The following is a 144179-nucleotide window of genomic DNA, read 5'->3' on the forward strand; positions in this document are numbered from 1 at the left end:
GATGAGAAACAGTGAAATGGGTGCAGGGCTGCTTGCAGCAGAGGTAAGAAATGGCACAGCATGTCACCTCCGGCAGCCTCGTGCTCAGGTGTCCTTCCTCTTACCAACTGCATCCACAGTTTGGACATCCTGAAACTTTATATTTTTTTTCTTTATATATATATGTTATACATATATATATTTTTATAAATTCAGATTTACATGGGAGCTGGAATGGAATCTGTTCTCGTTCTGAAGTAAATGGCAATCTCTCACTTTGACTGCAATACAACTAGTTAAAGTGCTGCATTGAAGAAAGGATTTAAGGACTTACTACCACGAGCTGTAATGCCTGGGTCTTCAGCAACTGATTACCATGGTCACCAGGACAAAGGCAAATTTACCTGCTGGCAGTGTCAAATGCCCAGCACTATAATCCAGAGCTCAGGTAACTGATCCAAGCTAGTTCACCCCGATCCTGTGCTCAGAACACTCTGCAGTGAGAAGCTCATATCTCTTCTTTGACATGTGACTGGTAAAGGAGCGAAGGGTGGGACAGGCCACTTCACTTACAGCATGTGAAATTTGGTTTCAATTTTCTGATGGTGGTGGAGAGATCAAACCATCTAGTCTCTCTTCAGGCTTGCCCTAACCTTAATGCCGTGGGGATGTAGCTATGTTTGCTCCTCTTTGAAGCTGGGCCATGTGCTGTGCTGGATTGCAGGATCCTTCCAGTTCACCCCAGGGATGGGGTTTGGTAAGAGGGAAGTTCACTTTTTCTGGCACTGCTTGGAAAACAGTTTTGACACCTCTGTCACTTTGCAATGGCAAGAAGAAGAGATATGGCTGATGCTAGCCTGAGCAAGAGGCAGTTCTGCTGACTGGAAGAGCCCTGGACAGTGACAGCAGTCAGGACTACACTCCTTAGCAAAGACAGAGGCAGTAAGCAGCCTGGCCAGGCCTGGCTTCACACCCTGAGCTGGGCTAACTCCCAGCATCTGATTTTGTCTAATCCCTAAATGCTACCAAAACACTTTCTTTTCTTCTCATGACTTGACTTAGAGAATCCGAAATAAATGTTAGATTTTTTTTAAATTTTGCAAACCCAACGACAACAAAGCAAGCGCGTTCTGCTTTCTTGGGGAGCAGTTTCCTCGGTGCCTGGGGGTTCTGCAGCCCCGGTTCCACCCGGGGCAGCAGAAAGCCGGGGTGGGGGCCCTCGGAGCGCCGCCCGCAGCCCTGCCGGGGCGGGCGGAGGTGCCGCATTGAAGAGTAACAAAGCGCCGTGCGCGGGCGGGGAGCGAACGCGGGGAGGGGGCGAGGCGGGAGGGCAGCGGGGCCAGCCGCGGGGCGAGCTGCCCGGCGCTCCCCTGTTCCTTCCCCCCCGAGCCGGTGTCAGGTATTGCGAGGAGGGGTAGGGGCCCGGGGAGGAGATGGCTGGAGGCTTTCCAGCCCCGGCTCACGCAATGCAAACTCCGCACGCAACGGGGAGGCGACAGGCGGAGGAGGGGAAGCGCTCCGGCTTCCTCAGCCCCCAAGATGCAGGCGAGCCTTTGCCTCCCGACAGCGAGGGCTGCGAGCCCGCCCGCCACCCCGCTCCCCTCCCGGCACCCCCTCCGCTAAAACTTTTGGCCCCGGCCACAAAAAGCATCCGCGGCTCAGCCGCTCCACTTGGCGAGAGCCCAAGGGCAGCTGGCAAATAGCCGCGACCCCTCAAGCCAGGGGAAGGGCCAGGCAGCGGCGATTTGTCAGCGGGGTAACTGCGGCACGCCCGCGCCGCGCCGCGCACCGCTGATGCCGGCGGACTTAAAGCCGCCGGTACCGATGCCAGGCGCCCAGACGCGGCGGCTCCGGCTCGGGCTCCGCCTGGGGGCAGCGGGCCGCCCTCCCCGCGCCCTCTGAGCCGCTCGCCCTCGCTCCCCGCAGCGGGCTGGGGTGGCCCCGTCCCGTCCCCGCAGCCCAGCAGGCAGGTGGGAGGGAGGGGGCGGCAGCAGCAGCCCGCTCGCCCCCGGTCCGAGGGGCTACGCCGGGCAGGTGGCTGCGGGCGGGGCGAGCTCCGAAGGGTTAAAGCGCTGGGAAGGTGATCCTAACTCTGCGCTGGGATCGGGTGCAACTGGCATTTGCCTCACATGACCTGCCAAGCTCCGGGTGACAGGAACCGGGGCTCCTAATGAGTTTCCCAGAGGCTGGGATCTGAACGTCGCCGTCGCCGCTCTCCTCCCGAGGCTGCCCGTTAGAGCCGCCGGCGGCTGCCCGGCCCCTCTCCATCCTCCCCGAGGTCTCAGATGGAAGCACCGTGCAACAGGTCAGTTCTGCTACAGGCGCCCGGGGTGACCCTTTGTTTCACCCCTTCCTCCCCTCGCTGCTTCAGAAAGCCTGGAGCAAACGGCAGGAGCGGATGGCCCCCGGCACGGGGATGGGAAGCGGCACCAGTCAGCGCTGCCACGCCGGAACCTCAGGCATCCTCCGCAGCCCATCCCCGGGGCCGCCGGCCGCCAGCCTGAGCTGCCGCGACGGGCACGAAGGTGCGGGGAGGAGGGAAGGGCTCGGGCCAGGGTGGGGGCTCCACGGCCTGGGAGGTTTCCCCTCTGGAGCAGCAGGAGGCTACCAGGGCGGCGGGGGTCCTCGTTTCTCGTGGGGGCTCATTCGCCGGGCGGAGCGGTGCGCGGCGCCGGGATGAACCTGTCTCGGGCGCACAGCGGCTGCCTGCATCCGCGGCGGCTCGTCAGGCCAGAGCATCCTCCTGCCTCCCTTCCTGCCTCTCTGCTGTGACCTTCTGGATCCCCCGCTGCAAACTTTCCCCACCGGCGGAGGAGAGAGCAGCGGCCCCGCCGCCAAACACGAATTCGATCCCCTGTTGAGCGCTTGCCGTTTGATTATCGATTATGTTCGCACAGGATCCGGGCGGGCTTTAGGCACACGAGGAGCGCATAGCAAGGACGCACCCCGACTGCCAGCGCCGAGACGGCCACCGGCGCTGCGCTCCGCCACGCCAGCGCGCCCCTGTCCCCTCGCCCGCCCGGGGCTTCTCCGCGCCCGCGGGCGGCGGGGAGCTCCCCAGCCCTTCCGCGGGGCCGCCGACCTTGCCCTTGCCCTTTCCCTTTCCCTTGCAGCATGGCCCTCGAGAGGCTCGGGGAAGCTCTGGGCGGCATCCCCCCCTTGCAAAGCTCCCTGCTGCTCCTCCTCTGCCTGCTCGCCGCCATCCACCTGGGCAAGCTCCTCCTGCAGCAGCAGCAGCGCCGGCGGCAGGGCCAGCGCCGGGCGCCGCCGGGCCCTTTCCCCTGGCCCTTGATCGGCAACGCGGCGCAGCTGGGCAGCGCCCCGCACCTCTCCTTCGCTCGCCTGGCCAGCACCTACGGCGCCGTCTTCCAGCTGCGCCTGGGCCGGTGGCCGGTGGTGGTGCTGAACGGGGAGCGCGCCATCCGCCAGGCCCTCGTCCGCCAGGGGGCCGCCTTCGCCGGCCGGCCGCCCTTCCCCTCCTTCCAGCTGGTGTCGGGCGGGCTCAGCCTGGCCTTCGGCGGCTACTCGGAGCTGTGGAAGCTGCACCGCCGGGCGGCGCACGCCACGGTGCGCGCCTTCTCCACCGGCAGCCCCGCCACCCGCCGCCTGCTGGAGCGGCACCTGGTGGGCGAGGCGCGGGCGCTGGTGGCGCTGCTGGTGCGCGGCAGCGCCGGCGGCACCTTCCTCGACCCCTCGCGCGTCCTGGTGGTGGCCGTGGCCAACGTGATGAGCGCCCTGTGCTTCGGCCGCCGCTACAGCCACGGCGACGGCGAGTTCCTGCGCCTGGTGGGGCGCAACGAGCAGTTCGGGCGGGCGGTGGGCGCCGGCAGCCTGGTGGACGCGCTGCCCTGGCTCCAGCGCTTCCCCAGCCCCGTGCGCGCCGCCTACCGCGCCTTCCGCGACCTCAACCGCGACTTCTACGGCTTTGTCCGCGGCAAGTTCCTGCAGCACCAGCGCAGCCTGCGCCCGGGGGCCGCCCCCCGCGACATGATGGACGCCTTCATCCGCCTGCAGCGGGAGCAGCCGCGGCTGCAGCTCGAGCACGTGCCCGCCACCGTCACCGACATCTTCGGCGCCAGCCAGGACACCCTCTCCACCGCCCTGCAGTGGCTCCTCATCTTCCTCATCAGGTACGTGCCGACGGGGCGGGCCCTCCCCCTACCCGCCGCCCGGGCGGAGGCGGGAGGCCGGGCCGCCCCACCTGCCCGCGGGGGGGACGCGGGGGTCAGCCCGGTGCGGCGGGATGCGAGCGCCAGCCCGGGGGACCCCCCTTAAATGGCGCCGCACGGGCAGACTCGCCGCCGGGCGGGGAAGGGCCCTCTCGGCGGTACCAGCCGGCCCGGGGGCAGGGGGGGCAGCGGCGGCCGTCGGGGCCAGGGCCCGTGTCCCCAGCCGCTCCTAACTAACACGGAGCCGCCGGCAGAGCTGCCGGAAAAAGAAAAGGAAGGGGAGAAACCCCACGAAAGCCCAAACTACTCTGGCGGTTGGGTGGCGGTGCATAGAGAGGCTGGCAAAAAGGCTGCCTGAAAGGAACAGGTGCCACCCGGTCGAGATTAAGGAGATGACAGGAACAGGATAGCAAGGGCTGAAGCGAGACCAGCAGCTGGTGCGCCGGTGTCCCCCGCTGGGTACCGTGCCAGCGGCGTCTGCCCGCCCTGCCGCTCTGCCACCCGCGCCGCCAGCGGGGGAAGCGCACCGAGGGGAGCTGCTTTAGCAGAAGGCTTAACACTGATTTTCTTGCCTCTCCCGGCTTTTTCTTTCATCGGCTGCATAATTTGTAGGCTTGTGCAAACGCTATCTGCTTGGGCACTTCTTTAAAAACCAGGCAAATATTCAGCGCTTCGAGCTAAGGGTACGATGCCCAGTATTCACGTAACCTGTTGCGTTTCTCCCCACTACCTACATTTGCCCAGCATTTGACATGCAGATCTGCTGCAGGAGGAAGAGGCAAGAACACAGAAACCAAACTCGAATACTTAAAGCAAATAAAGCCTCTGGCAGAACGCATGCTTTTAGACAAGGAAAGGAAAACAAGTAAAATGTATTAATATTTTGATCTTGTTTGGTTACTGTGTAGTCTTCCAAATTATCCAGAAACAGTCATCTTAAATTACATTAGAAAGAAAATGTATTTTGGTATTAATTAGAAAAAGTCCACATGAGAGTGAGATGTCCATAAAGCTATTCTGACAATTATTAGCAGGGAGTATTTTTTAAAAAAAAGCTACAGCCTTTCATATGTACACAATATGTCTAGTGATAACAAACTCCATGCCAACTTTTAGAAGTCACATACACAGCTGGAAAAAAGAAATCTCATTCCCACAGAAAGCCCGATTATTTAAAAGATACAAGTAATTTTAGTTTTAGTATGAATTTTCAAAAATGGATCAGAATGTTGTGTTTGGGCATATTTTAAGTTAGTTTCATTTTTTATGTTGAGAATCAGTTAAATGTGATATTAACGTGAAAACTGAGTGTGTCTAAAATGACACCACTGCATGGGAAGTTTGGATTTTTCTCTCAGAGTTTTCCGTCAAGGTTTGCACATTCCTGCAATATATTTAAACTTTGCTCAAAATGCATTATTTGGGGTAGGGGTGAAGTTCTGTGAAAAATGTTTACAGCAAGGATTGTTTTTAAGAAAGTCTTTTAAAAGTCTTTTGTACACACATCTTACTTTAAATGACAGGTATCCGAATGTGCAGGCTAAAATGCAAGAAGAAGTGGATAGGATTGTTGGAAGAGACCGTCTGCCATGTGCTGAAGATCAGCCTCACTTGCCCTATATCATGGCTTTCTTGTACGAATCCATGCGTTTCAGCAGCTTTGTGCCTGTCACTATCCCACATGCCACCACAGCCAACACCTTCATAATGGGCTACCTCATTCCCAAGGACACGGTGATTTTTGTTAATCAGTGGTCAGTGAATCACGATCCAGCAAAATGGTCAAACCCAGAGGATTTTGATCCAACAAGATTCCTGGATGAGAATGGATTCATCAATAAAGATCTTACTAGTAGCGTGATGATTTTCTCACTGGGAAAACGTCGGTGTATTGGAGAGGAATTATCCAAGGTGCAGCTGTTTCTTTTTACTTCTATACTGGTGCATCAGTGCAATTTTACTGCTAATCCAAATGAGGACCCTAAAATGGACTTTACCTATGGGTTGACCATTAAACCTAAGCCATTTACCTTGAATGTTACACTTAGAGATACTATGGATTTGCTCGATCAGGCTGTCCAAAGACTGCAAGCAGAGAAAGCAGCCAATGAAAATCAGCTGTCAGCAAATGCCTAAGCAACAAATCTTGCATCTAAAGATAATCCCTCTCTTTTTAGACTTAAATAAGTTATAGTTTTTTCTGGTGATCTTTTTTGGAAAATAGCCAATATTGCAAGTTACAAGAGCAAAAAGGAAGACTGCACAAGGTATAATTCAGTTCTCTTTTTAACTCTAGAAGGAGAGCCAGGGGAGCAATATAATATATTAAAGGGTAAAACATATGCAATTTGAAAGTAAGCCTTTTCTTTTCTAGCTTGTTCACAGAAGTCACCATTGTAAAGCGCTTTTTATCTACTGACTGGTTGGAGCATCTCCAGGAACTGTTTATACAATCCTTTCCATGTCTCCATGCGCTATGCCTTAATGCTAAGTTTGCCTTCAGTGACTCCACATCCCGAAGTGAAATCTCATATTTAAAAAAAAAAAAAAAAAGGAGAAAAAAAAAAAGGTTGCTCAGAACGCTGCAGCCTGCCTTTGAAATCGCTGTACTGGGAACTGCCGTAGGCACACAGCACTGTTGTGACTGTTGGGATGTACATTCATGCCTCAATAATAAATGTTCAAATGATTTTTGGTAAAATGACAATGTGAAATCTTACCTTTAGCATTCCAAAGTGTTTACATAAATGACTAAAAAAAAAGGACTTGCTTAGAAGCATATTTGAAAATAAAATTCATATTTTATAGATAATGAACCGATTGTCCTAATATAGTAACTTTTCATTAAGTTTTGAAAGATCAGATTTGATATGTCACCAAATGGTGAGGGTGATACAAACCATATGCTAATATGTTCATTAGCAATATTCATTAACAAAATAGATATTTGAATTAGAAAGTTTTATAAAGGTATAGCTGAACTTTGTATTTCTGTAGTAAAGAGTTAATATCCCTGTCCCTAGGCACATAGGTAAGTCCAGTAAAATCCACATTGGCAGAGGTATTTTGGAGTGCTGATTTGGGGGTTTTATATTGAAACTTTCATGTTACAAGCCTCGAGTAAAGTGTACAGCAAATACGCCCCTGCTCACTAGTCATTCTGTTAGGCTGAGTTCAATGATATATCTAAAAATCAACCATGTTCTTTTAGTATGATTTGTTTGGAACAAAGTCTCAGAAGGAAAACTAACATTATGTGTCCTAATTAAACTACGCATTAACCAAAGAAAAAGTACTTTTAAAACTTTTGTGAGGCAAAGGACATAAAATCAAAACTAAAACCCCAGAAGTATTATTTTAAACTTGTGAAACTTTATGGCCTTGAACCTCTGGCTAACTTTTGTATATACAAAGCTGCATGCGTTCCTCTAAAAAGCAAACAACTCTATGTAAATGCCTGATTTTGAAAAGTGTTGGGCACTTCTTTGGAGCCACAGACCACCATCAATTACATAAGAAATCCATCAGAAATGAGAGTACTTCACATGACTTGCCACGTGCGGCCTAGTACTAAGCAAGGTGTTAGTAGCACTAGAAAATTAAGGGTGCAATGCTACACAGTAATGCAGCTCTGCTGAGACCTAAGCAAGTGAAGCTTTGCACTGGGTCTTTCCGATAGATGGCCAGTCTTAGTCATGTTGGCAGCAGGGACAGAACTTACACTGACATTGGGGAGAGCTGGGTTAGCAACACAATCCTGATCTTCTTAAGTAGAAGCTTCGCTACTGATTTAAAAAACCTGCATCAAGCCTAAAAGTATTACTCTGTAACCCTACACAGTAGTAATGTAGCTGTTTAAAGTCATATGGCATCTATCTTCTTTTTTTAGAGCTAAAAAAAGCTTTCTATTACATACACAAGGAGTAACCTCAGGTGTTTTTCTGAATTATGTACAAGTTTGCGTTATCTGAGAACTTAGCCTATACCTGTGAAAAGCTTTGCAAGATACCCAGCATTTTCATATGGAGATCTACATTAGATCAAGTGCTAGCAAGACAATTTCCTTGTACCTTTTGTAAGCATTGTTATTAAAAAAAATATAAAAAGTATGTAACCTACAACTGAATAGTTATTGTAATGCAAGGATCACCAATTCATATTTTAATAAAAATGGCTTTTGCAATTTTGTACTCTGCCAAAAGCTTTAACTATGCACTGGCTACTAATGGAACATTCATTCACACTGCTCTTGACTGTCAGGGGGTCACACACTATGTAGCTGTTGGTCAAATAGTGCCTCTATAACCTGTGAAGTTACTCACATTTAGTAGCACCCATTTAGAATGTATGCAGTTGTTCAGCAAGCTAACTTTTATGGTCATTTTGAGATGTATCATTGTGTTACCAAAATACTAAATAAAATTATTCTTACACTGCCTTTGCTTAGTTTTTGTATGGCTTTCTAACATCAAGATAAGCAAAATTATTATTTCTGATTTGGAAAGTATTATTATTTTAGAGATTTGTTCATATACTTGTCACTTTCTTCCCGTTTCTGGGTTTTAAAGGTTTTTCTCTTATCCTGCCCTTACACTTCTTAAGTCTGCCAGCTTACTGATACTTTGCCATCTGTGTTAAGCTTTCTCATGCTCCTTGCTAAGAACATTCCCTGCTGCTCATCTCAGCATCAATCTGAATTTGCTCATGTCTTTTGCTTTCTTCTAATACCTGCTAATCTCTCCTCACCCTGCACAATCTCCTATGCTATGTTCTTCCCTCTGGAATTTCAGTTTACTTCCATCTCCCCTTACTTCAAGCCCATAGACTTGTTTTCCTCTCTCCTTTTCCCTCCTATATCTAGTGGTGGCACCTATATACTCCTGATTCTGGAACCCCACCACTGCCTTTGGGACCATTTGTGCAGTTTTGGCCTTGGTGTATAATCAGGAATGCCAGGAAGGAAGTCTTGGGGCCAAACAGGCCTTAACGTGCCTTTGCAGAGCAACCTCTCACAAAATCAAGGCAATCCTGTGGTGAAGGCTGGTCGTTACTGCATATATAAAACATTTCTTCATGATGCAGCATCTCCCCTCCCTGCCTTCTTTTCCCCAGACCGCCACACAAGCCTGCTTACTTCAGAGCCGTCGTAGAAAAGACCTTCACATTTTCCTCAACCTCAAGGGAGTGGAACAAAAGCTGGGTGGGATGGAAGGGTGGGCAGACTGACTAGCAGTAATTCCCTCCCGATTTGGGATATTTGCAGCTGGAGTTTTTCCTTGTACAGGTTGAGTTGGTGAAATCTGAAGGAGCACGAGTCAAAAACTACTTACAAAGACCCCCTAGAAATAGCTAAGGACCTGTGGAGAAGGTGTGGTGTCCAAAGATATCCCATGCAGTGGACATGTGGCTGAGGCTGACCAGTGGGACATCGTGAGGATACAGAGCAGGTGTCCTCCCTGGGTAAAGGCCAAGAGCAACTTTATATAGTCAAGAGATGCTGCCACACTGTCCCTGCTTCCCATTAATTTATACGTATTTTTCTGCTTTACCAGCTGTCTACAGCTGAAGTCTAGACTCCCTCTTCGGTGTTGACTGACACATTTTTGCAGCAAAACCCACTACTATAGTGCCAAAAGATGTAGTGCTGATGCAGCCAGAAGTTGGCACAAGGAAAGCATTCTTGGAGGGAGTCTTGGGGATTCACTACAAATAATATTTATAGCAGTTGAGTAGGGAACCAAAAGTTTCTGATCGCCCACCATAAGCCAGTACCAAGTGTTAAGGACACAGAATACAACTAACTCAGAAAATTAGCTCAATTATTTCTTTTTTAAAAAAAATAAAATCAGTATTTCTGTTTTCCATTTGTTTCATTGGAGCAGTTGTTAGAAAAACTATCATTTTCAAACAAGGTAAGGTCACAACAGCAAGTCATGCACATCTCATCAGGTTTTGTGTTTGCACTGTCACTCCCTCCCTCACCAACCTGTGACTGGATGTCACCACAGCAATAGGGGAAAAATACATGTTGCACTTTCTTCATTAACTTCTTTGTATTTTATTTGATCAGCTGTATTCAAGACAAGATTTTTTTCCTTTAAAAATCTTCATGCTCAGGTTGTACTGATTTCAGCGGGTCAGGAAAGTCAAATGTCATCTCATGCTTGCTTTCTCTGTGTAAGGATGCATGAACACCCTTAGTCCATCCCCCAGAATTTTAGTAACACCTTTCATTCAAGTTGAAATAAGGGATTAAAAAAAAAGCCAAACAACAAAACAACAACAAACCCCAAAATAGGATGCACAGAGAGAAATTAGGACAACCACATGTTTCTTGGAAAACCAGCAGCTGTCTGTCAGGCCACCTCACTACATAACAAGGAGGGAAGGCAAGCAGGCTGAGCTAGCAGAGTTGATACGGAATACGTTTACGCTATTCAAGCATGCCACTACATTCTTTATGAATGCAATAGTTAAACTTGCCGACTTCAGCAGGAGTTGGTTCAGAGCTGCTGAAATAAGTAGCAATAACATAACAATAAGGAATAAGACTCATCAAAATTTGAGAAGCAACTGCTACTAGAAAGGGGAGAGGGGAGTCACTCCAAGATCTGTGCAACAGCTATCAGCACCAGCATAGTCTTGGCACAACATAACTAAATGCAAATTCACAACAACAAATTCCACCTAGTTTTGCACCAGACCCCGTACGTTTTTGGGAGTGGCAGGGCCTGGTGCATAGTTCTGTCTGTAGGAAATTGGTTCAGATTATCCAGGCAGGGCAACCACAGACAGGCAGCTGGGAGCCTACATTTTACCCGAGAAATGTTGAGGAATGAGCCATGGAAGTGAATAGTTAACATTTGCCTTTGCTACATCTTTAGCTTGCTTAAATTTTATTCAGACCTCATTTGCCCAAACAATAAATGCAACTTGGGACAACACTGAAGGTAGATCTGGCTTTTTTATTGGATGAAGAAGAGGGCTGGATTCTGAACAGTGCCATTATTTTGGTAGACAGTGCAACACACACAGCGATTCGTGTTTCAACAAGTTCTTTGCTGTTTATCACCCTGCATTTTTGCAGCTATTTTTTTCCCTATCCCTATACTCTTTAGCTGTGCTGGGCGTCTGAGGATACTGAACCATCAGTATGGTTAACTCAGAAGATACAGGATGCCAAGGCATTTCAACCACACAGGTGCGGAGGCAAGGAAGAGGGTGAATGCAGAGTGAACTTATTAAAGGTGCGTAAATCATCTGCAGAGCTATACAGGAGTCATTTGGTGGAGTGGCTGAGAGCTAGCCATGTCTCATATCATGTCTGAATGAATGAATGTATGAATGTCTGAATGAAAATACACGTCTGAAATGTAGGAAGATTCCAGCCCTGGAAGAACTGCACACAGGGTCTCTGATTTCCAGGAAAAGAGAGGTGGTGATTTTACATTGCTTGTACACATGGTATGTCAGGATTAGGGTGCTAAGAATCCACATGGTATTAAAGAGGTTCACTCACATCGTCATCAGGGAACATCAAACTGAGAGCACCTGGCCAAACCCTACCTTCACACCAGGCTGAAGTGTGGAGTGATTATTTTCCTGAAAACTTTGGACAAACAAAAGATGTTCACACAATAACTCCTCACTGCCTGTTAACCCTATTACTTGAGTTGGGAGGTAGCAAACATGGAAATGAGAGCTGCGGAACTAAACGCAAGGGACTGGGTTGTGCCATGCAGACTGCAGGATTTGGAAACAAAACTGGTCTACAACAGGAAGCCATGGAGAGTCTGTCATTCTCCTTGCCTCAGCATCCCCAGTGCCTGAGAACAGTGGGGAGGAAAAGGCAGCCCAGTTGCAACAGCCTAAACACTTTTTGAGGAAATTTTCCTCATTTGTTCAGACAGAATGGTGGAAGGTGCAGGCACTACATCAGACATAAACAGTACTAGTCTAGAGGATACATTCAGAGCAAGTCAGTGTCATTTTTTGAGCAACCTGAGCAGGAAAAGTTTTGTATCAGTTGGCTATTCCATGCTATACATTTCACAGAATCATAGAATGGTTTGGGTTGGAAGGGACCTTAAAGATCGTCTAGTTCAATCCCCTGCCATGGGCAGGGACACCTTCCACCAGCCCAGGCTGCTCCAAGCCCCATCCAGCCTGGCCTTGAACGCTGCCAGGGATGGGGCAGCCACAGCTTCCCTGGGCAACCTGTGCCGGTGCCTCACCACCCTCACAGTAAAGAAATTATTCCCAACATCTAATCTAAACCTACCCTCTTTCAGTTTAAAGCCATTCCCCCTTGTCCTATCACTACAGGCCCTTGTAAAAAGTCCCTCTCCAGCTTTCCTGTAGGACCCTTTAGGTACACGGCACTGGTGACACAGCCAGGAGCAGTCTGAGGAGTATCAAGAAGGTTTACAGAGCCCCAGCAGCAGCAGTAATGGACTCTGGAGCTTTTTCATCAGTCCTGCCAGTCAAAGGGAAGGGGTTTGAAAGGGTTGGTCAAGTGTGGCAAATCAACAAATGGTTATGGGACTGGTGCCGCTGCCAGGAGTTCAGCTACTTAGGCTGACCATGGGACTCACCTTGAGAAACCTGGTCTACTAGGGGCTGATGGGGTCTGTCTGTCAGAGAAGGGGAAGAGCATCTTTGGTCATAGGCTTGCCAAGCTGTTGAAGAAGGCTTTAAACTAAACTATACAGTTATGTCTTCAGTTTTATCTAGGCTTGCTAGGGAAAGAATGGTATGTATATTGCAGGATGCTCCAGAACTGCTTTTATCCTCTGATATTATTAGTATATTTTCAGTGATGGATCACTTTCTGTTGGTGAGGAAAGTTCTACAAGAGTAGACTTTATTTCTACAATCTCCTTTCTCCAAACCAAGCTCTGGTAAGAGCGGAGCAGTTACAATGCAGAACCAGGCTTCTAATCCTGTTAGGAGAACAAATGGCATTTCACATAATCATGTTTTCTGTGCTAAGAACAACAGAACACCTTCCACTTATTCGGACTACTCTGCTCATAACTGAAGTGGAGATGTGGAGTGAGGCACCCTTGTTCCCAGTATGAAAGCAAGATTTAAGACACATTTTTACTTCACAAAGGAAGTACAGTTTGCAATCATCTGCAGCATGAAACAATGCTCCATGCTTCTTTTATGTTTTGTATTCTGTGAAAAACCCAAGCTGCAGTTCAAAAATTTAATTCTACTGTATATCTTATTTTTAATTATACATCTACAGAGAAAAATCATAAATTGTGAAACTATTAATCTTTTTGTGGTTCAGGAAATTTAAATAACTCAATTCAAGTTAAAAAAAAAATGCCACCAGAAATTAAACTCAGACTGCACAATAATTACCATAATGAAAAATGAGATTCCTAAATGAACCTTTGCCTCATTGTAACAAAACTCCTTTTCCTTCCCTTCATTCATGTATATAGCTGCTGGGACACAGTGTCATGCTGCAACTTGTTCCAAGACCTAACTACATCCATCTTTCTGTTTCTGGCAGAAGCAAGGAAGAGCTGTACCTACTTTCCAGAAAAACACACCCTGCAGGGAAGCTTTCTGGGCAGCCCTGCCAGGTGGCACAGGAACAGGGAAGTGTTTTCCACCAGCTTTCTCTGGATGAGCATTCTTTCTCTAAGGTGCCTAACATCCTGCCAAGCCTGCATCTTCCAGGTATGTGACAAGCACTTGTGCCACAGTGAGCTGAGGGCATATCAGCCAACGGGATTTGGTCAGAAACACCACGGAAAATGTTTACTAAAATTAAACAAGGATGAATTCCCATAAAGGAGGGGAGAGGAAAAAAAATCCAGTTTAGACAAACAATTAAATTAAGAAGGTTCCCCCAAGAATTACAGGCAGATCCTCTAGTTACATTAGACGTGAACTGAAACCTTGCACAACAAAATCCTACTCCTGCTGGCATTAAGACTGAGATACTTAGCATCTGTGCACACAGATCTACAGCACACTAGCAATATTGTCCTCTGCATTTCAAGGATAACATACTAATTGCCTTAAAGTCATCAGCAAAGCCAGAATTCAAAGCATTTGGCTGATAATGTATTCACTATACAACATTGTTTCAAATATCTTCATGTCCTACTGAAAGTCAGAAAGATTCCTTTCTTATCTTCACAAGCTATCTCTTGCTGTAATACAATACTTTTGTGCTTGAGTAAATAGCTTTAGCCTGTTCCCAGAGTTAAGCGCATACAGTAGTTTTCATTGGGTATAAAACCATAAAACTGTACAGCAGAATGGAAACCTTTAGGAAAGTTCTTGGAATAAATAGATGCTCCATCAATTGTCTGAATGGCTGCAATTGTGAAAGCAGAACAGATACGTAAGGACTGGATACTAAAGATAACTTTTGCTCTCAAGAGAGCAGATGCCTTCTTCTATGGTTTATGAAAAGTCAATGAATTAAGTGACTGGACCTCTTCAGCTCTCTTTATAGCCCCCAAACCATATCCTGATCACACCATAATGTTTTTCCTAGCAAAGATCCAGTTAGCATGGGTTCCTGCATCCTTGCATTCATATACAGTCTCGGTCTTCACGTAATTATGAGCAAGTTCCTTCCTGAGGATTTGTCATCCCTCTCTTCTTCAGATATTCCCCCGAAATACACATAACTTCAGCTGGCAAAAGAGTTCTAGTCAGTTATTTCACTGAACTCAAGTCATATGTATTTATTTTTCTAAATAGGCACCTTCCTGCCTTTTGAGGAGATCCAGCAAGGTTTGGTCATATGCTAATAGAAGCAGTAGTTCTTCAGGCTCAATAGCCTAGAAGATTCTCTATGTATGGAGGAATAAGTACAGGGAAAATCAGGGCAGCTGAGAAGCGAGAAGAACATGGCAGAGAAGGAGAGCCATTAAAATAACAGGCCAGAGAAAATAGAAAGAAATGTTTCCTCACATGGAGGAGAATGAAAATGAGGAAAAAGAATGTGAGCAGTTGCTAATGCTAATTTGCCCCATTCCCAGGTACAGTAGCTCTCCTGGGTACCCTAGGGACCACAGGTTGTAACTGATGAAAACACACACATGCCCATGCCCCTGCAGAGGGCAATTCATCCCATCTGCCTTTTTATCTCCAATAACTAGAGAGCACAGACAAGCCTGCTTAGACTGAACACCTACTGTTCTTGATGTGCCATGTACCTCCTTTACCACTCGCAATATGCTAGAGACAGACACTTAGGTCTGCCCTGCTTAGATACCGACATGTTAAGCTACAGAACATATTCAGTGGTGCAGTTAGATTAGAAAAAACCAAAACCCTTAACACTGGTGGGACACATTTCCTTAGAGGTCGAGAAAATAAACCACACTGATTTAACCAGGCTATGTTGCAGAGTCTAACACAATTTAACTACCTGAGGTCACAGAACTGAAGACTGGTTGAGATAGGAAGAGATCTCTGGAAGTCATCTGGTCCAACCTCCTGATCAAGCAGGGCCTCCTGGAGCCAGTCCAGTCATTCTACCTTCACAATAATAATAACTACACACCACACTATAGGCTTTTTCCTTCCAATTTTTTATGGTAAACACAGCAAATAATATGTTCACCACAGGTTCACATTCCTTTTGAAGTTAAAGCTCTATGGGCATCACCCTGGGAAACCCACTGCTGTCCATAAGAAGTGCTTTTCCTCAGCACTGCTCCTCATTCCCACTGGATGAGAAAAAGCTTTCCCTTCAGCTTCCTTTGAGAAGAATCCCCAGAGGTAGGAACAGGGAAAGGCCATATAACACAGCCATTACTGTCCGTCTCCTGCTGTTTTGAGCTGGATTTTATGTGATTTTATGTGCATTTGCTTCCTGCTTCAGCACATAATGGAGAGGATCTATCTGCCCAGAACGATCTGTCACCAGCTTTCCTGCTGCTGAACCGAGCCAGTAAGTCGTTCACATCTTCCCCAGATGTTTCTGTTTTCTGAACTAACAGGAACCGCATGTACTGCTGGCTCTCCCTGAAGACCTGGGCCAGCACAAACAGAGCTGGGGGGGGGGTGTGGTGATGGTGTGTGTAGAATTCTCCAAATTCTCCACTTGACAAGGCTCTAACAAAGAACCACTCCTGAACCACTGGGACCAGTGCACACAGGTATGACCCATTGGTGAAAATCCCCCCCCACCTTTCAAAGGTTTTAATCCTTTTCAAGTTCTAAATAGCACCACAACAAGCACAGACAATTGAGGTAACAATTAAGAACTACATGCAGCAACCTTACCTATAGCAGTAAGTGAAGTCACCATGCAATTTAAGATGTGGATAGTAAACAGTGCCCTGTTTGCTCACTGAGTTTTAGCACAAAAATCAATATTTATTATAATGATGATAAATCAAAGATCCTAAGCTTTCTCCTCAGTATTTTAAAAACAAATTCCTTGCAAAATACTGTCATCTATTCTCATATGTTTCCAGATATCAAGACAACAATAATAAATGCATGACATGTCTTCAGTCAAACTTTGTAGTCAGGGTTGAAGAGAAGAAAAGCGATAGAGCAACATTTTTCAAATACCTAAGCCCCTTATATGGCCATTACATTTTACTGCATATTTTTTAATTTACTGCATAATGAAAATTAAAATTTAGAGATAGGAAACAAATAATAATTTTTGTCAATCCAAACCTGGATAGGGAAATTCAGGCTACTGAACAACACTTTAAAAATAAACTAGAAATTAGAACCCTACCTTTTTCTTTCCAATGTTTCATTTTTTTTGTAGGTTTTGTTTTGCTCTCTCATCCTTGCTCAGATATAGGTCAAAATCATTTGCAGAAGGCTTGTGTTCCCAGTCTCCAGAATGTTTTCTGTAGAGTCATCAAAAAGAGGTATCAAAATTGTAGTTTAGATTTATTAGAGGCTTTTTTCTATCCAATGCACAAAAACATTTGGTAACAGATGTTCACCAAAATAAGTTCCACTAAAACTGTGCCACAGAAATTATCTCTAAATTTATTAGGAGGTACAACATGTTTTCAGCTTAAATGCATGTGGTTTATTGCCTTTTTAGTTTTGACTACTAAATAGCAGCACTATTCAAAAAGACAGACTTCAGTGAAATACGACTCTTGCATAAACAGATTTCAGTAGTAGCATAGGCTTATATAGTAAAGATAAAAAAAAAGTCCAATGTTTTTCTAGAATATTTCTTTTTGTTTGTCTCTTCCTGCTAAGCTAGATTTTTTATAATGCTTCTTTAAAGGTACTGCCCCCAACCTGTGCTCAGTAACTAACTTGCACTCCTGCAGAGGTACTACGAATTTCTCTGTTGAAACTTGTAATTCCCAAGTCAGTTTGAGTCCATTCTTCAGAAAAGCATACACACATGATTAAATAACAAATCAGAGAGAATCGCCACATCCCTATGCTGGTCTAAAAAATTAGACCACCCCCATTGTAATTCTGCACTTGCAGTTGTTAACTTTCAGCATAGAACCTCAGGGTTCTTTTATACAGACTACAAGAAAACTCCTCTGCCAGTAGCCTCCAAGGCATGACAAAGCCACATATTTTGTTCAGGAACAGAATAAAACATGGGGTTAAAGTTCATAATTAAGTAAAGCTCCATTCAAAGTCCAGTGATCTTGAGGAATATCAGTAAATTTCAAAGACTGGCAGGTTGCTTTCCTTGCCCAGACAAATAAAAGGGCTTTCAGGAGACAAAAAGAGCTTGATCTCTGCCTCCATGCCCCCAAGAATTATTATTATTTTTAATGAAACACATTGAGGACCTACATTGCTGTCAGCTGTCTGCAGCTTGGTTTATTTTCAGCTTGTAATATAGTTAATAAAAACCAGGTACAACCCTCATCCTGCTTTAGAAGCACATCTTGGAAATTGGACAGCTCGCTAAAGTCATAATCGAACAAGATTTTAAGATGCATCTAAAGAACCATAAATCAAACTGTTCTTAATATGCCGTAAAAGCATTGTTTATCCATGTGCATGCATTGAAACATCTGATGTTGCACTTTCCCATTTATAGGGAAAGCCAACACTGTTCAGGGAGACCACACACTATGTCACATTTAGCACCTGTTAGGAAAGTTTCAGCATGATTTTAATTATATCCAAGCTCAGTAAATTTCCTTCTCCCTTCTTGCTGGAAGGGTTTACATCAATTAAAATGGTGTATCATGTAAACTGCTTAAGCTCCCAGTGAGCTTCAGTTCGCATCCCAGTTAGTGAATTCCTCTCCTTTTCACTCTCCAGCTACAGCCTTGGTCATGACTGAATAGAAGATGTAGTTTCATAGGTAGCATAGTACCTAGAATTTGATCCAAAAGTCCCTATATTGCTGTCAATAACTCTGATTAATTGCTTGTGCTGCCTATAGAGCTATCCAGTACTGACAGAGACACCGAGAGAGTGGATGGGCCACTTGGCTGCTGTGACACCAGACTTCAGGCTCTTTCAGCATTTACATCTAAAAAGTAAATGCCTAGAAAAGCTGGGAACATGAACTTGGTATCTACATCTACAGTTACGAATCTGCTGAGAAACATGCACATCCAAACCCAAAAGGCTCCATTTATCTCAGGGTACCATCTTCAGGAACCAACATTATCTGGGATCCTGCCCACCTGAATCCCCAGGGAAGAGTGCACACAAGGAGAGAGCCCCTCGGTGAAGCTCTTGCTGGGGATTCCTGTAACCATAAAACCTGTGTGCACATTTCAAGCCATAGCCCTCACAGCAAGCCCACCCCTTCCCTAGGGAAAGAGATGGGTCTAAAGGAGGAGATCCTAGGAAAGTGCTTTACTAATCCAACTTTCAGCTCCAGGAAAGCGTTCATGTCCTAGGGCAATCTTTTCATCAAAATTTGTTCTGAATGCCAAAAATGAAGGAAATGAAAAATGAGTAAATAGCAAATTAAAATCCCATAGCATTTAATTGTGGAATCAACAAAACATGGTGTTCCTGGAACTTACACTGTGCCCCAGGCACCTCAGCAACTGCTGCCTGGCACCACTGAGACTCCTCAGCATCCCCCGACCTGACTGAACGGCAGTTGGGAACCACCAAGAGTCAAAGCAGAAATCCTAGCATGCATCAGGCTTTCTCATTTCTTTCTTTTTTTAATGTTTGCGTTGCTGTCTCCAACATGACTAATGAGAACTCCAACAACTGAAACAACGGATGGGGCTTCCACAAAGCGATACAGTGTCAGACAGAGAACCGCATGGCTGTCACCTCAGTGGTAGCCCAGCATCACCTGTTTCCCCCACATACATCCTCACAGGGTTATCTGCTTATTAGGATACAACTACAGGCTGCCGTGTGGTCTCTGTTTATAGGAAGAATAGTGATGATGCATTTATATAGATATTTTAAATTTAGTTGATGGAGATGCCTCTTCGCAAATCAATACCTGGGAATATTAAAGCTACTTTCATAAGAAAAAAAATTGGATTAATTAATAAGAAAAATATAGTTCAAACTTCACATATTCAACCTGTTAACATGATTTTTTAAAGTTCTTAATTCTCACTCTGTTAACACTGTGGTGGAAACATACTGTTTTCTTTCCTACACCACAAAACCTATTGGCTCTTCCCATCCCTTTAAGGTTACAGGCAGTTTAGAAATTGTGGCTTTTGTGATGTGCAGTGTTCTCTGAACACTTTCACTGACTGGCTTTATTTCAGGACATCAATCTGTTGCCACTTTGCCTCCTTTCAGGCAGTGACAGAAACCCAGAAGATAACTACAGTTAATTTCATGGCACACTACTCACTATCGCACCTGAAATCAGCAGGAAAATCCCCACTGAACTCCAGGGCACCTGGATCCCTCTCTGTATCAGCTAAAGACTGGGTTGAGGGCTTTGTTTATTTTGGTTTTAAACCTAGAAGAACATGAAGGATGAGGAATGCAGAACGATTTGCAAGTGGAGAGTGTCAACTACAGAAGAAATGTCTTAAAAGACTTACGTATATTTCTCAAAATAACAGAGATCAGGTAAATACCACGTCTAAAAAGATTGCTTCAAAGGCTCATGACTCACAAACATTGGCATAAAGTGCTTTACTTGAAGCAATCCTTAGAAGGGTATCCTTTCACACCAGAAACTTTATAAACTATTCTGCAAAATTTAACAGAGAATTCCATCCGTGCTGAAAGACCATGTGTTTCTCTAAGGCTGCTCCAATGCCTGCAATATCAAGAATTACTTAACGTGTCTCTGAATGAGATATATCCTTTTGAAATCTGTCAATAACAACTGGAAAATCGATTATGCCACTGGAAAAAAGAAAATGTGGATTTGAGCAATTGGGCTGCTTCATACCCAGGTTTCCACGTCAACTGTACTGTATCACAATAATATTGAGTGAAATACTACCTGACTTGACCAGCGCAAGAAATATTATTTTTTTTTAGCCTTTAGGACACTCTGAAAAAATGCAGATGCTCCCCTTAGTTACAAAAGCTTATACTAGAGATAAGAAGGCATGCCATCTGATGAAATAGGTAAGTAATTAGAAGTAGTTTGGCAGGAGGATGATCGAGAAACTCAGCAAATACAGCATTACCTCCCCTCAGTTGTACATACTGTATGCATTAAGCATTACATATAATGGATGTTGTATATAGTCATGAAGATACCAATGCAGGAAGTAAATGCTAAACTAAGGTTCCAAACTTGTCCGTTTCTGACTGCCATGTGTCAGAAAAACTGGAATAAAAATCAAAGCCAACTCCAGAGAGAAGTCACACAAGAGCAACACTGAAATACAAGAATTTGCTAAACCCCTTGGAAACTGAAGTCCTGGAGATGTACACAGCTCTGCTGAGGACTTTATTTTTATGGACACCGTCCCTTCTGGCCACTGGGCCCCAGTTGTCTCAGGTCAAACTTAGTGACAGGCCTGCGGTTCCTGCTGAATGTCCTGCCTGTCAGCTTTGCAGAAAAAGCACTCCACAGCCCCTGCAATATTGCCTCCAAAGCTCATTGGTTTAAGGTTACATTTTGACTTCTCCTTACTTGGAATACGACTGAAAATACCACTTGTTTTGGCAAGAAACCTAGAAGAGATTCAGTGTAGTAAGTGTGAGCAGACCAGCTATTAGCATCTCAGCAGGAGCCATTCAGGGATGTGCTTTGGTCTCCTCATACTTAATACCTAAGATCAGTCTTGTCTGGAATTTCTCTCCCCTTCCCGCTCCCACAGGAGTTACTTTACTTTTTAGTGAACGAGTACCAAATTCAGAAAACCGAAGAAAGTCAAACATACAACAGATGGGTATTAATCAAGCCTGTTTGAGGACTTCTCTCCAAACCATAACCCTTACTTAAAAAAAGCCCCCTCAAAAGATGAAACCCCACCTCCAGACACAGACAGCTCTTCCCCCTGATCCCTCCCCTTCAGCCACAGACTCCCTAGAAGCAGATATGATGGTTTGGGGACACCAATTACAACCATCTCTCTTAGAAATAAGGTTGGTGGACTATGAGTTGATTTCTACTGACTCAGTAAACTCTTTAGAGCTCACAAGCTCAGTTTGAGAAACCAAGGCAAAGAAAGCTAATCCATTAATCTAGCGCATCTTTTACCTTTTTCTTTACCATCTGCCTGCCCCAAGTTGAATGTGTAAGGGCTTCCAAAAGGAACTGGCAGCTCTACATCAGGATGAGCCTGCAGTCTCGAGCAGGATTATCATCTAACATTTCCTTTCCACCATCGAAGGTATCTAGCAATACCTTGTATTCAACAGGTATTTTTCCTATCTTTCCTCTCAGAGGAAGATCCCATTAAGTGCTGAACTGTGGCAGTTCCCTTTCATGAAGCAGTTTTAACTGTGCACTTAGAAGTTAGGATAAAAAAGGATGGGCAAGTAGAGTCTTTCTCAAGTTTTTGCCTCACACATGGACAGAAATTTCAAAAGGTTCACAAAGTAACTGAGTTGCTTACTGTAGCTACAAAGTGCACTAAGTTATAGCTATTTTAATTTCTCTGTTAAACTTACAGATATATATCTCCACCCAAATATCTTTATATGTATATGCACACACAGAGACACAGAAACTGTGGTCCCCATACAATTTCTTCACATGTAATTACAATTTGACATTCAAAATAAGACAGGATCCATAGCATTCTTACCAGAGTAAATCCAGCACAACACAGAAATCAGCATGCTGCAGTGCAGGTGAACCCAATCAGCCTGTTTGCCTTTACCCGATACCACCGTAGATATACTAAACATTTGCTTCTCTTCTGCTGCTCACTGATATAAGAAAAACTCCTTCATTCAAGTTCCTTTTCTAGTCTAAATTTAAGGATTAAACATTCCCCCTCCCCCCCAAGAATTTAAGAGCAGAACACCCCTCAGCTTTCATTTCAGGCTAGCAATTAATGGAGCAGATGGCAGCTGCTGGTAGTCAGCGCTAACTGCCTCGCACCCGCCCCATGCCTTTCATGCAGGCCCCTCAGTGAGGTTTTTAACTAAGTGCTGCAAGCAGTTCTGGAGGAAACTGAATAAAATATCGGCAGTTAAAATATATCCTTCAAATCTAAACTTCCGCAGTGTTCTCACACTAGTGTTGTAGCTTGATTTTAGCACTCATCTGCTCAACAGTTGCAAGCTCTTCCCACAGGAAAATGGCGGTTGATAGGTAATGCATTTGAAGTGTCTTTTCTACCTTGTATTTTCCCCACATACATTTAAAGTTAGTGAGCAGAAACAGAAACTTTTTTTGAAGTAGGAAAGAAGAAAAAAAAAACATTTTCATGTCACTGTCACCTGCCAGAAGGTGCCCCAGAGGAGGGCTCGGTGGTGGCTGAGGGAGGCCCTGGCCAGTCCCCCGCGCCCTGAGGGGAGCCAGGGCCCGGCTCGGGGGGAGCCCTGCGTGTGGGCAGCGACAGGCTCACGACTTAACACGCCTCCTCACCAGGAGTTACCAAATCCCACCTACCTTTGGCTGGCTTTCCCAGGGACAGCTTCCACATTCCCTCTTTTAACTGAACACTGGCAGATGCCACAAGCAGACATGCCGGCTTGCGATCAGCCACCGCCGCAGCACCTGTCACACACAGGCTCCCCCAACACAGACATGGCGTGTGAAGCCGGTCACCCTTGCAGCACCCACTCACTGCCCCCACAGCACCGACTCACCCCTCCTTCGCCTCTTGGCCAGCAGCAGCCACAATCTCAGCCCATCCTCCAGCAAACTGCAGCGACACGCTCCCCAGCCACCAGTGCACACGCCCAAAGGCACCTTCCACGAGCTCTCTGGGAAGCTTAGTCCCATCACAGGCACCAAACCACCGATTCCCTGCTGGTGGGGCCCACCTGAACCTGCCTCCGGGCTCGTTGGGCTGCTGGCCACACCTGCCTGGTTGCTGGCCCACAGCTGTGGGGGCCCCACCTGGGCGCTGGCCGCCGCTCCCCAGCTGGGGCAGCGCTCACAGCCGCGCTGGCAATGTGGCCGCAGGTAGAGCTGGGTGCCTGCTGGCGCGTGGCACAGGCCCTCCGACCGTTCCAAACCAGCCTGGGAAGGCAGCCTGCTTCCCGAGGCTTTGGCCTCCCGCACGGCTCTCCAGGTGCCGATGGAAGGAGTAAAAGAGGCCTAAAAAGCGACGCCGACTCACACGCTTACCGCCACACACGTGTGCTCCAACCAGTTGGCGCCTGGCTGAACCTTGGCATGGTGCTGCCAGTGGCCGCAGGGCCACAGGCCACAGCCGCCCCATTTCCCAGCGCCGGCCTGGCCACGGGGCTGCTGCCGCCGGCTCCGGCGGATGGCGGCCAGGCCCTTGGAACGCGCCGTGAGCTCCCCGCAGGCGCTGTGCAGAGCCATGCCTTGCTGCCTGATGTGCTTCTTCAAACACTCCACATGGGTGAAAGAAGCACCGTCAGCTCTGTTTTTTCACATGGGGAAATAAGTCAGGGGTGAGGGGAGGAATAAATACGATAATGTAAAGGCTGGAGAAAAATTCTGTGCTGTGCAATAGGCTAGATTGATCATAAAACTCCCCCTCTGGTCAATAAACTGATGTCCTTTACAGATATCACGTCTGACAGAGAACTAACTAAAAGTATTGCTCAAATGACCATACAGGTCCAGGTCCCATTGTTAGGGTTTGGGTTCCCCCCCTCCCCCCCAGTCTATTTTTCTGAATGTCTCCCACAACAGCTGCAAAGACCTGACTTCTCATTTCCTGAATCAACGTGTTTGATCAGGTGGGAATGGCTGTAAAAGGGCTGAGAGCAGCGTGCTGCTGCTGAACCAGGTATCAGGATGTACAGAAGCAAATGTCACACAAGCTCAAACAGGTGCTTCTAAAAATCTCAAAAATCTCATCCAGGCACAAAGCCGGGGTCTCACTGATGTCTAGAGGCTATTTTGCCACATTCTCAATGGCACCAAAGATGTCACAGGTAGGCTTTATTGGGACAAATGAAGTGAAACTACTCTTTAGTAAGACAAACACTTCAAAAACAAAGAAAACGTCAAATGACCATGAGCTCACACATTCAATTATGGTCTTTTGTGCCAGCGTGCACTGGTAATTCTTACTCAGGGATTTGTGATGAATGTACCAGGAACATTGTTTTGCTTGAAACCACCAATACCCACACACTGGTGGTATCAAACCCAACACACAGTCCAGCAATGCTTTTGTGTGAAGCCCTTGCTGCACTTCAAAGTGTTGCTGTAGAAGCATTCTGCTCTTTTATTTTGAAAAATTTAAATTCTATTACTGCTTTAAGACAGCGTATATGATTTTATAGGGCACTATATAAGCTGGCCTAGCATTCTGAAAACGAGCAATCCTTAACTCAGAGGCACAGTCAGGAGCTTTGCAAATGACTTTTCATTTCTTCATAAATTATCCTCTTCCAAGATTAGCAAAACACAAGTTAATTGCTGAATCCACTTTGCTGATTTGCTACATTTTTCTGAACAACAAAAAAAGCCCTCTCCTACCTGAGGGCTGAAATTTCATCAGCCATGTTGATTACCTTTATTCATGAATTAGAAACCTGACCTTAAGTTTAGTAGATTTAGTAGATTAAGAAGTACAACCACATTCATGCCTATATCCTTGACACATGTTTAGGTTACAATATTCCCAATCAATATTGTGTGGCTGGTTTTTTTGGCTCATACAGGTAGGCAGTTGAAACCAGCTCATAATTCATCTTAATAAACAAGACATATGAAGAGTGGACAGACAGTGTTTGCATGCGTGTAACTTGGGTACGTAGCTAAGTAGCTTACCCCACAGTCACATCATGGGTCAACAGCACCACCAAGCACGGAGCTCTGTTCATATTCAAGTTCACACTGGACATCGCTCCCACAAATATTTCCAGAATGACTGGTTGTTTATTTTAATGAAATGAGTAAAATATTTCCTCAAAAAAAATTATTAATGTTTCACATTCTTAGTTCTAGTGCTTCATTTACCAGTGTCACATATGCATGGGTTACACAAACATAGATGGGGCCAGAAAAGCTTACTTTTTTTTGCATTGTCAAGGCAGTTTGATTTGTTTCTTCTCCAAGGAACTTGGGAGCCTGTAAGAAGGAAAAGTGCTGGAAAATAAGAACATAACCTTGTGTACAGAAGGAAAAAAAAGCAAACAATAATGTTGGCCCTTCAGTCAGAGTCACTCCTTCTTCAGTTTGCACTGGATGAATGCTGCAATAGGATTTTAGTTGTCAGATTACTGCAGGATTTCCTGATTTGGGGTAGGTGTAATGTATCCATCATGACTATTGTATCCACTGAAAGAAAACACCACAGGACTACCTGCCAGGGTGTCCAGGAAAACTCCAGAAAACCCAAGGACCTTGCTTGAACCCACAGTACTTCCCTATGGTTCTAGGTACTTCAGGTGGAAGGTGTTCAGGTAGTGATGGCTGAAGATAAGCTGATGTGTTTGGGTTGAACATAGGTAGATCTCCAGTAGCCATTTCTTTTTTGTGGTTGTTTTGTTTTTTAATTCAAGCTCTTACCACTATAGTAACAGGGTTGCAGGCATGGATTTAGTTTTCGTTTCCTTATTTAACTGGACACAGGAATTGTCATTTTCCTTTCTAAATCATCACACGACTCACCACTGGACAGCTTCCTAATTCATTCCAGAAGTCAGTGTATTGATATTACTATAGGAAAAATTAGTAAATCACCCTAGGACTCTGCAAAAGGAAAGACAGTAATTTAAACAAAGTAGTATGAGAGTGTATAACTGTAAGCATTTCCAGAGTGTGCCAGTGACCAATTGCTACAAAAAATAATTAACTTAGTTTGTGATTACCTGCTGTTTCAGGGGCACAATCCCAAAGGGATCAGGATGCAATGACAGAGCCCTTAGCTTCACCACAGGAAATAAAAATTATCTCAATTACCCGGGAAGGCAGAACTAGTAATTTTAACTGTAATGAAACACAGGAATTCTAGTAGCAGATCAAAGCCCCCTGAACTCACCTTTTGCAAATATGTAAAGAGGCAAATTCCCCTGGAGAATTTACAGTGTATATACTGGAGCAGAGACCAAACAGGAGATGCTACAGTGGAAGAGCTGAAGGAGGTAGTGGGCAACATGGCCATGGCACCATCTGCTCTGTGCAGCTTAAAAGGCCCACAGGGGTTAATATGGTTAACTTCTAGCTCCTCCACTGAGACAAAACTACAGAAGTGAATGTCTGCTTATGGATATTTTAAACAAAAAAAGGAAACATATGGCCCTCTGGAACTATATTCACTGTTTCTTCAGCTGCTATGACACAGAGAACAGATAGCCTAGGACTAGAATTAAATGCAAAAGCTTTATTCCAAGGAGCAATTAGAGAACAACTTAGGGAACACGTTTCAATTTTTAAAGTTCTCCAATTAGCAAAATGGAAACAAAAAAAAGCTGAGAATGCTCATATACACTCACTAGTAAAAAAAATTAGCTGTATAAAATAGCAGTTTCTTACCCATGTGAGGAATATTTCTGCAACCTATGAAAGACAGCTTAGAATGAATAATTACAATCAGCCTTTCTATCCCAGATGTTATTTTGTGATTTGACACATAGACTACTAAAGAGCAAATAGTAAAAAAGAAGAATGGGCTTGATTTAGAAGGCTGAAAAGAAAGATCACTAATTTCACTTACAAAATCAGACATTTAATTTAAAAATGTAATCATATGGATTAAAACTGCAGGTGTGATAAATAAATAGTTGAGGGTAGCCATGACGCACATCTTCAAACTCAAGTCTTGAAACATGCTGGTAAATGTTTCACAGTACAAATCCATCAGGTAGTCTGGGCCCAAATGCAGAGCCAGCGTGTGCAGACACAACCCCACCGACTGCAGAAACGCAGCAGAAATGCCTGTGGCTCGTCGGGGGCTGGAGCCATGCACGCCCCAGGGACAGCAAGGCCAGGAGGGATCTGAAGAAGTCGTTTAGTCCAGCCTCTGCCAGAGGATGAACTGTGCCTTAAACGTTGTGAATGTTTGAAGTTTTCTTTGTTTAACTTTTTCTTAAAACTTGTGTAAATGATTTTATAATGTTGTCAGGAAATGTATGGCAGGGCTTTGCACAGTTACCATCAGGATTATTTTCTTCTAATGCCTAATCTAAAGGTAGGCAATTACTTCTTGTCCTATGCATGGGGGATTAGAAGAACAAGATTTTGGGTTGGGTTTTTTTTTTTTTTACTGTCTTCTCAGCATTAGCTTTTTACAAATGTGAATACTCCTTTAGTCATTGCTCCTGCAGACTAAACAAACCAAATTCTTTTGATTTTTACTCACAAAATTATGTTGCCTAGCAGTCTGATCTTTCTTGTCTCTCTGCTGGACTCTTTCCAATTAGCCCCCAACCTCCTTGAAATGTGGTGCCTGAAACTAGATATAGTATTCCAGCTCAGACCTCATTAGACCTTATTAGACTTAATTAAAGTAAAAGGTTATTTCATGTGAATTTAATGGGGAATGTTTATTTATTCAGACTAGTATAAAATTTGCTTTTCCACAAAAACATGACATTATTGCCCAGTGATTACCTTGCTCCTCACTGGAATCTGCATGTCCTTTTCCAGAGAATTGCCACAACCAGCCATGTTCCCCTCCATCCTCTGTTAATTACTTGAATTCAACACTTTCTATTTGCCCTTAATGAAGCAAATCCTATTTATGCCACCTAAATTCAGCATTTAAGTTAAATAACCTCTTATTCTAACAGATTCCTTCAACACAGTTTCAGACTTTATCAGCAATAATTGCTTGAAAATTAAATATTTATTACATAATCCAACCTATTTTATAAAGTGTATCAATGAACATAAAATTGATTTAAGTAAAGGCCTCCTTATTACATCCTCCTAGGTGATAGTGAAATGCCAAGAACAACCCAAAGTACAAATCATTCTCGTAGATAATTTAAACTATGCTTCCTACATTGGCTATGGAAATGTCAAAAGCAAACTCTACCAAAAGCCCTTACCAAAATCAAGATGCGCCACCTTTGCAGCTTCTCTGTTCACAACTCAGTTATTCTGTCACTGAAGGAATTCTTTGGTAGGATTTATCTCATATGGCATTTCTCCTTTTCTCTGAAATTGTGTATGAAAAAAAGCGAAGTCTGGAATTGAAAAAGAGGTATGGGAACTGTTTTTCCTCAGAATGAACTTTAAAAACAACTAAAATGCGTATTTCAATTTGTAAAGATCGTCAGGATAATGAAAACCATGAAGATAACAGTGAGAACTCAGAACCAGTTCTGAACTCTCAGATTTTTTTCAGTGATCTCTCACAGTAACGGTTGCATGTCTGAAAAGATATTTTTAAAGAAAATGTTTGAAAAAATGGACAGCCCCACTTTCTGAAATCTCTGTACTTTATGAGTCAAGGAGTCAGGTTAAATTCAAATGTAACTCTAAACATTTGTCTTCTTCCAGTCTACTGCACCTATTACCTTCTGTTGTTAGTAGTTACAGCTCACTCTTACTATGACATACTTCAGTTGTATGTGTATACACTCCTTCACATCTGCCCAATTTTTAGATCTTTGTTGCAGCGACTTCAGTTCTTACTTGCTAATTTCAGTGCTCCCCATCTATCTAAAACGCTAGTTCCATATATAGGTGTCATGACTCGTCCTTGTCTTAGCCATAAACTGGTCCATGTTATCTTACGCATCAAACAGGTCAAGGGAATGTACAGTTGCCCTTATCCAATTGTATTTCCTTTAACAGAAATGCTTACTTCTTCCAGATACACTCCCTGCATCAAGACTAAGACCCTGAATTAAAAGCCAATGAAAACTGGAAAACTAGCCTTTATTCTTCTACAGACTTTGGTGAATTCTGGATCGGTCCACTGGTGAACAAAATCCTTTCCTTACCTGTTCCACTTTACTGGAAACTTTGCTGTCCTACACACTCAGATAGAAGTAGTAGGTCTCTAATTAGCTTATTTTTATGTACAGGTTATGTTATAGAGATGATACAAAACGTTAGTGACGATCAAATGCTGGACTAGGTTCTCTGAAGACACACTGATGCTACCATGCTAGGCAACTGTTTGAAGAGAAAGAGCTAGGATTCACAAACTTGTGGACATCCTGTAACAAATCCATTAAACATCACAGCTGTAATAGATTAATCTAAACCACTGGATTTCATTGGTCTGATTTTTAATATTGTACTTGATGTTACAAATAAAATATAACTTTAATATTTAATTTGTAAAGTTTTCACATTTCCATGTAAACCCAAAAGGTTTAAAGTAAAAAGAACTCTGCAGAGGCAACAGCTTTTTCTTTAACAAGATACTAATTTTATAAGAGTAGAGAAATGTGTAAACATAAACATTCATGATTTTCTTCTGTACAGATCTGTGCAAATTAGTTGATACAAATATAATTTACTATAGAAACATCTGTTTGTTTGTTTTTGCTACACACGATTCTATGCTGGCATCACATACTAGTCGATTAATCTTTCAAAGAGTGAGATTTAAGCATTTTGCATCCTAATCCCCAGTATGTCCATTGCCAGCAGTGGACTTCATGTTCAGAGAATCAGACTCACAGTGTCAGCAATCTAAAATTAAACTTCAGTACAAGATTATAAATAATCAAAAATTAATTCATCATTTTCATATCACAATTGCCAGATGCTTAAAGGCCACGATCCAAGCCAACCAAAATCAATGACAGTTTTCCCATTGACTTAGCTGGAATTCAGTCGCAGTTCCCAGTCACTACAGATGTCTCATTTTAGTTTTGCAATTTTATAACAGCATGAAGAGTTAAAAAGTGCGACGTGTCACAGCTTCAGTGTGAGAAGTAAAGCCTCTAAGTCTTTCTGGGCCTCTTTATCCTGAAAGAAACAGACAATCGTGTATCAACTTCGATAGGATAAATCCCTTCTATTTGCCTACATGCCTACCCACATTTCTTTACTAACAACAGACACAACACACAACTGCAACGGCCACAGAATGTAAAGACTGCATAGTAAGTTAATTCATCAGTGAATGCAAACAAAGTTTGAAGTGAAAACAAGAGCCAGATGGCAGCGCTCTCTTTACAGCTCTGTTAAAGCACTTAAAATGTTAGCCACAAACAGCTTTCTCAACAGACCAGCAAGCCTTTTCAGCTTAGGCTGTAACTTCTATTGGTGTACTTTGCAGAAAGTACTGCCTTGCCTTGTATCTTTATGCAATCTTGCAACCCGACTGCATGCAGTTTTCCCTCAAGATATTTCTGTGGTGCTTGCTAATGACTTATTATGCAGTTAACAAGAAAACACTGGGAAATGTAATTAATGACATAGGTTAGATTGTGGTTTCAGTGCATACAGCCATACCTACCTGTAATAACCACCATGGACTGACTACATACACCCTTGGTATCTTCCACACTGGTGTTGGTGGGCTCTGCCTATGCTACTGGGCTCATAGCAGAGTGGAGCCAACGGGGGGACAAGAGGCAAGTAATCTGCTATGCCCAGAGCCAACGCTATATTATACCTCCTAGGACAGAAGGGAAAGGCTCCTTTTAGGATGATGTTTAAGTGCACAGTTTGCACGGGGCTTTAAACTAAACTCATCCCACAGGCTCTTTCACAGGTAACCAGTGACATATGTATAATCTGTTTGGAAAGGGGCACATGCATATGAACGTGTAACCGCAGTACAAAACCTCCATTATTCTACTTATTTTTGAAATGTCTCCTGGATATAATCCACTTGCCACTGCAAAACTTCTAGCTTGTGACACGCACCTTGGTTTAAAACCACATTTCTAAAAAGTCAGCACCTCATACCTGCAGGCTGGTGAGGGTCCAAACACCCAGTACATGCACCCGCGTGTACTTTACAGTGCAAGTGAAAAGCACTTGCACATCACAAATTTTGTGCAAGTACTCCTAATGACAGAGACCAGAATTTCTTTCCCAGATAATGCCATAGGCAATTCTGAAAGCAAATACTATAGACAGACAGTGAAGTAATCACTGAATTTCAGGATCACTTCATTATCCGATCAACCAAAGAGCTGGAACAAAATACAGGACATTTTAAAATACATTTTACGGGTGAAGAAATTCCTGCTTCTCTTTATTTTGGTTAGTTGTCTATAATGTCATGGAGGAATAGAGAAGAATATTGAGATGATAGAAACCATATGCCAGACACGTCAAAATACATTATATTATTGGTCTGGATTAAGGCATTAATACATTAGCTGGACACTTCTCTTGGAGTCGCTGCCTTGCTCCCACTGGCAACAATAGGCTAAACTATCTGCCTAATCATTTATCAGAGGCCTTAAAAGGCACACACAGCAAAGCCAGTAAGCTCTTGCCAAAATACTCTAACAGAAGGAAATGTCACACTGAATTCAGCACCCCTTACTACCCGCTCACTACAGGCTGCCTGGAGCACCAGCCTGTGGCTTTCAACAAGAATTGGAAAACTCAAAATTTGTATCAATATGTTGATTAATTCAGGGAAAATACACTTTTCTGTACTGACTGTGGTCATCTTGTGAAAATGACTGTAAAGTCCATTAAACAAAAAAGTAAAAAGCCAGATATTGTCCCATGGTATGAAGAAAACGAAAAAGGTTTCATTGGATCTGGTCCTAGTCTTCATACTTTTCCAAGCCGAAAATGATAAAGATGCAGGTTTTCTCATACCTGAACAGTGTTCAGCATTTCATGGGTTGATGGGATTCTTTACTCACTTCTCAGGATACAGCATTTAAAAAATATATCTCTAAACAATTTTGTATAATTGTCTCTCTCCTTAGAAGCAAAGGATTATATTGGGCAATAAGCTTTAATGAGTTGCAAAGGTCCCAGACATATTGGGCAATCTTCCCTGAATCTTCCTCCGGGCTTAAGAAAAAGAATGAAATAAACCCATGACTGTTCTAAGAACTAGGTGGAGAAGAAACTGCAAATGTACAAAGAGTCCTACCTCTAGGCTGCCAGTTCTAAACAAGACTACATCAGTAAAAGTTGCAAATTACTTAACGGGCTATGTTAATTCAGCCAGTGGCTTCCAGTCAATAGTAAGAACTCAGATGGCAAAAGCACTGAAAAAAAATCAGTAATGGCATTAAAAACAAAGCTGGGAATGGTGAGTGAAGGGAACTATTACATCACCTTTGGACAGAGTCCTTCCAGACCCAAGTGTGTGACACTAAAAGGAGAGAGAAGCCACAGCTCTGTTCAGCGTACCAGTCTCCAGTTTTAAGGGTGAAAACTTCATTAATACCCAAAGCTTGACTGTTAGTAGGAAGACAAAGCCATAAATCTTGTATTTGGCCAACTCTCTTCCTCATTGATTTTAGGGCCTGTGGCTTTCTCAAAATGAACAATAAGGTTGGCTTTTGGGGTTTTTGGTGTTTGTTTTTTTTTAAAGGCAGGAAGGCTTTGATCTTCCTTTAGAGCACAGCAGGGAAAGGAAGAGGTGCAAGCTGTAGGAGGAATGCAATATATTTATGTCAGTCCCATTTGTTCACCCTGAGGCTTAGTTCAGCACTGACTGAAAACAGCCATTTTCAACCTTGATTTTCTACTGTCAAGGCTTACTTATTAAACTTATTAAACACTTCTCATATCGTTTTCAGAGTTGAATACGAGTTCAAAATGTTCTGCAAAGTGCTACACAAAAGCTATTCAAATTACAGGATGAGTGACTGTATTTTCCCCTCTTCCTATTTAGTTGCTTTTCTTTTATGTTTCATCATCCACAGCGGATATGCACAGGAAAAAAAGACCTGGGAGGCCAGGGACTGAACAAGGGAAGAGAGGGAGTTGAACACAAGAGCGGAAGAGAGAGCTGGTGGGAAAAAAGGAATGTTGGCTTAACTGGAGATAGCCCACATTTTGACAGTTAATTTCTGCTGAAAAAAAACCCTGATAAATATATATACACACAGACATACACATATAAATGTGCATGTAAAAATTAAACTGCGATTAAAGCAGAGACTGGAAGATAATGATTTTACCTTCCATTTCTGCTAATTGTTTCCTTATGCCCTAAAAACACCCAACCCGGCACTGCACATGTGTGCACTTGTTGACAAAGTCCCAGCTGTCAACAGAGAATGATACACCCCCATGACCACAACCAAAACGGTTACACCAGCCAACTATAACATGATTGTGTGCAACCACTGCCAAATCCCAAGCTGACATGCATCCTGTAGGGTTTCGCTGCAGTCAGAGGGGCTGCCTGGTACATTAAAAGAGCTGGGCTGCAAGGGTGGTCCAAAGCCGTACTCTGATACGCTGTAACAGCAATGAGGTGCTCAGAGCCACTCCTGCTTTTGGGTACAGTTGTATCATTCCTTCACAGCTGCAGGAGAAATCCTGGACTGTAACAGAAGAGACTTCCAAACATGCACAAGGATCATTAATTAAAGAGTAATAGCTCTTGTGCACAATATAAATCATATGAAGCTATATGCTATCCCTTCTCAGTTTCATGGTAGATTGTCACAGATGGTGTGACTGTAGTAGGCATTAATTTGCATACAATTGCATAATACTGTTTTTCCCCTGAGATATTCCAATAAACCAATGCAATCATCCACTTGCAACCTTCTATATGACTGCTGTATGTCACAAGTTTTGGGATCAAGGCAGGCACAGCTTTAAAATATGTAGCTGACAATAATTCCACATTTTCTGATTATACTTCTAGCAGAGGGACAAACACTCTTTCACACCCATAAGACTGTGAATAATAGTTCGGCTAGTTCGAGGACTCCAGTTGAAACGTTACAAAATCACAGAATTCAGTTTAGAATAAGTAATAGTCACGTAACCTTTTTATCCACTAGTTCTTTTCTAAGACCTTAAAAGACAGTTTCACCTGTAATCTGGTTTCCTTTTACCATTGTACACAATGTGGAGCTTTGGTGTTTAAGACATTCCCCTTCTGTCCAGCTGCTGGCCCCACCACGATGGGACCTACAGCCCTTCCTTCCGTGCAGTCATCACTGAAACAGCTTGAACATGAGCAAGCCCAGTTACAGCCCCTACAGAAAGATGCCTGTTGAGGCTTTCCTTCACCCTGTATACTGACTCTGAGACAATATATTTCAAACTCCTGGAAGCTTGACTACTCTACAAAAGTAAGAAACCAGTTGCGAACCTCTTCATCCTGCACTGCACCACCACCTCCCTGAATCCTACTCCCAGTGTGCCCCTGCACCGCCAGCACACCCACCGAGGAGACACGCTCCACGTGTTGAGGAATCATGGGTTGATCAGCCTTGCTGCACTAAGAACCGTGCTGAAACCTTTGATAAGAGGTTGAAATGAATACTTCATGATAAACTAGTCAATAATAAGCTCATTACTTATCAGGATAGACTTTATCCTTATGTACAGAACTACAAAAAATATCTTCATCATTTCTTGGAATCGTTTTTAGAGGGGGAGAAAGAATAAGCAGACAATGCAAACAAACCTTTTGGCAAGAACTTCAAAAACATGCAGACAGCAAATCGGTCTGATCACTAAGAGAAAAATACACTGTATTCTCTGAAGTGCAAAATATTTTAAAATCTAGGAGGTCTCGAATTCTTTTAGCAGCTCATTTACAAATGTCTCATTTTTAGCAGCATTTTACAGTTTGAAATCTGATCTCTTTAATGAGTTCTAAAAAGGCTCATTCACTGAGCTTGAAGCACTCATATTCGGTGTAAGCAAAATCACTAATTAAGGAATAGTTTTTTAAAGTATATTCAAAAGACACTCTTATTTTGGGTTGGTGGTAGCTATTAGGAAATTCTTGTTCAACTCCACAAACAGTATTAGCAGGAAAACAATAGACTAGAATTCAAAATGAACACAAATCTGGATACTTCCATTATTTTGTCATTGAAACACCGTGGACTTTTGCTTGGCATTTGGAGAAAAAACGTGCATAAAATCTAAATGAACGAATATTCTCTGAAAACAATGACATTTTGTATTGAGCTGCTGATGTTGAGAGAAGAAAACGTTCTGTTTGATGAGAAAACAAAAACGTTTTTTATAAGGTTAACCCAAATTATTCACATAATTTCAATGGCAAGTTTTTTCACAAACAAGTCACAATTTGTACTCTTCACTTTAAAAGCAAAAGGAAATTGCTTTTTCTCCTCAAATTCTTACTTAGAAGGATAGATTACCACAGCAGCTTCAAATGAGATCTGATGGAAACATCACAGCAAGGTCTGCTACATGCGACCAATTTATGGTGGCTGGAATAGGCATTTCTTGGAAAATCTGTTGTGGAAAGTTCAAAATATACAAATGGTCTGTCTTAACAGGAAAAACTGATGGGTGCTAAAGTTTATATTCCGCCCTCTCTTCCATCTCTCTGTAACTCCCACTCTTTTCCTTACAGACAATATTAAAAAAGTAAATTAATGACCAGGGAGATCAATTATGGTGATGTAAAAAAATGTAAGAAAATCTTATGAGTGTGATTTCTCCTCAGCAACTGCATTCTTGTGTAAACATACAGCCATTACTACATTTACCTCCTTCTCCACATGGGCTTTTCTAGAGTTTCAAATGTCGCTGAGGCTGAAAGCAGAGTCTTTAACGATCTCTGCTTCCTGCCATTCCATACCTGTAACAAGCAAATGCTGTCAATTTCTGTAATAACTAAAATATCTCTCACTTGAATTTCAGCTCTGAATTGCCTTCATGTGTAATTCCTGGGAGTGTTTTTGAAATTAATATTATTCTTTTAAAATTGCCAGTAATTTTGTAAAATATATTCTCAGCTTCAGGGAAGTTTTTATCTGCATTTCAAGTAAGACTTCCAGCAACTTTCAGTGCAAATAGATCTGCTTTGCGTTCTTCCTGCTTTGCTGTCTTTGGTTCTTCTTCAACTACATTTTTTGTAATGTCACTGCTGCTTTTTAGATTCATTTTCCAAAAAAAGTCACAGAGACCAGAAGCTTGAAATTTTAATCTCCTTCTCTGCTAGGCTGTTAATCCCTTATGGTGAGCTTACTGGTCCTACAAGCATGGAGTTCACTCTCATGCCCATGCTCATCTCCAGATACAAGAAGAAATAATTTCTTTACTATTACATTTTATAATCCTACATCAAGACTTAATTTTCTACAAGTTCCAGCCTTGAAAATATCCAACAATCTCTGTTATAAACAAGAAATTAGTGTCTTATTCCCCTTACATGCAAAGTGGTATGTGTTTAATCAAGCACACACACACACACACGTTTTGGGGTTTTTTTTATATGCAAGACAAATGCTAGTGTTTTCAAATTCAAATTACATTTTTCTCCTCAAATTTAAAGAAGTCATTTGTTTCCATCACAGTAGTCCACCACATCTGGTTTCGACAGCCCTTCATGTAGCCACACTCAACAAGGCTTTGAGCACACTACAAAGTATTAAGTCTCAGTAAGGGTAATACAACATCTACTAGATAAACAGAGCAGCTGTTACGCACTTTACAGTAACTCACAGCAGCCCTGAACATTAGGATCTCTTTTACTGAAGGGGTGAATGTTTCCCAGGACCCTGAGGTTATCCACCTGGACGGCCACCAGAGAAAAGCAGAACAATTTAATGTCTCATGCACCTCCAGCAGTGAAGTACCAACTCTACAGTATGACAGTATTTATGGCCAAGGAAGGACCATATAATTCATTGAAGGTTTTTGTTTAGAGGATAAAGGGGAAGTTCTCTAAAGTAGTACCGTAACATCAGTTTTGGTTTCGGATGTAATTTGCACCAAATCTCCTGCATTTCCTTTCAAAATAAAAAAATGCATAGACCGATCAGTTAAAAATGTGCCAAACTGTTTTTAAAAACTGGTATCAGGACCTACAGGAGTTGTTCCATTAGAACTTGTCTCTTCTTTTATGATTTCTTTGGAATCTTTTTTTAGGTTCATAATAGGGTTGAACCTGGCCATCTGATTTTTATTTTTTTTTCTTTAACTAGAATTACCTCTGTTTGGAAGCCTCTCTACCCCTTCAATTAAAAGCATATTCTGCGAGTGATAGAACAGAGGCACAGAAGGGCTATTTGGATGCGATACAATATTCAAGACAAAAATCATCTCCCTTAACTTGAAATGTGACACAAAATGAATTCTAAACAAAGTGTCAAAGAAGTGCCCTGAGTTAGACAAGCTGAGATTTTGACCTGAGGATTAAAATAAGCTATTGGCTATTTTACTGATGCCGAGCACCTCTGGTTCCCACTGAAGTCACTGGAAACTGTGGATGTGCAGCAGCAACAAAACCTAAACCATTGTCTACTATTATTTTTCATACTTATGCTGCAGAATAATTTGTATCGTGAAATACTATACATTTCCTCAGTGTGGCACCTTTCCAGCAGCTCGCTCTCTCAGTCTGGGCCTGATTTTATGCCTTTATATATATACTTGTTTCTCAGTGGGAGCCAATGTTTAAAAACAATAAAGGAATTCCCCTGCCTGAAGAAAGAGAGAAAATTCACATGAGAAACTATGATTACACTTGGGAATGATGGGTTTCACATGACTGTGACAACATACCACGCTTCTGACAACCTCGAGACCCTGTGCTGTGGCAAACTGAAAGAAATCCTCAGACTGCTGCTGTCCTGTGTTTTCTTTTTCAGACCATGAACCCCACCTTTTACAGCACTGTCGTCAATTCAGGCACTTTATCAGCATCCCTTTATTACTGTCTCTTTTGTCTTACTCCAGTCTTTTCCCTCTCTTAAACCAACCTGACTAAATGTTATTTCTCCAAGACCTGAACCACTTCAGTTTCAACATGTTTCCCCCCCAAATCCGTCACAGTCTTTCTCTAACACAATAACCAAAACAACATGTAATATTCTAATTCAGACGGGACTTGAGGTAACAGCATCAGCACAGTTTGTGTTCCAGATCTCCATTTTATAGTAATTCCTTTCAGCATGCACTTGGTTTTACCTTGTGCTGACTGCCTTTTTTTTTTTTTTTAATTGAATTACACACTCTTGCCCCAATGCCATACTTTCCTGGACTTTTTTTTCTAAACTTAACTCAAAACACATCACAAGTAAACAAGACAAAGCAGAAAAATCTGTGTTATCTATAGAATTAGTCAAAACAGAAGAGGACAAATCATCTGTCCTTTTCAGAGGGACAGAGGATTTTTGGGGCCCATTTGCTGCTCTTTGTTCTGCTCACATACCAGTGTCATTCTTTTCTCATCTCCACCCTGCCTGCCAGAATACACCCACCCACCCACCCACCCCTCAAACTGCTCCTGAATTCCTGCTCTCACCTCAGAGTTCCCCCTCCTCCTCAGGTCTGCCCGTACTTCAGAAATGTGATGGGGCATTCCTTTTACCACGGACTAAGCCCCTCCAGGTGGCCCAGGATGCACTGAACTCCAGCTCACGTTTAGGCTGATGACACAGGACTTCAGAGGCAAGATTCACCACTCATTAACTGCCCAATCTAGCAGCTGGGTGTCTCAGGTACACATCTTGCACATACCTTCACATCCAGTCTCTGCCATCATGGGACAGAGAGGCAGGATGGGGCACCTGATGTGCCTCTCTCTCCTCTGAGTGCAGGGGGAGCCTCAGCTACTACCTTTGGTCACAAAATCTTCTGCAGCTATTGTTATGAAAGATGAATCCCAATCTACGCCATCTCTATACTTTTTCAAGGAGTCCTTATGAATATGTTGAATGACTTCCAGTTTACTAAACACAGGCAGTCTTCTGCCCGCCAGAAGTTTCTGCGATATATGTTTGTTTGCAATTTTCCAGTTCGTTGCAAGATCACCTGGCCCGTAGCAAGTTGAATACAGGAAAAACAAAAAATTCACCAGCACAGTCAGTACTCATATATACAAAACAGGCTGAGTTCAAGCAATTTCAGTTGTATGCTCCCTCCCTTACGCCATTGGTCCTACTTCCACCCAAAGATGTAAGGTACCGAATAATGGATAATTTACAGCAGTCTTTCCTATGTTCTGTAATAGGCAAGCTGAAGGTACATTTCAACAGGAAGCAAAGAATGAAGCAGAGTTAAGAGATTATTAATGTCATATCTGTATCAATACATATTTAAAGAAAGACTGAACTTAAGCAATGATTGCTTAATTTAGGATTGGTACATACTATAACTTGGGCCAAAAATAGAGGCCACCCAGGAGCAGCTGCTGGTGAGGCATGCAGTGGTCTTTCTTCCCAGCAGGAACACTTGACATAAACATGTTAGTGCTCCACATACAGCATTTATTGTCAATCAAGTTACAGAGCTATTTAATGGTCTTTTTCCTGAACTTCAAAGAATTAAATGGGATAAGGCCAATTCGTCTCTGGAATCACCCCTCTCTCGCTACCACATCTGCTGTGCTCAAAGAGGGTCCCTTAGGCTGACAAAGCTCAGGTTTGAACTTGTCACGCTCTAGGATGGTAAGACATTTCCAGTCGTAGGTCGGTAATTATGGAGCTTGCTTCTACATGAGATCAGAGTGAATCTTCTTGCCATGACTTGGTTTATATTTGAGAAATTAAATCACTTAAAATCTCTCAAGTATCCGTAGAAATTTTGCGTCCACATTCTAAAAATACTCTAAAGGACATAACAAAGAATCTAATAATCTCTTAGAATAAAATAAACTACGTTCCAGCAGATGTAACTGGAAGAATTGTGCCTCCTTAACTGCACTGCGGTTGAAGACAAAGGCAATCTTGAATAACTCATCTACCTCTGCTATAGCTAACGCACTGCACTGGGGGTCTTGACAAGAATCACAAACCCGAGGCTTTCCGGAGCAGCAATACAGACTGTGGGACAAAAATTCAGAATGCTTTCAACTGAGAAAAATAGGTCTGGGGCAAAATTTCAGCACAGCTAGAGTGACACACTCAACTGCTTATGTTTAAGATAGTCTAATGAAATGGGTTGAATTACAAAGAGTGTGATTCAATTTCTGACAGCCTCTGACACAGACAAGTCCCTGACAGCTCCCCAAACAAAGATATTTTTTTTTAAAAGCTGTTGATACAGACAACTGTAATGAGCCAACCTAGAGTGGAGGAAAAAGGAAGGTTCTGTGTTCAGAGGAAAAAACAAAACATTACGTTATTACTGACAGTGCAACAATGGGTGCCAAGACAAGACAGTGTCACAAGAGAACAAGTTATCACTCTCAATACCCACCTCATTAGTAACTGAGAGAATTGACAGCGCAGAATCACAGTACTTCAGTGCATTATTTCTCTGGCCAAGATCTTTATAGCACTGAGAAGAAAAAACATTTTGTTTCCAATCAGACCACTGTAAGAATACCGGAGTCTACAAATCATTATTTTTAAAAAGAACTTGGTTACCTTTGCCAAATACACATAATTGCATTTGGAATATCCTGGATGCATTTCTTCAGCCTAAGTAATAAAAAAAAACAGGAAAGAAAACAGACATAAAACTTGTGTGATGAGATTTATGTGGTCTGCATAACATTTTTAGCAATGCACTAAGCTTCCTCAAATATCAGACTGAATCATCCCTACCGTGTGCACCGCAATCTGCTTAGCACTTCAAAACAAATGCAAGAAAAAAAGAACATCCAAAACTCAAACCCTAAACCTGGCACATAAGGTGCTGATATTGAACATGTAAAAATGTTTGGTACTGCTTGCTCTCCCCTCTCCCTAAGTGCTTTTTAAAGATACCAGATCATTCTACAGAGTATCTATTGGATTAATTCACTTACACAGTGGGCTGGAAGACACTGTTCTCTCTAGATTATTAATATTTATTTCCTCATCATAAAAATAAACAAGCAACCAACCACTCACACTTTGTGTAATTTGTAATGAACTGTATTCATCAACTTTGTAATTATTTTTCTTTCGCAGACCCAATTCTGTGTTCACCTTTCTTTTCATATTACCATCCCCTGAAAAGTTCAGGTCATTAAAAAAGTTCAGGATTGTCTTCCTCTTAAAAGATATCAAGGATGTAGAAGCTTGAAAGATGAGTAAAAATGTTTACCAATTAGCTACTAACCAAGAAGCAGCTTTAATCAACAAACAGCTTTTGGGAGAGAAAAATTACATCAGTGAAATTTATAGTAGCTGTAATCCTTAGAACAAAACAATGCTGCTTTTACCACAACTGTGTATTATCAAACAACTGAAAAAGAAACCCAAACAGTTGCCTTTTAGACAGTAATTTAATTTTTGTTGCAGAAGATGACCTAAAACCACAGTCACTCTTCAGCTCACCACAAAATATCCTGAAGCTAAAGTGAACATTTCAAATTGTTTCTACCACCTTTGGAGTTTGACCTTAAAGATAAAAATCTCTTAAACTGGGAAAATGGCAACATATTGTATTGTCCAAAATTCAGGAGATCATTCCATCTTTAAACAGATTAAGAACGAAAACAAGCACTTTTGATAGCAAAGAAAATATGCTTGTCCAATTCCTTTGAGAAATTGTCTGAAAGTAATTGCAATGACAGAAGTTTATGCTTTGAATTCAGTCAAGTGAAAAACTTGTATTTTTCAGCTCCAGAAGTAGAAATGATTCATATGAAAGACACTGAAAGACAGGTTTATTAAAAAAACTGTGCATTCAAGTAGAATGCCCAGGAACATGGACCTATATGACAGAGCTTTCTTTTCCACTTCACTACGAAGATAATTTCATCTCCACAAACAAGAAAGGTTTCTATTGAAATGCAACTAAAAGAGCTTCAGATCAGAAAAGGAGAAGTGTCACAATGTCAAAGTTTGCCTTGCCTTGCCTTCCTTGTTAACCTTCTTGCAGAAAAGGGCAAATCATCGGTTACTGCTATGGTTAATTTGTTTCAATGACATAAGTAACTTATCTATATCCATCTCGCATTAAATCCAATAACTATTAACCATGTCAAGTCATTGCAGAATTCCCTAAAACTAAAGAAAAAGAAGAAAGGTGCTACCCACTCATCTCCAAACTAATTTCAAAACAGAAAAGAGAAAGTCTTTCAGTAGAGAGTTCTGTGGTATGTAAGAGCGCCCTGGATTTATAGCTACTGATCTGTTGAGCAGACACCTTGACAACAGTATATGTAGCATATATATATATATATATATGTGACATATAGCAGCTGGTAAACAGTCACACAGGGAAACCCTTGGCTAGGACTTACCTTAAGGAAATTCTGCAACGCTTCTTCTACTGTTGAAGTTGGTGGAGTCCCAAAGAGAGCAGTAGCTACTTTCTTTTCAATCCAAGACAACTGAGCTACCTATAATGATAATGAAATAATAAAAAAATCAAAAGTCTTTAGGGTTGCTTCTCAGTTTTGGAGTAAATACTGCCCTGTGCCACTGTACTAGTACAACTTATTTTGCAAAAGAACCTGTAAAAGAACGTTTTATACTCTCAATTTGCCAGCTCAAAGCACACACAGCCTTTTAGATTTTAGATTCTCTTAACAGGTACTGTACAGATTAAGAAACACATGATAAAACACAACATCATTGATATGAGATTATTCCAATGTACAAAGCTTAAAGTACAGTTTAGGTTTCATAAGACCTCGGCATATTTTAAAACCTACAGCTATAAACAGTGCTTTAAAACTTTAAAAGGTTTTCATGAGACATACAGCTTAGCATGATAGTTCATGTACTTGACTACTTTTCAGTGTTATGAAAAGCTGTTGCTACAGTCAAAATGTGAGTGCTTTTGGCGCTTGCAAACAAGTTCCTTTGTCACATGAAAGCTGGCAACAACCACTGTTCAGAAATAGGCTTCAATTTTTCCTCTGAAAATCTGACAAGTAAGACTTGCCAAAGACCTTCCCTTTCAGGAAGATGGGCTGCTATAAAAGGACTTCAGGGAACTGTCACATGGCCACACAATGTACGTGACTTCCTCCCTGACATATACTGACAGAAACTGCTCTGGTTACTGCCGTAAGGTACTCGGCTCCATCGCCTAACCTGGCAGAATACACCTCACATCTCTAACGAAGGATGGAGCTGCTAAGAAATGCGATGGCAGACTGGAGCCTGTTTAAATGGAGAAGTGAAGCCACCCTCCTTCGGACACATCTACTACATCCATAAAGAAAAGTCAGGACTTTATTCCTTCACATCGGTATTTGAACCACAGCACTGATGGCTCCTGTCACAGAGTACAGACGAGTTTAAAAATGCTAAAACCCAAGGTTCTATGGTTTCCTAGAAATTTCTGGCCTGGTCTATGCAGAGGCAACACAGAGAAAGGATATACACAGGCAAAGAAAGAGAACCTCTCACTGGAGACCTGGAGGTGAAATGTAAGTCACACAGGGACATCTCTTTTTCAGAGGGAGCCGCAATTCAAAGAACAGAGTTGAGCCTTGAATTCAAGTCTGTCCTACTGCTGTAAAAATTAAAATGGTTTTGGATAGCTGTAGATTATTCCTGCTTCACTCCCTGGCTTCTCAATCTCTTCAGGGCTGTTGCTGCTTCCCCCGCCCTCTCCAGCTAAATCCAGCAATTATCCAGTAGATGTCAGTTAATCATGGTAAAATATAAAAATCCATCCACCCATAACTACCCACAGTCATCAACCAGAATGCTTCTCTCTTGAACAGACATCAAGCTCTACGTATTTCTTGTTGCAAACTGCCCTAAAAATACCATTGCAAAGAGTACAAATACAGGCCAGCACGCAACAGGAAAACACATAGAACCATGTTTTCCATCTGGCCCCAATTACTCTAGCTACATAAGAGCAACACTGCTTGGAGACAGAAGGCATCCTCGTCCAGTCCTGCTGGTTGTTCGGCAGGGTCCAATGCCTTATTTGTTAAATGCCGTCACTAAGTCTTTCACACAAAACCACTAAAAATTATATTCCAGAGAGAAACAATATTAAGAAAAAAAAAAGCTTTTTTCCACCCTCTTTCTTTCACATATCCCACTCTTGAAGCGTCTTCTAAGGGAATTAAGTGTTTTTTACAAAAGCTCTCCAGCAATCCCGGAGTTGTTCTTCATTGAAGCAACAGGATGTTTCCCCACTCCGCACTGCAGTGCTTTCACACTCTGTAACACACTGCAGCATGCTGGTTAAACCTTCACATTGTAGCGATGTATATAATTCCCTCACACATTTAATTTCCTTAGCTGCTCTATAGTTTCTGAGATATATTGAAAGAATTTTCGCAAAAGTATTGCTCACACCAATCCACTCCTGCAGCATTCTCCATTCTTGGAAGAAGAAGGGGTTTTCTGTATTTCGAGGTCCATCATATAGACATAGAGGTAGCTTACAGGGGGGCAGAAATAAAGGGAATGTAAGGAATGTATATGCTTACACTGTTTTCTGCAAGACCACACAACACCCTGGAGATACACGTACACTTCACAGATACAATTACCACACACGTGTCTCCTGTTATGCAACAGCGAGGAAACAAAATTGCAGTTTTTCCATGTGGAGTTATAATTACCCATTGAAAACACAACTTCTTCCTGGCAGTTGTTTTGTTTTCTTACAAGATTTAATCAGAACTGATTTACTGAGGTTTTAGTCTTTATTTTGCCTGGCTTGGGTGCTGCTTTGCACTATTCAAACTTTAAAAAGCCCAAACATATAGGCACTTGGCCATTTTTACATTACAAATCCCACCAACCTAAAACAATGTTTGAAAGCAAAAGGCACGTATGCACAATAGTGAGTTTTCTTTAACATGCACTGGCTCCAGCATTATACTTTGTGACTGTTACACTGATAGTCTGAGAGTTCTGTAATGTTTTGAGCAGTCAGACTTATATGCCACTAGCTTGATGAATTCATTGCAGCTAACTCTAGCCATCCATAAATGAAGTGCCTAGTTATGCGAGTTGTCCAGGTTCCTTGCACCGGCGATACAGAGAGAGGTATTCCCACTAGGCAATTCCTCTTGGCCTACATTAGCCAGGGATGGACACTCTTGTCTGTCTTTCCTTCAGCTACAAAAGGAGCACAGACAGTTATACCTTGTGGATGGCTAAAGACAGGTGAGGTGAGTCCCATCCCAACAGCTTCACCACACCCAACCTGAGTCAGTCTGCACTCCCCCATCACTGAGGCGGGACAAGTGGAGAAGACCTGTTTTATACAAGACACAAAATTGCGTCCTGGAGCAATAAAGATGAACAGGAAATTATACCTTTCCCCTAAACATATACATGCAGTCTTTAATCTGAAATAACTTTATTAGAGCAAATCTTACGCCATGTTTAGTGACACGGAATCATCATTCCTACTATACCAACTTTATTAAGCATTCTCCGTGTATGAGCAAGCGCAGGCAACAGAAACCCTGGTGTAACATGCTCTAGTGTAGTGCAAATTTGACTTTTACAGTCAAGGTTATTCCAAATAGTGCAAAGCATATGTGGAGGTCCATACAAAGTCAAGTACAGAGACTGTAACTGTTATCAACTTCAGCACAACAATGATTTCACTTAATGCATGTTCCAAGAATGGTATAGGACAGCAGAAAGGAATAAGAAAAACAGCCACTGCAGCAAGTAATAGCTACAACAACAAAATTAAAGAATGAAGACTGTCCTTGCCCTGCAGATGACTTCTAAACTTCAAGTGAGTTTTGTTTTTTCAGGTCTCCCCAGCCCTGATGTTAGTCTCCCCAGCAGCCTGAAAATTCACAAGAGCACTGCAAGGCACCCTGTGTTACCACAGAATATCGGGTTTTAATGTACTGGGTCGCTTGAGGAACATCACTCCCCAGCTGCCGCACATGAGGAGAGCTAGTCCCACTCACTCCAGCAAAATCAAAAGCCCAAGGGAGCACCAGCCAACTCCTGAACATCCCTAGGGCTGGAGGGGCATGGGTCACAACAGCCTGGCCTCTGCCAAGGAGAGGCCACACTTCAGCACCCCAAAGCTAACAGAGATACTTGTCTCAATCTCTCCTGTAGATCCATCAAACAACAAGCTCTCATGCATTTATTCTACACAGATCTCTACTAATACCCAAGGTGGAAGAAAGCCACCCACAGAGTTTAATGCAGCTGACTGTAAAGTTTGCACCCAGCATGCTCCTATCAGGCCTCTTGTTCTTCTGAAGACCAAGGCAGAAAACGTAGTTCTCCCCTAAATACTGGGAAAAGGGATTTCCTAACATCCTGTTCTCTCCTTTAGCCTAGGATCAGCAAAAATCACATATGAACTAAAACACTGGCTGGAATTTGGTTTTTTGTCTTCTGCTTGTTTTTGATGAGACACAAACCCTGCCCATTGACAGATCTTCTCAAATTCCAGGATGTTGGTACCAAGGAAACTAACCCACTTGGAATGAAAATACAGCCAGGACTGACTTGCAGCCCTAAAGGATTTGTTCCTCCCATGTTCCCTTGCTAATAGCTCACTGAAGACAGACCACACAATTGTCTTCCATAAAGGAAAATCATCCCATTGATCCAGCTTCAGTAAAATATTAATAGCACCTACTTAAATATCTCCAGAGAGTTTCTTTTTCTTTTTTATTACAATATATAATGTAAAATTGTATTAAACAATTTTGCAATGTTTTTACTTCTGGAAGAGATTAAGTAACTGGACAGCAGTTTTAAAATATTGGCTTCCAACACAAATACTCTCTTTTTTTGCCAGCTGAGGAACCAGGACAGTCTGCACAGCCATTCAGGCATTTATCCAACTTGAATTCCCTGGGCTTTTCACTTTCCAGTAAGGAAAGAGACTTAGAGAGCACACAGACAAAGGAAACGGGTCAATCTGTGTAACCCAGATACTGGGATACGCCACAGTTGAATCCAACACATGACATGTAACCTGCAAAAAGAAAATCCCAAGAGAACTGACTTTTAACACCCCACTAGCATTTACTAGAGGCTCTGGTCCAGTTTCACAAATACCCATTGTTCTACGCCAGTCCTGTAATTGCAAGTAGCCGTAAGTCTTAACATAAAAATCTTGTGTTTTAAAATCTATTCTAAACATTAACACACTAAAAAAAAACAACTGACAAACACACAATTATAAAGGATTAACAGATAATTGCATCCAAAACTCTAAGGAAGGAAAACTAATTCCCATACACCACACACTACGGATCAATTCACTTCTAATAAATATTTCTTGCTGATCTGAAAAGCAAAGTAGATTTCACTTTCTCTTAACAAAAACAAAGCTGAAACTTGAAAGGCCCCTAAACACTGTACTTATTTTACATCATGTGAACCAACCCAAGCATATATTTAAAACATTAAACCTTCCCTAAAAGATACATACTTAACAAAGCCTGGTTTTGTCACAGAAGGCTGAGAAGGAAAAGCTTCATCCATCAAAGACATTTAAATAAAAATTGTTTTGCTACAGTTTTTCTTTGGAATAGTAACATGTCTTTTACATACTAAAAACCAGTTTACTTTGCTTACTAGATATTATAAAGTATCTTCATTACACTTATATGGTAATCATCTTTTCCTATTATCCATTATCACTAAAGCTACCCTGGAAAAAAATTACCACCACACAGAAGAAGTTCATATGAGCTCTGGGAAAGGCAGTATTAAAATAACATTTGGTATGGTTCTGCAGTTATCTATTACTAGTGGCATTCAGTTATGTTTGCTCAATCCATAAAGAAACAGGGCATTTTCCCTCCTGTGACCTCTGCAAAACAAAATAAAAAGCATCAGAGCTATACCTGGCTTCTTCTAAACACAGCAGGTGTCAGGCAAAATTTTGCCCACCATGACATCTCTGAAACGACTGGTGAAAATCTTGCCTGATCGCGATACCAGACGTAATTTTCTAACAAAGCTGAGATGATATACACATCCAAACAGAATCTTCCTGTTTTGTATAGCTCTACTGGCTTTATAATGGTGAGAGAAATAAGAAACAGTAAAAATTGTTTTTTAGACAAGGTAGCACACCATTGTCACTGGCTTTGCATCATAGACAAACCCCCACTGCTGCAAGGCAGTGAAAATCCAGCACTTTTGTCCTGCTGGAAGGCACTAGGGCACTTCGCATTAGCTTCAATTCTGGCCCAGCAAGAACAACTGCTGAGTAAAAAATTTGGCATTGCTGTACCATTGCTCTTTGCAAGGGACTGTGTTACACTGAGGAGGGTGAGAAATGGCAGTCAGAGCCAAATTCTGGCAAAACCCCACAGATCAAATAGCTTTTATTAGTACAGCGTGCAGTCTCTAGATATAGGTTTCAGCCTTCAATAAATCTGCTCCATTTGCCTCTATTACAATTTTTCCCTAAAAGTCTGTTCAACTGCTTGTCATTTGTGAAAATGAATTGGAACTCTGAGTTACAACACCTGAAGCATCCCCTTTTACACTCTCTTATGCTATAGCTATTTTTCTCAGTTTGTCAGCCCCCCAAACAGTGCTAGAAGATAATAATGAGATCCCCCAACACTAAATGGGGAGTGAATGAGAAATGTCTGACTACACTAGGAAGATTTAAGTACATCAGGTTTCCCTATAGTGTTACCAAAGCCTATAAAGTATTAAGCACTAGGTATCTTTAACTACGCTGCTTCAGTAAAAGAATACATGACTAAAATTAGACAACAATACTCCTGGAAGCAACACTTATGAACGGACAAATATCATGGCTAATCCTAATTTGACCCCAAAGTCAGCTAGGCTAAATGTAAAAACTAACATTCTTTTCTCAGCCTTCCCTTTTTCTTCTTGAACTTCTTTCCCAAGCTCAACTGCAGCTAAACTAAACAGAAAAACCAGAGGGTCTAAGAGGAGCACTATCACTCCATCTACAGGTTCCAGTACAGAGAAGGAATGATAAATTTATTTTTCAAGGACCCTATCGTAATCGCTACCCTGAAGAAATATTTGGAACCAATGCCACAGTCAACAGTCTACTTTTGAGAGACTTGCCACAACACGAGACATCACCGTCTGCAGAATAGGGCTAAGGAATTTGCCACATCTTCCACAAGCTCTTACAACTATCTGCATCACATGAAAGGCCAAAACTTGCATTAGTGGATCAGCATAGAAACCTATTCATACAGTCTAGTAAAACTAATGAGGATATTGTCAACTTCACTGGGCTGGGGTTAAGATCTAGCTTTCATAGCAGAGCCTTAAAACTAACTTAAAGCATAACATCCCAAATGATGGCCTCATTCTGCTACTGAAAGCGTGCAAAAGACAGTAAGTTTTTAAGAGCTGACAACTCCAGAAGTTAAAACATAATGTTATTCAGTCCTAAACTTGCATTTATTTCTAATATGAAAATCTACTCAAAGTGTTTCAGATTGCTATTTTGTCATGGCAGTCACAGAAGGCAAAGAAAGAAAAAGAAAAATCAGATACCAATCCTTAAGTATTTCAGTGGCTACATCTGTTTAGGCAGATTGTTGCACTTAATAAAATGCAGGTCACGTCATACTCTAAAGCAAATGCTAATCTGTGGCTTCAGTGTTCAGTAAGGAAGATTTGCATAGATGTTGCAAGCGTGGAACATGAGTTTGTAACGATACAGTGCAATACACCACAGGTATTACTCAGTCAGGGACTGGCAGTGGTCACTAAAATGAAACAAGAGTAAAAAACCAGTAAAACAGGAACAAAGTGAGGTATACTGAGATCACATGCTAAGTTTCCAAAAATGATAGCTCAAGTGAGAAATTGGCCATGAAAAATATCTGGGAGTATTTGACATAAAAGGAAGCCGCAGTCAGCTGCTGGACACAGCACAGCAAAGAGCACTTAGGGAATCACTGGTGAGAGAGATGCTCTTCAAAGGTAGGATAGCAAGCATACTATAGGACAATCTTCAGCAACTCACTTTTGCATAGCTAATGCTAGTATTCAAGAATACAGTGTGACAAAATGCAAAATGAAAAGCTCTTTGAAAAAGTTGGTGTCATTCCTTATACAAATCAACTGAGAAAAAATGTAGCTGCTGAAAGCTCTTTGAAAGTTAAATATATGATCTGAAAAAACTGCTGAAAGATTACTTTGCATTAAGTCTTGCTGCAGATAAAGACAAAGTCTGCAATGTATCACAGCAACTCCTTTTCAGTTTGCAGGCACTTTGTAGTGACTAGCACTGGAAGTAGCTGGAGGAAAAAGGCAGGGCTGGCATTCATTGCGCATTAGCAGTTATTATTCTAAGAAGCCTCCCAGCGATCTTTTACAGTGTAGACTATGCAAGAACATTTTCTTCTGATGAAAGATTCTTCACAGCATTAGAGATGAAGCAATAAGGATAGCCATCTGAGCCATCAAAGATGTGAGCTTTAGAATAAGGCAGCTCTCATATTACAAGCACAAGCACCATTTTTCTACAAAAAATTAATAAATTAATCAACAGCTAAACATGTAAACCATTTATTTTAACTTTTCATATATGAGTACTTATCACTATGTCATTAACGCAACATTCAAAACCACCTGTTGTGCTGGCAAAACACAAATTGTATCTCTTGCAAAAATTTTTGGTGAATTATGTTTTTATACCCGCATCCTAGTTGTGTCATTGTCCTGGAATTTGCCAAACCAGTATGGTAATCTTGCTGCCACAGACATAATCCCTCAGCACGTTAAGTGCTTTTAACTTCACTTATGGATGGGGAATAAACTTACCAAAAGGCTATGTTACCAGCCCAAGTCACACAGAAAATTTGTGGCAGAACAAAGAACTGAAACCAAGAGGTCACTCTTCCTCCCTTCCAAATATCAGTTATTTTTCATTCATACATTCAGATAAGAAACCTGAACACAACAATGAGGGACACATAAGCACAGCTTACTTAATGCACATGACAGGAATGGTCAGCAGTTAACATCACACACGTGGAAGATAATTCAGAAAATGTAAATGCACTGCTCCATTTCGCTCAGAACATCTACTTCAATAAACACCTACTTTGCTTTAAGACCCACTATTTCATTTCAAATGCATTATCACTTTTCAGTATACTCAATTAATATGTTAGAGAAAAAACAACTTACTGAATAGCACCATCTTCCATTTAGGTAATATAAAAAGGGATCTTGAGGCTTAAGTTCAATTGCTTTGTCTAGGTGCTCCTATTAGGAAGAAAATCAGTGTCACTTTAGATGTTTGTTTGGCAAGTGTGTTTACATTCTAAGATGTTTGCTGCAAATCATAAACAAATTCAGAAATTCTCTTCTGCTGCAATTCTTTTCAAACAATGTAAATTATTTTAACTAGCAACCCCCTTCCTCATGGAGGAAAACCACAAGCAAAACTATTTAGCAACTTCGCACACAATGCAGGAATGCATGCTGTATTTAGAACATGACTAAGCAGCTCTAAAGTTCAAAGAACTCAAGAACTTTTGTCTTGAAAAGGCTACCACTTCAATTAAATTAGTTTTATTTACAGTTAGTATTAGGAAACTGTCACACACCGCATCACTGAGAAAGCAACCACTCTTTGATAGATCTTTCATGCCAGCACCCATCATCCGAGACAAAGCATAGCCTCTTCCACCTTGGAATGTGACTGTCCCAACGAAACAGTACATGACACAACAAACTGTTACTATAATGTGGAATTCAGAAAATAAAATGGTTCTGTTTATAGTGAAACCGTAAAACCTAGAAGGTACTGATGAGGTGCTTCTTCCAAAACCATTTTCATTACAGGTCAGGAGTATCTTTATTTCTCTAATTTACTAAAGAAAGCTCTTATTGCTCAACGTAAGCTTGGAGAAAAAAAAGAAATGTGTTATTTCACCCCTAACTACTATTTGTCTCTCAAAATAAATTTAACTACCAAGGCTTCTTTTCTCCCCCGCCAGTTATCTTTGTTTTTCTAATTAACCCAGTCACTAAAATATCTGTCACACACATCTAAGAGCCTATTATTCAGACATTTTGTCCACAAACTATTCAGATAGGAGCTATGTTTTCATGCTATTATTTTCCCAAATCCTTAACATTTCCAAATGTTTCACATTGATTTCGGTAATTACTTGTGAAGAGGAAAACCTCCCTGAGAAGGCTACTGCTAACACTGTGGGCTCTTTTTAAACTCCATCCTTAAACAACGGCAGCACTTGTGTTATTTGTCATTTTCCCTTCGTTCCCAGCTTGTCCCAGTGCTTGGAGCTTAGCTCACTTGGCACAGCTCAGATGTAATTAATGCTCTCTCATAGGAAAGCTCTGCAACGCTGCAAGCCCTTACACGGACATGATGTGACGGGGACCCATCCTGGGCCCTCCTGGGGAAGTGGAACACATCTGCTGCCTCTCGTTGACAGGTAGAAAGGGAGGACATGAGCCCAGAGGGCAAGGGATGGAAAGCGCCTAAGCAACGCCAAGGACAAGGAGCAGGAGAGTAGCACATATAACACAAACTGTTGACTCTTCAAAAACACAATTACTTTTGAAAGGACATTGTTAAAACAAGAATTACTTTTTAGGGGTGGCATGAAGGATGATTGCAGAGCTGTGTTAGTTCAACACTTAATAATTCCTATGTTTTTATTTTCTAAAATGAATTGTTACTCCCTTTTCCTCCCCACTTTTGACTACAAATTAAAAGAGAAATCTTAGTGCTGTTCCCAGAATCCTACCTCAATTCTTATATTTTGTAAGCATATAATCTATTCACATACATAAAAAAAACTTTTTCACGTTAAGATCGTCACAAAAATAGACCTGTGAGGCTGAAATACTGCATTGGAAAAGTCTGTCTTTGATACTATATAAGGAAATAATTTAAAGGAATAGCTTAAAAAAACCCAAAAACCTACAAAAACATACCTTAAAGAGATAACCATTCCTGATTTTGTTTTGTACACTTTCAAACTGAGACATATAGCCACACATAATTGCAAACCTGAGAGGGGAAAAGAAAAACACACACACATACTTTTTGTGATTGAAATAAACCTTTGAATCAAATTACAAAATATTTCAATACCTAATTCACAGATTAAGACCTGTTTTTCTTCCATCTTGATGGCTGGATAGAAGTTTGGCACGGGCCGTACATATTAAGGTACAGACAAACAAGACAAAACGACAATGGAAACAAGAAGTTTAAATGACATTGTTAGGGCTGTCAGTGAAGTGAAAAAACGGATTTCTTCTTGAGAATTTCCACTATTCAATTCACACTGTGACACTTCCAGGCTGGCTCCAGCACTGACAGCAGTGTTAACTGGACACACTGTGCTCTGCATTGCAATGCACCAGGAAAATGAACACCATCAGCCACGGTACCTCACACAGGAAGGCAAATCCTCATGGTGTGCTCAGCAAGAAGCTGTGCAGACCTCAAAAATCATTCACTGTCATCTTTTATCCTTCTTATGCACCTTGGTGCATGTATGCACCTCTAGCGCTCTTAATATCTTTAAAATTTTATAAAAACATACACACACATTCTGCTCTAACAGGATCACTACTGCTATTACTGCTGCTAAGATTATTATTATTATTATTGCTATTATTATTATTATAAATCAGAGACAATGACAGGGATAAAAGAAATGTGAGATCATTTCTACAAAAAATTTGTATAGTTAAGCAGGTATAACTGATAATATTTTCAGAGGTCCCTACCTATAAAGAATCAGGTTTCCTAAGCAACACTATCTTATTGACACCCTGCCTAATTTCTGTTGCTTTTTCCTTATTACTTCAACAGCTATAGAACCTACCATACATAAGGAATCTCTTGCACAGATGTCAATTGTACCTTCTTTGGACCCATTTTCATTGGCATTAAGACAACTTTACATTTCTGTATAGAACTAACAGAACTACAAAAGATATATTTAAGCAGCATAAACTAATACAGATTATTTCTCTAGATTTTTCAGAATTCTGCTTTTGTATTAAAGATTTTACAATGCAATATCAAAAAAATTAAACCTTAAAGAGAGAAATCAAGTTGAAGTCCAGAGAAAAACATGAGAGTTAGGCAAGAAATTGATGGAGTTAATTATGGTAACAGACCTGCAATCTGTAATAGCACATCCCGTTTTTAAGCATTACTAAACCTCAGCTTTCTTGAATTTCTTTCCATAATGTAATTATTCAAGCTCCAGTGAATCCCCATTAAAATGTCACCACTATCATAACCATAGAAATTATTTTATTGCTTACAGCAATACCTAATGGTTTTACATTAGAAATATTCATGCTACAGGTTGTTGCGTTTTCAGTCAGTGAGTGTTCCCAGGTAAGGCATGCGTGTTGGCACAACAGCGGTAGCTGAATTTCTAAGAGCTGCAGACAGACTGTCAAACACTGTTGAGCAGGACGTATGTTGCGACCAGTGTGCACCGAACAAAATCCGGCTAATGGCACCACTGCTTCTGACAGCTAAGGCTGCAGGGAGAGCGCGTTTCATATGGGAACGGGCTGCGACTGGGGGAAAAAGCAAGGGGTGGGGGTCAGGAAAGTTCAGGTATTTAGAAAGAGGGGGAAGGTACTGAAAACTTTATTAAGCTGAAGTAACTCAGGCAACATTTCCCCTACTGCTTTCACTCATTAAGTGCTAATCAGATAAACTCAGCATACCATAGCTAAACGGATTGCTGCTACAAAAGAAAACAATGAAAAGCGAACAAGCTAATCCAGCATCTTGCAGTATTTCTCTGTCTGAGCGTGACAAGAAAGAGGGTCTTAGTTTAAACCAGTTCAAAGAAAAACTTCCACTTACAGCTAAAATCTCTGGGGAGGGAAATCCCAATAAATTTTTCACTGAATGAAAAATAAGCCAACGTACTAACTTTAAATACAAAAAAATAAGAATGCCCTTCATGTATCAGCGTTGGGTTGTTTTGTTTTTATTCCTTTTTATACTTTTGAAGTGGGCTAGGCAGGCAATTGGTATAAATCAATTATTTAATATTTGGAGTTCTATGGTATTTCAGATATTCATTTCCTTTCTTAAAAAAAAAAAAAAAAAGGGTTTTTTTTCCCAGAAAATATTTTTAGGCATTTTAAATAATTTTCAAAAAGTTTTTTTAAGAAGCGCAAAGTTTATTTTCACTGATGCAAAGGGTAGCATTAATCATAGATCCACAGAATGGTTTGGGTTGGAAGGGACCTTAAAGACCATCTAGTCTACCCCCGCACCACGGGGAGGGACACCCCCCACCAGCCCAGGCTGCTCCAAGCCCCACCCAGCCTGGCCTTGAACGCTGCCAGGAATGGGGCAGCATCTCTGGGCAACCTGTGCCACCAACAATCAGAGGAAACGAGGATGGAACTAAGCAGAGATGCTGCCATCAGGTCCTTGTCATTCAGTCCACGTTCCCCGGTGGCCTCCGGCGGGGGCGGGGGGGGCAGCGCGGAGTCCCGCAGCCTCCCGCTGCCTTGTCACCTGCCCCACCTCGTGGTGACACCCGGGCACAGCAGGCACCCCGGGGCACCGGCCTCTCACAGCGCCTTTACATCGCCACCTTGTGCGCTATTAGAAAAATTAGGAGGGGAGAAATAAAAAAATTGCCATACAATAACGTGCAAATGTCCTGTGAAACGGGTGCAAGGTACGTGCTTCTGTTAGAGGAACGGCTGCTGGCTGCCTGCAGGGCCACCGCCTGCCTCACGCCCTCTGAATGCCAAGGTTAAAATACGGCTCGGACCTCCACTGAGAAAAATCACAGAGAAAACCGTACCAACAAGGCGCTGCAGGGAAGTGACCCAACGCTGCTCCCACGTAACGTCAAACACCAGCCACAGACATGTCAGCTAAACAATGATCACGATATCATCTAAATAATCATCTAAAGAATGATCATAACCTCATTAGGACAGAGCACTTCTGTTAACACACAAAAAAAAAAAAAATATTTCCAGGTGGAAGAAAAGTTACCCACACAAGCATACAGATCAACCATCCACAATTAACACTCCTTTTCCAAGTACAATTAACCTAACGCAGTAATAAGCCAGCACCACGTCCCTTTGCTACAAGCGATGTCTCTGAAACTCAGACTTGCAAGAAACAGCAGTCGACAGCAATGGATGCCAAGTGCCTACGCAGCCCTCACGTAGAGGGGTCCAGATCAAGGTGAATTAAGGTTTTCCCTTCTGGTGTTCCAGAATTTCTACACATATTCAGACACAGTAAAACTGTAAGGGCCATACTTTACCTGCTGCAAAAAGAAGAACAGAGGTTGATCCAGTAAATTTTATCAAGTCTGTTCGCAAGCAATCTGAACTTTAATATCAAAAACGCAGAGTTGCTAGCAACACAGACTCTGGCAACCACAGTTTATCCCATAGGAGATGGATTTACAGAAGAGATTTAAAGCTTCAAATTAAGATAAAGCCACAATAAGACACTCAAATATAGCAATTTTTACTTTTTCCCTAACAAATTTCACAGGGCCAAATTCAGAATTAACATCCATCTTGCCAGGCTTGTTCCTCCCTCTTCCATATCCCCTTCCATGTATCCCAACTCTAAAAAAACCTAAAAAAACTCTAAAAAAAACCATGTAGACTTTGGAAATGTGTGGGTACAGGGCTTACATTTAGAACTCAAGGTCTCCCTTTTAGAGGCCTAGTATGAACAGAAAAGTTTTTAATTGCCATTGGTATGACTTTGTAAACAGGAGGAAAGTTTGTGATATTTACTAACAACCAAAGAATTTAATTCATCTGTGTTATACCTATTTTTCACTCCTTCCTCTTCACATTTGGCATGTAAGATATTATGAGTATAGACTAACTAGTGTGTGGGTAACACAAAAACAATCCAGTGAAAAGAAAGTTCATTTCCATTCTGGTTCTGAATGCATTCTTGCATCTCCCCATCTCTGCACAGCTCAGTCCTGTGCTTCCCATTTTATTTCTTAGCCATCAACTCACTCACCAGTTTCACGCACTTATGTATTCTGACAGTCTCTGCAATGCAGCCAAGACGCTCAGGCTTTCTTTTTAATCCAGCTTCAATGAGATATCAATGCCTATGCAGGGAGATTTTGCAATTATATGACTGTTTACGACCCCTGTTGCATTACTCTTCCAGAGATCACAGTTTGGCATACTTCAAACTGTATCGCTTCCCTTCCATGGTATTTCATCTCTAAAAATTCATCTGACGCTAAGTTTCCGTGCAAAAGTAAAGTATCAGTTTGCTATCACCTTCCTCAGGCTGGTGAGGGTATGGGAGCAGTGGCTAAAAATGTGAAAGACTGCCAATATACAGAGTAAAATGCGCCAAGGTGCAAAGTGAAGTGTTTAGGTGGGCTTTGTTTTGTTTTCTTTTTTTTCTTCTTCTTCTTCTTGGAATATAACTGAGCCTACACTGTAGAAATTGGCAGAAATATAGTTTTTAATATAAAAAAAATCACCAAAGCACTGCAGCTGAGCTCCAGGGAAACATCAGATGTAGGACACACTTGCGTAGGTGACGCTTGCAAAAACATGGGAACCAAACCAGTATTCTAGTTTAAAAAAACCACAGAAGTAAGGACATATAAGAATTCTGGCTTAGTAATTTATTGCAACACATACAACATACCAAAACAAGGAAAAATGCTGCTGTTAATGCATTTTCACAGAAGTTCACCAGTAGAACATGTGGATGCCATTTTCTGCATTTCTGGCGTTGTGGAACCCACAACTGTGTTAAATTTCTGTGTTCCAGAAATGTAACTTTTATTTGTTGTAGCAGACATTTTTAATCATTATAGGTGCAAACACAGTCTTGAAGATACTGGTAAGATATAGTCTTCAGAAATGTGGAAACAGAGTGAAACAATAGCTTTCAGAGAGGGTAATACAAAAATTCTCCCTGACAGAAATGTATTAGGGGTCTAGATTGCCAGTACTACTTCCTCTGTGACCGTTCTGGTAAAAAATTTGCAGTAAATAGATCTTTTCACATTTCATACCCACCTCCTTTGCACTTGCATAAGGGTGCTGAAGTGTTTCACCAATGCACTGCTATTTCAATAACTTTTTCCCTGGGGATGCATGATACTCCTTCTCACAGGCTGGACTACAGACCTAAGCTCAGTCCCTTGCAAAGGGCTACTGTCATGCAAGTGCCAACATCTGATATCTTGCTTCAGCGGGGAGGAAAACATAGAGAAGAAAGATCAACAGATTGAGAACTTGGAGAAGGGACTACAAATGCCCTGAGGCATTGCAACAACATTTCTGAACTGGAATATTCCACTGACCTGCCCTATGGAAAAGAAAAAAAACAAACCAAAAAAACCCACCCAAAAACCAAAACCCAACCACCAACCCAAACAAACAACCCTCCACTAGACTGTGATTTCTTTTTTTTCCCCATGAAAAGTGACTTTCATCAGACCTAATCCCTAACCCCAGCAACCACACAGTCCTAATGCGTGACCTACCACTATTCTCTCTTATTTAAATGCTCTAACCAGAAATACACAAGAAACTATAGATCCCCCTGATCCACTTCCTACAGAACAAGTTACAGCTTTTCAGAAATGCCTTCTGAATTTGCCTTTCTATATTTGAAATTTAAAATTATTTTTACCAAAATAATGATGTAATTTAAGGATTATTGACTAAGGTTAAGCATAATTAATTAAACAACATAAAATAAATTGGACAACAAAGATTGCTGTAAAACTTTTTTGGTCTTCCCATGAATCAAATGCAGGGCAAATAACTACTAACCCAAACCCTTGTTACAGCAAGTTTTGACTCAAAGTATTTCTGCACAAGGTATCAACTGCTGAAAAATAAGACTGTATAACAGGAACAGATGCTTCTAGCTCCTAGGTTATTTGTCTCTTCTAAGTCTAATTAAGGGATAATTAAGGGCAGAAAGATGCATGGTATGGATTTAATTTTAAAAGTTGTAGTAGTATGATAATACTGTACAACATATTCAGTAATTTTAAAGAGTTTTGTTTCACCAGAGAATTATTTTTAAGCCATTGCACCTATAAATCTGACAAATTATCCATTATAATTCTGTTACTGAGAGTACACAACACATTCACTTCTTTGTGGGATGTTTCTGTAAAATCCCTTTGCACGTACACGCCACCTAATATGAAAGCTCTTCCATAAGAGCTATGTTTTTCCTGCTTCCGCATAGCTCCCCACATTCCTGCAAATACCCAAGTTATATGCATTTCAGAACCTGACTTTATCGTGCTGGATACTAATACCTCTTAAGCTTAAAAATTATTCCATTGATTGAATCCCAGGAGAAACATAATCCCGGTTGCATCAAAATAGTAATTGACTTTCTTAAGAACCGTCTTCTGAGCAGTTCTTTACGCTGAGAGACTTTACCATCTTTTGCTCGCAAGACACATGAGTTAAAAGTTTCTACATTTCTGAATACTTTCTTTGTGTAGAAACACAACTTTCTAAATTTCTGAATACTTTGTACCTCTCAGGTAATACAAAACACCTTCTGGTGAGACACTCCACTGTTACACACAAGCCTCACAGTATGTATGTCTAGACTTCCTCACTGCAACACGCTCTGCCTGGGACTATCACTTCTTTCAGTTTTGTATATCTAGTACAGCAAGTCCACTCAGAAGTCTAAGCCATACTAGCAAGTCAAAGATTCCCTAAACATCAGGTCTAGCCCAGGCACAAGCTTAGCACAAAGCGAACGTAGGGGTCGACATTTTGAACTAGTCTTGGAAATGAGTAACAAATACCTACAACTAACGAAAGCTAGTATGATTTCTATAATTATATCCTTCTCCATTTTTTTGCTTACTAATACAGGTCAGCCAAAACACCCAAGTAAGTTCTAATTATTCATGTAATCAACAAAGCCAATTCATTCTCTTCTGCAGTGTTCCCTCTCAGCAAGGGACTGTCAGCTCTAGAATCTGCTTCCATGGACAACCCTGGGCTTGTGAAACTTGTTTCTGTGCTTCTGAGCAACCCACATGCACATGACAGAAAAGTTTTAGGGGCAGGTGTGGTTCAGGGGGAGTCTTCACTTAAAATTACTAGGTTTTCACTTGATAACCTCACTCAAATCTAAATGAAACACATGCTGTGTGACTCCTATTAGCAGGTCAGTTTTATAGAGTAGCCCAAACTTAACAGCAGCGCTAAGTTTGTGGCAAACAAACCAAAGCTCAGTGCAAAGAACGATCTTTTAAAGCAAATGTCATGAACATTGTCCACATCTAGTAACCTCTCTGTTCTTCGCAAAACCTGTACCAAGGCCTCAGCAAAAAAGGAAGTGTGGGGTTCTGGGCAACAGCAGAAAAGCCTTCTGGACCTCTTCCAAACTCTTGAAGAAAAAAAGAGCAACAAACCCCCCACAAACTTTAAAACTCACTTGTTTTGCAAAAGAACTTAAAAGTGATTGTCAGTTTTAAATAAAAGCACTATTAACATGCCTCTACATTTTGTGTTTTCTGTAATCATAAAGCTGTAAAGCAATGCCATCTGAAGCAACTATAGCACCAAATTGTTCACACAGCACTTCCAATTAAAATCCGGACAATAAAGATGCTCCATGGTCCAAGATGAGCTGTGAGGATTCACAGCTATCAGCTGGGAATCACTGACCCACAAAAAGATTTTGTTTGAGGCTTGTGAAAAACAAGAAGGCCTACAAGTGGCTGATGCCAAATTTTGCATGCAAGTTCCTTCACAATTTCAATCATTGACATGGGTTGAAAAAAGCAACAAGTCACTCAGAATATTTACTCTGCCTCTCTTTAGGGTGGTCATACAAATAATAAAAGGTTACAGCTATGGTTTTGCTTTCCAGTGTTTCCATTTCCTTCTGTTTTTTAGAGGTCACCATTCAAAAAATCTGAAGGTTTTTTGATCTCATTGGCAACTACAATATTAAGTATGATCACATGTTTTCAAAAATCTGGATTTAGATACGAAAATTATTCACAGCTGCAAAAGTTCATTACCCAAATCAACTGACTACTTCAAGATAATTTGCTCTGTTGTTTCTGCATATATTTTATCACATTTAATTTGACAATGAATATTGGCTATTTGTCAGCATTCTGATCAGTAATTTGGCCACTTTGATTGTTGATATACTTCACAATACTGTTTTATAAAAAAATACAGGTGATCTAAGAAGATAAATGGCATTTTTTTGTTCTTAACCGAAGTAAATATGAGAAATAAGGCAAGACAGCTGAACTCTAGGCCTACATTAGCAAGAGTTTGCTCATGGGACCATTCTGTTAAATTCTCTGGCTGGAGACAAAAGATACATTCTACTTCCTAAAGAGTTTATAGAACTCCCATGAAACAGGAAAAACCCTGCTCTGGAAAAGGGATGTTTTTGCCAGTATAACTCCATCTGCACTAGTCCTTTACTGGAACGGTTATGTCAGTCAGGGTGTGACAAAAATGTATTTATGTGGTAAGCAGAGCTTTTCAGCAGCAGGGATAAGCTTCAAACTTTCAAAGATGTCTATTGCCCTAATCCTTGCTTGACAGGCTAAACCATTAAAATGTGCTATAAAGCAAAACACAGCAGCAAATGACCCTTTTTGCTGCAGAGGAAATAATTTTAAAGACTAGTTCAGCTCCAGTGAGGTGTTCTCTATTGACTTAAAAATCCAAAAGTAATTGACGCTAAAAGAGAAAATCAAAGCACACGGCTAAGCTAAGAATATTGGATGGGTGCTAAAGAGATATATAGATATATATGTATCTCAGAGCTGGATGGCATATTTAAAGATCTACGTATCAGAAACGCTAAATACAAACTGAATTGCAACTTACAAGAGACATTAAGAGGCACTAAGAAAAGCTGCTATAATCACAGCAGAAGTAAAAGAAACATAAGTGAAAGTACAGAACAATTAGGAAGGAGGAAATAATGACAAAAGATGAAAACAACAAGGGTGAATTCAATCTCTTCTTCACTTATATTTCCCCTAACCCCCAAGGGTTAACTGTAAGTAGAGAGCAAGGAACAGGACCAGGGAAAGAACAGGCCTATCATTTAATCCTCACTCATTTAGTAAGCCATGATATATTAAGCAGTTTAAGAGAACATCAGAAATAATGCATGAGTGGACAATATAGATAGCAGCTATACCAAACATGAGTTAAAACCTCAGATGTGCCGATAGGAAATATCAACCCCCCTCAGAAATAAGAAAGTGCAGATTAGCAAGAAATGAACCAAAACTTTCCTTAGTCAAGGTCAGAAAGGTAGCTAATACAGAATGAGAAACTTACATGAAAACCGAGAAAACTGTTCAACAAACAGATGGGCTTATCTTACACAGGCTAAGATTATTTACCTTATACAGCTTCAGAAAATTTTACGCTGGCAGAGAGATGAAAAGGAAGGATTTTGGTCTGAGACAGCATTGCTTTCACACTGAGCCTGCTTTCGTGCTGAGATGCTCAACTGCATATCGGATCTCCTATTACAGTCAATGGAAACCCTGTTCAATTCACAGGTCCCCAGCCTGGACACAGGTGCCTATTGCCACTGGAGATGCCCTAGGGCTTCCCACCGCTTCCACCTGCCGGCCTGCAAGGGTGCAGACCCCCGGAGGTGCTGTGTGGTGTCTGCCATACCATCCAAATACCCTGGCACATCGAATGGCACATTCTGCCTATCAACTCTCCATCCCCTGTAAGTGGAGGATGAGTCCCTCATTCACATATAGATACATATAATGGAGACAGTCAATCTGGAGCTGGGTACTGCCCTTCATCGCTGAACTTAGGTAAAACTGGCAAGCCATTCTTCTTTAAGTGACCACCTGTTAGTAATCCCAGTATTTTTGTGTAAGTATTTGTTCTAGTTTTTCATTTTTGTTTTCTCTCTTATCATCCTTTTTAACTATGGATTTCATATTACTTTTACATATTATTTCTTCATGCCTTAATTGTATTGCACTGTTTTCTGTTTACACAGTCTTATCTACTTATGATTTTAGGCAAAATTCTGTTTGCATACAACTTTGAGAGCACAGTTTTCTACCGGGAAGATTTCCTGAAGTCTTATTTCCTGTTCATGGGGATTAACATGTAAAATAATGTTTAGACAGACTCAAACAATCAGATCTGACATACAGCTGACCACCAAAATCTCCTGGGTAATGCAGAAAGACCCAGCAGAAAGGAAAAAGGCAAACATAGTTGCTATCTACAAAAAAAGGAAAGGACAGGTGTTACAGACAAACCAGCCTAAGCTTTCATTCCTAACATTCCAAGATAAATTATTCTTTCTGTCAGTGCAGAAGCATACAAAACAGCTCCACAAATTTGTCATGAACAAACAGTATCAAACAAATATATTTTTCTCTTCTGACAAGATAAATAAGCCTGGAATATCAGAGGAATGCAACAACTCGGATAATTTGACCTTTATGTGGCTTTTGACTTTATCCTACCTGATGTTCCTCAAAGTCTAACCATGGAAATATCATCTAATCACCTGTAGAAATGGTTGCAGAACTGGGTTTGTGGAACACCTATAATGATGCACAGGTTCACACGAAGTTTTGTGCTGGGTTCATTATCTTCCAGTAATTTCTTTAATAAAGTCAACGATTTCAAAAACCCCACAAAATAACAAAATACATGTAAAATAAAATTATAATCTAGGAGAGGATGCAAGCATTTACAAACATAAATGACCTCAATGAACTTGGGAAATGGCCTGAAACCAACACAAAATCAATGAAATGTGTGTAAAGTACCAAGGAATTAAAAAGAAATGTACATTTACAAAACAAGTCCATCTGGTTAAGCAGCAACACAGCAGAAAGGGATCTACTGGAACCACAGACTGAAACAGCAGCTGGCAGGCTAGACAAAAACATACAAACATCTGCCTGGAGCATGGAAGTCCATTCTGCCCAGTAGTCAGGGCCTCAGAGTGGCATAACCAGTATGGAGCATCACACTTTCAAAATCATGCATCAAGTCAGAAAGACTTGAGAAAAGAAAGACAAGCAAACAAAATATTAAGAAAAAAATATTACATCAAACTATTCAAATCTGTGGTATCCATCTATACCACTAGAAAGCCACCGCTTTAACAGTAACTGATAAACCCCTCAAATTCATTTGCAACCCAGATACAAAAAGGATGAAAACCGTAAACGATACAGAAATCCACTGCCTGTTACAAGAAGCGGTAGCTCACAAAACGTAAGATTTTCCTCTTAAACCTCTCAAAGAGGCTTTCTGAGCTAACCTCTGGAACCTCTCCTTACACTCGTCATTCTTCCCTTGCTAGACGTGCCTGCCAGTACAGGATTTCACATCTGAAGTCCAGCAGACCACCTACCTCTCCCTGAACAACATGTAAGCTTTTATCAGCACAGTTTCTGCCAGTGAAGTATTTATACTAGGAGATTTTGTAAGTCTTGTGGGCTGGGGAGGAAGCGGAGGGGCAAGACTTGTGCTCGCATGTGATTTTGTGGTTGCTTATACACACAGCTCTAGCTGAGATAAACACCAGCATTACCCTGAAGAAGTGACCATGGCTGTGGACAGGCAAACAGCTGAAATGGCTGTAAATTGCTTTCAGCAGGTGTTCAAGCTGTGGGCTTCAAATCACCTTGCACTGCAGAGTGATGCTCAGATGATCCTCTTTTGTTAGTTTTGCTGTCATGGTGGCAACCTCCAGCTGATCGGAATTAACAAACAGCTGGGCAAAGGCTCCTGTCTCAAGCTGCCACATTATAGACACCTGGGACCTAGGCTTCACCTCCAGGCAGGCAGCAGCATTACTTCCAAGATACGGGAAAGAGCAAATGAAAATCTGTCTGTGATGGTGAAGCTTAGTCAAGATTCCCACAGCACACCACTTCTAGTGCCCCACTGCTACAAAGCGAGTGTTTGGATCACTAGTTGTTATAAACAGAAGGAAAAAAAGGATCAGAGAAATACGGTAACACTCATGAACACAGTGTGGAACAATAACATAGCCATCTTTGAAGACGGAGACAAAGACCAAGCCAAAGTGTCACCTAATGAAATGAAATATCTTTGTCTAATCAAGTACCTAAACCTGAGCTAGCTGACATGTGTTCACTTTATTGGCAATGGAAATGCTGTCAGCTGAACCTCGGGAGAAATTCTTCTCACCCCATTACAGATGGGCAAAATGGATTCAGATGAACTGCACTCCAGAAGTGGCTGCTTCTTTTTAGATTGTGAAGGGAGTCTGGGATAAAAGGATTTGGTTTAGATATGCAAAAGTTAAGTGAGATCTCATCCTACATGTGTAATGACAAGATTAATGAAGAACATAGAAGCCAAAATGGAAAGGAAAAGCTAACAATATTAGAAAAGAAATCAGGAGCTCAGTAAAACTGATTAATAAAATATTCAGGTGAGGAATACAGCTAGAACACAGCAGAATTATATTCTCCCTGATAACATTGATTTGATAAAAAATATTTATATTTGCAGAGTTTGTTAGACCTGGCAAGGTCTACAAAATTAATCCAAGTGCCAAGTTTGGAGGAAAATTATACGATAAAACTAAAAAAAAAGAGAAGTTCGCTGAAGCTTCCATAGTCTATTTTTAAGTATTAGAATGTAGATAATTACAAGCAAAAGAAAGGACAAAATACAATGCTAAATTACATTATTTTGTGAAGTGTTGAAAGAGAAGGTAAATGGAAAACTATGACTTCTCTGAGCAATAACATACTGGTTTAAGCAAATACTCCCTTCTACATTTCATGGTATGTACTGGAGTATGGTTATTGAGTTGTTTCACATGCTATAGTAAATGCTTTTACAGAATACTTAGACCTTTCTAGCTGCTACCGATTATAACTGAGTTCCATAAAACCATGAAAAAATATTAATGAATAATTTATTAAATTGATGTCAAACTGTAGCATGATAAACGTCACTTGCTGTGGGTGCTATTTGGAGCCAAAGACAACTGGGGTTTTTTTGTTGGATTTTATAAATATAAGTTTTCAAAAATGCACACATTCTCAAACTTACCATTGGTGACTCTCAGCACTCCTGGCATCCAGCTGAACAGCCTTTTCAGCTTTGATCTTTCCTGTAAAAGGAATACAGTATATTAAAAGATTCATTGTACTCTTCCATGTTCTAGGCAACTCTCAAAATGAAGCAACCTGATGCACTTAGCTGCAAAGAAGAAACTGGTTCTTCATTTAGGTGGACAATGTAACGACCTGGCTTTACATTATTTACACATCCATACATACATATGTGCATCTATCTATACATATGTATATGAGTGCAATTTTTGTATTTTCCCTTAAAATCCAGTTCAGATGCAGCTAAACCAGGGAAGGATTGGACTGGACTGCCAAAGGAGGCCATGTTGTCTGTAACACTGAAGACCCTTAAAAGCTGGTTAGAGAAGCACCTGTCAGAATAGCCAGCGAAACAGTTTCCTGCCTTGGGTACAGAAATGAGCTAGTTGAAGTTCCTTTCCAGCACAAAGACTTACATTAAGTACTACTTTTAACTGAATAAAGATGACAGTAGGTGATTTGATCAAACCCATGCTCCCAGTAAGAAGTTCAGATAAGATGCTTGCTGTTTGCAAAGTCTCAGCTGCAACCAATTAAACCACACTGACATTTCTGTATTGCAAGTTAACTTCATAAAATAAAAGAACAGCATACACAGTCATCCAACCCAGTGGAATGAAAAAAACCATGAAAATACTGCCAGCTCCCCCACAGTCACAATCCCTCTGCATCACTTCCAAAAACTGAGATGAAAAGGCTGCCGCCACCCGCCGCTTCATAAGCATGAGCCAACACCTAAGACCCAGTTTCATTCCATCATTCTTTATCTCTCCTTGTCTTCTGCTATGCCATTATCTTTCATCAGCTGAGGCTACATGTAGTCACTGGAGCAAAGGATCCAACAACAGAGTTTACTGTTGTAATTTAGTTTGTGTCATAATCCTCACTGCACCGTCTGATTTCCATACAAAGAAGCCAATTTGCTACTAAAGCAAAGACAGTATCAATTAAATAGCTAAGACAGTGCAAGTCTTCATGAATATTTAGACAACGAAAGGATAGGGACAAGGACCTTGAATAAGCTGATGTTGGCTATGGAATACTTAATGATGGCACAAAGGCATGACGCTGCCTTTAACGATGACAAAGGGCAGCCAAAACTGCTTTGTCAGTGATGTCACTGCATACAAAACAAAGTAGAAAACAGGATCAGTGTCAAAAAATACAAAATAAACCAGACTTCCAATACACTTATAAAACCTGATTTGGTCCGTTGAAAAAGGGAGAGACAATGGAGAGACAAAAGAGAGAAATATTCCCAGATACAGGCAAAAAGGATTATTGTAAAAAGAGCGTGTTGACTGGAGGAGAGTGGCACAGGTAGAAAAGATGTAGGTTTTACTTAAAAAAATAAAAATAAAAATGGGGGGGGGTGGGGAGACAGGCCAAAAGAAAAAGGGAAAATGTAAACTGTACTTCTAGCCAATATGCATCCAGACAGTGAAAGAGAGGGCAATGCTTTTAAAAGCAACAAAGAAAAAGTGCTGTGAAGAGGAAAATCAGAACTTTGTTGAGGTTAAGCTGTCAAACAGGACACATGAGGAGAGATGCCTGGAAGCAATATAAATTGTCACACACAGCTGCTGTTTCTGGGTAATAGTTTTTCCAGAATCACAAAGTTTCAGCCCCACCATCCCCACAAAAGAGGCAGCTGATACGTAGCAGTGCTCCTTTGCCACAGGAAAGCTGAAAGACAAACCTTGACTTTGCCTTGGCATTTATTTCTTTATTCCTCGTGCTCTCCCAGAGATGTAATTCAGAAACTGCACTGACAGCATCTGTCTTTTTTCACATTGTGCATCCATCTGATTCTCAACAAAATACGGGATTTTAAGACACCATCCAGGGTCAACAGCCTTCAATTATGACCCACAATACCTCTCCTTCAATGATTTTTAATCTCTCCAGTGAGGAAACAATGCCCTGAAGTTGTATACTGCGGCAGTTTATTGCACAAAACATTATTATTACAGCACAAATGTTCCCATTTATTGGACTGGAAATTCCTTGGACTGGAAAACTCAACCAAAGTTCAAAGCAGGTTTCACCACATTCAGATGGCATTCCACATAAACGTTTTTCCTCTACTTACCATCAGTTACATATTTCCTCTTCTCCTCAGCATCAGCAGTCATCTCAAACAGATCTCCATAAGCACGTGCAAGTCTCCAAAGAAAGTCCACACAGTTTTCATACTGAAAGTAGAGGACAGCTGGGTAATTAAACTGATCAGAATGTGATTTAAACAGTTTCCTTTCATAATTCTTAAAACAGGTTATTAGAATATGGCATAAATTTTTGGTTATTTTGCATCCTTCTATACTGCTTCTAGTTTATATGAGAACAACCAGATGACGAACTTTTCATGACCTAAGGACAATATAATACAGCTTCTGGAGATACCCTGAGCCATCTAAAGAAGTTTTATTTCATAAACCAGTTTTAAAGTTGTTTTAATATAAAAAAATAAAAAGATAAAGCCGACAGATCCCTGCATGATGTGATGTGTGCTTTCTTCAGGGATGCCATAAGCACCACACTGACTCACAATTAGTATCTCATCTACCTTCCTGGGTATTTCAATACGTTAATGAAAACATAATCAGAACTAATGTTTGCCAAATCAGAAGAAACTGATACACTGAATTAAGCGCTATATGTGAAACCATTTTGAAATTTTATCTGGAGTTACATATGCGCAGAGTAAAATCAAAAGAAAACTTCACATGAAGTACACCAGAAAGGTATAAGCAGGCTACAGGCTCCTAGTTTGATTTCTTGAGAATACTAGGTCTGGGTACTGCTTAATTACGCAGGACTTTCTCACATAGACCATTCTGAAACCAGTAAAAGTAAGTATCATTTCTTTGTTGCATACAAGAATACATAAATCAAACAACATTTTGCATTTATTGAGCCCGGATGTGATATAAAATAATAAATCTTCTGTGCCCACCCAACATGAATATTGATGCCACCTTGAAATATTTCTTTTTCACTGTATTTTAAAAATAGGCATGCAATTTCATCTTCCATTCCTGTGTGCATTTTAATGCTTGTATTAAGGGAATTCTCAAAAGCAGTGCAAAGCATGACTTAATAGCAAAATAATATTAAGTTTACCCATTAATACCTTGTCATCTTTCTCAAGCAGCAGCCTGAAGCCCTCCTTTTTATCATCTTCTGAACCCTTGTGCAAATTGTCTACCTGCTCTAAAAGATTAAATAACTCCCCTTCTTCTGATTTTACAATGGCATCGGGTGATTCGATACATCCCTTTTCTTCCTCAGAGTCTCCTTCAGAATCAGTATGAGCTGTAAGATAACTAAAATCACAGAAAATAATAACCATCTTTTCTAAAAATATTGGTAAAGCATTGTTAAATTCAAATGCAAAACTTTCAGAGCACAATTTCTTCCAGTTGTCCAACCTTAAAGGAGTTTTTATTCACAGTATCAAGCTTATTATTATTATTGTTATTACAAGCTTATAATTATTATTGCAAAACCTTTATCTTCAAAGGGACAGCACAACCATATTCCAAACATAACAGGCAAGTAATTACACCATTCTGCTGCCTAATACTGCATTAAAAAAATGCAGCGGCATATTAGAAACACATGTATCCCTGTGTTTCAAATGCAGAACACTTTAAATCACTGATGTGTATTAAGACATGCTCTGTAACCCTGACTAGGCCTCTTCAACTCTTTACCTCAATTTCTTTGTTTTTTTTTAAATAGGAATGAGCTTACTGACCAAACCATAAGTGCTGTTAAGAATCACTTACACAATGTTTTGGTAAACACTTGTAAGATCTAAATATAAGCAGTACCACCACTGTGACCAATTCCTTTACTTTGACATTCTGAGGGTCAGAATGCCTGAAGCTGGGAAAGAGCTTATATTAATTCATTATGTTTAGTGCACAAGTACTCAGCACAAGCAGTCAAGGACAAAGGAATATTTTACAAAGGCCATAAATAACATACAGAGATAAGCAGGTGGCCTTACTGTCCAAAGTGCTGAGCGTACATTAGGGTACTCCAATTTCATATAGGAGCAGCTGAATGGCTCTATTTTTTAAAAGTACATCTTTTCTTATGTACAAAAAATGGACAGAAAAGCCTATTTTCTGCACTGCCGCTTTAGAAAATACTGCTCTCATGAGAAATAATAATGTAAAAATATCAGCTGCCAGGTTCAGAGATTCTTTAAATGGTAACTGAGCAGAAAAAGCATGAAATGTACCATACACATTAAGCAAGTGAATAATCAAAGTAGGCCATGACAGTCAAAATATAGAAAATTTTTTTTCCAGCAATACTACCAGTACAGCATGTTAGCAGTATAAATGGAGGTTAATAATCATGACTCCTAAATATTCTGTTTCCAATGTGTTGCTTTTAGAAGTGACCAGAACTAAACCATGAGCAGATATACTTACAGCCTGTAAATGAAGAAGTACAACTGCTTATCAAGGTACAAAAGTGCTAGACATGGCCTGACAGTTTCACTGCAAAATTAACCCGCTAATGTGGGAAAGAGGAGTCAGAATACATTTAGGTAAAACAATACATACATAAAACATGTGTACATGTTCAAACTGGAAAACAACATGGAGCAGAGCAGAGATGGGAAACTTCCTAGATTCCTACAGGTTTGTTTCACATAATCTTAATTATGATGAAGTTGATGATACATCCTATGTTGTATCCTCCAGAGTCAAAGTCACCGAACACTTACTTTGTTTTTCTGAAGCATCTTCAAAAGCACAGCATCTTGTTCTTCCATAGTTACACTGAAGTGGGTGCAGAGCTACATCATATATAGGCTGTATTTGTAAGAACACTAACTTGACCAAAAGTGCAAGGGATTTGGTGGGAGGGGGCAGTCTTCTAGCTCTAATATGTAATCCTATGACGTGAAGTATGTTTGGAAAGTACCTTTCCACAAATGGTTTGGATGCCCCAGCCCCCCTAATAAAGAGATAAATGCACTGAGGATTTGTGCAATTACCAACCTAAAATAAGGGTAATAAAACTGGTAATAAAACCTAATATAAAATAGCAACAGCTAAGCAGTTAAGGCAATTTCAAATTCCCACACATTACTGCAGTTGTATGTCTTTAGTTACAAGAATTTGGGCACTGCATCAAATGGAACCTAAGCGGGTAGATATGAAAGTAAGGAATCACTGTCTGGAAATCAGTGTTGATGTCATCATCTTTATCTTCACTGCATAAACATTTCCTAAGATTTCTATGATCACTACCGTTCCAATGTTAGAAAACAGACAAAAGTGATTATTAGGAAATGTTACTCTCCCAGCCAAAATATAAAGGCCAAGGCTGGGCTGACAGCCAAGCCTTGTCACTCCAAACTAGCCCAGCAGAGATTTTCAGCAGCATTGTATCAAACTGTCATGGTTAAACATCAGAGTGAGGCCAAACACCAAACTCACATGACATCAGATCAGTCATATGAGAATATTCATAGAGACACTCAAAAGGAAAAAGTGTGAAGTAGGTTGCTATCTAACAGATGATGTAAAGCCATAAGGAGTTAATAATTATAAACCTGTGTGTATATATATATATGTGCCACATATAAAGCCATAATTATAAAATACCATGGAAGAATAATCTTTTAAGATCAGACCATACTGCATCAAGCCTTTCCTCATTCCACTTCTTCTACTGAAACATGATCTCCAGACCACATTTGTGCTGAGAAACAGCAGAGAGGACAGGTCATTTCTTCCCCACTCCCTCTCACCTCCATTGTCCTCAGAAATTCTCTCCTGTCTCCTCTGTCTGCTTTATGAATTCTCAAAGAACTTAAATGTGGAGCAGACCTCTTAAACATTGATGAAAGTGCCATAAATTTCAATTTACTTGTCGATTGGCTTTAAAGAAGGCAAAACAATACCTATAAAACAACCTATGGGAAGTGAAAAACACAGCATTGAATAATTTTGTTCAGTGTAGGCAAGGCCAGTAATTCCTAGGGACTGCAACGAACCATACAACCCTGTGCCTGCTGATGTAGATGAGAAGAGATGGAGCGACACTAAAGGGCACAACCAACAGAGAAGAATAACATTCTCAAACGAAAGAAAATGTTTCCAGTCTTCACCAAGTTTGATCCGAAGTGCATACTGGTTTTCATAAGAAGGCCAGAAATTAAATGTCCTGATACCAAAATGTCCAAGGGAGTGCAAACAAGTGCTAGTGCTTAAGATTCAGCGTGCTAGCTACCCCTGAGATGTACCAGCATTACTCTGAATTCTTCCTTTCTTTCCTCAGAAAAATAACTTCATAGCGCCTTCAGAGGGTCGCCTCTTCCTTGTCTCTTCTACTTCGGCTCCAGAGCTGACACTGCTGCCTCCCAGCATTTCCCACAGGAAAAGCATCAAGGTGACAGGCAAGGGCTTCATGACTTATTCGTGATGAGTTCCCACCTCACTAGTCACACATGCCAGGCAAACTCCTACATTGCTCAGGAGTCACGGGGGTAAAAATGACAGCAAGTTAATTTAATCTAGTATAAAACATTAAGTATCACTTCAGCCATTTTGGCAAACTAGACATTTTGTTTCTGATGACATTAATTTTCTTACTAGTTCTCTGTTCGATCCTTATCATAGCTGAGATGTTTTAAGCATGAACACCTAACATTAAGAAGGCAATACAGGCTTCTAAAAAATAAACAGCTAGGATTTTTTCTAACAGCTTGGGTAAACTGTACTTCACCAAGTTGAACTGAAGCCAGTTTTATTACAAGATAGGAAGTCCTTCCAGCTACTTAAGGACAAAATAAGAGTGCAACAGATACTGATAGAAAACTATGGTAAGAGCTTGATAAGTGACGTCAACAAAGCAGCTAGCAGGATAGCAATTTTAGAAAAAAATGTTACGAAAAGCAATACTATAAAAAAAAAATATCAGTACCAGCACAAACAGAAGTGGAGACTAGGGCTGATGACAGTAATCCAAAAGGGAAATTAAAAAAAAAAAAAATGAGGAAGAGTCATTATGGTTTGGTTTATAAATATTTCCTATAACAGCACTGACACTTGCAATTTTATCTGGTATTTTCCTACAAGAGGTTTTATCAGATGATAAACAGAAAAGTGAATATTTACATGTGATAAACACATGGACCAATATTTGAGAAAATGAAAGAACTTTAAAAGCATCTACAGTCAGTGCCAACTTGTTTTCACCTTTATTACCAACAGATTTTATTTAAAAGAGAAAAATAGTGGTAAGAATGTGAGGAGCAATGGTCAACCAACAGGACTCAGTTGGATCACAAGGGACTGTTCAAAGTCCAAAGAACAAATAAGAACTGTGCTGGAGACTCACCGCACTGTGGTTAAGCTACTCAGTAAATCCAGGCACCTAGTACTGGATTAAAAAAACCCTGAGGTACATGTTATAAAACACCACTGTGGTATAAACTCACTTTGCTGGTTCAAAACCTGTGTTGGATTGCCTGTAAACTGGCAGACACTGGCCCTAACCAGGTATCATCTGTTCACAACACTTCAGCTTTTAGACAGATCAAATATCATCTGTTGTCTCTCTGCCAGCTTAAAAAAAATAACAAGCTGACACAAACACCTTCTCATCTGCTCCAGCTAATTCAATAGAAAGGTGATTATATGTCACAGGCTGATCTGGATCAAATTTGCACTGTATGATCCAGCAGAGTGCATATCCATTAGTAATGACAAGCAGCTTTTGAGGAAAAGTTTGGCAAATCAGATTCTTAGGACAGCCGAGGGCTGCACTGAAAACAAATGGGCAGCAAAAATAAATGAAAAAATGAAGAAATGGTAAGTGAAGTGATACTCAGAAGCAGACAAGGGAAATGTTTCTTCCTGCTGAATGTTTAAACTATTTCAAGGAAAAATTATAAATAAAACATCTGTAGGAAAAGGATTTACTGTGGTGAATCTTCTGATGACTGAAGCCAAACGTAACTTGAAAAGCTTGGATGCCAGGCCAGCTGAAGACCCATCCCAAACATGACACTGATGTCAATGGTTCATCACTGCTGTATCAGGAAGGAAACAGCTTTAAAACTATGAAGAGGAGAATTAGGTGACACTCTCCATCCAAGGTGATCATCTAGAAACAATTTACTCTGTAAATGAACGAGTGCTTGTTACACATTCTCAAATGTTAAAAGACTGAGGTTTTACTAGTACATGATGGAAACCTGAAACAAACCGTTAAGAATAGAATACAGAAAAGCGCAGACTAGAAATCGTAGGCTCTTCAGCATTCAGTCAATGTCCCATCCATTCAGTGTACCTTCCATTCAGGCCACCTGTCATTATGTAAAAACATCTCATTTATTAAAAAGCGTGTGATATTTTTCCTCTTAGAGAGGTATATGAATTTTGAAAGGCAAAACAGAAACCTTCTCTTCCCAAGGTGTTAAATACCAACAGTGACACTGAGAATATGACCAGAATATCACCAAAGCAGTGAGGACCACATCAGAGACTGTCAGCTTCAAATATTTTATGGAAAAAACAGGTAGCATTAAAAGCTTTTCTGGAAGAAGTTTACAAATCTGAAACCAATGTAGTCATCCAGTGTAAGTCCATAAAACTCTTAAGATTACTTCATCTGTCAATTCCCAGCTTCTACCCATTTGTCACTTAAAACCAGAAGTGCTTAACACAAGCAAAATCCTATCTTCTAGATCATAAAAATACTGCTGAGGCAGCGAAACATGTTGCATGTACTTTAGAATACACAAAGTGAAAAGAAGTTTAATCTGTAACAAAGAGAAAAATTATTTCTCTAGTGCACAAACTAGCAACTGAATACATTATTGTGTGTGGAATTCACCACAGAACAGTATAAAACAATAGACATGGTTATACATACAGCATATGAAGTGGTGATGCACATTAACTGAAAAAAAAATATTATTGTTATTGCCTGTCACAGCAAACTCTCACAGAACATGCACCAGTGTCATTATGGTTACAGAAGACCTCAGAAAAAGCTATATACACTGCAAGTGTACATATATTAGGATTAACAACCTATTTCCATCTGCAAGAGGAAGAAAAAAAGTACAAAAAGAAAATTACTTTAACAAAATGAATTTAGAGAAGATACCCAAAACAAGCATATCAAGTACAAGGTGTTAGTAGGGAAAAAAACACCTCTTTTCAAAAGGGATTAAAAAGTAGCATTGGAAAAGCACATACCCAAATGACTAACACTATCTATAACCTTGAATTATCTTCCTTCCTTCTGACTGTGCTCAAATACATGTCAGAGAAGGCCTCTCTCAAGGACACATTCAAAGCTCTTGCACACTATAATCACTCATATTGGATCATCTCATCAGCTTGTCACACAGAAGAACGTGAAGAAACAAGTTTCCTTGGCTAGTTCTCAAACAGCAGCGCAGCAATCCTGACCAAAAAACAGGATCTTCTCAAATGCTGGGTGTTGAATAAGCCCCATATTGCATCTGTGAACTGATTACTCATAAACTGGTCCTTTACCCTTATCTACATCTCCAAATATTTTATGCATAACGTAAAGGCCTCTGCAAACCAATTCATGGATAAAACCACCTGAGAAACTCATAGAACTGAAATGTTTCTACACGTGTGAAGGAGGAATGTCTTTAAATATCTCTGTCCATACTGAATACTTAAAATAAAGAACTGGCTCATAGTAGAACTGACAGATCTTAAAATATGGTATTAACATTTGAGTCTTGTGAAGTGTGTGGGCTGGGATGTAACACAACAAGAAACCCTGCCCACAGGAACTCTTAAAAAATAGAATTCAGTAATTATTATATGCAGCATGTTGCTGTCTTCAGAATATGACAGTTAATTAATATATCTTTAGAGAAAAAAAGTGACTCAAGATAGGCAATGCACAGACATAATGCTGCCTACATGGGTGCGTATAACACACCGAGGAGATGGTTCAAAAAACTCAGTTGCTATAAACATACCCTCATGAAGTTGCACGTAACTATCTAATCTGAGTATGTCAAAACAAAGTTGCAATTACGGGAGAGTAATGTTATCACCATTTTTACATTACTACTGGAGGGTATATTAGGGAACATTTGAGACGACAAGAATATGGTTCCTCTCCTGGGTTCCAGGTACATCTGATGCTTCTGCATGTTCCTCCCATGTATAAAAGATCCCATTAACCCCAATGGGACTACAAGGTGTGATCAAAACTAGGCATTTTCTACCTTACTGCGTCAGTATCCCAAATCCCTTGGTTACTTTTTAAGCCACCAGAAAGCGTATACAACAGCCAATACACATAACCATACTGCCGTCTGTACACGTATTGCATTTGGACAGTTTTCATAGCATGCAATACCTTTAGGCAGAACACTGTAACAACTCTCATCTTTACAGTCCACAGAAGACAATTATAAAAAGCACAAGCGCATTCGTACAGCTTGGACAAGCTCTGTCAGAGAGGCACAAGACAAGACTACTTTCTTACTAGAAGCAGGTTTAAAATTGCACCATTATTCTGAACTTTGCCTCTCATTGCACAGCTATGTAGCAATACCACATCAGATCGTTACCAAATTCGCCCTTACAAATCTCGATTATGCTTGGCATTAAGCCAACTTCAGCCATAGTGCAGATTCAGAGATGGTCACCCAGAGTTTCACCCAGTTTCCTCTGTCTAAAAATCACTAATCTGAATGTTGGGTTGTTTTTGTTTGGGTATTTCCACCCGAATATAGAGAAATGTAAAATATACATAAAACTTTAAAACAGCTCTTGTTTACAAAGTTTCACAGCAGTAACAACGTAATTTGCACTGCATGTGTACTGTAGTATACATAAAATATTATTGACTTACCCTCCTTCACTTTCTGCCTCCTCAGAGCTGGTAGTTTCTGGTGCACCAGAAGATGTCTCAGCTTTTCGCCGTTTTGTTGCTCTGTGTGATGGGCTAACTCTCTGAATATCTCCCTTCCCTTGAAGCTCATTTCGAACCAGCTCTTCAAGCTTTGGAATAGCTTCTTTCAGAAATTTCACCTCTCTCTTCAGTTCGTCCACGCTTACTAGCAAGCCATTCAATTTTTCTAGTATCTGCAGTTGCCTTCCATGTAAAACCATCACTGCTCCTTGCTCGTTAGGAGCTTCGTTTTGCAAGCCCACAGAGTTCAGCCTGTCACCTACATCTGGGAACGCAGGCACACACTCGGCTGCACCGAATTTTCGAATCTTACGGTACCAAATCAGCATCAGGCTTATTCCGGCCGTCCCTGCCATCACGCCCAGTATCAGTCCTTTATTTTCGAAGGGAGACATGTCTGCGCTCTCCTGAAATCGTGAGACAACAACAAACAGTGGGGAGTTTGAGATTTCTCCTAGTCTACCCAAACGACGTGCTTTGCTCGGAAGTGGCAGAAGCGCCGGGCTGGAACAACCGGCGGGTTGTTGGCGGTACAAAGTTACCGCGCCGTGGGGCCGCAGCAGCACGGCGCCGTACGGCAGCGGCACCGCCGGGGGGGGCGGGGGGTGAAGGGCACACGCGCCTGCACCGCACGATGGCAGGGCCGCAGCCTTCGCCCCTCACCTTCTCCACACCTTGGGATATTTTTGTTTTAATGCGAGAAACTCGTGTCACCGGGTTTTGCGCAGCGGCGGCCGCCCAGCCGCCAGGCCGGAGCGCAGCCGCGCAGCCCCGGCCACCCCGCGCCGCCGGGGCCCCGCTGGCGCCCCGCGGAGTCCGCGCGCCCCGCAGCCCGCCCCAGCCCCGCCGCCCCGGCAGGGGTCGCCGGCGGCGGCAGCACCATCCCCGGGCCCGGCGCCGCCCCCGTTACGTACCGGCGGGCCGGTCCGGAAAAGGGAGCGATAGCGAGTGCGGGCCGGGCGCGGCCCCGCCGCTCTCCCGCCGCGGCACGGGGGGCGGCGGTACCCGGATCGGGGGGCGGGCCCTGCCGGCACGGCCGCAGGCGGCGGGCGCTGCCCCGCGGAGGAGGGCGCTGGGCCGGGCCTGCCCCGCCGCCCTCGCACTGGCAGCCCCGGGGCGGGCGGGCGGCCTCCGGGCCAGCGGGGCCCGGGTGGGGCGGGCGGGTCGCAGCGGTGGCAGCCCCCCGGCGGTGGGAGCCCCGCCGAGCCTGCTTCAGGAGTGGCTCAAATTCGCTGTTGGAGTGCGGGTTTGCCCGTGTCCGTGTCCCTCTTGGGCCCGTGGCTGTTCCATCTTCGCTGCTTCTGGGCCCAGGGAAACTGTGTTTTTACGGCATCAGCTGAGGCGCGAAGCTGCAAAATCATGGCGAGCCGCTGTCCGGCTGCCAGAAAGAGGAGCAGCCCTGGCACAACACCGTTGCGGTTTTAGCCATCTAAGGGCCCAAAGCTGATTTCACCCAAGCCTGTTACAGATTGCCCAAAGTCTGGAGGAACTTGGCTTTAACAGGGTGCGGGAGGTGCTGCTCCTGCATCCCACCTGGGATATCACTGTCATCAGTGACTCACTAGACCCTTCTCTCCCGTATGACTGTATTTATTTCTGGATCTACCGCCTGCTTTTGGCCTTGAATGGCAGAAGGATCATTGCAGACAGCCTGCTGTGCCCATTCGCCTTCCTGAAGGCTTCTGGAGGGTGCTTGCGCACAACATCCCGGCAGAATCTGGAAAGCGTAAAACTCATGTTCCTCTGTGAGGGCTGAAGGAATGGCCTCGGCACCAACTGTTTTGCCCACAGACGCACACCTGCCAGTCCCCGCTAACGTACACATAGCCTTAGTGGCCTAGATGGAAAGTTAAAACCAGAACAGAAATTTCTAATAAGCTCACAAGTGCTAGTGCAGAACAGAGGCAGAAATGATGGAATAATCATCATTATGGAAACCACTGTATCTGTGCAATGAAAGAAACTGCTCCTCATCAGTTGCAATTTTCCTTAGCTATATCACTCAGAAACAAAGTATTTCTTAAAAAACATACTAACTGCCTTTAAAGAGTGAACAAAGTGTTTGTTAAAAAAGAAGTGCTTTAAAAAGGTACCAAGAGCTCAAGAATTTTCAGTCTTACTGCAAATTAGCAAATGTAAATTAGTCTAATGTCTATTCATTTTCAAATAAAAACTTCCTTTAAAATAACTACAGCTGCTATCTAATTATCCATTAAGAACCTGAGGATGAAACTAGCCCTATGTGAGACCAAACTACAACCTGAAAAGTAGAAATGTGTTCAGATGGAAAAACAAATACTGTTTAAGTGTTCTCCAGTCTTTCTAGTTACAAAAAAAAAAAAAGTATAATCTGTTCATATGTTTGTAATTCGACGTTTTTAAACCAAGGATAGAAATATCTTCAAAATTTTATGGATACTTTACTAAAATAAAATTATTTTAAAGAACAATTTTAACTATAAGTAATTGTTTTAAGTTACATAATCCATAAGCATTTTAAAATGGAATGGGACTACATGAATCTCCATGCTGATGGTATTACAGATGTTCAAGAATGGTAATAAAAAAATTGTTGGAGAACCTTTGTTTTCTCTTTTTAATACCATCTGCCAAAATCTTTCTATAAGTCAATTAAAACAGGAAAGTATTCTTAAAAGATAGTTAATTGGAGGGCAAACACAGCATAAAGATGAAACAGATTATGGATACAAAAACCTAAGCGAGTTTTTTCAAACGTTTTCCAAAGTGGCTGTCTCAGGCTGCAGGCCTTAGGCAAGCCGGCCTGCTTTCAAAAACAATGGACCAGGAAAACTTTTGTCTACAGTTGCCTGGGTGCATAGCAATTGTGAAAATCAGGTCACCTGTCTGGTCCCAAACTCCTTATTTAGTTTTCACCTGAGGCAATTTTACCCAGGCAGAGCAGGACAGAAGTTATCACATGTATGTAGAAACCTGCCAGAACACAACAGCATTCCAGGCTGGGGATCTAAACACAAATTTACCTGGATTTGACACAACTAAATTGGCCTAAACCTGATGTATGTTCTAAAAACCTGAAAGAACTGTTTTTTAAAAAGTATTATTCTTCTGGATGTGGATTTTTTCCTAGTTCCAAAGAAACTTTGTACCTGAAGTCCTAAAAAACATGCAAGTCCGGACCACCGCCTGTTATAAAATGGTTAGCCCCATGTATTTTTAGCCTTACTTCCTAAGAAGACAAAGCTTATGTCCTCAGGTTGTCTGTGCGCTGTTCTTCGGTCAGGCAATACCATGACACTTTCTCCACCCAGCAGCTCATGGACCTGTCGCTTAATTTCAGGCAACTTTGACAGAAGAAAGATGTCAAGATAGTGAAGTTTCAACAAGTTGCATGAAGGTCAGCAGCTCTGGGGTGGTAAGACCCTGTGAAAATTCTGCCTTCCTTCACCCCTGGGCCCAGGCAGATGTTTGAGGATGAGCTCCGCACCCCGGAGCTGCAACACTGACACACCTGCATAGGGCACCAGCCTTCTTACACTGCTGCTTGCGTAAAACCAGGCCATGTAGTTTAACTTGTCCTTGGGGTAATTTTGAACTTGGACAGTATTTTTGGGTCATGTTAGAAAAGTCAACTTATTACTGAGAAATTGTGTTCAATGGATGAGAAAACCATTACACTGTAACTGACTGACACATGCTGTTTCCAGCCAAGATGTAGCTTAATTTACCAGTATTTTCATTTCTGTATGAAGGCATTTGTATTTTACAATTGACATAAAATTCTTTAACTGTAATCCTTCTGTAAATTTTTTTGTGTGGTATGCTGTTCTTTCTGAAATGCCCTTCCTCCCTAACTAGAGATTAATCTACTGCTTGTAACAAATACAGAAACTTTTAATGTGTTAGTAACACTTCATGCTTATTACTTCAGCAGTTGTCTTCTAAGTGTGAAATCAAACCTTGTTAATAAATCACCAAATATTGTGAAAGCTTAAGTACCTTTGACCAGGCTTGGAACCAGCCTGCCAGAAATCCTACTGTTCTGTCAGGTTGTATTGAATTCTTCTGAATCTTTTGCTGTAGAAATAAACAAAATTATTTCTTACCTCAGAGGGAAGGGAAGCATTCACTGTCAAGACTTGTCAATATTCTCTGTGGCTCTTGCCCTGAACAGTTGTCCAGTACCCTCAATGAAAAATTAACAAATTGGAGTTATTCGTTATTTTAATTGCTATTTGTACCCAGTCCTGGTGTTTAAGAAGATTTTCCTCTGATTCTGAGGTGCAGATTCGTAAAGACTATAAAATAAATAAACTAGGGAGCCTTTCTGAATTTTGGTGAGATGGACTCACGAGCCTGTTGCTCATTCACAGTTCTAGTGCTGCTACCTTGTGGGAAAAAAAGACTGCAGCAACTTCAACACCAAGTTAGCCCTCTTGTAAAAGAAGGTATTCATATCAATTGTCAAGAATGGTAATAACGGCCTTTAAATGTTTGCATGTTTTCATTGTGGTGGTGGGTTTTTTTTCTAATTTAGATATATTTCACCCAGCCTGTGTTAGTGTGATTAAACCAGTAGGTTATATGGGGAATCATTATTCAGTGTGGTCCAGATTGAGATTTGGGTTTTTTGACTGACTAGAATTTTGTACCATATTTTAGCAGAAGTAACAAAATCCCTGCCAGTACATTCTGGAGTATAAGCAGTACTGCTGTCTGTGAAAGTAGTGAAAATGTTTCTTCTACTGCCACTTCTTATAGATACTATTTAAAGTTACTGCACAGTTACTCAATATGTAGTTTCAAAAATCCAAATCCAATGAGCAGCTAGAAAAGCATCTCAGGCAACATTACACTGTTTCTCTTAAACAGGCAGATTTATGGTCAGAGTAGTTGTTTTAGAAGCATTTCCATTGGACTGTGCTTTTATATTCAAACTGAAATACCAGTTATTTCTGAGAACAACAGAGTAAAATCCCAACCTTTAGAAGAAATTTTACCAGCAACTGAAACATGTTTTTCTGTTTCCTTGTTTTGCTTTCCAGTTTTCAAATGCACATGCAAACACAGATTTGTATGTCAACAGGCACATAAAGTACTTAATACACTTCTATTGCATACTGATGTAATCGCCTTTAGCAAGTTCCTAAGCAGTTTTTTGAAACCCTTCATGTTCATAAAGGAGATACTTTATGTTTTACTCAATAAGCTTGGACTGGGAAAGCAGGACTTAAGCAAGCAGAACACCTAGAAAAGTCAAAGACAGAAATGGAAGAGCTTGCCCCAGAGCTCGCAAAATTAAATATAATGTCAAAGCAATTTAAATTGTTTTCATTTCAGTGAGATCGTGTGTGGGTTATATGACACGATAAACAGAATGAGGGTGTAAAGGTTAGTTTGGTCTTACAGTTATTTCAAAGGCAAGAAAACAATTTCTGGAAGTATTATAATGGCAAAATATGGTGTATCTTCCACATGCAAAACAACCCCTTTTGACACTTGTATTTTTTTAAAAATTTTTTTTTACATTTAAAATGCTTTTAAAGGAGTTTCTAGACCTGTATTCCTCACACGACTAGAAGTCCTGTTGAGCAAGAAGTTTGAAGTAAGCATAAAATCTAGCAGTACACTCTGAACAAGTCTGATACACATCAAAAGTTACTCTGAAGAGCCCGCAGTGTGTGATGCAGCAAATTATGTAGGTAAGTTATCGACTTCACTATTTTGCATCAGATCCTGATTCAAAAATGCAGAAAGAATGCTAAAAAATATGCTTACCTTTTGACTTACTGCTGTGTTCTCCCAAATGCAGGTGTAAATGGAATTTGTAAATGTGCAGAATAGGAAATCTGTTTGATCTCATGGTACTCTCATTTGCGTTAGGCTGCAAACTAGCATTGGGCAATAACATTTAAATCTTCCTTGATATTTTTATCCAAAACAGTATCATGCCACTTTTAAAAGTCATGATGCAATTATGCCTTTGGGATGATGTTTGGAACTGCTGGTGCGGGCTTGCAAGTGGGAGTGCGGAGGGCAAGGTGGGGCTGTGCAGCAATGAGCGGCACCAGGCTCGAAAGGTCACGGCACAAGTCGGGGACTGGCTGGCTCCAAGGACACACACGAGTCAAATGCCTCCCCCTAACTGGCCCTGGTTCCCTCTGGCCCTGAGAGCGGACGCTTTGCAGGGGTAGTTTGAGGCACACACGGCCTGGTGACTTCACTGAGGCCACACACCGCCCTGGGGACAGCGCCTGACAGCCATGCCGCACCCTGCCCTTTGTTGCTGTCTCTTGACCCCCAGCTCTGCCACCACCACAATGCGTGACAGCCACCCGCCTCCCGCCAGGGGCTGCGGGCTCCAGAGGCCAGGGCCCGGCTGGGTCGGGGCAAGGGCCCGCACCGGCACCAAAGCAGAATGATGCCCGGCAGCCATGGGCAGGCACAGCTGGAAACCAGACCCGTGGGAGGCGCTGGGGTACGAACCAGCCTCACCATGAGGTGGAAATGCAGCAGCGCTGCCTGGTTTTCGGAGGGGGTGTCGCTCGGTTTTCAGAGGGGGTGTCGCCCACGTGAGAACGGAGGCACATGAGGTGCCTCCCTTAGGAGCCCGCGGCCCTCGGGTCCCTTCCTAGCTCTGCACCCGGTGTGGTGCCACATGTGCAGTCCGTTCAGGGCAGGAGGGGCACGGAGCCCTCCGTGGTTCCCCAGGTGCCCGAGTCTCTCCCCGCACACAACAGGCTCTCAGAAGCGCCCAGGGCCCGGCAGGGACTCGCCCTCCCCGCACCGACGTGCCGCACGGCCGCCTCTCACCTGAGGGAAATGCCCGCCCGCCCCCCGAGGACGTGGCCGCGCCGCAGCGGCCCCGCTGGGTGGCGCCCGAGCGCCGCCGCGCCGCGCCTGCCGGGCCGGGAGGCGGGAGGGTGGCAGCGGGCGCGCCCCGTGAGGGAGCGGCTGCCGGCGGGCTGCGGGCCGGGCGGCCGGGCAGGGGTGTCCCGGGGCGCGGGGCAGCCCCGCCGCCTGGCTGTCCTGGGGGCTCCCGCGGCTCCCGCCCGGGCCGGCCCGAGCAGCCCTGTTCTGCAATCCGTCTTAAAAAAGCTGCCTCGGTGCTGGCGGTGAGCTCCGTTCTTCTGAGGGCGAGAAGGGCCGGTGACGCCCTGGGAAGGAGTCTGTTTATACTGAAGGAAAATCCACACCCCCCCCCACCGCCCCTCGCTTGTCCGGGTGCTTTGCGGTGCCTTTCAGGGGGCAAATGGCAGTGGCGACGCACCTCGAGTTGCCTGCTGCCCGGCCGTGACCCCAGGCCTCACACCGGAGTCCCCTCGTGTGAGACGGGACGATGGGGCTGAGGGACTCACGGCGTGTGTGGTGGGGCCGGCCGGCCGTGACACCTCACTGCGAAGTGGGCAGCAGTGGTGGCCATGGTGGCCTGTGGTGGGGAGAGCTGGGGGCTCATCGCCTTGGGGGTGACTTGGGTGGATCTAGGAGCCTGGCTTTTAAACTTAAGGCCTCAGGAGAGTGAGGTGTGAACAAACCAGCCATGTTAGCACTTGGGTTTCACTAGTTTTGTCTAAGAAGAGGTAAGAGAGGAGATAGGCGGTCGGAAGTCTGGAAAAAGGAAAACAGAATGAGGGGGGAAAGACTGGCCAGTGGGAAACAAAGCTGCCTGGACAAGAGCTCACCGCCAAAGCAGGTGCTTTTACACCCTCCCTTGCACTGAATCCAGGGTTCACTAGGTCACTCAATTCACTGACTTGGCTGGAAATCAAGTTTTTGAAAAAAAAACCCAAAAAACAAAAACCTTTTATGTTAAATTAGTTTTCTGCTGGATTGGTGGGTTGAATCAGCCCAAAGCAAAGCCCAGTGTGAGAAAACAGGCAGGAGCACACGGCCCAGAGCTGAAGGAAAACGGGACTGATACAACCCATCTCACTGAAGTGCACCTCGAGGATGCGCTGCTAATTGGGACTGTTGTAGTAGAAGGGGTGCAATATACAAATGGAGAAAGATGACAACTGCTTGTAGCCTATACCTGTACCTGGGGGAGGGTAACAGACACCTCAGGACTAATTAAAAGAGCAACAGAGATCTTTGTGGTGTTTATTCTTGTTTCTAGTGTAGATCTGAATGAGAGTGATTCTCATGGTGTGGCTCTGTGTAAGCTGACCCTTAATGAGAAAGGTTCAGCTCAGAGTCTTAGGGGGGGAAAAATCAAAGAGAAATGGAAGCAGCAGAACAGATGCTCAGAAGAAATATGGAAAAATCACAGGTAAAAACTGGAGGTAAAAGCAAAGAAGTAAGAAATAAAGGAAGGTGGAGAAAGTCAGTAAAATTTTAAATGCCAAGAGAACTTATCTCTGATGCAGAGATGATCATGATCTAGATTCCTTCCTCCTGAATTTAGGTGTGTAACCAGGGTGCATAGATAGAGGTTTCCTGTAACTTCTGTGGAGAGAAAGGCCCCTTCACAAGGGAACAGGTCCTCAGGTTGGATATCAGTCGTTGTCGGTCTGCTTCAGAATGTAGACTGCTGAGCCTTGCTCTTACGGGCCTAGGGTATGCTGACCTCTGCCTCTTGCCTCTTGTCATGGAAACTGTTGGAGACATATAGTGGACTGCGTTATATGGGAGACCAGCCCATCTGATCATCAGTGTCTTTTTGGTCTTAAAAAGGGTGACTTTAGTTTCAACCTTTGGCAAGATGTCCTGCAATTTATTCTGAACTGAAACAGGAGGATGAGCAGAAAATCACGAAGCTGTGAGAGCTTCCCTGTTTATTTTGGCTGCCTTCTCCCAAAGAGTTGTACTGAACAGCAGTCTGGTTTCTAGTACACTAGAAACAAGAATACAAAACTAACCAAACATGGGTTTTCAGTGCATTTTTTCTTATCTGCATCTTTTATATATATATATACTTTAATCACTTCGAGGCAATGGCAATCTTTGTCTGTGATAACTCTAAGACCATAATCAGTGTTTGACAGTAAAGGATAATAAAAATTAGCTCAAACTGAGCTGGAAAACAGCATCATTACAGGCACTTTAGTTTAAAACATAAAGTTACTACTTAGATTTTAGTTCATTTTCTTTGTAATACTACTTCTAAATACCATGAGAAGGTGAAAAACATGCACTAAACACAAGCTTCATATTTTCATCATGTTTCACTTTCTAATATATGGAAAAGCGTAGTACATAGAGAGTTGCAATGTAAAGAAATAACATAATAACCGATTTATTGCTTAAGCTGAGCCAGCAAAGTCACTGTAACACTTTAGCAATACGACCTGTCAGGAGCAATGTCCTGATTCATTATAAGAGCCCGGCTTCAGTGGTAGTAGTTTTGGACCCAATAATTTTGGTAGTTCTGCATATTTCAGATAGACACCATTGTGCAGCTTGGCTATAAATGCATTTTAGTCAGCTAAGGTAACAAATGCAAGCTATTAAACAACTTGGTGTTTAATAAAAAAAGCATATACTTCTTTGTGGAAAAAAACAGCAGGAGAATTCACTTTCCTCTTAAACTCAAATATTTTTGACCAGAGCTAGGACTTTAATAAGAAGCAGGACTTTTTATCAGAGGACTACAGTGTTGCATAACACCCTTTAAAGTCCCTGGGTACTGCTTTGGCGATCATACTAGAGTGAATACAGATACATAATTTTGGAGGGAATGTTTGGCATTTCGGAAGTCTATTTGTGATTGGGTTGTGCCAGCCAGGACTGCAGACCCGCCAGAATGCCAGCTCTCCCAGGACCCTGCGCCTTCCCTGTGTGAGGCTCTCTGGGCCATTTTGGCTTTCTTATTTGGAGCAGCAGTAGCAACGTAGAGCAGAGCTGGCTGGAAACTTCTGACAGAAAATTTCTCCATTGGGAAAAAGACCCAAACTGTATTTGACATGTTTCTGAGCAGCACATTGGCTGTGACAGAAGCCAGGAGGGATCCCAAACTGCCTGCTTCCCCTGCAGGCTTACTTGGCTTTCTCTGTCAGCAGTTTGCATGCTTTCTGGGCTTCTTGACAGCTCAATAGGGAAGCTACCATGGGTCAGGGAGCCTGTGAACCTGAGAGGTGGGGCCAGGATCAAACCCGCATTTCCACCGTAATCCCACTTTGGACAGATAGTGGGATTCCAGAAAAGTAGGAGAGAAATTCCAGCTCTCCAGGGCTCCAGCGGAGGAAAGGGCAGTTGGTCTCCTATTCCAGAGCACCTCAGGTGATACCAACAGCAGAAAGATCATCCATCCTTCTCCAACCCAGAAGCAGAAGCGGAGATAAGGTGCTCTAAGGAAAAAGAGGCATTCTCTTCTCCCTTTTTGAGACGCAGCGGCAGAAGAGCCCATCAACTTTTAATCACTCCGTTCAGCTACTTGGGACCATGTTATAAGAGCTGTGCTCCTGCATTCCTGGCACATAACATTTTTCATGGGAATACAGTGAAGGGACATTTAACCTAGGCCAGTGAGCAAGGGGAGGAAACACAGAGGGCGATTCATGGTTCCCAGTTACTGTTCCCAGGCTGAGAAAGGCAGCAGTGCACCCCGGGTGCTAGCTCAGCGATCCTTAGGTCCTGATTGAAACCCTCCTTTATAACTGCTGGGCATCTACAGTTTTTAAGCAAGCAGTGAAATGCTCAACAACTGTTCAGCATGAATATTTTTAGGCTCTCTACCCGTTAGTAGCCATTCTTCAATATACCTCTGAGCATGTATATTCCCTTTACAATAAATGCAACGTAATAGATTAACCAGGCAACGCATGGCGATTCTGCTTCTATTCAGCGTAGGTTAGAAACTGGCCTATGGTGAATTTGACGAGCTCAGAACACCCTGTCTTTATTCAGGCCACAATTAAACAAACTGCACAAACATAAATCTAACATCATGGCTTGCTGAACTTAAGTCCCAAGTCTTGCTCAAGCAAACTGTTCAGGGAAGCTAAAACTGGGCTGCAGCTCTTAATCCATTATTTCAAGTCAGTATCCTTATACCTGTAAGTAAAACCTATTACCACTTTCTCTTTTTGAGGAGAATTTTTTTTTCTCTTCAGTTTTTCACAGTCACCTGTAATTTATTTTCTCAGTTAGAGGTATTTGTAGAAGAAAATAGAGCAGGACAGCCTTGTAAGATATCTGGTCAAGAGACAGAATTAAACTTGGCACAACTAAGTGATTTGCTATAAAACAGTGAAAAACACATTAATCTTTCACTGGTTCCATTTTAGGTTGTGAGAAAAGAGGTGAATATTTTTTAAATGTCTTCTGTACACAATACCAGAAGGTTGAACACATATTTTCTTCTTTGTAAGCAAGTCCAAGCTTCTGGCTACAGTCCAGCAGATGTTTTTCTTCGCCCATTAATGCAATCTCCTACACAGTTTACCAGGGGAGGATGAAATTCCTCAAGCTGTGTTATAAACATTCATCACTGAAATCACGCTTCTAATAAGAACAACAGCAGACAAAATTTAAGGCGGCTTTACGTTGGGTATGCTTTACAGATGGAAACTAGGGAATCAGGAGAGAACCAGTAAAGCCAAAGACCAAATAAGCCACTGTGAAAAGATTAAAGACAGTTTGCCATCACTAAGAGTTCTGAGGCTCTGTGAAAGTAGGAGGAACCTGATTCTGTCACTCTAAACCTAAGACAGGGTAATACTTAGATGTCAAAGGAAAGAGTCTGAGAAAGGATCTTTTTTGCTCTTTTGAAAAATCTCCATTCTTCCATGTACTGTACTGTACTTGACAGAGACAACCTGAAAGTACTTCAAAGCCACTTAGTCTGTATTTTCTTCCCTGGACAACCTTTGTAAGAGCTCGAAGGAATCTCCCTGTTGTTCCTCTGTCTTTCTTTTGCTCAAGTTTGTTCCTCTTGAATAAAGTCTCTAGAGATGACAGCTGAAATCAGTGTCCTGTTGAGACCATGGCATTCGATGGGCAGCACTGATTTGAAGTTGGTCTGCAGTTCACTGTGGGACTGAAAACAAGCAGCGCTGACAGTGGTGCCCGCAGGCTTCTGGTCAGGGAGACTCTCTTTATCAGCCCACCTTCCTGTCTTTCCTTTTCAGCTGCAATTTACTCCCTTCTGTGCCAGTCTCCCTAATTAGTGCAGAGGATTTGTTTGTGTATAGCCCTAATAAATCGTAATCACCTTAGATATAGCACTTCCCCAGGCTCTGACCTTTTGCTTTCCAGCCGTGTCCTATGCCAAGTACTGGGTGGGAGGGTTGGGCAAGGATTTCCTATCTACTGCCATCACCAGCAGCGGGGAACTCAGACTTTCCTTCCTCATTTAGGCCTGTCCTGAGGGCTACCACCATAAATTATTTCCTTTATGAAGGCATTTCACAAAATTCAATAACGATAAAGCCAGAAACAAATTGCTACAGAACTTAGAAAGCTTTGTAAAAGAAAAAGAAAACTCCTTAGGGTCTGTATTTTTGTGACAAAACCCATGCAACTCCATGAAAGGCACATTTTTCTAGAAAAATAATAATTTATAGGAGACTCCAGAAAGGTTTCTTAAAATGCTAACAGCAAGAGGCTGATGGGGTGGGATTTTTTGGACATACTGTGAGCATATGAATACCACCCTCTTTACCATTGCAGGCCACATCTGGTTTTCAAAGAGTTACATTTTCTGCAGCGTTGCTGGCAGGTCTCTGGTGTGTGAATCTAGTGAACCTGGGAGCCCCATCAGGCTGTAACTTACGCAGTGAGTCCTGGCAAGCCTAGGCCTCCAGAATTTAATGGTGCAATAGAAGGAAACATGCCAGATCATCTACCTGAACTACTATTCCCTCAACACATTCCTGTGTGGTGTTTCTTGGCTGGCTGCTTGATCCCTCAGCTCTAGAACTGAAAAAAGCCCTGGTGCTTGAAGTTATATTTCTCACAGTCCTTTACATAGCATATGTGGCAAAAATATCCCAGAATGCTATAAAAGTTCCACTTTTAAAAACGAAGCAAAACCTGAGAAATAATTGTCTTTTCCTAATATTATTATGTTGGTGTATTTTAGTTGGTACTCAAGAACAGCAGATGGGTGCTCATGAATTTAGGTAGAAATATGTAAAAATCAGAAGTGAGTCTTTAGACATTTAGGTTCTCAATTTTCATTTTAAGATATTGCAAAAGCAAGACTTTGGATAGACTGCCTTTTAAAGCAGTCTTAATTAGAAGAGAGTTTTCAGACTAAATCTACAAATCTAAACCCACAGATTTATCCTGTTTTGTCATAACCACTCACAACCCTTTTTTCACTGTGAATGATTTGGTCAAAATCCCACCAACTGCAACATGCCTCTCCTCTTCTCCCCGGTGGATCTCTTTTTATGTGGCTGTTTAAAGCAGATGATACATGACTAGTGTGAAATTGTGGTCCTATGGAAACAGAGGAGCTTAGCACAGGAAAAGATCCAACATACAACTAACAAAGTATGACAGAGGTTATTGGATTTGTGTTTTCATAGTTTGCGTATGTAGATGATTAGAATCTCTGCTACAGAAAGTAGAGAGGTTTCTGTGTTTTCCTGAAGAAAACAGACTGGGTTAGTTGGGACATGAAAGTCAGTCATGTCAGTCAATGGAAAATAAAGGGCAGATTTCCTGGAAACGGTGGAACTAATATTTTTGTGAATTGTGAAGTAATTCAGATTCAGTGTATGAAATTGTTGTGTAATTCTTTCAGTGACTATTGTAAATATCGAAGGTTGTTTCCAACAGAAGTAATGTTTAGTATGAATATTTCTCAGCTATATGCTAGCTGTATAGCAGAACAGTGGTTGGTATGCACAACATGCTGCTGTACTTACTGCACGTATTGTACAAGCATCATCTCAGCAAGAAAGGACAGGAATTTGGAAGTAATTTTGCCCTATATATTTGTGGGCTCTTTCCATTTGTCTTGACCAGACAAATTAAAGCAAGGAATCCTATTACTGCTCAACTAATGGTTGCCACTGGTAACTTCTAATATCCCACAGATTTGTGTCAAGATAGTCTCACATGCATACATTTCCAGCTCTCTGTTGTTCTTCTCCAGAAAGTAGATATTCCTTCCAAGTGTCCTGTGTCCAAATGACCAGAGTATATCATAAAACTTGAGTCACAATTCCCTATATTTCATGGTGTCATTGGATGTAGCAGAGTCCTTAGACTCCTCTTGTAGTGAAAGGAGTCCTTTCACTGCCTTCAACAAGCCTTGGATCAGACTCTGGCTTGCTTAATGCATTACTTTGGGAAGTCAGTGACTCTCCTAGACTGCACCCTCTCTTCCTTTTGGAAAGCTAATTAATTTATAGACATTTAAAATCTCAGCTATTGTCTTAGGAGAAATTTTGGGGGTTTTGTTTGTTTGTTTTAAATCCTGCCATTGGAATATGGGTTGTTCATAGACTAAGATGACCCTCATGTTTATAGGCCTCTTGAGAAAATGGAATCACAAGTCTTCAGTAAAATCTAATCAGCATTTTAAATTACTCACAGATATAAGAGTTTAACCAAACACAGAAAATACCCTGGTGTTCCACCCCACAGTGTCTTATCGCGGTCAGCTTGGCTTCTATACTACAAAAACATCCTCAGCTCTTCAAATATGCCAATAAACTTCCCCTGAGAGGCAGACTTTAGCAAATAAAGCCCCGCACTCATGCTAGATCACCAATGTTTGCTTGTTAGATCTTGGATGAAAGAGTCAAAAATTTCTCCACTGAACCAACAAGCCGCTGGAGGAGCTTAAACTGCTGTAAGCACAGAAAAGCAGAGCAGTTGAAACCATAAAGATAGGATATGGGATAAGGTGATGTCACAGCCTAGCATTCAACATTTTTTAGTACACAAACAGGAAAACGTTCAAACTCCAGAACCCTTCTAGCAGCCAGGCAGTTCTGCTGTAACATGGATGTCACTGAGGAGCTTTTTAATAGACTTGCTATACGGAGCCAAACCTGGGTCTTTAGAGAGTTACGGGAGAAGTAGAATATGCACGTCTGGGAACTAAACCAAACCAATACTGATACTTCAATTGTACAAGGATTTCACTTGCTATCACATATAAAGGAGGTTGTACATTGCTTTAATTCTTTTTTAAAGGTCACATTGATTCTCCAGACAATTGTATTATACATGGATATATACAGAATAAAAAGCTTCATTGATGGATATCAGATGATAGCATCAATAACCAAAATAAAAGAAAGTTGATCCCTGAAGTAATATATAATATTTCTTTGAATAAGAGTAAGCTAGAGAAAGTTGTATGTTAGTTGCCTCTATTTCTGAGGTGATAAAGAGGTGATTGAATACATCCACAGTGTAATGATGTTCAGATGGGATACTGGGAAACAGAACTGGTCAGGAATGAACAATTAGGTCAAAGAAAGGAAACAGAAAAATGAGATTAGAAATGTAGAGAACATTTTAAAACTGTGTTTGTTTTCTATAAAACAATTACCTTGAGAAAAAATACTTTTAAAAAGCAATTTATTTGGAATTGACTAGTAAAGCAATAGTTCAGTCTAAGGACAGCAGCTATTAAATTTCCAACAAAGGTGTAATAGCAAATGTATATCTGCTATTAGATGCTAAGAAAAATAAACATAGCACAATAACAACAAACTAACTAAGTTTTTGGGGAAGGAGAGCTCTGGACGCCCCCTCAACACTCTTCTAGATACAGAGAGAATTTGTGAGGTGTCCAGCACTCTCTCTTGCACCCTGTGCTGGCAATGACACAAGCGACATTCTGGCATTGCTCCTCATTTATAAATAATCAAACATTTATTTGAAAATTACATTGATTTCACCTTTGGTATAGAGCTGCAGATATGTTTGCTACTTACTTCCAGAGAAGATGATTCAAGGGATTAGTGAGCACATGGCTTACAGCACTTGGTTTTCAAATGTGAATCCTTTACTCATCATCTTTGAAGGTCCTATCCAACCTAAATCTTTCTATAATTCCATGAAAAATTCTAATTATAAATAAAATTTGAGGAATGCCTATACAGCTTCCTAATGGCCATTACATTTACAAAACTGTTGAATTATGGAAGACATCAGGATTTGTGCTATTCTGCATGTTAGGTAGGGCATATACCACGTGTCACTGGGCTTGCTGAATCTATTTGTACCCAAAACCAAGCACTGCACCATTGTGTGGTCTCCTGACTACTTCAGCCTAGGATTGGCAATGCTCTGGAGCAGACCTTGGCCCAGGCAGCCAGCACTTGCCTGGAAGACCAGACTCTCTGGTCAGTTCCAGCCATCAGGCAAATGCGGGTCCCTCATGCATCACGCAAAAAAGCTCAGTCAGCAGAATTTAGTGGTGACTTATTTAGGTGGAAGCAGGTTTAGACAAGCATTTAACAGAAGTCTTCCTAACTTGCCACTTTGCAGGAGGGGCTGGTGTTGGCAGAAGGAAAAAAAATCCAACAAATTCAGAACAAAAAAACTAATGTGTGGTTTATTCTGGTGCTAGCTTTGACAAATAAGAGCCAAAGACTGGCACAGTGATGAGAAAACTAGATTAGGAAGATATAGCTAGAGCTGGGTATTTTGGGGGCTTGCTGACATCTGAATGTGCTCCACGGTACTGTGTTAGGACTCGGGGAGCTCATGCACTCCCGAGTGCAGTGGCAGAGCTGAATAAAGCTGCCTCTAAAGGTTGCATAGGGATCCTGCTGGCTGGGCTTGTGACAATGTCTGCCTTGCAGAAATCTCAAAGACTTGTAACGGTGGGGGTTTTTTTCACTAACAGCACAATTTCTCTTTCGCTTATGCAGATAAATTTCATTCCCTACTCCATATTTAGCAAACAATGAGAGGATCAGTCCCCGAAGGGGCTGAGGCCCCCACCTGCCACTTCTGAGACTTGAATTCAGCCCTCAAATCCCCAAGCAGCTTTTCCAGTGCACCTGCCTGGGGAGGCACCGGCACTGTCTGCCTGCCTAAATTACTGCCTCTCAGCATGTCGTAAGGACTGAGGTGCAGGTATGTCCATGCTGTTACAAGTTTAAGCCCTACTTAAGCTATTAGCAGATCCACCTTGCCTGCAGGTCTGCTTCTCCAGGCATTTTCTGTTTGTGCTGTCACAGGGTCTGGCACACAATGTTCCTGGCAAAGGTATTCCTCCTGATTCATCTAACTAGTGCAACCTCTGGAAGAGAGGAGAGTCTGCCCCTGCTCCCACCCAAAAAAAAACCCAACAAACATTCAGGATATGTAGAATAAGCAGCACCCTTCTCATAAAGGGAAAAAGAAAGACAATACCCTGTTCTCATGAAAAAGGGCTGATTTGCTTTTGGTACCTGTGCTGAGGAAAAAGCACATGGTGATAGATACTGAGATGTAAATGCATCCAGCCAGCACCGAGTTAGGTCCCCACCTGCCCCAGAGCCCTGTCCTGCCCCTCAGCACCTTCCACTGACTTCACAATCAGTGTTTCAACTTCCAAGGGACTCTCAGGACTTCTTACACAGCATCTGACGAGGTATCCAGGTACTAACCGGGAGCAGTGCATCCCCTCTGTGCTGTTAGCTGTTAGTGAGGGACGTGAGAGGAACTGTGAGCAGGAAGATCTGGGGGAGCAGAAAGCACCCCTCCCAGCCTGTCTGACAGCCCATCTGACAGCCTGAGTTGGAAATCTGAAATGTGTGCTTTGCAGGAGATAGGTTTCCTTCCCGTAATGTTGGAATAAAGACCTCCTTAGCAAAAGACTGCATTTAATGCAAGTACCTTGCTAAGGCTGTGGTGCGTGCACCACAATGAGTGAATGCAGCCTTTTATGGTACATGTGTGTGACAGTTATCAAAGGCTCACTGCAATTCCCTTAACCCAGGCGAAGCTGTAACAGCCGGTGTTAATAGAGAATTTCCCTACGCTTGTTTTCCCAGGCAGCAACAGACAGAGGTAGCATATCACAAGTCTTCTGTCATGAAAGAAAATACTCCTTTTTTTCAAGTCACACTCAGGACTTTCTTTCCTCCTCCTTTATCTTTTTTAGGAACAGACTTATGAGAAGAAGTTCTTGAAATATCTGGATCCTGGAGGCTGGCTCAGGCCCATTGTGGGACCTCCTGAGAGGAATTTCTCTTCAGCTTCTCATAAAAATCTTGTCCAGCTGAGAGGGTATGGGGATGAGTTTCCTGTATCAGCTGAATTCCCCTCTTTCCTCTTCTCCATTCTGGGGTTATAGCATATTTCCTAAAAAGATGCTGTTTGCTTTTCTTTTTAAATCACCTTCACCATGTAAGACATGAGTGTGCACAGCACTCAGGACTAATCTGCAAGTCAGGTGCCCCCAGGTATTTGTGTAAATGCTGATCCCATTTACACCTGGAGAATATTTTTCACGCTCAAGACAGACATGTGCGTGTTTCTGGAAAACCTGGCCTTTCATCTTTTCCAAACTATTGATAATCATCAAAAGATTTTAACCTACTTTTACTGGGCCACTATCCCACAAATGATTTGTAGGTCAGTTTATGCAGTGTCCTTACAGTTTTAGGGCTTTCTAGATGGAAGCAACCCTGGCCTTGCCACTGGGTGTTATATGACATGATGGGTTGGTGATGTTGGGTTAACCTTCAAAGAAACTGGACTGAAATCATAGAACTATTTTCATTACAGCCTCCACCTGGACTGGCATCACAGTCTCACATAATAAACAAGAGCCCTGTCCACTAAACCCTTTCAAGCTTTATGTTTTAATGAAGTTTTCAGTTTATGAACAGATTTTGGTGAAAATCCATTTTGAAATACGTACACTGCGAGTGCCTTTTATGTTTGTGGGTTTCCCCTTCCCTTGATCATATTTTATTTTGTTCTTTTTTCTTTACTAATTTTGCCAAAACTAACTTACACAGACCTTGGTTTGCTTTACTCCCAGGTTTCTACTTCTAACATTTGATTTTTAAAGGTCTTAAAATTTGGACTCAGTAATAAATGTCTCAGGTTTTCAAATCTGGAGTAATTTGCTTGAGTGAGCTGGTGCATTGCACCTGTATCAGCTTAGTGGCACAAAACTTCTTCGGGGAATGTTTCATTAGAGATTTTTCATGTTATTTTCATTCAGACATAGAATGAGAGCTGAGAAGACTGATGAAATAGTTTTACTAATAATTGTGAGGAGAAGTGGGCTGCATAAAGAATTTGCTTGCTGTGTGCTTGGCCATTGTGAATGCTCCACTGTTATTACCAAAATTCTTCATACTTGTGTTCAGCACATAGTGTGTGCAAAAAAACGAAGTATCTGAAGTTTTAGCAGATAAGGGTTCAAACTATGGCCTGAAGGAAAATGTGCCACTGAAATTCTACAGTTCTAAAGCTGTAGAACTGGCTCATATGTCTGAGAATCATAATTACCAGCATTTTAAATGACAGCCATATTTGGCAATACATGCTGATGCCCTTACGTGCTATGGTGATGAACGATGTGCAGTGTTTTGGGTTCCTGGAGTCAGAGATCTGTCCTGCTCATCACACTTTGTATTTCTGCTCATGACTTCAGCATAGTTTCATATAGGCAAAACCTGAGATTTGTCCTGTTGCTGCCATCGTAGTAGGGATGGGTCAAATTATGGGTCCTTTTCTTTAATACACAAATTAGGCTAAATCAGCTTAATTGCATTGTATTTGCCCAGTCTGACTGGACCCTTTGCACAAGGAAATGATCTGAACATAGGAAGAGCTGTCTGGCTGTGAACCTCTTATTTCTCCATACGTGCTGCTCTGCCAACAGCTTTTACTCCTATTGTGAATGCAAAACAGGAAGGCGAACAGAGCGGGCAGTGGTGAAACTAATGAACAGGGTCCATACTTGACAGCTTAAATGTGCTGCAGCCAGTCAACACCTGAAGTCACCTTCTAATGCCAGTTACAGGCACATCTGTTGGCCGAAGCTGGAGCATTTGTAGGGAAGGTTTAGAAAATGTGCTCACAGCCTATCAGAGTCAGACTTCTGGCAGAGCAGCAAAGCGATTTCTCCATCCTGACCACGAGAAAAGCAAGCACACATGTGCCTTTCAGATGGAGGAGTGCAGCTCTTAGCTACAAGCACAGTCCACTGCTAATTAACCTGAAAACTGCAGATACCCTGGTGTCTGGTGGAGCGGTATCTCACTCCTTTCTTTAAGCTACCACATGGGAAGGTCTTGCGGGGTGTGTGTTAACCCTGTCTAGTCACTTTTCTCCAGACCACTGCAATGCTATTTTCTGACAAAAAGGATCCAAAACAGACAAGGGAGATGCATTTGCTTCAGACCGTCCTTCTGCCATCCTTCTGTTGGGTAGTGCTTTCCAAAACTCTCGTTGCTGTACTGCTTGAGGAGTATCTAAGTAATTTAGTCATGATTGGTAGGAATTAGATGATCAGCTAAAGCCGATTGGGAGGAAAAGTGAGAAGCAGGTGATGACCAGACCTGAATGAGAAAATACTAATGACAGACCCATGCCTGTTTTCAAGCCAAAGCTCAGCATCCATCTGGGCTGGACACAACCCTGTACTCATTCAGGAGCGCTAAGAGGGCTAAGGTACACAGTGGGAGCCAGCTACATCCCTATCAGCTACTGTGCCAGCCGGTAACCCCTCTGCAAACAGCCTGCCGAGGCTCCGTCTGCACTTCTTTTCTCTCATTCCAGAACCGATGATTTTCCTCACCAACTGCCTCCTCGTTCAGCCATCTGTAGTGTCTGGTGGAGGAAACCTCAGAGTGTTCCTTCAGCTGCTTGGTCCCTGCTAATATGAGCTCTCCAGTCACCTCCAGAGCACTGTTCAGCAGCATCTTCTTGCTTTTTGGGTACCTTCAGAAATGAGGTAGTCAGAGGTGCTCTGCAGAATATTCCTTTTCTTGTCCTTCACTGTGAACTGCTGATCTTCAGCCTGTCATTATTGTGGTTTTTTTTATTTCACACAATCACAAAATAGTTGACATTGGAAGGGACCTCTCATGATCATCAAGTCCGACCCCCCCCTTACTCAAAGCAGAGTCAGCTAAAGTAGGTTGTTAGGACATTGTTCAGTCAGCTTTTGAATATCACCAATGGTGAAGACTCCACAACCTCTCTGGGAAACCTGTGCCAGTGTTCGATCATCCTTACAGCAATTCTTTTTTTTAATGTTTAAATGGAATTTCTTGTTTCTCAGTGTGTGCCCATTGCCTCTTGCCCTTTCAGTGGGTACCACCATATTGCTGGCTTACGGCCAACTTCTAGTCCACCAGGATCCCCAGGGCCTGTGTTGCAGCTGGTCAGCATTCAGCATGTACTGGTGCATGGGGTTATTCCTTCCCAGGGACAGGACCTTGCATTTCCCTTTTTTGAACTTCATGAGTTTTGTGGCTTATTTCTCCAGCCTGTCAAGGTCCCCCGGAATAGCCCCAAAACCATCTGGAGTAAAAACCACTCCTACTGGTATCCTACCATCTGCAAACTTGCTGATGGTGCAGTCTGTCGCATTATCTAGGTCATTAATGAAGAATAATCAGGTATTTCAAATGCTACTGGCTTTTATCCACTGGAAACTCATTTTCTCTTTCGAGCATTTTATTTATGGATATCCTATTTGTAGAAAGTAAATTCAAATGATTCTTCATTACTCACCTTTGTGCTTTAGGTGCAACATAAAGCCGTGTGATTATTAAGTGAATAATAATCTAATAAAATTTGTAACAATGTTTCCAAGAAAGTAGTTTTGTTTTCAGGATGAACTACATGGAACAACATCTAGAACGCTAGGACTTAAAAATAAGTCTAAAGTTTCTCTACAGAAACAATCTGTTTTCTAAAGAGGTTTTTGTGGCTAAAACACAGAACAGACATACAAAAAAAGCACAAAGTATACTCCCTTGCCCTGAAGTAAAACCTAGTAATGCTGGAAATAGGATGTTCCCACACAAAGAAATACATACATATATATGATGTATGTATATAAAAATGAAAGACTTTATATTTTCGCTTTCCATCAAGCATAAGCATAGCCTAGCTTTGGCAACTGCTGAGTATTACACCTGTTTTCATGCAAATATAGCTTCATTCTGTTGATTCAGACACGCATGCAAAAGACAAGAGAGGTGGAGTAGTTACAGTTTCATACACAGACAAGCTTGTGAAACTCCCTTGTAAGAGGTAGAACAGCAGCTAGAGTCTGCACAAGACCAAGAGCTCCCATCCTCTTTCCTAGCAATAAACAAGGCTCCCAAATATCTCTGATGATGTTGGTCTTTGTTTTTGTCCTACCACAACTGTCTAATTCTTTTTTGTCCTGTGCTTTGTCATACTCATTATCATTCTCAATCCTGAGCAAGAATGGGGCAAAACATAACTCTTATTTGTTCCTTTGTGCATTCCCAGGCCGTGTTCCGGTTTGATTAGTGGTGTTTCCTTTTTCCTGTCCTTTGTTTATTACTATAACACGTTTCCTGTTTATTGGTTTATAGTAACCAGACAAAAATAATGTTGTTTAGAACTTAGAGAGACCTCTGTCTTGGAACTGCTGGAGGTTCAACGACACAAAACATTTGAGTCTTACACTCCTTCTTGATGTCTCAGATTCCTCCTCCTTTCCGTTGCCCCACACACTTCCCAATTCTGCTCCCTTTGTCATCACACCCCCCATCTTTGCTTTTCAGTCACCCCAAACCCTTCACTCACCCCATCTTCTTATTTCTGCCAATGGAAGCTTAAGTATTTGGCAAGAAGGAGGGAAAGAACCAAGAACCACAAAAATAGGCCACAGTGCAGCCAGTGTAAACATAAGCTTCACGGCAGCAAACCCTCTCACTCTGGTGTCACTGGTAAGTGAAACAAAAGTTGGACACTGCTCTCCAGTTGACATGTGCAGGGAAAGACAAACAACTGAGTGAAACTGAGCCCATTGCCGGGCATCCACTAAAAGCTGGATTAAAAATTCTAGATCTAAAAAACAGAAGTATTGCTTTTGCTTCCTCATGGTTTGAGGACGTTTAGGGTTTACATTTTCAAGCTTCTCATTATCATATTGAAGACTATTGTTTTTAAATTACTGTTTTCCTTTTTAACAAAAGCTTCCATTCACAGATATCAGCCTGACAACAGCATCTGGAGCTTTACAAGAGCAGGACAATACAGATACTGCCCCAAATACCAGAGGACCCTACCAGCCAAGAGCCCTGTCTGCCTTTAGCACAGCGGGATGCCACTGTTGACTCTGTACCTGCAATTGCCATGAATCTGCTAGAAGCCTGGACACAAGTTATCCTGGTTTCTTCATACATCAGGTTCTTCATTCACCAGCCACACCAGTGTCCCCCAGATGTGCACAGGCAAAGAAACTGAAGACCTTCTTTAGGCCTGCCAGAGATATCGCATGCAAATATTCAGGTCACACTTGCCTTAAGAATTAATGTAGATGTACAGATTACAACTTCATATCTAGCCCAAACAGGACAGTGCGTTATAGGAAAATAAATGCATCTCTTCATGCCCAGCATGGCAGTTATTCCTTCCATCCACAGACAGTTACACCATGGCGTGCAGAGCCACAGATCAGCAAGCTTTGGCCTCCTGTCGTCAGGAACTTGCTGTAGCTTTCTGGCTCTGGCCACCACAGGCTGCTTCCCACTGCTGCAGAGCTGCCTCCAGTATACCGCTGCTGCTGCTCTTCCTTCCCTCCTGGCTTCATCTGGACAGCAGAGTCCTGTCTGGTCTGGAGGGATTACTGGAGGATTTTAAAACCTGGAGGTTGGAACTGGAGAGTAACGTAACATTTAGCCATGAACCTGAGAGTTCATTGCAACAAATGAGACCTCATAACCAGAACACTTATGTTGTAAAGGGGTGTCAAGAGCCATAATTTTCATTTTTAATGACTGTAAAAATAGCTCTCCTTCTTGCTAACCACTTAAAGTCTGTATAAACAATCTTATTAGCAGCTTAGAGCCTTATTGAGAATGAATTATGTCTGTCCAAAAGGTGAAGAAGTTGCCCTAAAGACAGAATTTAGATCAGGTGAGACAAGGAAGGACCATACCAAGGAAAACAGACCTACCCTTTCATAATGGCTTTTGTTATTCAAACATTCAAGGAAACACTTAAAAGAAGCTAACTGTTTGGAACCAATGTCTGTTGCAGGTCTATTACAGATGTAAGTCACAGGAGAGTGCCAAAAAACTGTTTCTTAATTAATAACCTGACTCCAACATGCAGACCTTTACGGTGACAAAAACCAGCTGTAGCATGCAATGTCATGTAAGTGAAGTTTTATAGTTCTTCAAACTAAAGTAACTGAAGATGCAGGAAGGTTATAGACAGCATTGTCAACCTTTGGTACTTAAGTCACCTAAATAAGCAACTTCAGTTAACTTTTCTTTAAAATTTTCCATTTGTATGCTTATTAACTAAGATAAATTGATCAACCTGGTCTAACAGAAGAGTTGGAACTAATGACCTTTAAGCTCTTTCCCAGCCCAAACGATTCTATGATGATCATTCTATGATAATGATGCTAACTATTTAGGTGCCTAATTATAAACAAGTGCCTAACTTGAGGTGCAAAATGCTGTCCTGAGTCCCTTGTCAGTGCTTATAGTCAAGCACTGAAAGAAGGGTGACTGTGATCCAGAGCACTTCATACCTATCACTTGACTGGATCTTCAAGAATACAATAAAAAAATATAATTGTAGGGTAATAAAATCTTGCCTTGAGTGTTTTTACTTTCATATGCATTCTTGTCTTGAGTGTTTTCACAGGCATTGATTTCCCTCAGGTAAAAATATATGCACCAGAGTCATATTTACATTTTTGTCTAAGTGTTGCCACCCTCTGTTTTCCAATAAGTTTTTATACCTTTGTTTAAAAATACGTAATTTGTAGCAAGTTTTATGCTTCAAAAGAAACACATCAAATCTATTTATTATCCCATTCCTTATTTGTCACTGAGTTCAGCTTGTCCCACCATGGCATTGAATAGTCATTTGCTAACAGCTTAGACAGTAGTTAATCACCAGTTTCATCTCCAAGACTGAAAATAGTTCAGGGTGGTGCTTGTGAGTTTTTGCAGATACATGCATACCCTTCCCCTGCTGCCAACAAGCCACAGTTAACCACAGACAGATCTCCACACATCTAAATACCATTTTTCCTTGCACAACAGTGGGAGTATGTCCTGAGTCACCCCAGCACTCTCTTTTTCTTTTTGTCTGGAACCGTACAATTAGCATCTGTTTTTAGTACTTCAAGTTCAGACAGAAGGGGATAGAGAGAAGTCCCTGTTGTTAGTCGTTGCTATGGTCTAGTCAGTAGTAGTGCGCAAAATTGTAGCCAGCAGAAAGAGCTACAGGGATCAGTCTTCCAAGTACATCCACACATTTTTCACCTATTAGCCTCCATTTCCCTAAGCAGAAATAAAGCCTTTTGGAGCTGGAGAGCTAGGATCCCCGCAGAGGGCCAGGCAGTGCTCCGCCTATAAGCTGTAGATGGAGGGGAGAATGGGGAAGGTGTAACGCTTAATATTTGCGTGTTGTATCCCCGCACGGTTAGTTATCATAAACTGTGGGTTTGGGTCCACAGAGGAAAGGAACCCATCACCTCTACCCCAGCACAGGGGGAACACACTTCATGGAAAGATTTGGGTTTATGTCTTAGAAGTTCCCTCTCTGTTCCCACTTGTAATGCACCTGAGTATCACAGCAGGCAGGGCACCACAAGCACTCTGAGCTGGTAATGATTTGCTAGCTGGTTTCTGAACTCTTAAAAGAGTAGTTTATGGGGCTACACAAAAGACATGGAGAAGGATGAGGAGAAAAGTAACACCTTAGGAAAAGAACAGATCTTAACCCTTTTTAAAGTCAATAATTTGATGTTATCCACAAAGGACTTGAAAGTAAGATACAGCTCTGACGTTGCATCTAATTATCTCCTAAAGCTCAAGCCTGTTTGTGCTATGAATTGCAAAAATCAGATTAAACAACTCCTACCACCATTCACTGGTTTCCAGCTAGGTTCTTTGAACAAATAGAGGTCTGGTTGCTGGGGCACTTACGTACTTAATTTCTTTACCAAATCAAGCACCTTATGCAAGTGTTTCAGTATGGAGACACAGTTACAATCATTCTGCAATCCAGTTCCCCAGCTCTATAGGAGGTTCTTCCTGAGAAAGGTGGACAGTGAGTCACACCCAGAAGTAATGTGTGTGTAAGTGTGGTTGTGAAAGGGCAGAGACAGGAGGGGCAGTGTGGAGCTATATGCTGCACTTTGATAGGGTTCCCTGGTGCTGCAAGCGGCCTCAGATACATTAGCATTTCAGCCTTGATGCTGACAGGCCCTGGAGAACAAGCTGGATGTATGGACTGGTGAAAACCTGGCTGAAACCTGTAGGCCAGTTCGCATACTTAAAATGGGACAGAATCTTATGATTCTGCAATTCTAAGGAACAGGGAGGATCATTCTTAAAAGTACCACGTCTTTCCTTTCACAACATCTAGTGCAATGTTTTTCAACTGTGCAACCACTATGACCCTAAGGACACACAGTGACAGCTGGGGTTACATTTTTCCTACCTTCCAGTCAGGTATAGCCACAGTTTCATTGCAGCATTTTGTGTAAGGATGGGATAAATGACAATTTCACTTTATGTATGCTCTTACAGATGATACTACAGTTGTGCAAGTAATGACACATGAACATAGTGAACCAATTCTTTCCAGTTGTAAGGTAAGCCTAAACCACAGATGCCCATGTTTTCAAAATGTTCTCAGCTCTTGCGTATATTGCTTTGACTCCTCTCTCACCATTTAGCCATTTTGTCATTGGCTGCAAGCTTTGCATGTGAAGCAAAGTTTTTCCCACTCTACTTCAGTCAAAGCAGCCAGATAGGCAATGATAAATAGTCCAACTTGTTACACACATTTTCATGAACAGAGACAGATTGGCTTATATTATACCAAGCATCTGTTGGATCAAGCTAGGAGGAAGTGTTTGTGTGTTTGACTAACATCCTCTTCGAGAGGATGAGCTATTTTGCTGTCAAATCACATTAGCAGTTAGACAAGGTGGCATGTCCATGATTTTCTGAACATTCAGCCCTGAAAATCGTGAAACAGCAATTCTAATCCCAATTACTTTGGATCACACTGGGCCTATCTCGAACATATGTGCAAATTCATATAGACCACTCTCCTGCACATCTTGTGGCAGGGAGAGACATAATCACAGACCCTAAACTTCTAATGCCTATTGCTGTGTGAAAAGTTGGAGAAATCAAGATAATTTCCCCTCCCTTCAGTAGACTCCCTCCACAGAGTTTGCTGTGACTGAAAAAACAGTGCATGATTATATCATGTAACAAGAAAGGTGTTGCCTGTAAATTTTATGACCCACAATTAAATTACAAGTGTTACTTTTCCAGTTTGCTGCTGAATTCCAAAGAAGTGGAATCAGAAACTGCAGACTGGAGGCTAGTGAGACCCTGCTCTAGCATATACCATGTGTTGGGGGGTTTACTGTTGACATACAGTTTGCTGTCAGGCTTGAGGATTTGCCTGTTCTGGATTTGAGACTGACCTCAGGGTCTGATACTGTACTTCATCGTGGGGTCCAGTCACGTGAGCATCAGTAGGACTCTACGGTTTATCCAGTGAGTTCAATGAAAATTTTTCAATCCAGCCAGTAGTGCAAGACTGACAAGCAGCTTAACAGGAGTGTTTCAGCAGTCTCAGAGCCTCTAATGTGGGGGCTTTTAGGTTGCAGATGGAACGTGGCCACAGCAGATAGATACCCATGTCACAAGCAGTAATTGCAGTCTCAATTGCAATACCAGCAATCTCAGTACGATTGGAACTCATTTCATTTAGGATTTCAAAGGATTCAGTCCTCATCGTTGTCAATGAAATGGATTCTCTATCTACTACAGACTGGCCTAACTTCGAAACTGTTTATAGTAAGGTAATTTTGTTATCCCATTTATGTGAAGAATCCTTCCCAGAGAAGTTTAGCATAGCAAAACTGCAAGCAACTATCTATTATTTGGGTGGTTCAGAAGAGCATTGTTACCAGGAAAAAGCTTATTGACCCTGCTAATTAATAGCCATCTTTCTAAAGATCAAAGAATGAAACCTGATCAGGAACAGATGCTGTTAGGTATGGTTATTTACATTTTCCTGTCTGATGTCCTAACATGCTTTTAATGATTTATCTCCCTTTTGCAAAGGGTAATTCCATGGTTTTATGAAAGAAAATTGATGTGTCTGTTCTTGGCAGATGACTGCATACCTAAGATTGTGCTGCCCTTGATGCATACATGGAATTTTCCCCAGTGTGAATGGGAGTTTCATACAATGTGCATGACCACGATCCAGAAGGGAAAAATCCTGCTGTCCTCAGAGAGCTTTTCCTGGGGAGCAGTGGGACACCAGTGGTACTCCACTGGGCAAAAGGGCTGCAGGACTCAGGCAAAAAGACTGGAGGGCGAGCACCCGTAACATAGAGGCTTCCGTCTTTCCCTCTTGCAAGGTTAAGTTGTGGACATTAGCGTGGCATGTCCCTAGTCTCCACATTTGAGTTTCTGCAGAGAAATCTGATATTCCAGATGCTTCAAGAGGGTAGGTGCTGTTGGTAACGCAGGCTGGATAGATGATATGCCCAAGCAGCAAGAACCTCTTATCACTGTGTTTATGTCAGCAATCCAAGTTCAGACACCCAGCTCCATTAAGGAAAAGCAAACTCTACTTAAGCCAAAATTGGACAAAAACTGTGCTGGTGAAATCTAATGGTACTGAGCTTAATTTCCATTTAGAGAAACTGAAAATAATGACCACAAACCTGTTTTTAAAAATATGGCAATTGACATGCAAATAGCTCAGAGTGAAGGCAGAAAGATAACATCAATTATGGCAGGGGAGTAGGCGGGAGAGAACAGATGGGGAGAGAGGAAAAATCTCCTACTCTAAGCTAGATTTTGTGTGCATGCATATCCTGTATAGAGGCCACCCACCCATGACACATGGATTTTGGAAGGGTGTTATTCTACCCCTTATACATAGCACTGGCTTTCCCTGTAACTAGGAAAACATTTATTTTAAAAATTGAATCAACCCTGACTAAAACATGGGTTTCAGTTACAGGAAGAATAGGTTCATGAACTCTAGCTAGATTTCTGAACCCTGCCATCTTAAAAAAAAAAAAATAAAAAAAAAAATCACGTCTGCAAAACTCTCTAGCTCCAGGAAGCTTACCTCTCTGGATCACCACACAAACGACCCGGAAAGGGGTTTCAGTCTGCATATGAGGCAAAATAGCGGCTAATACTAATGATTAGCCAATAGAAAAAAGAAGGAAAAAAAAGAGAAAATGGGTACTGTGACTGTGGTAGGCAGTAGACCTACATTGCTTTTCTACACTAAGGCAGTGGTTACAAGCATAGTACCCAAAAACTTACAGTATTCTAGGCAACTATTAATGCTACACCGGGGCACATTCAAGTCTTGCAAAGAAAGCTCTTCCATTCCTTCTGTTCCTTTGTGATCCCTGAGTTGAGGTTTGCAGTCCTGGTGCAGTTCTGTCCCCTTCCTTCCTCATAAATGAAAGGTTTTGCCAACCAATGCAACAAATAAGAAAGAATAAGTCTTGCCCCCTGCAGATGGAACTTTCATTTGTCATAAAGGGATTTTTTTAGCTTTCCCCCAAACACTGAGTTACGACTTCTGACAAGTTTAGTTCTTCCATCTCGTAACTGCCCAGAGCCATTCAGTGCAAACATAGTTGGACAATATATTGGTTGGTCTAAGACATGAGCAAGCAGGAGTTCAACTGGTCACATCTGAGAACATCTGGTGCTTGGGGTACAGCTTTCAGCTTTATTTGTGCCTATGAATTCAGACATACTGCCGTGAATTCAGCAGCTGTGGCTTCCCTGCCTAGTGAGACCCATCTCCTGCATATATAGAAGGACCTCGGGAGGTTTGCCATGTTCAAGAACAAGGCTGTTCTGTTTGTTGTGGATGTTTACGTGACCAGATATACTCTGCTGAACAGTACTTGAAAAATATCTGTGGCATGTGCTTCATCCCAACCACTCATTCCCTTTCCTTGACCTGCCCTTTGTGGAGAGTGTGGAATGTTAAACATTTCTTGTTGGTCTGCCCGGCCTCTGCTGTATTTACACTTACTCTCCCATTCCCTTATCCTGGGGCACCTTTCAGGATATTTTCTTTCCTGCTCAATGTAATGGAGTGCTGGTAGGGCCAGATTCTTCAGCAGTAAGGAAGTGGACCTTGGCTATTAAGGCTGGAGTCTGTGCCCACTGAAGCCACATGCAGAGTCAGAGGTAAAAAGTAGTAAAGAAATTTAAGAATTAAATAACGCTTTGTGACTCGCTGAGCAACACATGCCTTCTTCTGCTGCTCTGAGGAGAAATATTTTTAAAACAGCAGGTAAAAATCAGTTCTGCTGAAACACTTCTTCTCAATGTAAACAAGTTTTGGGCTTTTGAAACCCACTAGTTCAGTAATCACAGAACCATCTCTGCTCCATTTAGCAGAGGTTACATAGCAAAAAACAGTCCTTACAGCAGAACAGCCAAGAGCCTGCGCTTTCAGTCAAACTAGTTTAAAGAATTTATTTTAAACTATTATAGTGAAACTAAGCTGTCTGGACACTTACTTAGAAGTTAGCCAGGTTTATTCCAGTTTCAGTAAGACCACTCAGAAGCTGCTTTAAAGTAAAAACAAAACAAATCTCTTTGCCACTTTTTGCATCAAATTTGGCTATAAATAATCTTGTAAACATGTGACAGAGGTAAAGAATCAAGGGGAAGCTGACAGACACAAAACAGGACAGTGTCCGTCATCCAAAAATTCTTAATTAAATAAGGATTCAGCTCTTCCTGCAGACTTCAGCTATTGCCTCCAAATTCAGTTAGTTTCAAAACTGAATGTCACCTTATGTCACCTCTTTGTGAGGTGTTGTAATGCCAGAGCTACCATATATGTTGTTTATTTCCAGTTTCAGATGCTATATATTTTAAAAGCAGCTACCATTTTTCCTTCTTCTGAGTTATCCTTTGCATTAAGAGCAAAGGAAAGAGCAAAGCTGTTTTCAAAAATGAGGTTGCGACAGAACAGCAATTTAAAAAGGAATCCATAGAAAAGTGTGTAGAAGCTTCCAAAACTTTTAAAATGCACTTGTCTTGTCATAAATCATGTTAGATGTGAGCTCCAGAAGCCCACCATGATGGTCTCTCATATACAATGTACAAGATCAAAAATATCGGTGCTGCATGGATCGTAATCACACCTGAATTACATTTGAAAGTTCATACTCTTAAGTCTAAAACATTATTAATACATTGCTTTTAGTGACTTGTGTTCTGTTATCCTTATTTATTTTGAATACAGCTTGCAGACCACAGCAATCCTATTGGAAGTAAATAGCCAACTGACATAGAAGCAGGGGTACAAATAGGGCCTCACTTTGTTTCTGCTGGGTCAAATTAAGTACTTGAAGTACTAAGAAGTCTTCAGCCCAGCCCCTTGTCAGTATTAAAAGTTATGTGTGCCACTAACATTACAGTGGATCAAACATTACTGTCTCAAAATAAGACCCACATTTGGAAAAGACCATAGTAGGTGCAGATGCCCCTGAACGACCTGATTTGCAGAGTCGGTTGAAAAAACTAACCTTCCAGCCACGATGAGCAGACTAGTTCAACACCCAATGATGCAGCTTTTGCAAGTGTGGTGTTTAGCTGTGGAATTTTAAATCCAGCTCAAGACGTAAGACTTGCAATAATATTTATTCTGTCGGTACCAGTGACACCGAGAAGAGGCACACATGCCAGTGTCACAGTAGCTTAGTATGCTCAGGTCTAAAATACTGCCTGTCTGCCTCAAGTGGTCATCAGGTTTAGCTCCAGCTGCAGACGCCTGCTGAGCTCTGAGCTAAGCTTCAGCACAGCAAGTCTGTGCCTTAAATCTTAACTGAGTCGTGATGTGTTTCTTGGTGATAAAGGGGGACTTTTGCCTGCAGTGAGAGATGCAAAGCAGATCCATAGATTCCTCGTCTTTTCATCTACAAAGCAGGATAAGGAGGATCTTGGCATTGACAAAGGGCTGCACAGTTCATTCATTCATGTGTACCAGAGGGAAGCCTGGAGGTTTCATGGTGAGGGGAAAAAAAACGTCTGAAAGATGTGGCTAAAAAATAGTGCCATATTTTTCCTCGCTGCTGAACAGGCAATCAACAACATTTCTCATCAATAAAGCTATTATTCGTGATCTCAGCAATCTGATGAAAAGATTCTTTGGCGACATCTGAAAATAACTTTGTTTCCAAGGATTTATCGGGGGAGGGGGTAAGAATTCCACACAAAGCCTACGTTCAAAGTGCTTAGATTCCTTGCGGTTTCTCATCTTCCTGGAGGTAAGCTCATAAGAGAAAAAATGTGTACCAACTTTTGTGTCATCGCACAAGAGTACTGTAAGATGATCAGAGAGAGTTAGTCACTAAATGCTGAGTTTATTTGAGGTAAGGCTCTGCCCGCCACGAGGGTATGTCAGGCAATGGTGGGGTTGTAGGGAAGGAGCACCCATCACGCAAGCAAGGCAGAACTGCAGCCCCAGCATTGCTTCCTTGCCAGTAGTAATGTGAACACAGAAGAGGGGGAAATCACCATGTAGGTAAGGCAGCAACCTAGGATATGGGAATTGGGGGTTTAAGCCCCGCTGTGCAATCTTTGGTGACGTGGGCTCAACCATTTAGCCATTTTGTCTATTAATCCCAAACACCCCAAAGGTACAGTATTTACTGTGTGTTCGAACCTTGGGAGAATTGCTGGTGCCTGGATGAGTGCTCTGCACCCATCAAGGCTGGTGGTGGAGGTCAGGGTAATGCAACCTCTGCACCCAAAAGAGTGTGCAAATGGATTAGGACTGCAAAGGCAGCCTGCTCAGGGGAGCAGGAGAGCAGAGCCGAATGGCACACAGAAAGCAATGCTGAGGGGGGAAAACCAAAGTCACTCACTGTCCACCTCTCCCTGGCTAAGTGGCTCTGGTCACTGTCCCCAGAGCAGAGCTGTGGTCCCAGCCCCACACTGGCCTTGGAGCTACTTCGTGCCAGCAGCTCCACGCAGCAAGACAATGTCTTTTGAACCCACAGGCAGGAGGGAAAGAGCAACTTAAAGATGGATAAGGTAATGATACAAGATAGAGATTTAATTGGCATTATCATGTGTTAGGATTCTCAAACGGGACCTCCTGTTGCCCATGCTGAGAGCCTGGGAGAAGAGTGTTTTCAGTTGCACAGCTGACGAAAGAGACTAAAATAAGAACTGAGGGTGGAGGAGAAAAATCCAGACAGACCCAATTCTCCCCACTCTGGTCTAAATCAGGAAACAGACAGAGGCTTGTATGGAAGGGGGAACCCTAGTGTTCGTATCATGGTCTCTCTCTTTTTGTTATCTGCAGACTGAAGTTTCTGGAAGCCAGTGATTAGAGAGTCTCAGTGACAGGAACTGGGCAGTCACCTTAGCTGGGAGAAAATGTAACTTTTGTAGTTGCTTAGATAACAAGCCTTGGAAAAGGACATTGAATAATCCAAATATGAACGACCAAGTATTCATATAGTCAACATGAGATTCACATTGTAAATATAGCATTAAACAAGAAGTAAAAAAGAAGAAATAAAAAAATGCAAACGTGTAGCCTTGGCATTATGTTTTTGTTCAATAAACAGTTCTTGAAGTGCAACTCGTCGCTTCTGTACTAACAGGGTTTGTACTTCCAGTTGACAGGCTGCATCTGAAGCAGTCATTGTGGAATATGAGATATGCAACTTTGTTTACAGAACAATACAATTTTGAAAAACCACTTCCATGTCACCACATGCCTGCCCTGTGGGTTTTTCAGCACTGGCCTTAATAACCACCTTCAAGGAATGGATTTGATCAGTACTGTGTACTATTATTATTATTATTTTTCTCCTAATAGCAGCAAGTTGCATGAATACACCCATGCCCGGTTCAACCCTCACCCCCAAGTGCCCATGAATTGTTCTCCAGGCCTTTTGTGGCAAGTTTATCTGCTGCAAGGCCTGGTGTAGGCTTCTGAGATACTGCACTTGCACGAGCAGTCTGTCATTCTCCATTATATAAGCTTAAGCTTCGCAGCAGCAATAGCAATACCTGTTATTTGTCTTTGCAGATCTGACACTTCTCTAGAACGATTGCAAAGACATTAATCCAAATACAAATGTACAAAGGAGGAGGTAAGGAGAGAACACACAAATCTAGTCCTTCCTTTAGGACTGATAGGGGATTTGCCTCAAGGCAAAAACTTATCTGAGCTACAGCTATCCACACCAGGAAAGTATCAAACTGATTTACTTTTAGCCATGGTTTTGTTTACTAACTCCTGTTAATTTGCAGTTAAACCAAAGCAAACCTTACATTACACTAAAAAGGAAAATGATTCACTAGTGTACGCTAGTCCTGTTCAAAACTAAGAACAGTATCAAAACTACTATAGTCAAATGGTCAAACCACTGTGGAGTGTATAATGGAAGCATCATTTTCATTATCATTTTGAGGTAAGCTAGAACAAGGAATATAAAATTCTGATCACTGTGAAACATTTGAAATCCAAAGACTAGTGACAGCTCCACAACTGTTTCACAGGAGTGTATTTCACTTTGAGATCAGTCATTTCACAATTTCTTGTGAAATATTTTTGAATCATCAGATACCAGATGGATGTGAGCAGTCTAGCATGGTAATTCCTTAGCAGTCCTATACACAAAATGAACACAGTCATACCTGTCTTCTTGTGTTTACTGAAATTAAAACACAAAATGAAACAAAAATACCTTTTCAGATAAATATTTAGGAAGGAAAGATGAAGTGATTAGATTTCTACTTTTAAATTTTGTTTAATCTTGCACATCAGTCTGATTGGCAGGCCCATGCTCCAGAAAGGTGTATTCTGAAAGTGTGGCGATATACTGCAAGTCATTCATAGAAAAATCAAGTGATTTAATCTGATTCAGCGTACACAGCTCAACGTGCTTTTTTTTCAGAGTTGCTTACATCAGTAAGAGAAAATGTTCCCTTTTTGCCTCTCAAACCTTCACTTTTCCCATTTGTAATATATATAACATTGTAGAACTTTAAAATATGTAAAATCATGATAGCAGCCTATTGAAAGATAGACTTTTTGCTCAGGCAATGGTGTCCCATCAAAAGGCGAAACAAGAGATGCCTCCGAAGAACGGAGTTTGTTTTCAAATGCATTTGAACTTAATTTCCAACATTAACAGCCTTTTCCCTGCATAAACAGGATCAGGAGTTAATCAAAGAATTTCCAAGTTAAATTCTCAGTTTTCCATATCAATAAGAAAAATTCTTCCAAACCCACAAGCTCCATATTTTCACTTTGTGTTGAAAGAGTGAAACTGGTAGCCAAACCTCAGTATGCTACACATTCAACAGAATAGCATCCGTTACACGGGTAATAAATTGCCTCCGGAGGAAGAATTTTCCAGCTCAAGTGAGCTTCCAACAGCAAAGAGCAGGTGTTCCAAAGCACTCCTTGGTTTAGATGTGGTGAGAGAATTTTACAGATGATAAATCGTAACTATTACTTTAGAACAACCACCTAGTTTTTATTTCTAAATTACCCATTTGCATTACACCTCCTCATTCTGTGTACTCAGTCTGAAATGCTCCTTTCATTTACCAACATCACTGGCCACCCAGCGATTATAGAGTGTGTTCTGAGACAGAGAGATATGGGGAAAGAGTGTGGGAGTGTGCAGCTGCCTGCCGCCAAAACAAGCACCCATTAATCGTTTTTCCGAGTATGGCAGTCAGTTCAGATAACCATTAAAATGAAATGCAAATCCATTTCCCTCTTTTAGATATCTAAATGTACATATCTAAATATTCTCGCTGTGATACTAGCATCACAGCAAAATGAGGGAGTACAATTGCAGGCTGTACCGGGCAGATGTGGGCTAGCATCAGCAGGCAAGGACAGAAGACAGCCAAGAATAATTGGTGGCTTGGCCTTTGGGACATGCTAGAAAGCAAATTACATGGCCAGGATTCTTGGAGAGTTTTTAGTGTAGCTGCGGGCATGTGCTAATATGTCGGACTTCTGAGTCTTCATTATTACTGTCACCCATGCTACTGGATTTTGCTGGCAAGGTAGACCTACCTGTATAACAGCGATCCTTTTCTTTTCCTGAGTAGACATACCAGAAACTGTCATCACCAGAGCTTGAAGTAGATTTCAGTATCTTACTTTGAACATCTCAATCACATTCTTTAACTTCTGTGAGGTTTCCTGGCATTAACAGATGCCACAATGTTTGGAAAGAAATTTTTGTGGCACCTTGTTGCTGAGTCGGCATTTCAGGTCAGGTTATACCCTGAACCTTTTTTCTCTGCAAGAGAATGAGCCTCTATCTACACTTCTGCCACCTTAGATTCCATGTCTTGTCAAATTACCTTCAAATTCACACACTGGAACCATTTGGGTCTCTAAGGTGTAATAATAGCTCAGTAAGAGCAAAAATTTGTTCAGATGACTGCCCTTTGAGTTCCCAGATCAGAAACAAAAACAGTTAAAATCAGCACTTTTAAAATGTACGGAAATATATATTTAGTTTAAAGAGAAAATAAGTTCACACTGTGTGAAGTTTTTCAACATGCAAGTTTGAAATGAACTTTTCCTCCTGTCCAGCACATCTGCAGTTCACCACAGGCAGACGTACAACATAAGTTTTTGTTGAAACAGAAAAATGCAGTAAAATAATATGTGAGAAATCATAGCCACAAATGGCTTCTGTGGAGTCACTGAGCTGTTTGAAAATAGCACTTCATCATATTTCTTCTGGGCAATTTTTGTTGTCTCCCACAAAGAAGGCTGCCAAATACCCCACATTCAACAAGCAGTCCTCCTCAGAAAGCCGAGCTGCTGTTTGATGTGCCAACCCTTCTCTGGATAATCATAATCTGGTTCAACATATTTGTTGATGAACATTTCACAGATATATTTTAGTTTTATTTTTCCCTGGTTTAGACCTCTTCCAAGTGCTTGCGTGATACCAAGCCACCATCTGCTGGAACTCAGCTTTTAACTCTTCCAGATGCTTGTGCATTGGCTTGGGATCAGCCAAGCACCACGCTCTTCTCCCGACTGCCATGCAAGTGAGAGGCGGGAGTGCACAAAATTTGTTAATCCAGCTACAGACTTGCTCAGCAGGAGGAACTGTATCCATGTTTAAGCAGATAATATTACATTTCAATCTTCTATCTACACTTCAATCTTCTATCGTATATGCATACTTGAAACCATCAGTTGCTACACTGCACAGGACAACCTTCTGGGCTACCCCTACATTTCTTCTTCCATCACTTCTCTGCTGCTCCTTCAATGAGTCTAACCACTCCCAGCCTCTGAGCTGGGGAGAGATCTCACCGTAAGCACTGATCTCCTGTAGCACCTCATTCTCCCAGCCTTTTCCTTTTCTTTAATAGAAATCCATTTTCTCCAGTTACTGCTGTGTGCTGGACTGCATAATCTCTGCCTTTACAAAGTTGTGCCATGCCCCTCTTCCCAATTGCCTTCAGCCTGTCCCTGCCCTCTCCAGGTGCTCCACAGGATGCTGTGTATCTCCACTGTGCTGCTCAGGAAGCAACAGAAAACAGCCCTTTGGAGACAGCGTTGTGATTTTGCCTTTAAGAGCCTTCGTCCAAAAGCATCTTTTAAAAGCAAATGGAAGAAAATGGAGAAAGTCAGAGCATCTGCTTAAGATGCAGTGGATGACTGCTGTAGCTAGGAGAGTGCCTGCAGGTAAAATAGAGAAAGGACACCTTGACTTCAAAATGCACTGGTCTCCCTCCTTCCCTCAGTTAATAGGATGAGGGATATATCTGTCACAGTTGGAAAACTTGCCTGTACCCTTCTGTTTGCAGTATATGTCCAACCCTCCTCGTCTCTATCAGAGCACCTCACCAGTTATATTCCCAGCCAAACTGCAGCTGCTCAGGTTTCTCTGTTTCCTGACTCAGGAAGGCAGCCTTTTAACTGGCTTTTAGCTCTCCAGTATGCACTCGAGATATATGGACTGTATCAGAAGTTATTTTCTCAGATAAAACTATGATATGCGCAGAAGTAGCCAAGGGGTGACTGATGATCCTCTCCTCTTTCCAGTGAAAAATAGCTTTCTTCTGAATGAATTTTTGAAACATTAGCATTTTGTTACTGGTTTGTTTCAAGAAGACTTTTGTCATTGGTTTGCAGGCTGGCCATCTACATGTTACCTTGGCTATTAACCAGTCAAGAGTATATTCCTGGCTAATAACCAGCCAAAAGCATATTCTTGGCTAATAACCAGACCAGAGCATATTCTAGCCATGTATTCTGTAACTTTTTAATTAAATGTCATCAGTATGCCCACTCTTTGAAGTTGAATCTATCCAACATCATTAAAACTTACTCACATGCTCTTACTTTGGTATTAAAATCTAGCGAATACTGAAAGTCTTTCATTCTTTACCCTTAGAAAGAATTGTAATTACATTACTATAGTAATAAGAATAAACAACTTAGTCTGCCAAAATTTGTTTACTTACCCATCCCAGCAGGGAAGGAACCGCTATTACGCACATTTTTCCAGTTCTCTAGAAATATAACAAAATTAAAAATTGTATTCTTGAAAATGTTCAATAGAACCACGTAAATAACAAGAAATCTTTTTGCTTCTGACAATTTAGGTGATACATTTTTTAATAAGTGCTTTTGGACTTTGCAGCAATGTTGTCAGACAACGCAATACTAGTTTGATTGCTTTTTTCTAGGATAATATTTTAATTTGATGTTAGTGACTAGTAAATGCCGGATTGTCATCCCTTTGAGACTTAAAGCTCTGATTCACAGTTAATGAAGCATAGGCAATAAAGCTCCTATTCATAGCTAAAGAGGCATAGTCAAAAGCAAGGCAAAAAGCCAATCTTTACAGGTAGCCAGGAAATAAAAAGCAAAACAAAACATTCTCTAAATTCAGAAATCTTTGAAATTACCTTGACCAGTTGCTATGATACACTAGTGTCGGTGTGCCCTACCTGTACATTGGATGGCATGCTTGAATGCTTAAGCAAAAGTTTCAGCTGAGTTGGTGGTTTTTAAGCTCAGATATAAATGCTTCAGCTAAGCCTACGGGCACATTTTATATAGGTCTCCTATAACTCTCAGGCATCATCAGCCTGAAAGAGGCTCAAATACCTGTTCTAGGAGTTAGAAACAGTATCGTACTGAGCGCTGATGTCCTGTACCCTATTGCTGTTACTGCAGGCAATTTTTATGCAAGTATAGTAATATATACTCTTCATTTCCACAAATCGATTATTCTTTTTGAATGAATTCTCCTCTGTTCCCCCAGATATCCTAAATAGATGAAACAATTTCAGGTGAAACAAAACTTCCATTAAGAAACTTACATTATAGTTCTATCATACATGCTATATGCAGGAGACATATTTGCCATCATTGTATATTGTGACTGAATTATACATTATAGCACAGTTGCAATGACTGTAAGAAAAACAATTTTCTAGGTAATCTGTGAATTAACATTTCATTAACTGCTGTGTTTTCTTTGTGACTGTGAACAGTCCTCTGGAGTAAAATGAGATGTTCATTAAAACATAAATAGGCAATGCTATCGAATATTCTTCAGGTTCATAAAATCTCAGTTGATAACACTGTTGATTGAAGTGGGCATTGTGTACACTTTTTATTGAGTCCCCTCTCCCTGCAGAGCCCCAGATAACATTCCTGTGGGCTCCTTCGCCTTGGAGTGGGAGTGCATGTGGGCCTGATGAAAACTGAGAGGCAGAGCTGCAGACTAACAGAAGGATATATTGCTGCACTGACCAACAAAATTGCTAGTTAAAACTCAATGAATACTAGTTTATTGAATTCGGGCTAGTAAAGATTATAGAATACTCTACAAGGAGTCCAGGCTTAGCCCTTTACCCATCACTCAAAATACAAATTTCCAACTTCACTTTCTTCCCAAAGACAATGGTTTTCATGCTCTCCCAATAGAATATCCTCAACCACTCTCCTATTAATCCAGTTTACTAGAAAACTGTTCCAGTTGCTCCTATATCCTGTCTATCTACAACAAAATGCATCTGTCACTAGGATGCAGCTGTAATTGCCCTGCATCATTAAGCAGCATTTAGGTACTTGGCAGCAAGACAGTGTAGTTAAACTACCCAGAAATCTGCACTTTGCTGGGCTTCTGCAAACAGGTGACTGGATGCTTGGTTCTTCTCATTTTCTCTGTTGAGTCACTCACTATTTCATGTTTAAAACAGAGCTGAAGTGATACAGGATACAGCTACTAGCATGGTTACTTCACTGCTGTAATAATGTGATCTGCTTACCCAGCTATAGGACCCTATACATCAGCAGAGTCTTCTCTCAGGGTTCCCCATCCATCTTTTCAGTGACCACTTCAGCAGTGAAAGCTGCTTTCACTACAGCTGGGGCATGTTCACTGCTGACAGTGAGTTCCTCTGAAGGGGTGCATGAAGCAGGACCTTGACCGGGGCCTGGGACCTGCACCCCAGTGGTTGTGGACCACAGCTAATTGCTTGCAGGGGCAGGCTGGGGCAGGAGAGCAAACACCTCCATGCAGGCCTTACTGCAGGGCAGGCAGAGGAGCCCCTGGGCTAGCTGGGCCCATAGCATGGGGCAAGAATCCACTGAGAGTCATTTTCCTTCTGCATATGCATCTTCTGGGTGGACAGAAGTCCCCACACAAACTGCAGGTCGGAGTCTCAGCACTGGACGTTTATAAATGGTCCTTGCCATGAGTTTTTGGCCTTATTAACAGGAAGTTACATTCCTTTCATTGTAGCTCTTGGACGAGTTTGTTGATGTGCATGGAAAAATCCTGTCCCTCTTGTATGCATGTGCGAGTCACATTTTACTCTTCCTTAATTTTATTCTGGGCTTTGCTACTCTGCACTTTCATAGAGAACATATTATGCTAGCACCAGCAAAAGATACGTGTGCCATGTGTAAAGCAGTGACTAAGAAGGGAATAGGAGCTAAAATCTGTTACTACCACAGGCCATCTGCTCAGGTATTAACTCTCAGAGTCCTCCAAAGCTATCTTTGATTACCCTCAGACCAAGAAATAGCACCTTCTTTTAATGTCAGGTTTTGGCTTGTCCCTGGAGGATGGAAGACATGGTAGTTTTGAATCAGCACTTTGAATTGCACTTGAAGACCAAGTTATAACTCTGACTGACACACTGAGATGCAGCATAAAGATATGATTATCTTTACATCTGCAAGTCCCAGCCAAATTCCAGCTCCAGAACTCCAGCTGTGGGGTTTCATTGTTTTATATTTCTATCCCTAAGTTATAGGATTTCTTCTACCTTAGTTGTAGATGCTACAAGGAAATTATTTGGTGAACATTCTACTCTCTGTCACCCAAGACAAACACTTGTCAAGGCTTTAATTTCTTATAAATGGGAACAAGTAGTTTGTGTTTTGCCAGAATTGTGGTGCTATCAATGTCTTGCAAAATCTACAAGCATCTTACTCGCCCATATGTTCACCAAACGCTCTTCAGCTCTGTCTGGTCATCCTGGATCTGTCTAGAAGCCATCTGGAATAACGCGTTGCCAACTTCTGATCTTCAGTGAAGTACAGTAGCAACTTTCTGAGCTCATAGTTGCTAAAAAATTACTAAATTTGGAAAAATTGCATAGAAACCGAGGAGCCTGTTGGATACTTTATATCCCCAAAAGCATACTCCAGTGTTTTGTTTTAGTCTTTTTAAGGAAGTATATAAATGGTAAACAGCTTGATCTGTATCAATTCCAGAACAACTTCTGGGGGCAATTTTTCTATTATTTATGTTTCTTCTGAATTTTCCTTTGCACATTCTTTATCAATTGCCTTTTCAAAGAATGATACTAGCATTTGTCATTTCAAGCCTTTGTCTCCTTAACCTCACTTGTTAAGTGCTTTACCTGTGGTCTGTTCATCCACTGACTTCTCCTATATTAAACTGTTACCCACACCTATGGCCACTTCTATCAGAGCTGCAGTTATCTGGAAGATGTCTCAGATCCTTGTATTTCCTTTGGAAATAACATCTTCCCAAAAGATTTATGAAACTCACAAGCCTGTAGATGTCATGGGGAACAATAGCTTTCCGGAACCTCTAGCTACAGCTAGTAACTGAGTTATCTTGTCTTTAGCAGCTGGAGGCATTCGTGTTTGCAGCAATACCGTAAGCACTGATGCTAAATGAGGTTTTGCCTACATTTTGTTCTTATGAGGCCAAGCTGACATCGTTGAAACATCTTTCAGAAGGTGTTGCTGTCAAAATAGATACTGCAAATTGTTTACTCCAAAGCGGTAATTTTGTCAACATTTGGCTGATGTTGCAATTAAGTATAATGATAATTAGTTTTTAAGAAGAAAAGGTTATGAATAGAAGGTTGTGTATAGAAGCCTTTAATGAATAGTTTTTCATTGGACTAGATGACTTTAAGGTCAATTTCCATGCTGAGAATGTACTTTTCTCTCTACTGCTTCACTGAACTGTTATGAATCTGTGGAGATAGAGCTGTAGATAAACAAATAAAAAAAACTTAGACAGGCTTAGTGAGTATTTATCCCAATGTGTCAGTAGCACATTCTGTTATGCCATTTTTCTCTGTTCGTATTTCATGCTCAGAACACCACGAACAGCTCATTCACAGCTATCTGGAATGCCTTTGGCACACCATCATTTGTCAATGAAATTAATATTGAAAATTGGCACTGAACACTGTTCAACTTAATATATTTTAGGGCTCACTCAGTGGCTGTGCTTCAATTTGGGTTTACTGCACTGGCAGAAAAGGCAACAAACAGAGGGAAAGGCTGTGAATCACTGTGAAAGTAAGTGCTTTTGATGTCAGTGAGTTGCACTGATTGCCAGTGTCTACAAGATATGCTCCAAATTTTGTTTTCCTTTTTGTTTTCATGTCACTGTTTCTGAAGACAGTAGAGACTGTCAATAAACCTAGCACCAGATCTGTCCCACTGAAGGAGTATGTAGAGATGCTGTGGTCAGAGGGGTCAGAGCTTGTTTATCTAAAATCTTGTTAAAAACAGTCATCCCTCCCTCTTAATCAGTTTTATATTTAAACAGGAGTATTGCAAAATTTGAGAATAACAGTCCAAGTCTGTTCAGGAATGCCACTCTTAAGGCACAGATCTCAGGAAATACGTACTGTTCCCAGTCTCTGCTTCCAAAAGCTCTTTTCCAGGTTAATATCTTCTTACATTTCCTGTAGATTTTTTCCCTGCCCAGATAACCTCATTTTGTGTTTTCACCACCTCACGAGCTTTGTTTTGTTCTGAGTTGTCTTTTTGTCCCTGGCTTCCATTGTGCTTTTCTTAGGGGACCATTTCTTAGTATGACCATTAGGCTGGTTGCACAATTTCTAAGCTGACTGATTGGTGCTGTTTCTTATAAGAATCAAAACCTATGTAAGCACCAATTCAGCCAAGCTAGTCTTTAGGTTTACTACGTATGGACAGTCTTTTGGAGGATTTAACTTGTTTCCTTTGTTCCTGACTGTTTCAAGGGCTGTAGATGATGCAATGCCCAAGCAGTGGATAGGGAAGGTGCCAGTAGATGGTGCTGAAGAACATGCAGCATGTTCCCGAGTTTTGGTTGTTGCTCCCAGCAAGTGTCTGTTGGTGTTAGAGCACGCACAGCTAAAGAAAAAGGCAATCTGGATTTTCGTCTTGTTAGAGTAGGTTAAAAATCATTCCATTTCCTTGCAATATTGAGAGAAGAATTTTTATCAAACGACTTTGTCATCAAAGACATGCTGTTGCCTCCACTGAAGACTTTATGTTAGAATCTTCTCCAAATTCCTCGTTTTAAAAAAAATCCCCATTTTCATATCCTGTCATGTTCTTTACTCAATCACTACTGCTTCCTTTTTCATTTCTTTATGTCTCATTCCAGGATATGAGATTGCTAAGCATGAGGCAGCCATTGTGCACAAAATCGTTTTGAGGGATTCACTTCTGCCAAGCAGTCAGGAAATACAAGTCCATGTTGGCCAGATCCCCATCCCTTCCCACTAAATTAACACTGAAACTCCTAGGACATGGTCTCCCATCTTTGTATGAATTTCACTTTGTGACCTCATCAAGGCTAGGGACACTAAGTTTTCATCCTGTACTGAGCTGAAGGACACCTTCACTTTGCCAAATAACAGATAACACCACTTTTCTTCACTCAAAACCTAGAAGCCTTGAGGTGGGAGGGTAGGTTTTGGATGGGGGCGAATGGAAAGGTGGGGAAGGAGCCCACTCAAAATAATTTATATTGGTGTTATATATTGGTTACATACATGGATTTGGTGAATGTGATTGAGGCAGTTTAAATGAGTGATCCTTGCCTTGTCTTTTACTGTATTAAACTTCATAAATAAGAGATTCAGGGAACCAATTTGTCTGCCTGTGTCTGTTTTTATCCCAATCATTCTGAAATGAAGGAAGATAGAAATGCTGCTCATAAAATATTCAGCTCCATGAGACCTTCCTGTTGTCATTTAGGGCATGGTCTCATTTGGCAAATTTGGATCAGTTAATTTTAGAAAATCCCTCTGCCTGCATGCCAGAGATGGCCCCCCCACCAGGGAGACAGCGCAAGGGAAAGCATGTTATTACCTCCCTACTGTTAGGGCTCGATGGCACAACTACCTCCTCACCAGCAGTTTAACACATTGCCCAGGTTTAATATTGCAGCTGAAACTAAGGCACATGTTTGTTTCTGCTCCAGGGGTGACAATATCTGGAAGATTACCCAAAAACTGTCTTTGTAGTATAAAGATGTCAAAGGGCTGACAGTTCCTAGACAGTTTGCTGTACTGCCTTCATTTCAGAAGACATGTTCAGCTGCAGGAGTGAGGATTAAGGGGACAGATGCACAGCCAAGGAAACCTCTTGCTTAACTCCTCCATATGGGGAAGAACCAGCTCCACCAGCTCCTTCTTGCTGGGCACTGGGCCGAGAACAGCTGGTCTCCTGCTCTACCACCTGCACTGAGCATGCCATGAAGTACAGAGAGGTCTTCACTGAGCCTCGGAGACACATCTGCACTGCCCTACTACAGGATTCCCGGGTACCAGGGCAGTGAGGGTACCCTATAATGAAATGCTGTATTTCGGCAATCAACCTTAAGGTCTTGGGATATCTCCAGAGTGCATGGAGGATATAGCAGTGTTGCACTGGCTCCTAGTGCTGTTGGGAATGGCACATTTCCCAGTCCAGAGCCTGCAGCTATCCTGGAAAGGCTCTTCTAATGCTTGACAGCGATTTGTTTGCACCACCCCCATCTGGCAACCCTTCTATATAATTCTGCATCTGCAGTGTTCATACAGTTATCCTTCATTTTAGGGTCAAAAAGAGGAGAGGACTTGCACAGACCAAAGACCAGACCTGCAGACTAACATCCTCCCACATTCCTCCCAGTTTTGCAACTGCTAAAATGCCTAGGATTTTTTTAAGATATTCCATTTATGCTTTGAAGGGATGAAATCTCTATTTCAGCTTTTGTCTAATGAAAGTGATTTAACTTACTCTGTTAGAAAGAGTCTGCTGAATGTATGAAAGTTTCTGTTTCTGTCCATTTTATAGCGTATAGTTTGTAAGAAAATTCGGCAGTGGCAAAAAGCATGGGCTTGTCCAGAAGCTCAGCCCATTAATAACACACAAAGATGCACTGTATTCTGCCAGGCAAAAACACCAGACAAGCTGGAAGCCAGTATGGAAATATTTAATGAATTTTTCAGCAGAAGTGCCAGCTACTGTATTTCATTAAAAGGGAGGAGGATTTTGAACTAAATAACACATAGGTTTTGTAAAATGTGGGTATCATAATTTACAATGAAAATAGTTTGTATTTGGGTCACTGTGTTCACTGAAGCTAAGCTGTTATTGAAAAAATTAACTGATTTTCATGTATGGTGGCTCAGAAAAACATCTCTGGAGAAAGTTCAATATACCATCTCTCTTAAATGCACTCTGATCATGTTCTCATTTTATAATTTATATAAAAAATGAGGTAAAAAAAGGTGGAAGTTTGGTATTATTAAGGACCAAAGAGTATATTTGTTTGAGTTTTCCTTCCTTGAATTAATTTTAGAATATACTGTACTTTAGCTAGGAAGATCTACTAAGAGCTCTTCTGATCTTTGGCAGTAACAAGACATACAAAGAAACTAAGCCAATACTGTAACTCAGAGTTACAACAGTAATCTGAGTCAAGTTCAAAACTGTACTGGGTTGCATGTATTGCCATCAAAGAGAATACTGTTCAGAACAGCAGAGATGAAATCTCTGGGAATTCCCTGGGCTGAGCAGATCCCTGGGTAATCAGAAGGAAGTGATGACAAGATACTACCCAAGCCAAGAGAGTCATATTTCAAATCTGCTTTCCACCACTGGAAGTGACCAGATGATGGAGTACAGTGACTATTGGAGTTACAGAGCCACACAGGTTTGGCTTTTAGAGCATTTTGGACATGACTAGAACTTGACCTCCAAATTCCACCTGAAGTTCTGCATGTACATCCACAAATATACCCTGAAACATGCTTGTGCAAGCAGTCATATATCCCCCTATGAAAGACTTCTCAGCAATACATGGAATGATGTCGGCTGCATGATTTGGTTGAAGTCAAATAGCCAAGTGGTCTAACATTACATTGAAAAATAACCCATATACCTTTCTTACTGGAGGCAAGTATCTCCAAAATGGAGGATAATTTTCTTTTCATGGATTCAATGGTTTCATCCCTGTTACAGTGCAAGCTGAATGTACCTTTCAGTTTTAATGTGCACTTTTCTGTTGTCTCAGGTACACTTCTAGGTTCAAAGTATGAGTGTGATCCTCCTGAAGATTATTTTAGTCCCTCTTCATTGCTCTCAGCACATTCATTATACATTTTGTCTTTGGGAAAAATTTTTCTTGAAAACTGTCTGAAAGACAAAAGTTATAGTGTCAGGTTAACATGTGTCAAACTGATTTGTCTACAAAAATGAAATAGGCATATGGGGTAAAGGAAGAGGATTTCCAGGCAACCAAGTGTCATGATAACTGAGTGACTTACAGTGTTACACAATCTTAGGGGCACTAGTGCATTGCAAGATAAAATCCCACCCTCCACAAGTCTCAGGAAATGCATATTATATGTGCTTCACAATCTCTGGCTGATTTACTGCTGATATTGTAAAGTGCTCTGTAATCTACTTCCAGGCTCCAACTGTACTTTAGGAGTACCATCAAGGAAATTAGCATTAATTAGATAGAGGAAAGATGAAAGACTCTAGGAAGCATTTAGGACCTAGTAATCATGTTTCCTAAAGGGAGAGACAGTGTGGTCAAATAAAGCTGCTGAATGATTAAGTCAGAGGTTCCTGCTTTGCAAGGGCCAAATGTGGTGAAAAAAGCTGAGCAGTCAGAGCTGAGAGGGGAGGGTAGCCCCACACTCACTATTTTCATCTGAATCTGTTCCCTCTTCCCCCTCTGCCTGTCCTTGCTATAGCCACGGCCACAGGCTGTGAATCAGAGGAACCCTGTCTGACCCAGCTTGGCATTCCTCAGAGAAATACTTCGGTCGTGCTTAATCTCTGAGGTGTCCAAAACCTGGAAAATAAACAGCAGAAGTACTGAAATAATTGCTTTTACTGGAGTTGTGTTCTAATGGTTTAAACTGCCGTATTTCTCTGTATTCAGTACAGCTGCAGCCGCTGGGCTGTATGTAGCTGTACAGAATGGTGAACAAACTGAGCAGTAGTTCCCCAGAGCTGTGACTGCGGTAAGAGGGGAGTAGACATGTACATGAAACAAGGCTTTTGTCAATAGTTAATTCTGTGGATTGTGCCTGCAGAGGTATACAAGCTCACCTATCACCATAGAAATTACCAGCAAGCTGGATGTACCCTGCAGAAAGGACTCAAAGATTTACTGAAGGTCAAAGGAATGCAGTAGCACAGAAGTAATGTGGAGAGCAGAAGAAAGGAGGAAAATAACATTTACAGACTTTGAGATGGCTTGTGTGAAGTAAGTATCTCCTAATGAATGTAATTAACCTGTGCTGGAGATTTTCTGAATGAAGAGAAAAGGTAAGGGTTTGGCTTTCAGGGCTCTGCCTTGACATTGGTTCCCAAAGTATCACCACACCATCTGTAAAGCTATTGCATTTCTGGCATGCAGTGCCATCATTTCAGAAAGGCAGAGGTGAGACTGCGCTGTAGAGATGATGTGTGCCTTGCTTTCATATTCTTTGTTTTCCAAAGTTCGCATCTGGAGCAATGCAATGTACTCCATCTGCCTCACCATGCGAGGTGCATGATGACACCACAGCCTGAGATTACAGCATGAAGATTCACGTCCAGAGACCCACATCACTTGTGAAATCACTTCTACTTGTCTGGAAGTACACATGAACGTAAACTGCTGCACTTCTGACTTGGAAGCAATTTATCTTCACCTTCTCTTGGTGGAAGCAACCATGTAAACCCTGAGAAAATCCAGGCTGCAGACTTCAGGGTCAGATAGATCAAATTAAATCAGTAGTTGTTTAATTAAAAATTAACCTTTATAATGCAGGTTGGCTACTAAAAAGCTTTGTTTGCATTTACTTATATATATTTATTAAAGTATTAATTGCCAGTGAAAAGACAATGGCTTAGAAATTTGAAGTCTGATCTTCATCATATCATTGAATCAGAATCTGATGTCAGGTAAATCTGATCCACCCAAATTACTCCATGCATAAAATGGAAGTCACTGCTATGTCAGAGGGCATAAATTAGTAGACAATTGCTAATCAGTAGATAATTAGTTCATAATCAAGTGTGCTTTGAATCAAAAAATGCAAAGTATTATTATCAGTATTTACCTCTGCAGTAGGATATGACTTAGCCTTCAGTTCCTAACAGTTCACGTAACTATATAATTTGATTTTAATATTTTAATAAAATTTTCATTCTGATTTTATTAGACTAAAATAAAATAGCCTTCTGGTGGACATAGTTTTGCCTAACAAGAAAGTGACTGACTTTGGCACCAGTCTTCAGGAATTAAAAAGCCCATTCCCGTTACAATTTTAAAATGTTTTCCTCCACACCGTATGCAAGTTAAGCTAAAATACTGAGTGTGAGGTCGGGCTTACATCTGGGGTGATGCCTCTTTTTCTGCATGGATTCTGTGACATTCGGTGGGGTTTGGCTGAGGAATGGGCTTTTAGGGGCACTTTAGCTATTTTTGGGCTTCCAATTTTAGACCTGTGTAAATGGCTGCAACACGGTGGGTGGTGTGTGCATACCAGCACCAGCACAGAGCCCTCTCAAATCAACAGCAATGAGCCTCCATGGCTCCTTGTAGGACTTCTCAATGAACAGTAGATCAATGGATAGACTGTTTTGTACTTTTATCTTTCATTGAGTATGTCTTATGCAACGTATTGATGTCCAAGGTGGTAGTCTGAAAAACTTCAGCCAGCACAAACTGATATCACCTGTTGCTGAAGGAAACAATCTTGCCCTGGCCTGAGCTGCTCATGCCCTTCCCCAGATTATCCCCTACTTGGTGCCAATACAAGTACCTGGGCAACCACAGGGTGAGCTGGAGAAATGATCTGGCTGAAAAAGAATGATAATGGCATAAAAGAAGCCCCCCCACCCCTAGCGGTGGGGGCATGAATCCGGGGTGGGCAGAGGGGGAAAGACAGCAGCAGCAACATAAAACATTTGTCCAACTGGAGCTGAAAAGATCTGGTTCAAATATGGGAAGTAGCTCAGCTGCAATTGTCACAGAGCTCTTTGAAAGCCCATTTATTCCTCTGAGAGATATTATTAGACAGTTTCAGGTAGAAGACATGCTTTGGTTATTATCAGAACCCCTTCACTGAACTAGGAAGTACAGAATAAATATACCTTGAGCCAGAGGGGCAAAGTTTGGTTTGGGATTTTTGCGAATATCAGTCCACTATTCATTCTTCATTTAGATCTCCTATGTTTCTAAGTACATGCAAAAATGTAGGACTTAAAATGACAAATTTCTTTTTGCAAACTAGACACTGATTTTGTGACAGCTTCTCAAGCCCTTTGTAGCCAAAAATCTGCTACATCTTTCCCCCTGCATCTCTTTCAATGTCCTTATATAGAACTGGCAGGGGAGGAAAGCAGGCACATTTTAAATGATGTTACAATGGCAGTACAGTTGCCAACATAGCCTTTCACTTTAAGTCCTATGATATTTACTGTGTTCCATTAAAAAAAAAATTCGTAGTTCCTGTAAATCTGTGCTGCAAAAAGCATGAACACATGGTACGATTAAATAAGTTATAAAGACAGAAAAAAAAGACACCACCCCCACCCCCCCCCCAAAAAATAGATACAACATTTATTTATTTACTAATACTGTGATTTGTAGGCTGACCTCAAGGCCTGACTCCTGTTTTGCAGATTGTTGGGACTGACAAGGCTAAGTGAAGAAATACAGAACCTAGTTTATGTTAAAACAGCATTAAATCTGCATAGTAGCTATTGTTAATATATGTTTGTGTCAACAGACACCACGTTCATGAGAAAACTTGACCTGATTAATTTAATGCACATATGGAATGGTACTTACTTGGAAATACTTTTGATTTAAGCAAAACTGCACAGAAACTGATATGTCAGGAAGATCTGCTGAATGTCCAGGGACACAGCAGGCTTTTAAGGAGAATGAAATACAGTATCATGTGCTATTTTTAGGGCAAGGTATGACACAGACTAGGTAGAAGGTCACACAAAGTGTATCTAGCATCAAGGAATAAAACCAGCATCAACATTTATATCAAAATCTTATGACTGTGGAGGGAAACTGTTTTATTATTTTTAGATGCCTGAATTTTGCAATTGCATGAAATAAACTGCATGGTGAAACAACTCCTGATAAAATTTTAATTACTATGATCTCTCTGTTATTCTGACTGCTTTTATAGATCCCAAAGAAGCTTAGCGGGGAAGGGAACTGGTGTATCATAAATGCAGTTACTATTTTAAATAAAACATTTTAGTCAAACAAACTTCCTAAATTCTTTAGGACTTATAATCTTGGCAAAAGATGATTCTCCTTTTTTGATGTTTATCTTTGTTCCTATATTATATTTTTTCTGGAGAAGAATGGATAGAAAACCCTTTCTTGACTGACAATTCAGAATGCAAGAGTTAATGAAGCAAATCCATGTAATGAGTGTAAATGCGATCATGATTAAAAGGTAAACATATATTTGACAAGCTCACATATATGGAAATGCTACCAGCAGCCCTATCTGTGTACAAATCTATTCCATACATCCATAAGTGAAGGACATTGCACAACCCAAAATGCAGGGCTTTTTTTTTAACTCTAGCTCACCAAGAACCAGACAAGCACATCTTCAGAGATGAGAAAGCCACAGGGCAGCATGTGTATTTTGCATAGAAGGCTGCATACCATTCATACACTGAAATTAAAGCTAAATAGAAGCTGAAGATCCTCAGGGCAAGAACCATAGCTTCTAATTACCAAAGGTAAAAGATAAACTGAAAAAAAAATAAAAAATCTTTCAGATACAGCTAAATTACGATGTGAGTCTTAAAATATTTATCTTTCCTTCCATAAGTGAACATTCTTCTGGTGACTTGGAGTTTTTCTTGGACTGTTATTGCTATTTCACAATGATCTAAGGTTGTATTTGTAGTCTTAGTGGTGCTCATATAATTACATAAATCTAAAAAAATAGAACGTCTGATTATTCTAAATTCCAGTTAAAATGAGTAAATTGAAAAAGGAACTATACCTCAGTATTTCAGCTACACTTCAGAGGGTTATATATTCATGTGCTCAGTGGGCTGCAGAATGAATGAACTTGTCACAGATCATCAGGAGTTCTTTGAAATCCCAAATATAATTAAATGTCTAATGTGCATTCACAAATATGTCAAGCCACAAAAGGCAGCAGGATTCAAAATCTCCGGTAGTCCCAAAAAAATCCTAGAGCTGGGTCAAGTGGGAAATGAGACTGTCTCCACTGAGAGCTTGTCCTTGAGAAAGCACTCAAGAAAGCCAGGACTAATTAACTGAAGGTATGGAATTAAAGTTGATTAAATAGCTATTCTTGTACAATTGAGGATAAGACCAGCCGAACTCTACCACTGATGCTTTATCTGTGGCACCACCATACGTACCTCTGGGATTTCCTAGACCTACTGCCCCTCCACAGAGTAATTCTGCAACACTAGCCCAGTAATTAAAGCTGATTCTTCCTGTAAGTTTCAGACTGATAGCACAGGTCCAAAGTGACTGTATAATGCAAGCAAGGAATATTTTATGCTTGCCAAACCACCAAGCATTGTGTGAGTGAGATATATACCCATACGATGTGCCCACACTCTGTGGTTGTCTTCTGCCTCCGCATACAAGCCAGGTCCAAAACTGTCAGCTCACATCTCAGTACAGGGCATATACAAAACAGCATCTGACCTTTCACCAAGTGATCAAAATTTGCCCAGGCAAGATTTCCAGGCAGGAAAAGGGCACATGCTGGGAAACAGAAAGCAAAAAACCAAAGGACATGCCAGGAATGGCAGTTTTGCTGTATCATTCACAGCTGTTAATTCATGCTATAGCTGTTGGAAAGTATGTCAATACAATTTTAAGTTCTTCTGCAGAAGCGTATCTTCCTACTGACTAATCAAATCATGTAATTAGAAGTCTGCGTTATATCATATATTAATGAATAGAGCTGGATCAAACTCAATTCAGATTCATTCATAGTCTTCCATGATAACAGTCACTTTTTTCTGCTGCTCAGGTCAGAGAAGTCTTATTAAAGACATGCAACTATAGTTTCTCTTGTTTGGGATTAAAGGAAACCTTAGGAGGAACAGGATAAAACATGCTGAGAAGTTCTCTCAGTAGTTGTTCATAACAAAAGCCAAACACCTTTCAAGATATGTAACAAAAAATACAAAACATTTTAAAAATGCATAGTGTTTGAAAGGAAACATAATTTTCAATACTTTTGACTAGGAGAAGTATAACGTGTTGCTAGTAGAGTAAGGTGGAATTTATAGGCAGTCCTTTGCAGAGCACAGCAGATCTGACTCTGAACTTTTCCAGATTACAAACTGAGTAACAATAGCTCACATCTTTCACACATGCTCTCCCCTGTGCTCTGCAAGAAGCTCTTGTAGGTGAGAAGTCCCCAAGCTTTTGGCTGTCTGCCAGTCTCAGGATGTTCACTTTCTCTTTCAGTGTATGCTAGAGGCGAAAATAGCAAAAAAATAGGAAACATTCAAGACAGCTCTTAGTACTGGGTCCAGCTTTACTAGTGTGTTATTGTGTTTGGACTGCTAAAAAAAGAAACCAAGGCAGAAAGTTGAAGTAGATCAGAAATCACTTTATTCCCATACTGTAATATGTACTATATCCTACCATAAGGAATTTGGTTACCATGCCCTTCTCCTTCAGAGAAAACATTCTCCATCTAATAAGAATTTGCTGAATGTCAAATGCCTCCCTATTAATTTTTAATATCTGGGCCAAGAAATGTGCACCTGCAGATCCCGATACGCAGCTGGAGCAACATTCCAGCAGGCTCCTGCAATGACTCATCAGCTCTGATCCAGTTCATCCCTCCCATTAATGAGAACAAGAATACCTTCAAAGTCCATTTTTAAGCCTTTTATCTAGAACCACTCGGCCATTGCTAAAAAATAATTAATTACTTCCTCTGATACACAGGGAGATTCAGGATATTTCACAGAGAACGTTATAAAAGTAAATTAAGCTTCACTTAAAAGTTGATTTTCATGACGGTGCCTTAGCTCAGTCTGTTTTATTAAGGACTTGCTTTTAAACAGAAAGTACAATGTTATCTACTTAGTGCAGACTCCTTTATTTACTCTTTTGTTCATGAATTTATGAAATTAACCAAATATAAAGCATGAAAAAACCTAAACATATATGTATTGGAAAAGAAAATAGGAATTAAGTGATCACTGTGTAGGCTAAGCTTTTGGGTTGTACCTTTTTCTTCAAACTAGATTATCAACAAACATAGGACAGACATGAACACTACACCTTTTCCTATAAATAGCTAGGAACCAGATATTATTACTGATGTTTTCACATTACAAGTCCCCTGACACCTGTGGAGTTCCCTTCTGATTTGCACTACACTAAATGAAAGCAGAATCCGCCTCTTAAAATATCACGATTTTATCAAGATTTGCCCTGTCAGTGTGCCTCTTTTTTTCTTACCCTAATAGTAACAAATAGGAGCTCTGGGTAGAGGCCTCAAGCACCATACTTTTAATTTGGAGGATGATGAAGTGGTAAACTATCTCAGCCTTTCCCTTCCATTAATTAAGCAATACAACATGCTGCATTATTTGATTATGTTGTTTTCTTTATGAGACCTACGTTATGGAAATGAATACTAATAGTCACTATTTGGTTGCTGGCAGAACGCATATTAGTGAAAGACATAGTTACTATTTGGAGTCTGTTGTCCCACAAAAATCACCTGAAATTCTCTTTCCGCTTTTTTGAAAGTTGGAAAAACAAACACAGTGAAAACATAGGACATGGAAGAACTGTGAGGAAGAACAAACAGCCCTGATAAAAGTTGCACAATTATTTGCTAACTGAAGATGCAGTTAAGAGAAAACACAGAAATCTGTGCAGTCAGCCACAGATTTAACCTGGCTGCTCTTCCCCTTTGAGGCGCCAGCAGCAGAGCCTCACAGCGGCCGATAGGTCCATGGGTTTCTGCCAAACCTACCCCCCATCTTTGAAGCAAATGCCTCACTTCACTCCTGGCAGATCCTTACCCCATGTCCAGAAAGACACCAGCACCTGAAGGGGAGTTCCGTTCTGCTCAAAACACCCCAGGGCTGCCCACCATCAGGGCAAGGAGACCAGTGGCAATGGGGCAATGCCCCATTCCCACCTTCCCACCTCTCCCACTCGGCAATCTGCCCCTAATTACAAGTAACCACTGTGGAGGGAGACAAAGGCTGATTATTAGAGGGTCATTACTGCTGGAAGGTCAAGAAGCACTGTATGGATGCTGTGAAAAGAGCTTGGAAGTGAGATGCAAACGAGGGTGAGCAGTGGCTCATCTGTTTTGAACCTAGAGAGGGGTGACTCACAGTCAAACCAAACTGTCCCTGTAGAACCAGCCTGAGCCCTGTCTAAACTGATGGATCCAGAAGCACTTCTGATCTCCTGGGTGAGGGCAGCCCAGCCACTTCCCAGCTGCATACTGGAGGTAAACTCAGACACACGCCATCTCCTCCCTGCCCGGGTCTCTGCAGGAAGCAACATGGAGATTGTGCAGAGAGCTGCCATGTGCTCAGTCCTTGGTGGCACTGTGAGGAGGCCAGGATCCTCACTGGACACCAAAGCAGGCATCTGCCCTCAGCCTAGACACAACCTGGATGTGCCAGCTGCATCTACCAGAGACTAGGGATACCTGTGTTCCACAGGGAATGGGAAAGACCCTTCAAAAACAGTGGGGTGAGGTTCGTTTCTAGCAGCTGTCAGCCCAGGGTGATCTAATGGTGCTGCAATTTCACGTACTCGCATTCCTCAATTCAAACCTAGCATGAGCTAATCGATGATCCATTTGTCTCCCCATTGGATGGCAAATAATAGGGGTTTAGATGCCAAATAGGAATGCAGTGCAACAGGGGAAGTTTAAAGCTCCTATTTTTTTGGGACTTCCCCATATTGAGATCAGCAGCGATAGGAGGGCCAACTGAGCAGGAAGGATATCATGGGCTATTGCCTGCTCTTTGCAATCAATTCCTTTCAAATCTGTGCAGGATGTAGCCTTGTCATCCTGTTTGAAAACATTCTTCACATGTTGGATTTTTCAGTGCTAAGAGAAAAGGTAGCTAAAGGGTTTCTTATGGCCACAGGGATCAAGAGACACATATATTTGTGAGGATGAGCGTCACAGAATAACTCTTTATATCATCCTGCTGGCTCACCGCACCTGTGCAGGCATTGTGTTTTTTAGGAAGTGTTTCAGTTTACAATATCCTGTACTGCCTAACTGAAGCCACAGCTATTTACAGCACATAGCAATACTATGCCAAAATGAGAAGTGCTGGAATGTAGAAGTTCAGTGTTTCTTGATCCTTCTCTAGTGTTGACTTTCATGTCCGCAGCCACAGAAATGATTATTTAGCCGCAACATAATTCAGTTCAGATCACTATTTATCTCTCCATTCAATATTTTCCTTTCAGGTAGCTCCTACTGAGGACAGTAAAATTTTCTTACTTTGCAGAAAAGGAATCTCCCAAACTGTAAGGCGTGCATAGTAATGCCATGGGCACTATGTTCTTGTAAGTCAGTTTGATGTCCAGGCAGGACTTCTCTGTTAAGGGCACATTTTGCCAAATCTCAGCAGCAAAGTACCAGCAAGTTCTGTGTGAACTAATAATGGGCTATAAAGCCCACCTGTTTGCATGCAGCATCATTATAGTAGCTTGCTTTTAATGGCACTTTCCTTCCTATATTTTTATTTCCATTTCACTTTTAAGAGACTGAATATTTCAAAATTAATTTCCCTAGGTGTTAATAATGTTAATTTGTTAATATTGTGGAGTTTTAGTTATTCTAAATAACAGTGTAATTTAAAATTAGATATAAATAACTTGCTAGTCAACATGCTCCAAACTTGCAAATCGTATTAGGCATATTGCCAGGCAGAGAGCTACCTGAAGTCAACCAACTTTCCTTTGAATCCAAGTAGGTCATAAAATAACCTTTCCCAGGCAAAATCCCTGTGACTGCCCCACAGCAGGGAGTGCTGAACATGGTGGTTGGTTTTACAGATTAAACCTTTAATCTGGAAATTTGTATCTTAAAAACCCAACAGTTTTTCAGGTAATGTAGCATCAATGTGTGTAAGCTCCTTAATATGACCCCCTCATTTCTAGCAAGTCATGGTGTGTGGAGTGATGGGCTCTGTGGGGCTTGTGAGCTGCCAGCAAACATTCTGGAAGCCTTTTAAGGAGGTAGACCTATACTCTGAAAGGCTGCACATTACAAAATACGTCTTTGACAGAATTGTTAGAAGGATTTGTCAGCACTTGTTATGTTTCACAGCTCAGAAATGCAGTTCCATACAGAGAGGGTATTATTAACCAGCATGCAATTTCTGCAGGATGTCATGAATCACAAGTTGTGGGACATCCTCTTGAAAGGCTCCATAAATTCTGAGTCACTTTTAAAACAAACACTACACAATAGCAAGCAAGGCCAAACTAAGGTAAATATGAAAACACTGAGATGCAGAAGTAGGATCCCTTCCTCTGCCTCCTCCTAGCTGATACCCTTTCTCCCTACTCCAAACCATTGGAAATGCTGAGAGCTTTGGTATCCCCTCGAGAAGGATCACCTCTGCATCTTCATGTGCACATCCTACCAAATCAGAGCCTGCATAAATCTTTGTTCAGGACTTCAGGAACTGGTTGGCTATGAGTAAATGCTGAGTAAGACTCCTTCCTTTCTTGATGGAATCCACTAGGGAATTTATTGTAATATGCTATGGCATTTTTTTTCAACAATGCATTTTTTAAGTAGTTTTCTCATAGTTGGGCACATCATGAAAGAATCATCACCTGGCATTTTTCCATAGTGCCAAGGCCCTTTTTTTCCCCAATTATGTGCCTGTACTGCATAAAATATACAACTGAGATTCACACATCAATTAGGAGTCCAGTTAAAAATGGAATAGACTGAGTAGAAAAGTCATCTCTTCAAGGACAGGAATGCAAAATAGCCTCACATGGCTGGAAATCCAAAGCTGAGCACTAATACCCTAAGTTTCAGCTGATGTGGCTCTAATATTAAACTGAAGATTGATGAATCTACCTGGAATATTTGTAAGGAACTCAAAACTGATGGGAAAAAAAGACACTCCCACTTCTTACAAATCAGATCAAAATGGACGAAAAATAGATATCTGAAAGCAGTTTCACATTTTTCTATCAGGTCTACTTTTTACAGCCTTGAACACACAAACAGAAGTCAAATATAAAGATGCATGCAACGGATTTTCTAAGTATTCAAACAGGCTGAATAAACAAATGGTTGGAAAGCGATGTGGTTTTCTTCTCTTTACGCAATGTTAGTTCAGATCCAGCAAGGTCTGTTAGATTCCATATTGTCTGCACTTACAGGGGGCTTGTGACAGAGTTTTGGGCAGCTGTTTTTTTAATTCTGTCTCAGATGATATCAACTCAAATATATAATCTGGTTTGGTTTAACATCTACTTCTTTGTAGTAACCTGAAAATTTAGAACCAAATAGGAGCTGTTCTTAAAGGCTTCCAAGCACTGGCTGCTGCAGGTAATGGAAGTCTTGTAACAAAAACACTTCCTGTGCTTCTAGTAAACTGGCAGATGTTACTAACTGACTGTATTTGTTCCACTCCAGCAGTTTTCACAGACATAAGTGTAAGTGTAATACACCTGCAGTAAACAACACTAAGAAAAAAAAACAACCAAAGCCAACACGAAACATTACCAGACACCAAACAAAAACCTTTAAGTATTGTGGTTACTTAAGGAAAGCAAATTACGTCATTCAGCAGAAAGACTGTTGATTAAGGTTTGGTATACATCTTTCTTGTCTAAAATATGTATTCCACTCACACCAGTTTGCTTAAGAGGTTACTCAAAAAAGAATAATTTAGCTAAAACAATATGAGATTTACAGAATTCACCGAGTGCCAGAATTCCCCCCCAAACATAAGCATCTGGTCCTGGACTAGGCTAGTGCAGGCAAAAGTCCTACTGCATTAAGTGGGAGTTTTCTTGTTCTTGGCTTTAATTACACTAACAGGGCACCTTTTGCCTGTAGTTAATGGCCAGTTTGTAGGTTGTTACCACATTTAAAAAGATTACTCCAGTTGCTTCCCAAACGATCTTCTGGGATGACAACACGTTTATATATGTGTGGGATGGTGAGGAAGGGAGAGAAGGCATTAGTGATGGTTTCATTCTTCACATGAAAGTATTTTTGTCTGGGGGAAAACAACCACGACTATTTATCAGAAGCAAATGAACTTTTCCAGCACTGCCATATTATTAACCTATGCAATTTGATCAGTGTTTTAATCACATACAGTATGTTGTTTGTTTAGCCAGATGTCAGGTCATCTAATTATATAACAGGAGCACTGGTAAAAACTTTACCATAATTGATGTGAATATGATGAAAATTAAAACTTCTATAACCGTTGTATTTGTCATTAGGTTTCCTGACATTTTTCTGCAGATGCACCAAGTATCTTACAAAATGGAGGTATCTTTTCTAAAAAAATCAGATTTTATCATACTAACTATTTTTATGCTTTCCATATATTTTGTTCCCACTAATACTTTTCAGTCTAAAATAAATCACTAAATTTTTACCATGTGTAAGAAAAAGGTGTGAACCTGCATGTCCTGGATTAGCCACTTCCATCTTTCTCGAATTGCGGACTCCTAAATAATTTACTGTGCAGATAGAAACCTACTGACAATGAGCGTTCTTTTCTTATTTACCTTTCATAAGACCCTCAGAAGCGGGCACCAGAAACCCACAGGCAATGGGTTCAGAAATAGTGCTTCAAAAGTAAGGCAGCAACTCACTGCTCTTAACTGCTCTGGGGATACCAGGCAACAGAAAAAAAGTCAGATCTTTACGATCTTGGGGGTTTTGGTGGTTTCAGGTTTGGTTTGTGATTTCAGTTGCGAACTAGAGAATATTTGTGGGACTGTGGAATAGGTAATTTTATTTTATATTTTAAATGTAAGTTTTGTTGATATTGATGCAGAGGATAGACATAGTTAATCACATACGTGAGCAGCAAGCCTCCAGTGTTTACACAGTCTGTGGTAAAGGTAAACATGGTCCCAAGCTACAGGGCACAGGACAGGAGCTGCACACCTATAGCAACATCAGGAGATGCAGAAGTGCACGCTGTGGTAAATACATAGTAAAGACACATCTCTATGAAGTGCATTTCTTTAAGTGATGTCTGCACGTAATTTTACACCACCACTGATCTTAATAGTTATTCTCAACTTACAGTATAATCAGCTGAGAATCAGTTTCAAAGTACTTAAATAATGTGCGAAGGCGAACACAAGAAGAGATTAATTATTCCTTTGTTTCTGGTGGGAATAAGGTCTCAAAAATATATTCATGGCAAAGAAAACGGGTAATTGTTGATTAGCTCAGGTCTAAGCACATGAACAGCAGAGCTATGTTCAAGTGTACCTATTCTGGTACTATATTCAGTTATGGGACATACCATGATGTCTGAGGTTATATTTACTGGTTTTAACTACATGCTCAACTGCACCATTCTGTGGTGTGCTGTGGGAAAACTGATCTGTCCTTTGTGAGTACCTGTACAGATGAGACTTTGTCCCATAAACATAGTAAACTACTTTCAGCTTGGCATGCTGAAGTTTTTGCTCTGTAACCTCTATTCCTATCAGTGGTAAGGCATAAATCCAACTTGGAGCACTGATCTGTTCCAGCTGTTGGCATTAATGCAACTTTCATTTTGGAACCAGGAGGTAAATGCAAGACATGAGACATGTTTGAAGGCATTTTGTCAGTGACTTGTTGTAAGCCAGCAGCATGCCTGGCTAGCAACAACATGCAGACACAGGGACAGCTGATACAGATTTTTATAGCTGTGAAATCCCATAATGCTGATCAGTGATGCTATGGTAAGGCTGCAAGCAGACAGCAATGAAACAACCCTGTCTTGCAGACCAGAAGGAATGTCAGAAGAGCCAGATCTACAAGAAGAAGAAGGTGTCATTTCGCTGTTGGAAGAGCTTGCCCCTTCACTTATCCAGTGAAGATGAGCCCTTAAGGAATCTGTAAAAAAAACCCAGAAGATCTTCTGATCCTCTAAATGCATCCCATCCAAATCCAAAACTGAAGAAAACTTGAAGCTGCATTACAGCTGGAATTGTCCCATCATCCAGGTTGGACACTGTGGTCTACAGGTATCTGTGGTCTTTTGCTACTTTATTAATACCTAGTCGATGGAACGTGCAAGGACCCAAAGGAGTCAGCTGGCTCGCTAAGCTGGCTTTTCCCATGTGGTGGGAGGAAGGGGCTCTGTAGTAGGCACTGCTGGGGAAACAACCTTCTGCAAGGGCACATGGAACTGCTTCCTGGAAGAAACTGTGGCTGCCTCCCTCTGCAACCTCTTCCTTCCAGCACTAAAAGCCAGAATAGAGCTCTAATTCTCATCTGCATCAAAAATAAGAATGTGACCAAATTTGGTTTGTCCTGCTGGATTCACAAAGTGTTTACAAAGGAGTTTCATGGAAGTGAAACTTGGGGAGCAATTGTTTAGCTTTGTGGCAAGAGTATGAGGAATGTGAGATGCATATATGATATCTGGATTTGGGACTGAAATCTACTTTATTACCTTTGCTTTATCCTCTGTGAACTCTCATTTTCAGTAAATGAAGGTCATGTAAAATGACTCTTTACCAGCCAGCGTCCACACCCAGACGACTTCAGCATTTCCTAATTAGGTTATATTCAATCTTTATAATGTGCTTGTAATAGATGTGGTACTGTAGCGTAATCTCAACTGATATTATTCACTTCCCAGGAATGTACAGCTGAAGCTGCTCTGCAGGCTCTGACTGAAAACAATGGGTGTGCAGCTGACAAATAAAAGTAGCTATTTTACATGCCCTGGTCTATTTGGATGCCATTGTTTAAGTGATGTCTGCTGAACAGGTATTCACATTAGAAAAACAAGCACAATTACAATTTTCTGATGTGGCAGCTATTTTTGAAACTCATTAAAGCTTGCTAGTGCTTTTCCCATGCAATGAAAAACTGGAATTGCCTGTTGTAATATTGGCTGGCAGTTATGAATGGTTTCAGCTCACATTTTATAATGAAGAAATGAGCTCATGCTATATAATTGTGGGCTATCCCCAGGAATATTTTTATTCAGCGTTATTGTCAGACTAAATTAAAACCGCCAAAGAGCCTGATTCCTCAAGATGCCAGGTGTTCTCAACTCCCACAGTAGTTAATGGAAGGGAAGAGTACTCAGCAGTTTCAGAATTAGTCCCTGAATGCTGATAGCGATGTGCTAATTTTCACATTAAGCAAGACAACATTTTGCAGAGCTCTCATTGTTCTTTCACTCTTCTTTTTCTTTGTACATCGAGCAATTATTGCTAGAAGTAAAATTTATTCTATGCTGTATCCATTTATTACATTTATACGAGCTACTGCAATACCCTTTCAAGTGGGTTTTGGTTTACTTTTCCCCTTCTAAGCTTAAAACAGCCATTAACGTCTTTTTACTGAAAATTAATTAGTGATGTATTTGAAGCTGTTGGTGATCATAGGCAGTGGCATTTGTCGGGCACTAGAGCCTTCTTTGCATCTCCTCCCACCAAACGCTGTGGAATTTTTGTCCTCTTCTCCCTGGGGACTTCTGCAGAGAAAAGTGCTCTGAGCTTAGTGGACCCAGCTAGAGCAGATGACAAAAGAAAGGAAAAGCCCTTTGGGGCAATATGTGAACTACCACCTCTTTTCACCAGCTGAATCACCACTTCACCCCATGCACTCCCCCAGGCAGTACTGGGCAGACTGGGAAGCCTGGGGAGGAGAGGGAAGGTTGGTGCCCACACACACACACACACATGCATGCTTCCTCTTGGCGTTTCATAATGCAGTGAGGAAAAGCAGACTAGGAAAGGCAAATCTTGTGCAGAGTTTGAATACAAAAAAAAAGTTGAAAGTCAAACATCCATCATTAATACGTACAAGGTCAGGCAAAAGCCTTGCTCACACTGTGGGTCAATTAGTCCTTCTTTTCTCCCCTAGGTCCAAAGTGTTATCACCACAGAGGATAATGAGTTAAAGCCAAGTAAGGTCCTCTGGAGCTCAGAGGTCATGCAATAAGAGTCAAAAAACTGGGTTCCAAATATTATAAGTCTTTCAACACTGTTTTCTAGGTATTCTGTTAAATATCCCGCTGGGAGGCTTCTTTTCGTCAAACCTAACCACATTTCTTTGGACTTTCTTCTCTAAGCAATTTCAAATATATAAAGAATTTAGATGAAAAACAGATCTGTATTTTTCATTGTTTAAAAAATGGTAGTAAATGCTCACTTCTCAGAAGAGTGATAGTGATTTTATTTATAGAAATTCCCAGAGTGACAGTTACAGAAATAATCTGTGGCAAACAAGTTGCAGAAGATTTTTTTTCCCTCAGTCAGATCATATTCTTTCTTTCCAACACTGCATAATAATTTCCATGAAAAGAAGCTGTATAATGTAGCTCTGATCATTGTTTTGAGTTGGTAAGAGCGAATGGCAAGGAAAAACCATAAGGTTGGGGAACATAACCACCTCCGAATATGATTGTTATAAAGAAGATGGTCTCACTGTTCTCTGGGCTCAGTAAGAGAAGAAATCAGACTAATTTTCAGGAAAGAGAGGTGTAGTTTTTGTATCCGTTGGGAAAATAGAAAAAATATGGATAGTGAAAAGGTGAAACTATGGAGCTACCTCAGGAGGTTGTGGAATTTCCATCAGTGGATGATTTTAGGAACAGAGGGTAAATGAATGTGTAGGAATAGCCTAGGTATGTGGTTGCCCAACTTGCCCACAGTGCCACAAGGATCTGGGAGGGACTGTGAAAGGTGGCTGAGGAGACAAGTTTGTATGTGTTACATCGCAGCCCATTTCGGGGAAGTCTAAAGTGGCCGCATCTCCCCTGGAAAAAAGCATGGCAAGGTCCAGAGATTTTGGAAGATTTTTAAAGTGCTTGATCCTGCATCAGGGCACAACATGGAGGAGATGACCCCAAAGTCCCTTCTGACCCTACAGTTCTGTCGCTCTATAAAGTAACTTATCAGAAATGTGTGTTTGGATATGAGTGCATTGGTAATCCACGGGAATTATTAAAAAAGAGACAAATATTTAGACTATTCCTATATAGTATTGCTAAACACTTTTGCAACAACATTTCAAAACACATTTTTCAGGAGCACTGGAAAATAGTATTAGACAGTTTTTGAAAAAGGTTTTAGTAACATTTTCTTGTTTATGGTGGTGGTATGAACAGTGTTTACATTGAACAGTCTAACTTCTTAGCTTCCAGAGCTTATGTTAATCACACGTACTTTAAAGATCATAAAACCTTTGTCAAAGTACAGCTTTTAAACGGACAGTTTCTAAGCATAACAAACTACTTAACAGTATTCACTAGACTCATGATCTAGCAACAGATGAAAGAAATGCAAAAGCACTGTGGACTTGAGTTGGGCATATATAAATAAAACCAGTATTCTTGTATTCGTCATAACCATCCTGATTCAGCAAAGCACTTAGATACCTACGTTCTCTAGATATCACAGGGACATAAGCATCTGAGTATTCAAGTATTCAAGCATGCCTGCCATTTAGGACTCAAGACCATGTCTTAAACTCCAGTTTTAGTTCCTAATAAGAGAGGCTTGAAATGACAGAAGAGGCAGCATAAATCTGTGGTAGAAAGAGATCAAACAGCAGAGAATCCCATCACTACATCCTGGTGATCAGTTAAAAATCTGCATGTTATTAATAAGGCTGATACTTGAACTGCTAAGAAGTTGAAGAAAATCAGAACTGAGGTTCTCTGAGGGACCTAGGCTCTCCTTCTGGCTCCCACACTCAGTCTTCCAGAGTTTCCCATGACATGGTAAGATGGAGAAGGGATTGGCATTTTTTCTGCAGAGAAACTGAAACTTTTCTCTAAACCGTTACTGCCTCAAAACACTAGCTGTATTTACGTGTACACATAACACTTTCCTATTAATATGTCCTTTGCTGCTTCATAAGAGAACAAACCAGTATCATTATGGCGTATCATGGTACACTTGGGCACAGTGCAGGGTAAAGAACATCCTTCTTGTACTGGGGAATGCAGTCTGCCTTTGATAACCTTGGGATGACTAACATGGGATTGGAAAAGCTAAGAGCAATGATACAGGAATAGCAGAAATGGTGTGGCTGCAGCTCTGGGCTCAATAGGATTTTAGGGCAAAGAGAAGCAGGTCATCTCCTCGTCACAGTGAAAACAAGCATGAATTTCAGAAAGGGTAAAGACAAGGGAAAACTGAAGAGGAAAAGCTGGAACAGGTGCCACAGGTCAGAGGTGCAGGAGGTCACCATGTCAAACAGTACCAGAGAGAAACTTGAGTTAAACCAACTGTGGCACAGGACAATGGCACACAGAGGTTTGAAGCCCAGCTCTGAAAAAGAAGAACCAGGGAAAGTATTCAGAAGAGTCAGGGATGTGTGACATGACTGCAACAGGCTTTTGAGTGTGCCACCGTAAAATGTTGCCAGCCTGTTATTATAGCAAATGAATCTGTGTGTCTGCCTGTTTTGTCCTCAGAAATGGTTGTGTGGATTTTCTTCAGCTTCAGCACATGGAGCCACACACATGCATGCCCACACACATGTCCTTTCTGAACTAAAAAGAAGTATGAGCAATGTCATCCCTCGAGTGTTCCTTTTAAAAAGCTTTAAACCGCTTAAATTAGGTTCCTAAATGACAAAGTAGTCTCAAGAGTAGAGTTGGTAGATTAAAGGTAGCGTGGAGTGCAGGATAATAACTGAATAATTGCAAAGTTGGAAATGTATCCAAAGAAGCCAGGATTTATTAGAGAATTCTTTTTTTCTTTTGCTTACACAAACTTTATAATAGCTGTTTTCTCTGACTGTCCTTTTGCATGAACTGGGAGCAGCCTCTGGGCTGCTCTCAAATTTACTTTGGCTTCTGCAATAGCAATTAAGAATTACTGGAACTGTGCAGTCTCTGGCCATGCCTTCAGTGTTGTCGGAGGCCGGGGCACAGAGCCATCCCGCTCCCTTGGGCAGCGGTGGGGCTGCTCCCTCCAACCACCTGCTCGGTCCCTGCCTACTCCCAGCTGGGGGGGGCCGCACGCTGCTCACGGGGAGGGATGAAGCTTGCACGAAGCCCTTGCTCCAGCGGAGCAAGCAACTTCACCCTCAGCCATTAAACTAACATATGAAGGGCTTAGGTTTTTTAAAAGAAATTATGTTATGTAAATCAAATGGCTAAAAGTTTTCATAGAATTGAAAATACTTAAGCAATGAGAAATTCCACGTGAAAGGGCAGTATTTTCTGCCTAAGTTTTACTTCACGTAGCGGGATTGGAGTATGAACTGCTGTGTATGACCTGATGTGTCTTGCCCAGAGACATCACCCTGTATGTGTAAGGGCACAGCAGTCTGCGGGCATGCTGAATATTACAGTCTCGACACCTTGAAATGAAAATGTCCTCTGAATTTGGGCACTGTATTTACAGAAAAGAAAATACAATTGCCCTGTGGTAAAGTGCTTTAGCATTAAAGTGCTCCAATGCTAACAATGCAAAGGAGAGCAAAGGGGAAAATTCTTGTACCCAGATGTGGGTATGTAAACATAT

The 144179-nt window shown here is 41.5% G+C and overlaps 2 protein-coding genes across 3 annotated transcripts; one reads left to right on the forward strand and one right to left on the reverse strand.

Annotated features, from left to right (window-relative positions):
* The first annotated feature begins 1220 nt into the window (after window positions 1-1220).
* Window positions 1221-8586, forward strand: LOC119156313 (cytochrome P450 1B1). The gene is made up of 3 exons (XM_037405941.1): window positions 1221-2284; window positions 3093-4109; window positions 5672-8586. The coding sequence occupies exons 1-3, from the start codon at window positions 2265-2267 to the stop codon at window positions 6282-6284; spliced, it is 1650 nt and encodes a 549-aa protein (XP_037261838.1). The 5' UTR covers window positions 1221-2264; the 3' UTR covers window positions 6285-8586.
* Window positions 8587-26957: 18371 nt separating this feature from the next.
* On the reverse strand, window positions 26958-78612 carry RMDN2 (regulator of microtubule dynamics 2). Of its 2 annotated transcripts, XR_005106968.1 has the most exons (12): window positions 78502-78612; window positions 77528-77994; window positions 69771-69963; window positions 68730-68832; window positions 66576-66636; window positions 53433-53508; window positions 51651-51728; window positions 42833-42931; window positions 41025-41078; window positions 40855-40935; window positions 28647-30525; window positions 26958-28048 (listed from the first exon to the last, which is right to left on the reverse strand). XR_005106968.1 is itself a non-coding variant. In XM_037405462.1 (11 exons), exons 2-11 carry the CDS (start codon window positions 77980-77982, stop codon window positions 30472-30474), a joined length of 1254 nt encoding a protein of 417 aa, XP_037261359.1. In that variant the 5' UTR covers window positions 77983-77994; window positions 78502-78612; the 3' UTR covers window positions 28423-30471. The 2 variants fall into 2 exon arrangements, 1 of the variants encoding a protein (XP_037261359.1); XM_037405462.1 differs by lacking the exon at window positions 26958-28048 and having other exon boundaries at window positions 28423-30525.
* Between the last annotated feature and the right edge of the window lie 65567 nt (window positions 78613-144179).

This window comes from Falco rusticolus, chromosome 12, assembly GCF_015220075.1.
Source record: "Falco rusticolus isolate bFalRus1 chromosome 12, bFalRus1.pri, whole genome shotgun sequence".
NCBI classification, from domain to species: domain Eukaryota; kingdom Metazoa; phylum Chordata; class Aves; order Falconiformes; family Falconidae; genus Falco; species Falco rusticolus.

Excerpts from the sequence above, each read along its gene's own strand:
- LOC119156313 (XM_037405941.1), top strand. The coding sequence starts at position 2,265 with ATGGAAGCACCGTGCAACAG. Across the intron at positions 2,285-3,092 it reads ATGGAAGCACCGTGCAACAG|CATGGCCCTCGAGAGGCTCG; the intron begins GTCAGTTCTGCT and ends TTTCCCTTGCAG. Across the intron at positions 4,110-5,671 it reads CTCCTCATCTTCCTCATCAG|GTATCCGAATGTGCAGGCTA; the intron begins GTACGTGCCGAC and ends TTTAAATGACAG.
- RMDN2 (XM_037405462.1), bottom strand. The coding sequence starts at position 77,982 with ATGTCTCCCTTCGAAAATAAAGGACTGATACTGGGCGTGATGGCAGGG. Across the intron at positions 69,964-77,527 it reads GAGGCAGAAAGTGAAGGAGG|TTATCTTACAGCTCATACTG; the intron begins GTAAGTCAATAA and ends CTGTGATTTTAG. Across the intron at positions 41,079-42,832 it reads CGTTGCAGAATTTCCTTAAG|GCTGAAGAAATGCATCCAGG; the intron begins GTAAGTCCTAGC and ends TTTATTACTTAG.